This window comes from Scyliorhinus torazame, chromosome 5 (assembly GCF_047496885.1).
Source record: "Scyliorhinus torazame isolate Kashiwa2021f chromosome 5, sScyTor2.1, whole genome shotgun sequence".
In the NCBI taxonomy this organism is placed as follows: Eukaryota; Metazoa; Chordata; class Chondrichthyes; order Carcharhiniformes; family Scyliorhinidae; genus Scyliorhinus; species Scyliorhinus torazame.
In genome coordinates this window covers 311,771,762-311,915,940 of record NC_092711.1, presented here as the reverse complement: position 1 = coordinate 311,915,940, position 144,179 = coordinate 311,771,762, and the positions used below count along the sequence as shown (strand labels likewise).

The 144,179-nt window shown below is 44.1% G+C and overlaps 1 protein-coding gene and 1 long non-coding RNA gene across 7 annotated transcripts; one reads left to right on the top strand and one right to left on the bottom strand.

Annotated features, from left to right (window-relative positions):
* Positions 1–54,435: 54,435 nt before the first annotated feature.
* On the bottom strand, positions 54,436–67,449 carry LOC140421303 (uncharacterized). Its single transcript, XR_011946708.1, has 3 exons — positions 67,189–67,449; positions 58,905–59,198; positions 54,436–57,632 (listed from the first exon to the last, which is right to left on the bottom strand). It is a non-coding gene; the product is annotated as an uncharacterized lncRNA (long non-coding RNA).
* A 396-nt stretch (positions 67,450–67,845) lies between these two features.
* Positions 67,846–143,581, top strand: fmr1 (fragile X messenger ribonucleoprotein 1). Of its 6 annotated transcripts, none has more exons than XM_072505923.1 (16): positions 67,846–67,961; positions 93,763–93,815; positions 96,189–96,282; positions 109,781–109,852; positions 110,784–110,932; positions 111,082–111,175; positions 111,279–111,395; positions 116,872–117,042; positions 122,118–122,196; positions 122,283–122,392; positions 127,753–127,839; positions 136,730–136,925; positions 139,363–139,563; positions 139,873–139,952; positions 141,605–141,634; positions 142,507–143,581. In XM_072505923.1, exons 1-16 carry the CDS (start codon positions 67,911–67,913, stop codon positions 142,675–142,677), a joined length of 1,755 nt encoding a protein of 584 aa, XP_072362024.1. In that variant the 5' UTR covers positions 67,846–67,910; the 3' UTR covers positions 142,678–143,581. The 6 variants fall into 6 exon arrangements, with proteins under 6 accessions (XP_072362024.1, XP_072362028.1, XP_072362026.1 ...); XM_072505927.1 differs by having other exon boundaries at positions 142,512–142,644; XM_072505924.1 differs by lacking the exon at positions 67,846–67,961 and adding an exon at positions 70,553–70,591.
* The last annotated feature ends 598 nt before the right edge of the window (positions 143,582–144,179 follow it).

The window sequence follows — 144,179 nt, the reverse complement described above, 5'->3', positions numbered from 1 at the left end:
ACTTAGAGCTTGGATTAGTACTTGGAACTATGATGTTGTTGCCATTACAGACACCTGGTTGAGGGAAGGGCAGGACTGGCAGCTAAACGTTCCAGGATTTAGATGTTTCAGGCGGGATAGAGGGGAATGTAAAAGGGGTGGCGGAGTTGCGCTACTGGTTAGGGAGGATATCACAGCTGTACTACGGGAGGACACCTCAGAGGGCAGTGAGGCTATATGGGTAGAGATCAGGAATAAGAAGGGTGCAGTCACAATGTTGGGGGTTTACTACAGGCCTCCCAACAGCCAGCGGGAGATAGAGGAGCAGATAGGTAGACAGATTTTGGAAAAGAGTAAAAACAACAGGGTTGTGGTGATGGGAGACGACAACTTCCCCAATATTGACTGGGACTCACTTAGTGCCAGGGGCAGAGTTTGTAAGGAGCATCCAGGATGGCTTCTTAAAACAATATGTCGACAGTCCAACTAGGGAAGGGGCGGTACTGGACCTGGTATTGGGGAATGAGCCCGGCCAGGTGATAGATGTTTCAGTAGGGGAGCATTTCGGGAACAGTGACCACAACTCAGTAAGTTTTAAAGTGCTGGTTGATAAGGATAAGAGTGGTCCGAGGGTGAATGTGCTAAATTGGGGGAAGGCTAATTATAACAATATTAGGCGGGAACTGAAGAACCTAGATTGGGGGTGGATGTTTGAGGGTAAATCAACATCTGACATGTGGGAGGCTTTCAAGTGTCAGTTGAAAGGAATTCAGGACCGGCATGTTCCTGTGAGGAAGAAGGATAAATACGGCAATTTTCGGGAACCTTGGATAACGAGAGATATTGTAGGCCTCGTCAAAAAGAAAATGGAGGCATTTGTCAGGGCTAAAAGGCTGGGAACAGACGAAGCCTGTGTGGAATATAAGGAAAGTAGGAAGGAACTTAAGCAAGGAGTTAGGAGGGATAGAAGGGGTCACGAAAGGTCATTGGCAAATAGGGTTAAGGAAAATCCCAAGGCTTTTTACACATACATAAAAGGCAAGAGGGTAGCCAGGGAAAGGGTTGGCCCACTGAAGGATAGGCAAGGGAATCTATGTGTGGAGCAAGAGGAACTGGGCGAGGTACTAAATGAATACTTTGCATCAGTATTCACCAAAGAGAAGGAATTGGTAGATGTTGAGTCTGGAGAAGGGTGTGTACATAGCTGGGGTCACATTGAGATCCAAAAAGACAAGGTGTTGGGCGTCTTGAAAAATATTAAGGTATATAAGTCCCCAGGGCCTGATGGGATCTACCCCAGAATACTGAAGGAGGCTGGAGAGGAAATTGCTGAGGCCTTGACAGAAATCTTTGGATCCTCACTGTCTTCAGGTGATGTCCCGGAGGACTGGAGAATAGCCAATCTTGTTCCTCTGTTTAAGAAGGGTAGCAAGGATAATCCAGGGATCTACAGGCCGGTGAGCCTTACGTCAGTGGCAGGGAAATTACTGGAGAGAATTCTTCGAGACAGGATCTACTCCCATTTGGAAGCAAATGAACGTATTAGTGAGAGGCAGCATGGTTTTGTGAAGGGAGGTCGTGTCTCACTAACTTGATAGAGTTTTTTGAGGAGGTCACAAAGATGATTAATGCAGGTAGGGCAGTGGATGTTGTCTATATGGACTTCAGTAAGGCCTTTGACAAGGTCCCTCATGGCAGACTAGTACAAAAGGTGAAGTGAGCTGGCAAGGTGGATACAGAACTGGCTAGGTCATAGAAGGCAGAGAGTAGCAATGGAGGGATGCTTTTCTAATTGGAGGGCTGTGACCAGTGGTGTTCCACAGGGATCAGTGCTGGGACCTTTGCTGTTTGTAGTATATATAAATGATTTGGAGGAAAATGCAACTGGTCTGATTAGTAAGTTTGCAGACGACACAAAGGTTGGTGGAATTGCGGATAGCGATGAGGACTGTCAGAGGATACAGCAGGATTTAGATTGTTTGGAGACTTGGGCAGCGAGATGGCAGATGGAGTTTAATTCGGACAAATGTGAGGTAATGCATTTTGGAAGGTCTAATGCAGGTCGGGAATATACAGTGAATGGTAGAACCCTCAAGAGTATTGAAAGTCAGAGGGATCTAGGTGTACAGGTCCACAGGTCACTGAAAGGGACAACACAGGTGGAGAAGGTAGTCAAGAAGGCATACGGCATGCTTGCCTTCATTGGCCGGGGCATTGAGTATAAGAATTGGCAAGTCATGTTGCAGCTGTATAGAATCTTAGTTAGGCCACACTTGTTCAATTCTGGTTGCCACACTACCAGAAGGATGTGGAGGTTTTAGAGAGGGTGCAGAAGAGATTTACCTGAATGTTGCCTGGTATGGAGGGCATTAGTTATGAGGAGCGGTTGAATAAACTCATTTTCTTCTCACTGGAACGACGGAGGTTGAGGGGCGACCTGATAGAGGTCTACAAAATTATGAGGGGCATAGACAGAGTGAATAGTCAGAGGCTTTTCCCCAGGGTAGAGGGGTCAATTACTAGGGGGCATAGGTTTAAGGTGAGAGGGGCAAGGTTTAGAGTAGATGTACGAGGCAAGTTTTTTGCACAGAGGGTAGTGGGTGCCTGGAACTCGCTACCGGAGGAGGTGGTGGAAGCAGGGACGATAGTGACATTTAAGGGGCATCTTGACAAATGCATGACCCAGGAAGTGTAGAAGATTGTAGTTTAGTCAGGCAGCATGTTCGGCACGGGCTTGGAGGGCCGAAGGGCCTGTTCCTGTGCTGTACCTTTCTTTGTTCTTTGTTCTTTGTTCTATTTTGCTGTGAGAGTTTGTAAGACTGCTGGGAGCAAGCCTGAATGGCAATAAAACGTACCGCCTGTATGCTCTCTTTCTCTCTCTCTTCCTCTCTCTCCACAGCAGACGCTAATTCCCTGGCCCTAGACTCATCCCTCGAGCATCTCGACAACAAGGACTCCTACATCAGACTCCTATTTATTGACTACAGCTCTGCCTTCAACACCATAATCCCAGCCAAGCTCATATCAAAGCTCCAAAACCTAGGACTTGGCTCCCCACTCTGCAACTGGATCCTTGACTTTCTGACCCACAGACCACAATCAGTAAGAATGAACAACAACACCTCCTCCACATTAGTCCTCAATACCAGGGCACCGCAAGGCTGCGTACTTGGCCCCCTACTCTACTCCCTGTACACACACGACTACGTGGCAAAATTTGGTTCCAACTCCATCTGCAAGTTTGCTGACGATACGACTAAGGTGGGCCGTATCCCGAATAACAACGAGTCCGAATACAGGAGGGAGATAGAGAACCCAGTGGAGTGGTGCAGCGACAACAATCTCTCCCTCAATGCCAGCTAAACTAAAGAGCTGGTCATTGACTTCAGGAAGCAAAGTACTGTACACTCCCCTGTCAACATCAACGGGGCCGAGGTGGAGATGGTTAGCAGTTTCAAATTCCTAGGGGTGCACATCTCCAAAAATTTGTCCTGGTCCACCTACGTCGAAGCTACCACCAAAAATGCACAACAGCGCCTATACTTCCTCAGGAAACTAAGGAAATTTGGCATGTCCACATTAACTCTTACCAACTTTTACAGATGCACCATAGAAAGCATCCTATCTGGCTGCATCACAGCCTGGTATGGCAACTGCTCGACCCAGGACTGCAAGAAACCTCAGAGAGTCATGAACACAGCCGTCCATCACACAAACCTGCCTCCCATCCATTGACTCTATCTACACCTCCCTCTGCCTGGGGAAAGTGGGCAGCATAATCAAAGACCCCTTCCACCCGGCTTACTCACTCTTCCAACTTCTTCCATCGGGCAGGAGATACAGAAGTCTGAGAACACGCACAAACAGACTCAAAAACAGCTTTTTCCCCACTGCCACCAGACTCCTAAATGACCCTCTTATGGACTGACCTCATTAACACTACACCCTGTATGCTTCATCCGATGCCGGTGCTTATGTAGTTACATTGTATGCCTTGTGTTGCCCTATTATGGATTTTCTTTAAGTCCCTTTACTTTCCATGTACTTAATGATCTGTTGAGCTGCTCGCAGAAAAGTACTTTTCACTGCACCTCGGCACACGTGACAATAAACACATCCAAATCCAAATCCCTCTTTTTCTAACCCAACCTACTTTTCCCTGCCCAAACCCATTAGCACAGTCGAATACCACCCCCTACTGGCATTGATTCCACTCCAGCCTCAATGTCCTATTTTGACCTCTTTTTCAGCAAACTGATATTCATCTGTCTGCCTTTTTCTTCCAAAATGCTTGCTTGTTTTGCTGCCACCTAGCTGTGCATTCCCCTCTCTCACCAGGCCATGTGATGCTCCGCAATCCCTTTCCGGCTAGCTTGTATGAGAAACCCAGAGGGTCATCAGTTACATCCTGTGTCCTCCTAGTTTGCTGGTTCTCAACGGCGTTCAACACTGTCGCATTCACAGCTGTCCCGTACTTTCAGTCATGTGAATGCTTATTTTCCAAGCAGGGCAACGTTTTTAAAGCTGTACAAGATTAAAGCTAGAAATTACAGAAATTAAAAAGAAAATGTTCATCTAGTTCCTATCCCATGCTAAGCCGCATCTCCCCATCACCCCGCGTTCGATCAACTACATTGGCTCCTGGTTAGACAATATCTTACTTTAAAAGTCTCATCTCTGTGTTCAAATCCTTCCAAGCTCTGATCCCTTCTTATCCTTGTGACCTCTTTGTGTCCTACAACCCTTCAAAGTATCTGCATACACCCCAATCTGGCCTCTTGAACATCCCGATTTTAATTGTTTCAACACTGGCAGCCACACCTGTGGTTTTCTCCCTTGCCACCTCTATATTTCTCTTTCCTTTTTTAAGACGCGAGTTAAAAGCTACCTCTTTGATCAAGCTTGTAGTCATATGCCCTAATGTCTCCTTGTGTAGCTCAGCATTAAGTTTCATTTGATAACACTTCTGTGTCATGCCTTGGGATGTTTTCCCATGGTAAAGTTGCTATATAAATGCAAGCTGTTGTTGTTGCTGTTGTCGAAGACATAACATTGGATCAAGGAATTGCAATGGGTCCCCAGGGTATGGTATCTCTCATTTGTAGGAAATACCGTCTGACATTATTATGGAACTATATGCTGCTTCTGTCATTTTGAGCAAGTGTAGCAATTCCCCCGGCGTCTCCTGGGAGCAACGTGATGATAGCAAGATTGGCAATGTGCACTGTTGCATTCCCTATACCCACCGAAGATCATGATTTGAAGATCCTGTTAATAAAACAGTCCCCCGAAGCAATGAATAATGACTTGCCTGAAAAATGAGACTTCACAAAATTGATGGATACATGAGATTTGCTTGTTGTATATGTGAAATGATGCTACACCATTGGAGAAAGTGGTAACCATCTACTTGCAAACAATTCTTTAATAACATTTAAAGGTATTGGCCTTTTGGTGATTGATTATGAGTTCATGAACAACATAGGGTTTCCTACTTTATGTTCCTTTGCTATTGCACAAATACTTCAGCAGATAGGATTCTATAAAACGTTACTATTTTGGTAGTGTGCACTCTTCCTAGTTTAAAGTGTGGGCAGTCAGGTACCTGGCAACTGCATCGGAACTATACTCACAATGCTGCTCTAACGTTACTGATTCCATGAGGTACTGAAAATGGAGATACCTCAGATAGCTTCAAGGGCTGGCACCCAAACAATACCAGCACAGAGCAGAATGGTCCTCTTCTCCACAGTATGATTCTATGAGGTCTTGGGGTATCATTAGCAGCAACCTAATAGACAAATCATGGAATTTCTACAGAGCAGAAGGAGGCCATTTGCCCCATCGAGTATGCATGGATCCTCTGAAAGAGCACCAAACCTAGGTCCATGCCCCTGCCCTATCCCTGCAAACCCAACTAACCTTCTTGACACTAAGGGGCACTTTTGCATGGCCAATCCACCTAACCTGCACATCTTTGGACTGTGGTATGAAACCGGAGCACCCGGACACCTAGACACGGGGAGAATGTGCAAACTCCATACAGTCACCCAAGGTCAGAATTGAACTGGGGTCCATAGCACTGTGAGATAGCAGTGCTAACCACTGTGCCACCGTGCATATTTAAACTGCTTGGCATGGGGATGCTTGATGTAGAATGCTACTTTTCTTTTGTTCTTTGGAGGTGAGTGTCGCTCACAAAGCCTGAATTTATTGCCCTTTCCTAATTTCCCTGGGGGTGGTGGTGAACTGCCTTCTTGATCTGTTGCAGTATATGCGATGTAGGAATACCTGCCATCAATTCATCTACCTCATTGTGAGTGCTGCATGCATTAAGATAGTGCCTTTACTTCTGTCTTTTTATTATTCTAGCCAAATCTGCTGGCACACTGCTATGTTTGAATGCTCTATTCCTTCCTGCCACATTCTGATCACCATTTTCCTTATTGATACCTTGCTTTCTTGCCTTCTCCTATCTCTTTAATTCATCGCATCTTCCTTCACCCGATGTCTCATCCCCACCATTCAGTCCATCACTCTCATTATAAAACTCACCAGAACACCGGTCTCAGCAGGGTTCAGGTGAAGACCATCCTAACAGTACAGCTCCCACTTTCCCCAGTACTGGTGCCAGCGTCCCTTGAATTGGAAACCATTTCTCTCACAACATTCTTTGGCACTCAAATATTATTTACACTGTGCTCCTTTTTTGTGGCTGAGGTAATCCTGGAGTTTCTGCTTTTTAATTAAGCCCCTAGCTGATCCTATTCTCTAAGCAGAACCTCTTTCCTGATCCCACCTTTTTTGTTCGTACCACATGGACCACCACAAACTGGACCCTCCTCTCCCACTGAAAGTTACTCTCCATCCCAGTGCAGGTGTCCTGAACCCTGGCACCGGGCAGGTAATGCAGGCGAAACCACCTGGGCTCTCACTCTCAACTGCAGAGAACTGTGTCTATCCCCCTGACTATTGCTTAGTTCCTATTAACGCCCCCTACTTGAATGGCTTCCCGTACCACGGTCCCATGGTGAGTTCGCTCAACAATTGTGCAGCCCTTACTTTCGTTCATACAGGCTGCAAGAACCCAAAACCTGGTGGACAATTGCAAAGGCTGTAACTCCTCCACTTTTAAATTTTTGATCCCCTTATCTGACTCGACCACATATCCTGAGGGGTGTGACCAATGCCTGGAAAGAAGTATCAAAGGTAGATTTCCCTCTTCGTGATGTGTCTGCAGCTCAGCCTCCAGCTCAATGACTTTGAGCCAAAGTTCCTCCAGCTGCAGCCACTCATTGTATTTGCCTTGGACCACACAAGTGTCCACGAGTTCCCCCATTCTGCAGCTGCCACGCATCACCTGCCCGGCCATGTTAATAGTGTTTAATTAATTACTTTTACAGATTGCATTTTAATTAATGTCTTTAGTCCTGCCTGTGCTTATATTCTTACTATTTGAATAAATATTAGAACACAAGAACATAAGAACTAGGAGCAGGAGTAGGCCATCTGGCCCCTCGAGCCTGCTCCACCATTCAATGAGATCATGGCTGATCTTTTGTGGACTCAGCTCCACTTTCCGGCCCTAACACCATAACCCTTAATCCCTTTATTCTTCAAAAAACTATCTATCTTTATCTTAAAAACATTTAATGAAGGAGCCTCTACTGCTTCACTGGGCATTTCTACTCTGAGAGAAATTCCCCAGTTAAAATAAACAAGAAGTCATCAGCCAATCGAATAAGCTTTAATACTATTAGTAAACCATCTAGTACTAATAAAACATTAGTTACTAAAATTACCCAGGTATTGAAAGGTAAATGAGAAAAATACTCACCAGCTAGTCAATTACTTGTTTTCCTGTAACGCCACATTTCAGTTTTTCAGAAATAGGTGTGTTTCCTTAGGAGCCAAAGACTGAGTGAACTCTCTTCTGAAGTCACCCGGCCCACCATTCTCGTGCTTTTATGAAGTCTCTTTATAAGGTAGCCATTGAAGTGAAAAGCACCTCCTCCCACAATGCGTTGAATTTCCTCACTCATTAAATTCCCAAGCTCACTCGCTGGAGATGGGCAACCTTGGTGATTGCATGGGTATATTGTCGGGAACTTACCTCGGGGTCAAATAAGACATCAAAGTGCGTTAACAATCCGGTTCCGTCTCAAACAGCTGCCAGGGGGAGCAACACCATGGGCAGCTAGGGAATGGAGTTTGTGGCGGGGACTCAAAACAATGGCTTTGGTCGTCTCAATATTTAATTGAATGGGCAGGAATTTCCTCCAATACTGGATGTTGGGCAAGCAGCTTGATAATACCGGAGAGGCGACGTGAGTGGAGGAGGTGGGATAGAGCTGGGTATCGTCAGGGTACATTTGAAATGGCAGCACGGTGGCCCAGTGGTTAGCACTGCGGTCTCACGGCACCGAGGTCCCAGGTTCGATCCCGGCTCTGCGTCACTATGCGTGTGGAGTTTGCACATTCTTCCCGTGTCTGCATGGGTTTCGCCCCCACGACCCAAAGAAAGATGTGCAGGGTAGATGGATTGGCCACGCTAAAATTGGCCCTTAATTGGAAAAAAATTATTTGGGTATTCTAAATTTATTTTTAAAAACATATTTGAAAACTGATGTTATGGCTTTGCATGATGTCGCTGAGGGGCAGCGGCTCAATGAGAAATAGAAGGGAGAACAAAGATAGATCCATGGGGGACACTAAAAGGTGTGGGCGCAGGAAAAGAAACCATTTCAGGTGATATTTTGGCTCCGTAAGATGGTAAGAAATTGGAACACGTGTAGGCCGTTTGACATACTGAGACAGCTCCATCATTCAATAAGGTCATGGCTGACCCGATTCTGACCTTAAGTTAACTTTTCTGCCTGCACCCCTTGAACCCCTTGTAGATTAAAAATGTCTAACTCAGCCTTGAATATTTTCCCAGCTTCCACTGCTTTCCACTGAAGAGAACTCCACATACTAACAATCCTCTGAGAGAACCCTCACCTCCATCTTAAAAGGGAGACCTTTTTAATTTTTAAATTGTGTCCATTGTTCTCGTCTCCCCCACAAGAGGAAATATCTTCCCAGTATCAACTCTATCAAGCCCCCTCAGAAACTTATATGTTTGTTTCAATAAAATCACCTCTCATTCGTCTAAACCCCTTCCTCATAAGCCGATGAATCTAGGTTTAACAAATCCATTGCATACTGTTGAAAACAAAGATATGTATATATGTATAAATGTATATATTTTACATACATGTAAATAAAATTGATACACTTATCCTCCTATTCAAAAGTCCCCCATCAACAGTCCCAATTGTAACTTATGCTTGCCCAGTTACATTTTTAATTGGATTTTCCGTTTGATGTAATAGCTTGTGGGCTGGATTCTTCCACCCTGCCCGCTGCAAGAACGCCACGGGCAAGACGCCAACAATGGAAAAGTCCATTGACCTCGGCGGGATTCTCTATGATCTATTCATTAGGTGGCATTTGGAGCAGTTTTGTCAACTAACAACTGAACTTTCCTTCATCCATTCGGATATTTTTCCGATTCTCTCAGACGATCTCCTGTATCTAATGCTTCCACGCTTTGATTCACCCCCCCCCCAGCATTTCTAGGTCATAAGAACCCTTTGCTCGTAACCTGAGGTACCACAGCATGATTCCATTGTTGCCAGAGCCTCCCACAGCAGTATTCCTGAAGCCGAGGAACCTTCTTCCAATACAAATGAATCAATGTTACTGCAAATCCGACTTGCCTGATATAACCTCCAACTTACTGGAAGAAACACACCAAGAAATCAAATAGATCGGAGTAAAATATTTCCCTGCAATACAACTGGAAATGTGCTGATTTGCAGTGAAAATGGAATAGATGTGACTTTGTTTTGACACGACGTGCTAACAAGATTCAGATCATCAGACAGTGCTTTGTTTCTTTTTCTTTTTTTTTAAATAAAGCCAGATGAAGACAGACTTCCAAGTGCTATCTTCTAATCTGAACTCATTTCCCTTTGTTTCTGAAGAAACATGTTGCCAAAGCTTTTTGCCTTCCAACCATCAAAACAAATGCAAGAATGCCAAATTTCAAACAATCACAAGTCGTGCAGTAATGGCTACACTAAGAGCCAATTCAAGATAATTAGTCGAGTTCCTAACATGGCTCATTTATTGTTGCTGGAAGCGGCACACATTCATACACCGCGACCTGCTCTCTGCAAACAAAATAAATATGATCAAGCTTTGCACTTTTATCATAATAATCTTTATTAGTGCCACAAGTAGGCTTACATTAACACTGCAATGAAGTTACTGTGAAAATCCCCTCGTCGCCACACTCCAGCCTCCTGTTCAGGTACACGGAGGGAGAATTCAGAATGTCCAATTCACCTAACAAACACGTCTTTCGGGAGAAAAGCGAGAAAACCGGAATGCCTGGAGGAAACCCATGCAGACACGGGGAGAACATGCAGACACCGCACAGTTACCAGGCCGGGAATCAAACCCGGGTCCCTGGCGCTGTGAAGCATCAATGCTAACCACTGTGCTACCATGCTGCAATTACTCAGGAGTTTGGCGAGTCGATAGTTCCTTGTTGCTTTCTCCATGACTCTTAACTGCCCTCTGAAGTGGCAGAGCCAGTTTAGCTCAGTTGGCTGGTCAGCTGGTTCTTTATGCAGTGAGGCCAACAGTGTGGGTTCAATTCCCGTACCGGCCGAGATTATTCATGAAGCCCCGCCTACTCCACCTTACCGGATCCTGAGATTAAATCAGCACCAGTCAGCTCCCCCGCTCAAAGTGGAAAGCAGCCTATCGTCACCTGGGACTATAGTGATGTTACTTACTTGCTAAGGATGCATCTGTTACACTGATTCTGTGGCAGGTGTGGAGGGAAAAACCTACCTGACTCTACCTGTTACAGATGCATCAGTCCATAACTGCACAGTCCCATATTCAGATTAAGGATATCCTCCACTGAGTTGTGTGGCACCACCACGTGATAGATTTTGAACAAATCTCGAAACCCAAGACTGGGTATCCAGTAGGTGCTGTTTCTTTAACTTTTGAGCTGTGGGTGTCGCTGGCTAGCCCATCCCTAGTTGTCATTGATAAGATGGTGGTGAGCTAACTTCTTGAACCGCTGCCGTCCCTGAGGTGCCGGTGCACCCACGGTGCTGTTCAGGAGGGAGCGCTGTGGACAATAAGCAGCAAAATTGTATGCAACCACAATTATCCTCCACTCTACCACTACAACCGGGCCATGTGAATCAACCGTGGTTCACTAAAGAGTGCAGGAGGAATGACCAGGAGCAGCACCAGGCGTCAACCTGGTGAAGCGACAGTACAGGACTACTTGCATGCCAAACTGTAGACACAACATGTGGCAGGCAGAGATCCACAACCAATGGATCAGATCGAAGCTCTGCATTCCAGCCACATCCAGTCGTGAATGGTGCTGGTCAATTAAACAACTCATTGGAAGAGAAGAGTCCACAAATATCCCCATCCTCAATGGCCAGCACATTAGAACAAAATAGAAGGTTAAAGAATTTTCAACCACTTTCAGCCTGAAGTGCCAAGCGGATTATGATGGAAAGGGGTCACTGCCAGTGCTATCAAGCAACACTTACTCAACAATAACCAGCTCACTGACACTAAGGCCGAGGTTCATAGAGTCGTAGAGTCATAGATGTTTACAGCATAGATACAGGTCCTTCGGCCCAGCTTGTCCATGACGCCCAGTTTCTCTGGGCTTCCCGTAGCGTGTCGCTCAGCAGTGGGAGGTGAATCATCATTAGCCGGTGGGAGAATCTTCTGGTCCCACCGCTGAAAATGGTATCTCCCATTGAATCCAACCCATGCCGCGGGGAAATGCACGGTGAGGTGCAGCGTCAGCAGGTGCAGGGCCGGAAGATCCTGCTGGCATAAACACCCTGAAGATCTCACCCTCAGTTTGAGCTCCAAAGGCCTGCTCAGCTCCTGACCGAATTACAGCCTTAGTCCAAAAGGTGCGGTGAGAGTGACTGCCTTTGCCATAAAGGCAGCATCTGATCGAGAATGGCATCAAGAAGCCGGAACAAAACTGGAGTCAATGGGAATCAGTCATACCCAGCACAAAAGAAGATGGTTGCGGCTGTTGGAGGTCAATCATCTCAGTCTCAGGACATCACTGCAGGAGCTCCTCAGGGTTGTGCCCTTGTCCGAATCATCTTCAGCTGCTTCATCATTGACATTCCCTCCATCTAAAAGTCAGAAGTGGGAATGTTCGCTGATGATTGCGCAATGTTCAGCACCATTTGTGACTTCTCAGATATCAAAGCAGTCCATGCCCAAAAGCAGCAAGGCCTGGATAACAATCAAGCTTGGGCTGAGAAGTTGCATGAAAACATTCACACCACGCAAATGCCAACCAATGGCCATCTCGAACAAGAGAGAATCCAACCACTTACCTAGACATTCAATGGCATTATCATCACACAATCTCCTACTATTATCATGGGGCATACCATTAATCAGAAACTGAACTGGACCAGTCACATAAATGGTGTAGTTACAAAACAAGGTCAAAGGCTAGGATTTCTGCAGCTCCTGCAGTAACACACCTCCTGACTCCGCAAAGTCTGAACACCATCTACCAGGCACAAGTCAATGGGGTAATGGAATATTCTCCCCTTGTCTGTATGAGAGCATCTCACCAGCATTCAGGATAAAGCAGTCCTCTTGATCTTCACCCCATCCACCATCTTAAACATACCCCCCCCCCTCAATACCAGTGGACAGTGACAGCTGTGTGTATCATCTACAAAATGCATTGCAGCAGCTCACCAGGGCTCCTTTGACTGCATCTGCCAAACCTGCAACTTCTACCATCGAGATCAAGGGCAGCAGATGTATTGGGCGCTCCAAGCTACACACCATCCTGACTTGGAAATATATCGCCATTTCTTTACTATCATTGGGTCAAAATCCTGGAACTCCATCACCCCCACCCCACCACCGCACCCCCCCCCCTCCCAACAGCACTGTGATTGCACCTACACCACATGGACTTCACATGGACTTCTCCAGATCAAAAAGGTAGTTCACCACCACCTTTGTAAGGGCAATTAGGGATGGGCAATAAATATGCTGGCCTAGCCAGCGACGCCCAGGTCCCGTGAAAGTATTAAAAAATTAAGTGGCAATCAGCTGTTTAATAAACCTCTAGGACAGTGTTTTTCAAACTTTTTTCCCAGGGACCACATTTATCAACCAGCAGACCTTTGGGACAAGGCCGGCCAACGTTCAGGACCCATGTCGGCCGACCTCAGCGACCCACGCTGGCCGACCTTCACGACACACCATTATTGTTTACCTTTAATGGGGCAGGTGAGTCTGCTTGGTCCTCAAGATCTCACTTACTTCGTCAGTCAATGTTAAAAGTCACATTTCTGCGAAGGATTTCAGCTGACGATTGACATTTTCGCAGCATCCTTTGAAAAAAAATCAAGAGGTTTGTCCTCGAACCCGTCATGCTTAGCCTTCAAATAACTTTGAAGAATTGAGGGTTTTAAACTTCCATTTGCCAGTACTTCATTGCAAATGACGCAAATGGGCTTTGCATCCTGATTTGCATTAACACAATTTGTGCCATACCTCAAGAATCATTTTTATACTGCTTTGTTCTCGATTTGTTTCTTCTTAATTGGTTGTTCACCAGAAGCCCTGGAGCTCTGGATACAAATCACACTCACACTGTTTTGTCGTCTTTTAAAATCTTTCCTACTTCAAGACTGTGAAAAAAACAACTTTACACCTTGGTTTTGATAAAACTAACTTTGTCTTTATTGACCAAAGTCTGCATGCAGATGGCTACAGGTTAGAGAGAGAGAGAGCTGTTAAGGTAAACCTGCTCATTCTTTCTCAAGCTCGCAAAGACATGGAGAAAATGTTCAATATTTATACAAAAGCTGTATCATTTTACAAAAACAGACCTTGTTCAAAAATGTCAATACAGTCATAACTTCTGATAAACATGTTGTCATGGAAAGACCCTGACTCGGCTTATTTGCAGTATTTTGTCTTTAGAGGATTTAAGACGTGGTCCTATTTTGTTTTTCACCTCTGCCCTCATGATGCCTTGACGCAGATGGACCTAGGTCATGAGGAGGTTGTGTTACTAGGACATTCCTAGATCGTGGCTTTGTTATCAGGTTTTAATAAGGTCAGGCACTATTTTCCCTCTTCTGGCCTTGTATGATACAATTATGTGGATTCTTAGCTTTGTCTAGTTTGTCAGGGTCTGATCTTGGCACTTAGCTGACACAGCTGTCTTACACTTGGTTACATAAGTTGGCTATTTTTCCCATCATGCTATTGCTGAGTTTGTACACTTTCACATTCCCTCCTGTTGTCCCATCAGGACAACCACTCAATTTGTTCAAATAGGGATATTCAGGAGACGGGTGTAAATACATTGACACAAGCATCCAAGCAATCCCATTGCTAATAGTAATAATAGTAATAATGTGAAGGCCTTAAAGATCCAATCGAACAATCCGTGTCCCAGCCAACCTAACCAACCTGGTTATAATCGTGAAATTCTTGGCCAATTTCTTGAAGTTGATCCGCCTGTCTTCTTATATGGTCAGCTAGGTTGGTAATATTTTCAGAGGCATCTGGGATATAAGTACAGCATTCCTGACCTATAATGGCACACGTTCCTCCCTGCGAGGCTAACAGATAATCCAGAGCCATTCGATTTTGTAATGCCACAGTCCAGACAGCCACCAGCTCAGCCGAGACCTCGGCTAGTGCCCGTCCGGTTGCCCTGGATTCTGCTGCTGTTATGTTCGACAGTTGTTCCAATGCCGAGGCCATAAGGATCAGTTCGTTTGCTGCCTTGCCTGTTCCGTATTGTGGAAAGGCGATCATAAAGAACTCCTCGGTTTTACTAATGGTTCTCCTGATTCGTGAGGAGTGTTGTTTAAGGGAGAGTAGGTGGTGCATGCAGGGTACGACATATCCTAGATAACAGGACCCTGTCCAATTTCTGGGAAGCCAGGAGTATGCTTTAGTGCCACATATGAAATAGGTCCCGTTATAGGCCGTAAAATTCTCAGCCATTGTCATCCAGGGTACCTGGGAATTCTGCGTCCATGAGCTATTTGATGTTTTATTCCACACCCTGGACCAATCAAGAACAAACATACCCTTGTTGGAGGGTTTGGTATCGGTCCCTGCCATTCAGTTGTACTCTGCCCCATTGATGGTCCGTCTCCTGATTTACTAAAACATAGGGATCCTTGCGCAGTGCTCGATGGGATGGTAAGGGCAGGGGGATTTGAAACATGGGGATATCCAGGTTGATACCAGGCTGAAAATCTAGTCATCCCATAGCCAGCCGACCTCCCAATTTTCATATCTCCACCGAACCCATGTGTTCGGTTTTGACGCAGTATCCACTCAACTGTTTCTGCTAAGTGGAATGGGAGTGATTGGAGAGGTAGCCCCTCCTTGGAATGGATGGGGATACGGGTACAAACCCAACAGTTACTTACATTCAATCTGTCAGCGTAAATATATGACATATATAGAAAGCTATTAGCACGCAGCTCTTTGTCAGTTTGTTCGCCTACTGTCGAATGGCCATTAAGACCAATTAGTCCAAATGTGATAATGAAGATCCTCATTCTGCGTCCTCGTTGGGGCTGGAACCAATCTTCTTACAATCCGATAGGTGTACCCAACTCGAACGTCCTTCGAGTTTAACGGCAGTCGGTGTAGTCAGCAATACTTGAAAAGGGCCGCTCCAGCGTTGCCCTAACTTCTCTCTGTCCCAATTCTTTATCAGCACGTAGTCTCCTGGTTTGACTACTGGATATCGAGGGATCTTTGTTCCGGCTGTTGCTGGGAGATGGGCCTGTTTTACCTGCGAGTGGAGAAACTTCAAAGAAAATGTTAATTGCTTCAAATAACTCAGCATTTTATCTCCCATAACGTGGAGGTCTACTCCCTCTAGGGGTTCTTCATGGGCATCCCAGGGAGTCCTCATTGGCCGACCATAGACTATCTCTGCAGCTGACAGTCCGGACCGCCGCGAATGTGGAGTAACCCTCATGTGAAACAGTGCCAAAGGCAATATCTTTAGCCAATTTAATCCAGTTTCTTCGGTCAATTTAGATAATTTTTCTTTTAAGGTCCCATTTGCTCTTTCTACAATTCCTGCTGCCTGTAGATGATACGCGCAGTGCAGTTGTTGTTTAATTTTGAGTGCTTCGCATAATTCAGAATTGATTCGAGCCACAAAATGTGTTCCATTGTCTGAGCTCATCATTCTGGGAATCCCAAATCGGGGAATAATTTCTGTCAATAGTAATTTTACCACCGTATGTGCAGTACAGTTGGTGGTGGGGAAGGCTTCAATCCATTTACTAAATACATCAATGATCACTAAACAATATTTATAGCATTGTACTTTAGGTAATTCAATAAAATCAAGCTGTATGCAGGCAAAAGGACCATCTGGCAAGGGGGTTGTTCCGGGAGGGCATTTAATGCCTTTACCCTTATTATTTTTCATGCAAATAAGACATCGATCCAGCCGCATTTGTGCTGCTATATTCAGATCTGGGTGCCACCAAGTTTTCAAAAGTAGCTGTACCATTCCCTCCTTGCCAAGATGTGTACAAGAATGCAAATAATCAATAAGTATCGGCAATAACGAATCTGGAACACAAACTTGACCTACTGGGGTAAGCCAGAGGTTTTGTGTCAACGAGTGCGAACACCCCATTGACTTCCATAGTGTGCGCTCAGAATCAGAGGCGTTCCTCTGTACCCTTTGAATTTCAGCTAACTCTGGCATGCCCTTTTTTGCTAGAATAGGTAGCTGATTTAAAGCTTGTGTACCCCCTGCGGGAACAATCATAGAGGCTGATGCTGACGCTGCCTTAGCGGCTGAATCAGCACGGGCGTTTCCTAATTGCACAGGAATGTCCCCGAAAGTGTGCGCAGCACTTTTAATGATAGCCAATTGACGAGGAAGTTGAATAGCAACGAGGAGATTTTTAACCCAAAGAGCATTTAGAATGGGAGAGCCTGCAGAGGTAAGGAATCCACGTTGCTGCCAGAGGCGGCCAAAATCGTGGGTGACACCAAAAGCGTACCTAGAGTCTGTGTACACATTCGCACTTTGGTCTTTGGCCAGAACACAAGCTCTAGTAAGGGCGAATAGCTCAGCTTTCTGCGCTGAGACTGGAATCTGGAAAGCAGCTGCTTCCAGAATGTCAGTGTCTGTAACAATGGCATATCCCGATTGCGGGACACCCATTTGGGAAATACAAGAACTGCCATCAACATAAAAAGTGAGATCAGAATTATCAAGAGGGTGGTCAGTTAAATCGGGACGAGGTGCGGTAAGGAAGTGATTCCTAAGCAAACAATCATGTGGTGGATCAACAAGTACATCAGGGGGATGTTCGAGGAATGCTGCGGGATTTAAAGTGGAACAGTAATGGAAAGACAGATATGGGTTCTGTAATAGTGAGACCTCATATCGGCTCAAGCGGGCCTGTGTCAGATGCTGGGTCTGCTGAGATGTAAGGAGAGCCACAACAGAGTGTGAGGTATACACATGCACGGGCTGATGAAGGGTTAGATTAGAGGCTGCCTGAGCTAACACATGTACAGCAGTGAGAATTTGAGTGCAGGGGGGCAAACCACAAGCTACTGGATCCAATTTAGTAGAATAATAGGCAACCGGACGGCGTTGGTCACCATGTTCCTGTGTCAAGACACCCGTGGCACATAGGTCAAGGACATTAACATACAACTGGAAGGGCCTGTCATAAAGAGGTCGTCCTAGAGCCGGGCGGAAGCCAGCGCGTTCTTGAGAGTAACAAAAGATTGCTGTGCTAAATCGGGTAGTTCAAACTTAAGGGGTGAATTCTGGGAGGAATAAGGAGTAAGCTCCTTAGTATGAGCAGTAACATTTGGAATCCATTGTCTGCAAAAGTTCACTAAACCTAAAAAGGCTCTCATCTGCTTTGGCGAGGTAGGAAGTGCGGTTTGCAAAATGGGAGTAATACGATCCTGCGTAAGGGAACGTTCAGTAGCGCTTATCAGAACGCCCAGAAATTTAACCTGCCTCTGTCCTTTGTGTACTTTATTAGGTGGTATTACATATCCCCAGGAATGGAGACGGGTGAGCAGATAAATGGAGTCGCGTTCGTTAGAAGCAAAGTCAGGGCTAGCAAGGAGTAAGTCATCGACATACTGTATAATAGTAGATCCCCCCGGGGGTGTCAAAGTAGCTAATTGGGAGTGCAGTGCCTGTGAGAAGAGTGTCGGTGAATGAATGAAACCTTGCGGTAGCCTAGTCCAAGTGTACTGGTGCCCTTTGAATGTGAAGGCAAACAAATACTGGGATTCAGCGGCAAGGGGTATCGCAAAAAAGGCATGTTGTAAGTCCACAAGGGTAACGACATCTGCCTCAGGCGGGATATTACTGAGGATTGTAGCCGGGTTAGGGACCAGGGGATGCAAGGGTTCAACGATCTGATTGATACGGCGGAGGTCCTGGACCAAACGCCATTCAGACGGCTGCCCAACCTTAGGAACCGGAAGAATAGGAGTGTTACAGGGCGATTGGCACGGAACCAAAATTCCCTGTTGAAGGAAGGATTGTATCATGCTGGGGATTCCTTCCTCAGCGTCAGGGCGAATAGGGTACTGAGAAATGGAGGGCAGGGGCACACCGGACTTAACCTTAATGAGAACTGGAGGCACATTAGTAAGACCAACTTTGTGTTTGGACGCAGCCCATAAGTCTGCAGGAATCTCTGGGGATGGGGAACGGTTGGTCCGATGGTGGTTCAATGTACCATCAACACAAAAGGGCTGTGAAAAATACTGTAACGTGCCTTCAGGGAAGGTCTGTCGTCCAGTATAAAAAGGATCACATTTTCCTTGGAGGGTAGCAACCAGAAAGCCCAGTGACCTGGCACTGTAGCCTGCATTGACGGTGAGGGTAACGTGAGGTGCCACTAGTCCAGACTGTTTCCAGAATACGAGGGGCACTTCAACAAGAAATGCAGAGCCCTCTTTTCCCTCAGCATGAGCGATGAAAGTAACCGCCACCGTGGACCCGAGGGAGTCCTGGTAGATGGTCTCCAAATCGGGCGAGCACCCCGTGTGGTCATAGCAAAGGGTCACGTGTGGATGAGGAACATGCAAGGGAGGCGAAAATTGGAGGGATCAAAATCAACGGACCACCATTGGGGAGTGAAAAAAAGGGGTAAATTTCGAGGCTGGACTTGTGGAGCCGTGGAGATCGTGACGCCGTCGTCAAGGCAAACAATCTCAATTTGTAAGGGACATAACAGATCACGGACAGCAAGATTAACACCGAGGGTACGCGTGACAGTGAAGGGAATACAACATTGACGGTCATTAAATTGAACCACAAGGGGTTTTGTGAGTTGGTATGTAGCCCCCTCACCCATAAAATCAGAAAGTTCCACATATTCGTCTGAGAGAGGAAAACAATACTGTTTAACTAACGTCAAATTCAACGTAGAAGCAGTTGCCCCTGTATCAATGAGGAAGGGGACGGGAATACCCTCAATGTGAATTGTAGCTGTGGGTTCCTCAGAGTGGTCACCAGAGAGAACCGGGAAATTGGAGCGGGCCAGTCAATAGGGGTGGGAGTCAGTGAAGGGAGCATACCGCCGTGGAGGGGGTGCCCTGTCTCTGCGTGGAGCAGGGCAATCCCTAGCGTAGTGACCCGTCCGTCTGCAATTAAAGCAAGTGACACTGTCTCGGGTTGGAGGACAAGGCCGGGGAGGGCCATGGCGACGTTCATAGGGTGGGGGGTTCCTGCGAGGGGGTCGCTGGACAAACTCCGACTTTATTTTGGGTGTAGGAGGGTCCCTTCCGAAAGCTTCTCTGTCACGGCCATTGCTCCAGGAATAAGAGATAGCACGTCGCATGTGGGATTTGGAGCTATCAGACCAATCCATATTATTAGTTTTAATACTGGTTGCTATGCGGTCAGGCACGACCTGCATAAGCAGCGCATTGAACTGGGGAGATTTCAAGCCCGCATTAAAAGTCTCATCACCGGAATAAAGAGTGTAAATTCCACAAAAGCGGTCAAAAAATTCAGGACCCTCCTCCTTAGGAGTGGGTGTACAATCAAGAATTTTGGAGATATCGACAGGTTTACGGAGAGCACGCTTAAGTGCTGGGAACATTAAAGCAAGTTGAGCCTCATCTGATGGATTGTTGGTTTTAAATGCATCCCATGTGGTTCCATGATCCCCTAATTCTCGTTTCCATTTCTCACCTAAATCTGGGGGAAGGGATGAAAAAATAAGGGAATACTGATCCCTAGGGGTAGCACCATACACAGTCGCAGTTCTCCTCAGATATTCAGTAAAACCCTCTGGGTCCGTTTTATGTGACGGACAGTGAGCCATGATCAAACAGAGCTCCTGAGGTTTAAAAGCCTGCCATGTCTCAATAAATTGGTCGTCGTCATCAGTCGCTCGAGGGTTAACGAGACGTCGGATTGGAAAATTTGCAGGGGGAGGCGGCGGTGGAAAAGGCTCCTCTACCGGTGCTGTACTGATAGTTAATTCTTGGAAAGCCTGATTAACAGAGGTAATGGGCTGATCGAGGAAGGTGGTTGGTGCTTTTGAGCGAGTGCGTGTTGCAATGGGAGTAATAGGAGCAAGGAGATTATCGGCAGCAAGGTTGTTACAAGGGGGAGGGGGAGAACGGGGCTGCCGCACCGTGGAGGTGGGAAGAGGTGGCCATGGGGGCATCGTGGTATTTAATTCCTCCTCCTCCTCCTCTGTATCAACCGAATAGGGAAACAACGGCATGCCAGAGGTAGTGGGAGGATCCTCCTGATTTTTAATCTGATGGGCTATTCCGACCTGCTTACCACCCGATGCAGTATTATCCGCCCCTTGATTCTTAGGATCTTTCCTGTCCCATAGTTCACATTCGAATTTCAACGTTTCCCAGTCTTTGGTTTCTCCAATGTCTATATAATCAGCAATCCCTCTCCTACGTGCATTGTCCCTCCAACTCATTAACAAGGACAGTTTGTGTCGTCTGTCTGATTCTTTTTGCCATTTGGTAATTAATTTCTTCCATTTGGCTCCGGCATTCCGAGACCAAATGGCTGTCTCTGCCGCGGTGCAGTTTTCTAAATTCCAGGTACCAGCTAGTGGCCAAATTTCAGATCCGAATTTCTTATTTAAAGCTGAAGACAAGAGGCGTAAATTGCGTTCCTTATCAGGGAACGCTTTGCACATAAAAAGCAAGGGAGAATTGTCCTCCGTTTTGTCCAGGCTCTGGCCCATGACTTTTAAGGAGTGGAAAAAAAATTAAAAGAGAGAGAGAAGAGAAAAAAAATGGGGAAAAACTGCCTTGTAAATTTAAAAGTCAAAAATCCAAATCTGGTCCCTGACCTAGCCAAGCCTGTGTATCCCTGTCCTGGGAAAAAAAACAAGAGCAGGGGGTCCCTGACCTTAGGCTTTGAACGACAACCGGGTCCCAGACCCTAAGAACATTACTCACAGTCAAATTTAGATTCGAACACCGTCACCTGTCAGCGTTATCCGTCAGGGACGAGGGGTCACAGCACCGATCCGAGAGAGAGAGAGAGACCAAGGTTAAAGCTTACCTTGTTGCGCCGTCCATCTCCGCTCTCCGGGTTCGTGCTCGATCACTTGTTCGGTCCCCCACGGAAGCCACTCAGGGTATTGGTGAGGGCTCGCAGCGCCACTGTCGTCTTTTAAAATCTTTCCTACTTCAAGACTGTGAAAAAAACAACTTTACACCTTGGTTTCGATAAAACTAACTTTGTCTTTATTGACCAAAGACTGCATGCAGATGGCTACAGGTTAGAGAGAGAGAGAGCTGTTAAGGTAAACCTGCTCATTCTTTCTCAAGCTCGCAAAGACATGGAGAAAACGTTCAATATTTATACAAAAGCTGTATCATTTTACAAAAACAGACCTTGTTCAAAAATGTCAATAGTCATAACTTCTGATCAAACATGTTGTCATGGAAAGACCCTGACTCGGCTTATTTGCAGTATTTTGTCTTTAGAGGATTTAAGACGTGGTCCTATTTTGTTTTTCACCTCTGCCCTCATGATGCCTTGACGCAGATGGACCTAGGTCATGAGGAGGTTATGTTACTAGGACATTCCTAGATCGTGACTTTGTATACCGGTTTTACTAAGGGGAGGCACTATTTTCCCTCTTCTGGCCTTGTATGATACAATTATGTGGATTCTTAGCTTTGTCTAGTTTGTCAGGGCCTGATCTTGGCACTTAGCTGACACAGCTGTCTTACACTTGGTTACATAAGTTGGCTATTTTTCCCATCATGCTATTGCTGAGTTTGTACACTTTCACACCGTGGACTCTCCTGATAAGCTCTCTCCAGCAGATTCAATTGTGAGAACCTGGCCTGTTTGTGTCGCTGGCCTTCTCTTCCTTACTACAAAAGAATCCACCTTCAGCTCTTCACCCAGCCCTGTTGCTTGCTTGCTGGTAGCTGCAAAATGGAGGAATCTTTCCTCCTGATTTTGCGTCCAAAGAATGGACGTACAGGACACGTGGCATCAGTGTACGTGCTGGGTGCGTGACCTCTCTGCCGCTGCCTCTGGCGGAAAGACTCCATCGTTCAAATTTAAAGGACGGTCGTGGCCGGCATTTTTTTTTAACTTTGAAACTCTGTTTCCAATAGCTAAATTTTCCAAGTTTATGACTTTTTAACTATTGAAAATTAAAACAATTTCCGTTGAACACTTACTTCCTGATTTCCAGAGTGTAGGTTTCTTCCGGTGTTGATATGTGTCAGCCGTATTGACTGGCCTCGTTTGATTGGTATTCCTCGCTGGCAAACCTGGCCTGGCTTCCCTCTCACTGTCCAGTAGCTGCATCCACCCCAGTCACAGACTGCTGACCACTTCCCGAATAGTACCTCACATCGTGGGAGTGCAAGCCGACGTGCCGGCCATTAAACAACGTGACCACGGAGCCGCAGGTCGCGTACTGCCGATCGGTGGCGGTGGACAAGCCGTGCAATGTCACAGGACGAGCACCAGAACGGAGCTCCAAGCTGGGGACGCTACTGTTAGCATTGCACCCACAAATGGACATCCATCAGCCCCTATCCCCATCCCCCCCACCCCCCACCCCCTCCGCCCCCAGGTACGGTGGCCCACTCCCTCAAACGCCACAACCAATCAGGGAATGTCCACGGCTGACATATTTTTAAAACGGTCACGGCCGTTTGGAACTTCTTCCTGCGATTGGGAATGCCACAATCGATTGCTCCCCTCCCGACGCCCGCATGCGACCCACCTGCGGGTCGCGGCCCTGAGTTTGAAAAACCCTGCCCTGTATTCAACTCCTTTACCAGGGATAAGACCTTCGGCTAACCATGGCGAAACTGATATTTCAGCCTTAGACCCCCATCTTGGCCATTTCTTTAATGTGTCATGTTCAGTATGTTATAGAATTTCAGTCAAATACTTTAAAACACTGGGCACAAACAAGCTATTAAAATAGCTGGCACAAATTATATCACCTTTGGCATTTGAGCTACAGACTGTCACAGTTGAATAATTAATTGAATATGGGTATACATAACCATCTGTGGAATTCACACATCTCTTTGTTAAAGGTTGGGTCAACACAAAAACCTATGGAGTTCCAGATTGCCTTCTCTACATTTATTACCCCTCCCTGAGGCATTTAAGTGTCAACCACATTGTTGTGGATCTGGAGTCACGTGTAGGCCAGACCAGATAAGGACAACAGATTTCCTTCCCTAAAGGACATGAGTGAACCAGATGGGGTTTTACCTTTACCTCATGATCAGCTTTTGGACTTTTAATTGCAGATTTTTATTGAATTCAGATTTTACCGTCTGCCATGGTGGGATTCGAACCTGGGTCTTCAGATTATGACTTTAGGTCACTATCCCAGCGATAACACCACAACGCCACTGCCTCGCCCAGTCGAGCTCTGAACAAAAAGATTAAAACCCAAAACACCCGATGTGGCATCAACACAAACATGACTTATTATTTTGAAAAAGACATGAACTTGTGAAAAGTCATTTGGGGGCAGCCATGTTCATCTGCTTTTACAAATCAGCTAAAAGCTGTTTGCAGTGGTCAGAAAGTCAGACCACAAACTAGTTGCCAGCCATCAAGTGGCCAAGGTAATTAAAAGCAATACCTTGAAAGCAGAAGGTCCCAACAGAGAGAGTTCTGCCCCACCCCCCACAACCTGTTCCAGTTTAAAGTTAGTTCACCTCCTAACTATTCAAATACTATTGTAAGAGTCCTTCCTGTTTATTCCATTATTTCCCCTTTCTTTTATTTTGCTGCTATTATTTTTGTTCTTTGGATGATTAATGGATATGTATCTTTAAGTCAAGCAGCAGAGAGAATGAGAATTCAGAGGTTACAGCAGAGAACACTCAGCTCATCTCTGCTGGTTTAAACAGGAGCTGCAGACTTGTTGGTACCAGAGAGGGAGAGATGGGCTGGAACTTAGTTTAATTGATTGGCTGGAGGCCAATGAATTGGCCGAAAAGGCCATACTCTGCCTGGTAACAGATGGTAGAATCCCTATAGTGCAGAAGGCCATACGGCTCATTGAGTCTGCACCGGCCCTTGGAAAGAGCACCCTACTTAAGGCCAAACCTCCGCCCTATCGCCAGTACCTAGTAACCCCAACTAATGTTTTAGACACCTCGGGCCAATTTAGCGTGGCCAATCCACCCAACCGGCACATCTTTGGATTGTGAGAGGAAACTGGAGCACCCGGAGGAAACCCACGCAGACACGGGGAGAAAGTGCAAACTCCACAGAGACAGTCACCTAAGGCCAGGATTGAACCCGGGTCCCTGAAGCTGTGAGGCAACAGTGCAAACCACTGTGCCAGCCACATTGGAATGGATCCCAGCCCAGTGGAATGATTTTCAGAATCCCAGTTTCAGTTTGATCCTGGCAGATCCAGAAAAGCTGTGTGCTGTATTCCTGAAACTGCAGAAAATCTGAATGAATGAATCTACAGAACAACCATTTACAAACCAAGACCAGGACCTGCGCCCTCGCTGTCTCCAGAAAGGCTGTGGCTGCTGTATTGCTGAAGTTGCAGAGCACCTGAATGAATGTATCCACAGGAAAACAGGCTGCAAACAAAGACAAGACTCTTCTCTCTCTCCAGAAAGGCTGGGAATGCTGTTTTGTTCTGAAATTGCAGAGATTTGAATGAACCTACACTAATACCATGAATTGAAAGCAAGGTTTGAGGAGGAGTAAGGTGCTGGAAACCACCGTGTGAAACAAGGACTCTTTTTTCCTTTTATTATGATTTGTTTAACCCCTTTCTTCCCCTCTATGTTTGTATGTCTTGTGTGTGAGTGTGTATATAGGGTCGGATTTAAGTTAAAGTGGGGAATTAGGAACTAGATAAGAGTTAAGTATTTGCTGCATATTTCTTTACAGTTCTTGTTACGAATAAACAGTAATTGTGTTTACATTTACAAACCTGGTGACTGTAATTATTGGGCAGCCAAGGATATTTCTGGTTATTTTTCTAAGAATTTATGGCTAATTCACTTGTTTTGTGAGTCTGGGTAAACTGGGGCTGGAGTTGACCGCGCATTCCCCCAGGGTGTCGTAACACAATAAACCTCATAACCTGCTGTGCACTCTTTGTTGTACAAGGCTTTCTTTTCAACTTTAAAGCATCAAAACTATCCAAGAAATGGCAGGTCTTCCACATGGAACACAGGAGACGGCAAATCAGAGATGGAGATACCTGTAATCTGTAAAAGTACATTACCTTCACCTGTATCCAATTTCTGTGTGCATGTGACTGTGTGTGTGCGTGCAAGGTGCCATGCAAGCAACAATGCATTAGTTTGGGTTAAGTATGTCAAAATAAATAACCTTCTTCCCTTTTTTTACTCCCAAAAGTGTGCTGCTGAAACTATTTAATTGGAACAGAGAAGAGGTAAGAAATCACCCCCCCCCCCCTTTCCATAAAAACATACTGATCACAGGCAGTAAGAAAACACATACATTCTGCCTGTTACAAATGCCTGATGTATTCAGTGAAAATCATTCCCATTAAAGTTAAGAATGATCTCTTCACTGTATAATAGATAGATACAAAACTATGTACACCTGATCATTATCTTTGCGTCATGAGACTTTTCAATATTTGAGTGTGGAAACTTTAGAAAAAACAAGCAGCCGAGAGAGTATCGAACTCCCCAGAGCAAGCAGCTCAGGGACTCAAAGGTAGCTGCATTGGAAATTTTAATTCACACACTATATTAACCTCATAATATGCACCACAACCATATGCTATACATTTTGGGCTTGGAACATAATATATCATGCTCGACATTGAACCTTTAAACAGATAAGAAAAAAAATCATCTGCAGCCCCATTCAATGCAGTAGGGACACTAAAATACCAACAAGTGGTTTACAAAATCGTTATCAAAAAATTAGCTGGAGGAATAGAGAGCTATATCTCCAAGTTTGCTGATGACAACAAGTGCCATGGCAAATAATGTAAATCATCTCAGCTCCAGGACATCACTCCTCAGGGTAGTGTCCGAGGCCCAACCATCTTCAGCTGCTTCATCAATTACCTCCCTTCCATCATAAGGTCAGAAGTTGGGATGTTCACTGATCTGCACAATGTATAGCACCGTTCACAGCTCCTCAGATAATGAAGCAGTTTATGTTCAAATGCAGCAAGACCTGGACAATATCCAGGCTTGGGCTGACAAGTGGCAAGTTACATTCGTGCCACACAAGAGAGGACCTAACCATCATCCTTTGACATTCAATGGCATTACCATCACTGAATCCCCTACAATCAACATCCTGGGGGTTACCATTGATCAGAAACTGAACTGGTCTAGCCACATTAATTCTGTGGCTACCAGGGCAGGTCAAAGGCTAGGAGTCCTATGGCAAGTAACTCACCTCCCGACCCCCACATATTCGACCATCTACAAGGCACAAGTCAGGAGTGTAATGGAATACTCTCCACTTGCCTGGATGAATGCAGCTCCAACAACACTCAAGAAGCTCAACACCATCCAGGACAAAGCAGCCCGCTTGATTGTTGCACCTTCCACAAACATTCAATCCCTTCACCACCAACAAACAATGGCAGCTGTGTGTACTGTAATGATATGTATAATGTAAGGAGTGTAAAGGGTTAACAAGATGATGTTCATGTATCTCAAAACTAGATGGCATCACTGAGTAGTCTTATCAAAGGCAGTGTCTCTAAGCATTCTGGGAGAAGGTTAAGGAGAAGGATAGTGAGAGGTTGAGATAGAGAGTTGTATTAGAAAGTCATTATAGATGACTATAGCATAGATTTACTACTGTTGTTTTTTAGCTATTACTTAGTAGAGTGCACAAATCATTTAAAGTAATGTAAATAAACTAGCTTTGTTTTAAATACATAGTTTGATGTTCTTTGTCAACACTACGTTTTTTGGTTATCATGGAGAACTATACAAGGAACATCACGTGTACCATCTACAAGATGCACTGCAGTAACTCACCAAGGTTCCTTAGACAGCACCTTCCAAACCCACAACCTTTTAAAAAAATAATTCATGGGATGTGGACATCGCTGGGTGGGCCAGCATTTATTGATATCCTTGATAGCATAAGGGTCAACCACATTGCTGTAGATCTGGCATCACATGTAAGCCAGACCAGATAAGGACACCACATTTAGTTCCCTCAAGGACATTAGTGATTCAGATGGGTTTTTATGACAATTGACAATGGTATCATGGTTACCTTTAGACTAGTAATTCCAGATTCATTTATTTTTATTGAATTCAACTTTCCCCATCTGCCATGGTGGGATTCGAATCCTGGAACTCCCTCCCTCCGAGCACTGTGGGTGTACCTGCACCTCAGGGACTGCAGGGATTCAAGAAGGGCAACTAAGAATGGCCAACTAATGCTGGCCCGGCTGGCAACACCCACACCGCATAATGAATTTGAAAAATGCAGTGTCTTTTGGAAACTCCTTCCTACCTTTCCCAGATCCCCAGTGTTCTAGAGAATATTGCTGCGGAATACTATATCTTGGAGTTTTAAGGCACTCACTATGTGTATGTTGCTTTATTTTCTATGTATTCACCTCCACATGAATTACCACCTGCCTGCCCTTTCCTGCCACCTTCAATAGTTCTTCTACCCTTTCCTCATTGTGTACTTACTGCTCTTAGTAATGTCGGTAACTCACTATCTTACACCATAGACTTGATGGAGGTATTCAAAATCATGAGGGGTCCGTAGAGCGTAGATAAAGAGAACCTTTTGCTGTGGCAGAAGGATCAAGGACTAGGATACTGATGATTGGCAAAAGAAGCAGTGGTGACGTGGTGACATTTTTTTAATGTAGCATGTGGTTAGGAACTGGAATGCATGGCCAGAGAGTGTGGTAGAGGCAAATTGATATGAAATAGGAGCAGAAGTAGTCCATTTGGCCCCTCAAGCCTTCTCTGCCAATCAATAAGCTGATCTGTTTGTGCTTTGAATTCCACATTCCCTTCCACCCCATTTGATTTCCTTGCCTAACAAGAATCGATCTACCTCTGCCTCAGAGATATTCAATGACCCCACCTCCAACACCTTCTAAGGCAGAGAGTTCCAAAGTCGCACAACACTCTGAGAGAAAAACATTCTCCTCACCTCTGTCCTAAAAAGACAACTCCTAATTTTAAAACTGTGCCCCTAGTTCTAGATTCACCCACAAGAGGAAACATTCTTTCCCATCCTCCTTGTCAAGCCTATTCAGGATCTTATATTATTCAACCAAGTCACCCCTCACTCTTCCACATTCCAGTGGAAACAAGCTCAGTTTGTTTCACTTTTTGTCATGTGACAACCTCTGAACCACCTCCATCCTTCCTTAAACAAGGAGACTAAAATACACAGTATTCGAGATGTGTTCTCATCAGTGCCCTCTACAGCTGAAGCATAACATCCTTACTTTTATGTTAAATTCCTCAAATAATAAAATATAGCATTCCATTAGCCTTCTTTGTTACATAGGTTAATGCCAGGTGGGTTTTTTCAGGGAGAATCCAGCAGAAGACTTGAGACCCTCGAAGTAAGAAGCTGAGTTTTCTCCCTTTCCCTCTCTCTCTCTCTCAGCTGCTGGCTGTCTTCTCTCTCTGCGAGTTGACAGATCAAAATTATTACAAGCTGAAGAAAGTGTAGCATCAACTGAAAGAATAAATTGGAGAAAGGGACTAACTGGAAGATATCCATCTGAGGTCAAAGATCCCTATCTTTTATTTTTTTATCATTATTTTCTTCCTTCTCCATCACCCTTTCCCTCCCTGCTGTGTGTGTGTTAGAAATGCAGGAGTTAGAAAGGGGGAGGTTGGGAATTAGACAGCAGTTAACCAGATGTATTGTTGCTGATTTTATGATCATACTGTACACAATAAAAGGTTATTTCTGTTAAACCTTACAAACCTGATGGCTGTGCTTAATCGGGATCGAACCATAGACATTGGATATTTAAGTATTTGCAGACAACGATCATAACTCTATTTTTGTATTAATTTACAGGACGTGGGCGTCGCTGATTAGTTCAGCATTTATTGCCCATCCCGAGTTGCCCTTCAAAAGTGGTGGTGAGTTGTCTTCTTGAATCGCTGCAGTCCTTGAGGTGTAGGTACACCCACTCTGCTGTTACGCAGGGAGATCCAGGATGTTGCCCCAGACGACAGTGAAGGAATGATGATATACTTCCAAGTCAGGGTAGTGAGTGACTTGGAGGGGAACCTCCAGGTGGTGGAGTTCCCAGATTTCTGCTGCGCTTGTTCCTCTAGATGGTAGTGGTCATGGGTTTGGAAGGTGTTGTCTAAGGAACCTTGGTGAGTTACTGCAGTGCATCTTGCAGATGGTGCACATGGCTTCCACTGTTCCCCAGTGGTGGAAGGTTTGAATGTTTGTGGAAGGGGGAGCAAGCAAGCGGACTGCTTTGTCCTGGATGGTGTCGAGCTTCTTGAGTGTTGTTGGAGCTGCACACATCAAGGCAAGTGGAGAGTATTCCATTACACTCCTGACTGGTGCCTTATAGATGGTGGACAGGCTTTGGGGGTCAGGAGACTAGGATTCCTAGCCTTTGACCTGCCCTGGTAGCCACAGTATTAATGTGGCTCGTCCAGTTCAGTTTCTGATCAGTGGTAACCCCCAGGATGTTGATTGTGGGGGATTCAGCGATGGTAATGCCAGTGAATGTCAGGGGACGGTGGTTAGATCCTCTCTTTTAGGAGATGGTCATTGCCTGGCACGTGTGTGGCGCGAATGTAACTTGCCACGTGTCAGCCCAAGCCTGGATATTGTCCAGGACTTGCTGCATTTGGACAGACAGCTTCATTATCTGAGGAGTCGCGAATGGTGCTGAACATTGTGCAGTCTTCCGCAAACATCCTCACTTCAGACCTTATCATGGAAGGCAGGTCATTGATGAACATAGACAGGGTGGATAGTCAGAGACTTTTTCCCAGGGTAGAGGGGTCAATTACTAGGGGACATAGGTTTAAGGTGTGAGGGGCAAGGTTTAGCGGAGATGTACGAGGCAGAGGGTAGTGGGTGCCTGGAACTCGCTGCCGGAGATGGTGGAAGCAGGGGTGAGAGTAACATTGAAGGGAATCTTGACAAATACATGAACAGGATGGGAATAGAGGGATACGGACCCCGGAAGAGTAGAAGATTTTAGTTCAGACGGGCAGCATGGTCGGCGCAGGCTTGGAGGGATGAAGGGCCTGTTCCTGTGCTGTACTTTTCTTTGTTCTTTGAAGCAGCTGAAGATGGTTGGGCCTCGGATGCTACCCTGAGGAACTCCTGCAGTGATGTCCTGGAGTTGAGATGATTGACCTCCAACTACCACAACCAACTTTCTTTGTGCTAAGTATGACTCCAAGTAGCATAGAATGTTCCCCTTGATTCCCATTGACTCAAGCTAGGTTCAAGATTGTGATGGGAAAGGACAAGGATGGGCCTGAAATTAAAGTTATAAACTGGGGGAAAGCCGATTTTAATAAGATCAGACATTATTTGGCCAGAGTGGACTGGGAGCAGACACTTTTAGGTGATTTGTGACAGAACATTGGGACCCATTCAAGAAAGAAATAGGGAGTCTACAGGACTAACATATTCCAAAAAGAAAAAGGGTGGACCCAACAAATCCAGTGAACACTGGATATCTGTAAGCATTGAATAAGAAGACAAAGGGATGGTTACGGCAGATATCGAGGACTCTAAACAACAGAAGCCCTAGAGGTGTACAGAAAGTGCAAGAACTTAAAAGAGCAAAATGGGGACATGAAAGGATACTGGCAGGTAAAATGAAGGAAAATCCTAAGTTGTTTAACATGTACATTCAAAGGATACCTAGGGAAAGAGTAGGGCCACAAGTGGTGAATTGTGCGTGGAGCCAGCCAGAGGATGTAAGTAGGGTTCTAAATGTATACCTTGTGTCGTTGTTCACCAGTGAGAGGGACAATGTCAGTATTGAAATCAGGGCAAAGGACTGTGATCAAATTAAAGAAATTAACATAGACTGAAAGGAGGTTCTGAGTGGTCTGACAGGCTTAAAAGTAGACAAAAAAAGTAGACAAATCTCCAGGGTCAGATGAAATGTATCCCAGGCAGTTGAGTGAGGCAAGGGAGGAAATAGCAGGAGCGCTGGCAATAATTCTCAATTCCTCTCTGGCTACAGGAGAGGTGCCGGAGGACTGGAGGGTAACCACTGTGGTACCATTATTCAAGGAGGGAGGAAGGAATAAACCAGGAAACTACAGGCCAGTCAGTCTAACCTCCATGGTAGGGAAACTATTGGAAGCAATTCTGAGAGGCAAAATCAATCTGCATTTGGAGAGACAGGGATTAGTCAAGAACAGTCAGCATGGTTTTGTTAAGGGGAAGTCACGTCTGTCCAATTTGACTGAAATCTTTTAAGTGACCAAAGGTGTAGATGAGGGAAATGCATTTGGCATTGTCTACTTGGACTGCAGCAAGGCTTTTGATAAGGTCCGACATGGGAGACTGATGGCAAAAGTAAGAGCCCATGGGATCCAAGGAACTTTGGCAAATTGGATCCAAAATTGGCTGAGTGGCAGGAAACAGAGGGTGATGGTCAAGGGGTGTCTTTCTGACTGGAAACCTGTGTCCAGTGGGGTCCCGTAGGGGTCAGAGTTGGGGCCCTTGCTCTTTGTGGTTTATATAAATGATTTACACACAAAGGTCCCTTCTCTCTCAATAGATGCTGTCAGACCTGTTGAAATTGTCAAGCATTTTCTGTTTTTGTTTCAGATTCCAGCATCGGCAGTAATTTGCTTTTATCTTCTGCCTGTAGGATGGTTGATCAGTAAGTTCGCAGATGATACAAAAATTGGTGGGATGGTAAATAATGAGGAGGATAGCCGTTGATTACAGGGGGTTATAGACGGGCTGATTAGTGGGAAATGGAATTCAATCCGGATGTGTGAGATGATGCACATGAGCAGGGCAAACAAGGTAAGGGAATACAGGATGAATGGCAGGATCCTGGGAAGCACCGAGGATCAGAGGGACCTTGGTATGTATGTACACTGGTTGGACATCTAACCACTTTGATTGGACGTCTATGACGATCAAAAACACCATACCAAAAATGGTATCTGTAAAGTCTGTTTGGTGTCAAGATACCCTGGGCTGGTGCGTGGCCAATTCCAGTCCCACCTGACCCGGAGTCGAAACACAACTGAAATTTGACGTTATTTTAAAATACCGGAGGACCAATAAACTACAGTCATCATATTTGTCAGTTTAACACAAATACCCTTTTATTGTTTAACAGTAATATAATTAAACTGACAAAATGAAACTGACTGCCGAATACCCCTTACCCAACTCACCCACCACTCTACACACACACACACACACACACACACACTACTTGATTGATTTGATTTATTGTCATGTGTACCGAGGTACAGTGAAAAGTATTTTTCTGCGGCCGAGAGAACGTACACAGTACGTACATTGTATACAAAGAGAATAATCAACAGAGAACATTGATAATAGTACATCAACAAACAGTGATTGGTTACAGTGCGGAACAAGGGGCCAAATAAAGTAAATATATAAACAAGAGCAGCATAGGGCAACGTGAATTGTGTTCTGACAGGGAACAAATCAGTCCGAGGGGAAGTCGTTGAGGAGTCTTGTGGCTGTGGGGAAGAAGCTGTTCCTGTGTACAATACATAGAGGGAAAGGGTGGTAGAGAGGGAAGCAAAAATGATGATGAAGTAAAAATGATAAAAGATTGCTGGTGCACTATGATGGTTTTCAGTTAAAGTCTTTCAGGAGTTCAAGCTTTCGTCCGACACTTCTCTTTTCTAAGCCTGAGAGGGTTTTCTCTGGCAAGGCTGGCTATTTTCTTTGTAGATTCAAGATCATTTCAACTACACAGTAAAAATGTGCCAGTCACTTACTGGTTTTAGAACAATAAAGCAGTCCTTTAATTCCGCAGTGAGAGCTCCGACTCCCTTCAAAGTCATCCCCATACACACTTCTGCCCAACTCCTTCAGAAGCATCCTCAGGAACTAATCACTGACTTTTGTCAGCCAGAACACTGTCCCTGGCCAGCACACAGGTTGCCAGCCAACCAATTGAACCAATTTCCTCCAAATCTGCTTCTTATGATTCCCTCGGCACTAACAAGCCTGTATTCTACTCTCCCAAAAAACAAATCTTGGAACACAATGTCCGGACAAACAGGCTGCCTCAGCTTTATTACACTGCTTAAAGGAACATTCCGATTATGAATCCACGGACCAATAATAAAATAAGAAATGTTAAAAAAGGGAAATCAAAACAAGGACTCTATCAGTGGAGTCTTGTCCATGGAAGCCCTGGCCACTCTCAAGGGTGAAAAACTGCTGGAGGCAGAATGTTATGTTGAGGCTGACAATGGTTGCAACGTTTGACCATACCTTTGATGTTCTTGTCGATCCCTGGCCAGTACCTTCATTTCAGATTGCTCGAAAATCACGGTGTTATTTTTGAAAATGAGGCTGCCGCCCTGGAGGTGGCAACATTACTCTGCGACCCCATAGGAGAACCCTGTCCTCAAGAATTATTTTGACAATACATTGCAGATAGGGCTTAATCTGTTCTGGCATCTCTTAAGAACCATTCTCTTGTCTCGTGACAACACATGGTCTTTGTTGGTTAGCACTGCTGCTTCACAGCACAAGTGTCATGTGAGAGTACCATTAAGAAATGGGTGTTTATAAATGGGTATGTATATAAATATCTGTAGTGAGAGTACCTTTAAGAAATGGGTGTTTACCACTGCAGTGATGTCAGAGAGTGGGTGGAGCTGGGCTGTCAGTCAGCTTTTTACTTTTGTTTTAGGCTGTTTGCTGCAGGGTGTGTTTTAATTTCGTTTTCAGAGCTGGATAGCTGCAGTCACAGCCAGAAGGTGTATGAGTTTCTCTCTGTGATCTACAGACTGTAAATCGATCCTGGTGATTTAAAACTAATAACAGTAGTGACTTTAACCTGATGTGCTTCTGGTAAACGGTGTTTTAAGTCTGATGGATGTTAAAAGGAAAGCTTAAAGGATTACTTAGTGTTGGATTCTTTGGGGGTTGTATTTGAATTAATGGTTGCTAAGATGTTCACTGTACGTTTCAAAAAGGTTAACTTGAGTTCATAGAATGAACATTGTTTTGCTTTAAAAAAATACTTTTCCATTTCTGTATCACACCTGTAGAGTGGGTCGTGTGCTCCCCATACCACAATCTATTAAAAGTTGTGGGTCAGGTGAACTCCATGATACACTTTGGGGTTCTCTAAACCCTGGCCCATAACACTTTACTAAATTGAAACAATACAGTAGCCCCACTCTAATACAACCATTAGCGATACACCTATTAGTCACAAATACATTACAAGTGGCCTTATGTAAGGCCACCCAGTGATTTGCTAACCTCCTGCCAATTGCACCTTGGGTCACTGTCTGTGCGGAGTCTGCATGTTCTCCCGGTGTCTGAGTGGATTTTCTCTGGGTGCTCCAGATTCCTCCCACAAGTCCCAAAAGACACGCTTGTTAGGGGAATTGGACATTTTGAATTCTCCCTCAGTGTACCCGAACAGGCGCCGAAGTGTGTCGACTAGACGATTTTCACAGTAACTTCATTGCTAATGTGACACCACTGTGACACTAATAAATATTATTATTAAATAGTGATGCCTACTGTGGTTGAACAGCCGGTAGACAATCAAGCTACAGAAAAATTGCAAATGGACCATTCTGGGATGTCCTGGGGTGTTTCCTGATTGTGTGGTAATGAGATCACAGGCACATAAGTTGAGACAAGAGAATGAGGAGTTAAGAGCACAGGATGAGAAAAGTGAGAGAAGGTTATCTGATACTACCTTTAGTAGGCGGAATTGTAGCCATCTGGGATGGCCACTTCCCGATTACAATATGGACACTTTGCAAAGATTGCAGGGAAAATGGACAATACTGAGAAAACAAGCAGGTTCAGGGTTTGTCTGCATATTGGAGCTGCAGCTCCCAGACAAGACCAAAACTGCAGGTCTATTAGCATACTAATGGCCCATCTCCGGGAACAAACGAGTAACATTTGAGTAACCGATACTAAAGCAGACACCCCGGCGCCAGAGGAGACCAGAACAAAGCAGGCCAACGGCCACCTAGGACACGCACAGCCATCAGGGCACCCACCCCTTTATTGGCTGAGATCAATATGAATGATTAAGAAACGGCCCAATTGATTGGGGCCAAGTTCAAGGCCCGCCTAAAAGAGCGCGAAGCCCCTTTGGGTATAAGAAGGAGCCCCCAAGAGAGAATCGTTCTCTTGGACCCGGCTCTCACCAAGGAGAAACCTGTCCACCAGCTGCACCAGAAGCAAGTAAGTCCAAGGTCAACGCACGCTACCAGACAGACGACCTTAGCTGTTCCCCTTTACCAGTTCGACCCCAGCAGCCTCAGAACCAAACAACGGCCATTGTCCCTCTGACTGAGTGGGCGCCCGAAGCTAAGTATAGGCTTTAGCAGTAGTGATAGTTTAGTCTGTAAAGTTTCGTGCATGAGTATATTTAACTGTGTGTGTAAATAAATAAGCATTGACTTTGAACTAACTAACTGGTGTATCAAGTCTTTGATCAGTATTCGGTTTGAACCTTGTGGCGGTATCGAAAGATACCTGGCGACTCTAGAGCAAACCGTAATTAGAATTAAGGAAGGCGACCATATTGACCGCCACATTCAGGGCCAACCAAAGAGAGCAACAGAATGAAGAAGGAAACGATGAGGGGCCAGAAACAGATGTGTTCAGCTTCAGTAGATTGATAGAATTATAACAGGGCGATTCCAAATTAAAGCAAATTTATCAGGCGGCTCACTCAGAATTGGAGACTCAATGTATTCCTGAATGTCATTATCTGAAGGATTCCATGAAAAAAATAACGTCCCATACATATTAGTGCAGATGACAAATGGGCAGAAATACATCAAATTGTATTACCTCCTGAGAATCGGAAAGAAATTCTCAGGATAGCTCGTGAAATTTCATTAGGAGGACAACAGATAAACCACAACCAAAGATACAGAATCAGTTTTACTGCCTGGGACTATGTAAAGATGTAGTTAAATTTTGTTGAGCACGTCACAAGTAATAGGGAAACCACAAGTTACAACAAAGATAGCACCTTTGATCTCAACTCCAGCTAACCCTAACCAGAGTTACAGTTGACTGTGCTAGACCACTTTCAAAAACACAAAATAAAAATCAATACTTGTTAACTATTATGGAAATAGCCGCTAGATTTCCTGAAGCCACATCATTCAGAAACATTACTGCCAAGAGGCTAGCAAGTTCTTTATGCGATATGGCTTACCGAACGAAACTCAATGGATCAAGGGTCAAATTTTATGGCAGGATTATTTAAAGAGGTCATGATTGGCCTAGAAATAAAACAATATTGACCATCGGTGGTGTATCATCCAGTGTCACAGCGAGCATCAGACAGGTAGCATCAAACTTTGAAAACAATGATGAGAGCATATAGTCGTGATTACCCTCGTGATTGGGACAAGAGGATTCCATTTTTATTATTTGCTGGGAGGGATGCATCAAATGATTCTACAAGATTTATTCCTTTTGAATTGGTTTATGGACATGATATTGGAGGACCACTGAAATGAATCCAAGGAAAGTTATTAAGTAAGGAAGCCGACTTATGGACTATGTATTGAATGTCAGAGAAAGACTGAATAGGGTTTGTACGGTAGCAAGGAAGCATTTGCAGATAGCACAACAGGGAATGAAAGCAATGGCTGATAGGGGAGCACAGACTCGTAGTTTTGTAACAGGGGAGAATTATTATCTGCGTCGGGTGAACCATTGAAAGCTACATTCAGATTGAGAAAAAAACGAGTGAAGTAAATTATTAGTATGCACACCAAATGTATATAAAGCTCAGAGTATGTCATATTAACATGCTTACGTGGTATTGGGATAGAGGAGTTGAGAACAAGCATGAGGTCCTGGTAGTAATGGAGCAGGGAGAAGAGGAAGGTTTAAATTCTGAGAGTGACTTTTCTCTAATTCATTTAGATAATGAGGAAGTACTGAGAAATTTAAACAACTGGTTAACTTATCTTCCAGATAAGAGCTGAGGTGAGTAGGAAGAGTTACTGCAGTCTTATAAATGTATTTGTGGGAATAAATTTGGTAGAACAAAGATAGCGATGCATGATGTAGATGCGAGGGATACAGTGCCAACACAGCAACATCCATAAAGGTTAAATCCAACAAAGTTATCACAAATACAGGAGGAAATTAAATGTATTTGCCAAAATGGCATGATTTAAATGAGCTCCTGGGGTTCACCTAATGTGATGGTGCTGAAGCCAGATGGAACACAGGAATTCTCCCAAATCCCCCGATGGCCCGACGCTGGTGTAAAGAAATGGCGCGAATCACTCCGGCGACAAGCCAACTGGAATTTGCGGAATCCTCCGCACTTCCGGGGGCTAGGCCGGCGCCGAAGGGCTGGCGTGAGTTAGCATGCGCAGACCGGCCAGCGTATTCTTGCGCATGCACAGGGGGGGGTGTCTTCTTTGCACTGGCCATGGCGGATCCATACAGAGGTTGGCGCGGAAGGAAGGGGTGTCCCCATGGCACAGGCCCGCCCGCAGATCGGTGGGCCCCGATTGCGGGCCAGGCCACCATGCCCCCCCCCCCCCCCCAGGGCCAGATCCCTCCATGCCCCCCTCCCCCCTAGGGCCAGATCCCTCCGCGCCCCCCCCCCCACGGACCACACCAGCCAGCCTACCAGCCAGGTCCCGCCGTGTGGGACCATGTCCATTTCACGCTGGCGGTACTGGCCAGAAACCGACAGCTGCTCGGCCCATCGGGGCCTGGAGAATTGCCTGGGGGGCTGCTGCCAACGGCACCCGGCCGGCGTGGCGTGATCCTCGCCCCCGCCTGAAAACCGGCGGAGGAGAATAATGCAGCCCGTGTAGAGCGGCAGGGCGGGATTCACGCTGCCCCCCCAGGGATTCTCTGCCCCGGCGGGGGGGTCGAAGAATCCCGCCATTAGTGTGGACTACAGGAAAGTGAATGCCGTCACCAAAGAGGATTTGTTTCCTATGTCACGGTTGGAGGATTGCATTGAAATGTTGGAGAGTATAAATTGATCACAAAAATAAACTTGCAAAAGGGATACTTGCAAGAACCTTTGTCTGAGAAGGCAAAGGAAATCTCAGCAGTAATGACGCCAAATTGACTTTATCAATTTAATGTTATGCCATTGGGGATGAAGAACGCACCTGCCGTATTTCATAGACTCACAAATTAAGTTATTCAAGGACTGAGTCACTGTGTGGTATACGTTAGAACAAAGAACAAAGAAATGTACAGCACAGGAACAGGCCCTTCGGCCCTCCAAGCCCGTGCCGACCATGCTGCCCGACTAAACTACAATCTTCTACACTTCCTGAGTCCGTATCCCTCTATTCCCATCCTATTCATGTATTTGTCAAGATGCCCCTTAAATGTCACTATCGTCCCTGCTTCCACCACCTCCTCCGGTAGCGAGTTCCAGGCACCCACTACCCTCTGCGTAAAAAACTTGCCTCGATCATCTACTCTAAACCTTGCCCCTCTCACCTTAATCCTATGCCCCCTAGTAATTGATCCTTCTACCCTGGGGAAAAGCCTCTGACTATCCACTCTGTCTATGCCCCTCATAATTTTGTATACCTCTATCAGGTCTCCCCTCAACCTCCTTCGTTCCAGTGAGAACAAACCGAGTTTATTCAACCGCTCCTCATAGCTAATGCCCTCCATACCAGGCAACATTCTGGTAAATCTCTTCTGCACCCTCTCTAAAGCCTCCACATCCTTCTGGTAGTGTGGTGACCAGAATTGAACACTATACTCCAAGTGTGGCCTAACTAAGGTTCTATACAGCTGCAACATGACTTGCCAATTCTTATACTCAATGCCCCGGCCAATGAAGGCAAGCATGCCGTATGCCTTCTTGACTACCTTCTCCACCTGTGTTGCCCCTTTCAATGACCTGTGGACCTGTACTCCTAGATCTCTTTGACTTTCAATACTCTTGAGGGTTCTACCATTCACTGTATATTCCCTACCTGCATTAGACCTTCCAAAATGCATTACCTCACATTTGTCCGGATTAAACTCCATCTGCCATCTCTCCGCCCAAGTCTCCAAACAATCTAAATCCTGCTGTATCCTCCGACAGTCCTCATCGCTATCCGCAATTCCACCAACCTTTGTGTCGTCTGCAAACTTACTAATCAGACCAGTTACATTTTCCTCCAAATCATTTATATATACTACAAAGAGCAAAGGTCTCAGCACTGATCCCTGTGGAACACCACTGGTCACAGCCCTCCAATGAGAAAAGCATCCTTCCATTGCTACTCTCTGCCTTCTATGGCCTAGCCAGTTCTGTATCCACCTTGCCAGCTCACCCCTGATCCCGTGTGACTTCACCTTTTGTACTAGTCTACCATGAGGGACCTTGTCAAAGGCCTTACTGAAGTCCATATCGACAACATCCACTGCCCTACCTGCATCAATCATCTTAGTGACCTCCTCGAAAAACTCTATCAAGTTAGTGAGACACGACCTCCCCTTCACAAAATCGTGCTGCCTCTCACTAATACGTCCATTTGCTTCCAACTATTTTAAAAATAAATTTAGAGAACCCAGTTCTTATTTTCCAATTAAGAGGTGAGACCCATGCAGACATGGGGAGAATGTGTAAACTCCACATGGACAGTGACCTGCGGCCGGGAAAGAACCTGGGTTCTCGGCGCCGTGAGTCAGCAGCGTTAACGACTGCACCATTGTGCCGCTCATACATTGACTTTTTAATAGTGTTTAGCCAAAGTTGGGAATAACATCTGCAACACCTAAAAGAATTGTTTGAATGCTTATAAGCTAATCTAGTCATGAATTTGTCAGAAAGCAAATTTGCTGAAGTTTAAATATTTAAGACATATTGTGGGACATGGTCAGATGGCTCCACGAGATACGGAAATACAGGCCATTTGGGATTTTCCAGAACCTACAAGAAGAAAATAGATTTTACGATTTCTGGGAATTAATGGATATTAATGGATAAGTTTGAGCCAAACTTTAGCACACTTGGCACATCACTCACAGAACCCTTGAAGAAGAACAAGAAATGTAACTGGATGCAAGACTGCCAAACTACGTTCCAACATTTGAAAGCTGTGTCGACAAAAGCGCTAGTATTAGCCATGCCAAATTATGACAAACAGTTTAAACTGGCTGTGGATGTTCGTGACATTGGTGTGGGGGCTCTATGTTGTTACAGGAAGATTAATTTTGAATTGAAAAGCCTGTGAGGTATTTTGCAAGGAAATTAAATCCTCGTCAACAGAAGTGTTCTACAATCGAAAAAATAGATTTTAAGTTTGGTAAAGCCACGACAACATTTTGAGATTTATGTTGCCAGTATTCCAGCAGAACCAATTATATACAGAGAACATAATCCCTCAAATTTCTGGAGAAGTTCCAAATTGGAATACAAGGTTATTCAGATGGAGTTTGTTCTGACAACCATTTAATTTGAAAATCAATCAAGTGGCTGGGAGAGGAAACATCATTGTTGATGCTTTGTCACAAGTGTAAAAGAGACTATTGGGAATGATGTGTGTGAATACTTTGGGATATATTTTATGTTAATGCATGTTTTTAAATCTTTGTAATACGAGGTAAGGTAGAACTGACTGAAAATGGCTGAGAAATGAAATCGTCTTTCAAATTATGACGTTTCATTTGAAAAAAGAAGGAAGCTGTTGGGGATTGGGGAAAATTAAGATTCAAAAATGAAATTAGGATAAAATAAAAAGGGAGATTGATAAACGCAGCTGCCTGAAGGGGGCTTTGATATGCAAATTAGCCTCCTTCGTCACATCGCCCCGCTGCTGTGCCAGATTGTGTCACACGCAGCAGGCCGCCACGATGCGTGTGACCCTCCCGGTCTGTATTGGAGAACCGCACGAGAGGTCCAGGCAGCGGAAGCGCATCGTCAGCAGCCCAATTCACCCACTCGCCGATGCTCCCGGTTGCTCAGTGGGCTTCATTGTACCTGGTCTCCACCTTGGTCTGGGGCCGTGCACAGGCGCTATCAGCCATGCCCCAAGCATGTAGGCCTTGTCAGCCACTAGTCAATCCCTCATATGAGGGGACATCTTGAAGGCACCGGAAATATAAGAGTGCACCAGGTTAGATGCGTCATGCACGCTTCCTGGATAGTGTTATACGCCAGGGTTTAGAAAACTCCGAAGTATATCATGGAGTTCACCTGACCCCACAACTACTTATAGATTTTGGTTATGAGGAGCATAAGGGCCTACCTTTCAGGTGTTATTCAACAGAGGCCTTAAGTACTTTTAATCAAAAACAAAGTTTATTCTACGAATTCTGTTAACATTTTTATAAAAACACACAGTAAGCATTTTTAGCAACTACAAACATAAATATCCCACACAGCTACAGTTCTCTATATATGTAACCCTTAATAACTTCCCTGTCAACTCTTTCAATTTGATAACAACATCCAATAAACCAGAAAAACCCTTTTACCAAAACAGTAGGTTTGAATTCTTTCCAGAAAAGTTATCATTTTTAAATTATCAAGTGATCTGAACATCTTTTAACATACAGAGACCAAAGAAGCCTTCTTTGTCTGAATCCAGCTTCCAACTGTAAAACAAAAAGTAAAACCCAGAGCCACAGCCTAGCTCCACCCACACAATGACATCACTGAAGCCATTTGATAAGACATACATTTCTTAAAGGGACACCCCCATGACAACAGCATGCAAAAATGTACAGCTGCTGATCGCACATCAACTGCACGTTCAGAGTGGAACCCCTTCTTGTTGATGGAAGCGTATTAAACTACTACATCATCTTTAACTGGCTTGACAGGTTGCTCAGAGGGTAACATGAGTGTCATTGATAACCCCATGGACCTGGGCATGGGAGCTGATCTGGCAGCCCAGGCATCGTGGGGGGCCTGGTCCAGGTTAAAGGTGATGTCGTCCAGGAATATAGGGCATCCATGGTGCAGATGCAGCGCTGCGTGGATGTTTGTGCTATCAGGTCTCTACTCAAGCCCTGGAAGGACCCAGAGGCATAAAAGTTGAGGGCAGTTGTAAACTTTACGGCCACCAGGAGCGGGGATCCTTCTCCTACGCCTCGTGGTGCCAGGTCCACAACCACCTCGCACAGGTGCCGCACGGACTCCTTGGTGAGGCAGAGTTGATGTCGCACAAGTCGTCCAACAATTCCTCAAAGGACCAGTGCCGCGATAGACACTGATGTGGTGCCACCTTTGTTCTCCTCGGCTTGATGAGCGGCCGGCACTTGAGCCTCACTGGGTGACACCCGCTGTTGTGGGGCAGATTCCTGTCTTGCCTGTACTGGCCTTGGCACTCTCGCCACCGTGCATCTACGATGGCAGCAGTGGCCAGGTATACAGCAAGCATCAGTGCTGTGTTCCGAATCGCATATCTGGGCTGGGGAGGGGGGGGGGGGGGGGAACCTCTGCTGGCATGTGGCCCCATGTTAAGAGGTTGGAGTGCAGGTTCATCCGACAGATAAGAGTCATTGAACGATGTGTGCCTTTATTGGGAGGTTTGCAGCAATGTTATGTTGAGTCAAGGTTTAACACCGAGGTTGCGTCAGGAAGATGTTCAGGTCCCCTGGGCGGTCCGGAATCCATGCAGTCACGAAGAGTGAGACCAGTGGGGCCGGGGGAAATCTCATGAGCCACAGAGGTAGTCTCACAAGTGAAAATTTTACTCCGACTGTGTGCCACTGAGGGTTTCAACTGCCACTGGTGCATGTGTCATTTGTGTGGAGTAAGCTCTGTTAATTCTTGGCTCCATCTGCTGTGAGATGTGCCTACAAGGATTCCAGTGACATGTCCCAACACCTGGTGGTCCGACGAACAAGAAACAGGCCAGTCTTGTGTCTATTGATCTCAAAGTCTGCTTTTTCATCCCTCGTTTGAATGTCTACACCGCCCTTCTGCCAGCCCATTGGAAGCCAGGTGATATTGGGCACACCTTGTTTGTCTTCATAAATCCCGTGAATTCCTCACTGGTGAAGGGCGTTCCGTTGTCGGTCACTACACCTCTGGGATATCATGCTTCCTGAAAGACAGGCGCAATTTCTCAATGGTCGCCTCGAAGTGACGGCATTCTATGAACTTCCAACCACTTAAGAGTGGGCATCTATCAGGAGTAAGAACATTGAGCCTTGAAAGGGGCTGGCAAAGTCAGCACCCAAGGTCTCTCCGGCCATTCCCATGGGTGAAGGGGTTTGGATGGCTGAAGTTTCTGACAAAGGCAACACGGCTGTGCCACCCGTTCTATACCTGCGTCCAAGCCCGGCCACCAAACATAGCAGTGGGAAAACATTTTCATTTTGAACACACCTGGGTTTCCATTGAGCAAGTCCCGTGTCTTTTTAGCTGCCAATATTTTAAGCTGAAATTCTCTCTCACTTTTTCTTTCTTCCCTTGCTAACATTTCTATTTCCAATTCTCTTTCCCGTCTCCTTTCTTGCTCTTTTTTTGTATTCAAGTTTTTCCATGTCCATTTCATTTTGAAAAGCTCACTTTTTCATTTTCTTCTCTTTCCATGTCGAATTGTTTCATGTGGAAATTAATTTTTTCCAATTCAATTGCCTCATCTTTTGGAGAACCTGGTCTCTCAAGCATTCCTTGCAATTTTAAATGTTAAGCTACACTTTCAATTGAATGCACTTTCTTAATTCATGGTAATCCCAATTGTAACATATCTGCCAATTCCCTCAATTTATCTTTAGTTAAACTTTGTTAAACCCTGCAAGGTTATATCCTCTACTCCCAAATTATTCTTAGCCATTGCCAGAGCCATTTTGCAGTCACTTTATTTTAACACCACACAATACCTCACCTGGTTCAACACTCTCCTCACTCTAGTAACTTTTAATGTCACAAATTGAAAAATGAAATGAAAAATGAAAATGAAAATCGCTTATTGTCACAAGTAGGCTTCAAATGAAGTTACTGTGAAAAAATGAAAATGAAATGAAATGAAAATCGCTTATTGTCACAAGTAGGCTTCAATGAAGTTACTGTGAAAAGCCCCTAGTCGCCACATTCCGGCGCCTGTTCGGGGAGGCTGGTACGGGAATTCCGATACAACCAAGGAATTATGCTTTTAATATCCTGTCAAAAATCCCTCAATTTTGTTATGATGTTCAATGCAAGGTCATCCCAAATCCCAGAAGGGAAACATGGAACTCTGGTATTTATTTATTTTTTGTAATTTGGAAAGAGATGAAACCTAGTGAGAAAAGGGGTCATTTATAAATTATTCAAATAACAGAACATTTACTCAATTTTAAAACACACAAGGCAACAGTAAAGAACTTCACATTTAAGTATAATGACGGTTATCCAGATGGTGTTCTTAAATTACACCCTGCCATCTAATCTATCTACTTCCTAAACTCCAAGAATACACCTTCCCCAAAACAACATTACATAGGTTCTAACGCTATGAGCCAAATCCATAAAATAATTACCATACAGGATCTGCAGCTTTTTGGGGGGGAACCCTCCTTCTCGTTTAGAGTATAACTGATGGGATCTCATTGAGTTCTGCTGCTTTCTTCTGCACAACAGTTTGATTTTCTTCTGAGAGCTCTGATTTGCGATTGGGCATGGCTATGATCTAGGTCCCCAGATTGCTGGTCCCCACTTTGCTCAACAAAGTATCTGTTTCATCCTGCTACTAGGCTAATCTACATCTCACAAATCCTTGATGCATGCTAAATGCTATCAGTGTTTATTTACACAATTCTTTATTTTTCATTTAATTCCAACAACATAACAACTGAAAGTTTATAATCCCCTTGACCTGATAATCCGCATCCCAGAGTGTTGAAAGAAGTGGCTGTAGAGATAGTGGATGCATTGGTGGTCATCTTCCAAATTTCTATTGATTCTGCAACATTGCCTGGAGGGTAGATGATGTAACACCCGCTATTTAAGAAAGAGAAAACAAGGAACTACAGACTTGTTGGCCTGACATCAGTAATAGAGAAAATGCTATAATCCATGCCAAAGGATGTGATAACTAGGCGCTTAGATAATAATCATGAAATTGGGCAGAGTTAACATGGATTTATGAGAGAAATCATTTTTTACAAAACTGTTGAGAGTTTTTTCAGATACAATTAGCAGGACAGACAAGGCAAAACCAGTGGATATGATGTCTTTGGTTTTTCAGAAGGCTTTCGATAAGATTCCACACAGGTTTGGAAACAAAATGAGATTTCATGGTATTGAGGGTGAGAAACTGGCATGGAAAAAGGATTGGTTAACAGAGTTGGGATAAATGGATCATTCTCAGGTTGGCAGGATGTGACTAGTGGGATAGATTACTGGATAAAAGCAAATTACTGTGGATGCTGGAATCTGCAACCAAAGAGAAAATGCTGGAAAATCTCAGCAGGCCTGGCAGCATCTGGAGCGAGAGAAAAGAGCTAACGTTTCGAGTCCAGATGACCCTTTGTCAAAGGGTCATCCTTTTTCAAAGGGGTAGATTACTGCTTGGACCCCAGCTATTCACCATATATATCATTAATTTGGATGTTGTGACCTAATGGGGAGACAGCGATGTAGTGGTATTGTCACTGGACTGGTGATCCAGAGACCCAGTCTAATAATCTGGAGACCTGGGTTCGAATCCCATCACGGGAGATGGCAGAAATTGAATCCAATAAAATATCTGGAACCAAAAGTCCAATGATGACCGTGAAACTATTGTCAATTCAGGTTAAAAGCCGGCTGCTTCACGAATGTTCTTTAGGGAGGGAAATCTGCAGTCCTCACCTGGTCTGGCCTGCACGTGACTCCGGATCCACAGCAATATGGTTGACTCTTAAATATCCTCGGAAATCACCGAGCAAGCCGCTCAATTGCATCAAAAACCTTTACAACGCCTATAAGGAATGAAACCAGATGCACCACCCGCCATTGATTTCGGCATTTGAAATGACAACAGAAAGCCCAGCCCTATGGACCCTGCAAAGTCCTCCGGGAGGCTTGTGCCAAATAGTCTCACAGACTAGTCAAGCAACAGCCTAACATAGTCATACTCACTGAATCATACCAGTCAAGCAACAGCCTAACATAGTCATACTCACGGAATCATACCATACAGATAGCGTCCCAAACACCACTATCACCATCCCGAGGAATGTCCTGTCAGAGCTGGCGACATAATGGTATAGTCAGGATGGAGTTGCCCTGGGAGTCCTCAACATCAACTCTGAACCCCATGAAGGTCAAACATGGGCAACAAAACCTCCTGCTGATTACCACGTAGTGTCCACCTTCAGCTGATGAATCAGTACTCTTCCATGTTGGACACCATTTGAGGAAGGGCTGAAGGTGGCAAGAACACAGAATGTACTCTGGGTGGGGGACTTCAATGTCCATCACCAAGAGTGGTTTGGTAGTATCACTACTGACTAAAGCTGGCCGACTCTTAAAAGGACATAAATGCTGGACTGGGTCTGCAACAGGTGGTGAGGGAACCAACAAGAGGGAAGAACATACTAGACCTCATCCTCACCACCTGCCGGCTGCAGATGCAACTGTCCATGACAGTGTCAGTAAGAGTGATTGGGAAGTCGAGAACCAAGGGATAGTCTCAGAATAAAAGGTAATCCATTTAGAACCGGGAGGAGGAATTTCTTCACTCAGAGGTTGGTGAAGCTTTGGAATTCTCTACTCCAGAGGGCTGTGGAGGCTCAGTCATTGAGTATGTTCAAAGCAGAGATCAATAGATTTTGAGATACCAATAACATCAAGGGATACAGGGTTCATGCTGGAAGATGGCGTTCAGATAAATCAACCATTACCTAGTTAAATGGCAGAGAAGGCTCAGGGACTAAAGGGCATACTCCTATATTCCCAACAATTCTTTGCCACGAACCTTCATAACGTTTTCTCATCTGACTTTTGTCTCGGCCGTGCTGCATACCTGCCATCACTGTGTCTGAAAGTTGAAGGTTCCTTAGAACCAGCCACCTCCTTCAAGCGGAGCAAGACCAGCGACAGGATATAAACAGCTGGGAGTTTCAGAGCGGATCAACCCCATTTCGAGGGGTAAAACAAATGTGAACTCACAAGCGAGAATGTAAGTGATTGGTTGGTGAGTATTCTTTTTTTTATATGTCTCTCTCTGAACTAGGAATTCATTTAAACTCGGAACCGGGAAGTAAAAAGATTTCAAGTGGGGCAAGTATAACAGTCAATGAGTTAATAATGAGTATTAGCACAGGGCATGTCTAGAGGCATTCATTAAAATTAATCATAGAATCCCTACAGTACAAAAAGAGGCCATTTGGTCCATCGAGTCTGCACTGACCCTTCAAATGGGTACTCTGCCCATTCACGAGTGTCCACTCCGCCCTATCCCCGTAATCCCATAACCTAACCTGCACATCCCGGGATTTAGCAAGGCCAATCCACCTAACCTGCACATCGTTGGACTGTGGAAGGAAACCGGAACACCTGGAGGAAACCTACACAGACACGGGGAGAAAGTACAAACTCCACGCAGTGACCTGAGGCTGGAATTGAACCCGGGTCCCTGGCGCTGTGAGGCACCAGTGCTAACCACTGTGCCACCTTTCGCCCAAAGATATTAATTTAATGATAAATGACTCATTTAAACAAGATACTTACAATACTAAAAGAGGGAATCAAGAATTTTTAAATTGTGCATGGGCAGCTGAGGTGTGTTTTTTCAATTCCGGAGACATTATGAGAATTTTAGGACATTTCACTTGTCTTGGGAAGTGCCTGCAGCTGCTTGAGCTTGAGCTCAGGATTTCCCAGCTGGAATTACTGCGGAGCATCATGGAGGATGCGAACATTCCAGACCGTGGTCAGTAAAACTTCAGGACAGTAGATGGATGGTCATTTGGAAGAGAAGGAAGGTACAGAAAGTGCAGTAGTCTCCAGGGTGTGTACCACACTCAAACTGATACATAGCATTGGAGACTGCTAGGAGTGATGATACCTTGAAGTCCAATCTGTTGTGATGTATATTGGTTAGTTTGTTGAGATAATGTGTTGCATATGTCATGGATGCTTTAAAGCTACCCGTGAAGGATATGTTTGTTTGTGAGTATGCATATCTTACCTTTGGAGTGAGTAATTCAATTTTGAAATAATCCGGCAGCCAAGCCTTTCTAAAAATGAAACAGTTTGTCTATATCACACTGCTGCGACAGAGATTACCTGAGAAAAAAATAAAGTTAAGAACACATATACACACAAAGATTATTTATAAATGACGATAAAACAATAGACATAAAGATGAATCAAATTTAGCCTGTGTTTGATGCAGGCCCATTACATCTTGAAGTCGAGATGTTGCATTGTCTGAAGTGAAGATCTTGAGGCTGTAGGTTGTTTCTGCAGCTGAGATGGCATCCACTGTAAAATTGCCGGAGGGTGTTATAACATCTTAGCAGGTGAACTTAGTAGGTGGGATCAAGTTTACAGGAACCTTTCTTTAGGTTCTGCAGGCATAGTACTTTCAAACTACCTAGCTAGGTATAGCAGAAGCTGTGGGTGTTTCTACTGACCTTTCAGTCTCTCCCTGGGTTAAAGCTTCGTCCAACTGGTTCAAGATGGGATCTGTGTTGTAGCCAGATTCCTGCCCTATTCAATGCTTTTTGCAGGTAAGCCAAGACAGCTAACATTGTTATGTTACCTGTACAAGAATGCCGAGTCAAGCAAGTGGTAATTCCATTACGGTTACACAAAGCCTCCTTACCAACTGTAGTGAACAAAAGGGTCAAGATTATTCACACTTTACAGCAGCTTTTAGTTAGTGTCTTTGTGTTTGGAGGAAAAGCCAGTGAGTTTCTGTTTATACTTTTGGAACACACATTGAATTCAAATATATGTCTGAGCAAGTCTCCTATTTGTCTGGCTGAATGCATTCCGGTCTGAATTCACATGGAGACAGTCAGGTGACCCTGAGTCTATTTTGGAAACAGTTTTTAAATTCAGTCAAATGTTTACAAAATGTGATCTTTCAAGAGCTTCTCTAAAAATCTGTCTTATTAAAACTGCATAAAATAAATTAAGTATAATAATTTGAATATGTTTACAATACTTAATGTCATCAGATAGTAATGCAATGTATATTCATCGAGAATAAGATAATACAACATGGTGGCAGTGGTAGTGAGTTGACAGCATGGATCTGAAGCTGGAAGCAACAGTTCCAGTCAGAAGCCTTGAGGTGCTCTCACATTGAGAGAAAGGTGAGTTGTAGATTGAAGCAGATTTGCACATGCTCCTGGTTTTGCCCGAACCGGCAAGACAAAAATGAGATTCAACATTGGAGATCACTGCAGTGTCATATATTGGGCGCGCATTCTTTGCCACCATCACCACACTTGCACAACATTAGTGGACTCCAGAGCCCCTACAGCCTGCAAGCTCAAAGCCTATGTTGCAGCAACATAGCCCATGGCATGGCTCCTAATCAACTCTGCAGACAATGCAGGTCACTGCAACCTTTAAAGTAAGATTTTCTCCAGAGGGGAGAAAAGAATAGAAGGCTCGGGCAATGGAAACCAGGTGAATTCCAATTAAACAGAGGATCGAATGAGGCTTCCCAGACCACGAGGTTCTAGATGCAGAAAAGCAAGCTACAAAAATAAGGAATCCCATAGGAAATAATGGCCTCTGCAGAATCAATACCTCTGGCTTATCCTATGCTGACTAGAAGGATTTATCAAAACTTAGATCAACATTAGAAAGTCAGCTTAAAATCGAGGTAAATTTCGAAGTGTACGGTCGAAAACTTGGTATACACAGAAGCCAATGAGAGCTTGTGTGACTTTGTTAATTGACTTTGTTGATCTGATGAGTAAACTCATCAAACCGATTATGGAATTGGTTATCAAGTCTCTTCCTAATGAGCCCTTCCAGAAAGACCTCATGGAAAAGCCAAAAGTTCAGTTTGAATAGCATACTGCAGGATGAATGCGGATACGAGGCAATTGTCACAGGAGCAGTGCTTGAAAGCCCCTAAGGTCCGAAATGCCTGTTGGTACACTATCCCAAGGTGCACAGGCAGAACATGGTGTGCAGTAACTGTGCACAATACCACAAACTGATCAAATACCCCACATTCATAGATATCTGCCAGACATGCGGACTAAGGGAGACTTTTGGGCCAAACTTTGCAGGACACCCAGCAGGAGGAATGCAGGAAGCCAGAGTGGGCTGCGTTCAAATCCCAGAAATACACCAGCAAAAGCGAAAGGAAGGCGAGATACTTTGTGGATGTTATTCACTGTGGGTGAAGATTGTACAGGTGTAAATGCCAACACTCTACCTTTCCACACTCTCAAGGACATGTACCATGAGGCATGGAGGTCTGTGGTCCAACCCACAGTGAAGCTTGCAACATGCAATGATTCGACAATGAAGTGACTAAATTCCCAACACCTGGAATGCAGATACAAAGTGCCAACATGATATACTTTGCATTCTACATAGTGGTGGTATCAGAACAAGTAGTGGCAAAGTTTGTTACCATACAAACAACTCAACATGGTCATCAGCCATGAGGTTACCCAGTCTAAGGACACAAACAGATGTACACCTATTGGATCAGAATGCGACCCCCAAAGGGTGCGCCATGACTGGTTGACATGGTTGACAATTTCTAAAGGGATGCAGTCCTAGACCTTGAAGAAGGTGCAATGCCATCAATCGACCTGCCACAAAAAGTATAGTGTGCAAATTTTGGAAAAGTTGAGGAACTGGATGGAATGGAAAAACAAGGTCTTATCTGATCACTGCAACATCACATCGACTGGTGCGGTTCCATTAATACCATTCTCAAGAAGGGTGCTTCAATTTCATTTAGAGCCGAGGAGGCTTAACAAAGCCTTAATGAGCCTCATAAGATAGCAATGCTGGAAGAGTTAAATCGAACATTTGCAGGAGGGAAACATTTTTTTAAATTAGACCAAAGTTCGTTAGCGGTTCAATTTGCTCCAGCATATCTGCAGGATGGAAGACGATGGCATAGAATTTACAATGCAGAAAAAGGCCATTCGGCCCATCAAGTCTGTACCAGCCTTGGAAAGAGCATCCTATTTAAGCCCACGCATCCTCATAACTCCACCTAACCAAGGGGCAATTTAGCATGGCCAATCCACCTAACCTGCCCATCTTTGGACTGTGGAAGGAAACCGGAACACCCGGCGGAAACCCACGCCGACACGGGGGGAAAGTGCAAACTCCACAGTCACCCGAGGCCGGAATTGAATCTGGTTCCTGGAGCTGTGAGGTAGCAGTGCTAACCAGTGTGCCGCCATGCTGCCCCAAGGACTGGTGAGGTAGACAGAGCCAGAAGGCTAGTAGGATGTCTAAAGTTCTGCTTCAAGATTGTGTGCAAGACAACATGAAGGCCCTCAACATCAATTATCGTACCTCAAAGTCACTTGCTGACAAAAGAGGAAAAAAGCGACAGGTCCTGTTGTCTGGTATACACCACCACAATGACCAGTGGCTATAGAGGCTTGGTAACAGATGCCAATGCTGAAAATAACAACCAACAATGACACTTGGTGGTTTCATGTGAGGTACATGTGGCAGACCTGCCTCTCAAGGATTCTTCTCTTTCGCTATCAGCAAAGATGCACCATATGAAGAAGACATCTCATCTGAAATGCACTGTTTGTTGCATGTCCATCATCTGTCGTAGATGGAAGGATGCCAACAATAGTAAACATTGGCGAGGCCTCAGTTGGACAGGTGTATTCAATTCTAGGCAGGCCACATTAAGGAGGATGTCAAGTCCATGGAGAGGGTGAAGAGATTCACCAGAATGATATCAGCGATGAGGGACTGCAATTATGCGGAGACTGGAAGAGCTGGGGTTATTTGTTTAAGAGCACAGAAAGTTAGGAGATTTGGTGTAAAACCAGAAACTGCTGGAAATTAAAGTGAATTGAGAGCTAAGATATTATATTTTCTTGTTGTTTAAGTTGGAATGCAGATGGAAATTAAAGGTATTGTATTCACTGGATTGAGTTGTTTAAGGGGTAATTGTTAATTATTTTCTGGTGCGAAGTTGAAGATATTTTAATATTGTGTTAGCAATCAAGTTTGTTTTAATATACCATATTTCTATTTCTTTGTGCAATCACTCCTGGAGTGAGGTATCCTTTCCTTAGTCTTACAAAATTAAAATTAAATATTGGGGTTTCTGTCCAGTACCCTAGCCACTGTTGGGGTCTGGTCTGGGATCGTAATAAAATATGCATCAAAAGAGGGGAGGGAGAGAAAAAAATAAAAGGGAAGGTCGAGGACAGGGTAGAGGGCGGGAGAGATTAAATGACAAGAATGTCATGGAACAAAAGGCTAAGGGAGGGGTAACGGTTAAGTTATGGGTTAGGAAACATTCTAATTAGTTGTCTCATTTATGTTAAGTACCCAATAATTGACACTGATTAGTAAAGGGGCTTCAGGTGGCCTTTGTGTCAGGTGATGCGATGTTAGAGTTTTGTGCAGAGTCTGTTGAAGTAAATTAAAGGTGTTTGTGGAAAAGGAGCAGAACCTTTGACTCTTTATACAACAGCAGTTAAACGTCTGACAAATGGTAGCAGAGGATGGTTGCTGTGCAAGTGTTAAGGGCTGAAAGATACAACTTTTCCAGACCAAACCAAGGAGTGAGTGAGAAGAAAAAAAAACAAATATATATGGCTGAACCTAGGATAAAGATGGCTGGATATGACTACCGCCACCCCCCCCCCCCCCCCCACCCCCCTTATTTTCTGAAAGGGGATCGTACGACCAATGGAGAAGTGCAGTAGTTATGTGGACTAAGGTAACTGCCTTGGGAAAGAGAAAACAAGGTATGGCATTGGCTCTTTCTCTACCTTATGACAGTAAATTACAGAACAAAGTGTTTTCTGAGCTGGAATTGGAAGAGTTAGACTCCTAAGAAGGTCTGCAGACTCTATTACGTTATATGGATAAGATTTATAAGGATAACTTGTTAAGTGCGTAGGAAGCATGATCGGATTTTGATAGGTTCTGGAAAATAGAGGATTTCTCCATTGAAGACTATATAATGGAATTTGGCAGACTATACAAAAGGCTGCAGAAACACAACGTGGATTTTCCACAGTATGGATCAAATCATGGAAAAATGGACAGGGATAAGAATGGGCCCACCGGCAAAATTCCTTACGGACATTGGTGGAGAATTTGCTAATGGTGAATTTAGGGATGTGTGAAAACGTGAATATCACAGTTCTGAATACGGCTGCAGAAAGCCCATTTAGTAATGGTGTCTGTGTGAAAGAAACCATGTGGTAATAGATGACATGTTCCGGAAAATGTTGGCAGATAGACCAAACTGCAAGCTAAATTCAGCTGTAGCATGGGCAGTACATGCAAAGTATTCATTGCAGATGGTTGGGGGTCATAGTCCCTATCAATTAGTGTTTGGTAGATATCCTAAAATTCCGTCCATTTTGAATGACCAGCCTCCAGCTTGGGAAGGGACTACAATTAGCTCTGCTTTCGCTGAGCATTTAAATGCATTATATAGCTGTAGAAAAACTTTTTTGGAAGCAGAGTCTCTGAAAAAATTCGCAGAGCTTTGAGGCATAATGTACGGTCATCAAATACCGTTTTTCAGCAAGGAGACATAGTATACTATAAGAGAGACAATTTTAATGAATGGAAAGGCTCAGGGAAGATCATAGGCATAGATGGCAAAACAATTATTTTGCAACATGGCAATCAAACTGCTAGGGTACATTCATCAAGGTTAATGGGTACAGATTACAAATGTTCAAATTTAGACAGAGCAGAGAGACATGACGAGGACCCAGGGTCATCTGGTACCCATGTGTTACAGAACTATGCGGACCAGTTAACTGATATAGACAGGGTTTCTGTAGAGGAACACAACACTTCTGCTGAATTAGAACAGGCCATTTTTCCAAAAGGACAACTGCCAAAAGTTGATACAAAAGTGACATACTTGCCTGAAGGGTCCAGTCAATGGCAGGATGCAACTGTTATTAGTAGAGCAGGGAAGGCCACTGGAAAGTATAAACATTGGTTGAATGTACGGCATTCAGGGGAGGGAGTCAAGACAATGGATTGGGAACACAAAGTTCAAAAATGGAGGGCACAGAAATGCAGTGCCAGTTCAGATAGTACATCGGATAGTGAACAGGTCTGCAGGAAAAGGTCGAGAACTATTGAAAGGACATCCCACAGCAGAAGGGAAAGATCAAGCAGTAGCAGTACAGAACGAGATATCAGGCGGGAATGGGGACGTAGTTTATCAAGGTCTCGGAACATGAGTAAGACTACAAATACTAATAGGAGTAGAAGCTCACATGCACATGAGATTTTGGTGGCTTCCAATAAGTTAGATGAAAAAGTTATCAAAGATGCCAAACAGCAAGAACTGCATAGCTGGAGTGAATTTGGGGACACGGAAGTACCGGATAGGGGACAAAGAGCTCTATCCCACAGATGGATTTGCACAGAAAAGGTTCTTCCGGATGGAACTTATAAGGCAACGGTCAGACTTGTGGCGAGGGGATTTGAAGAAAACTTAGAAGATCAGGATTTAAGGGTAGATTCACCTATGGCAGGATAGGTTATTTTAAAGATCTTCTTGGCTCTATTAGCCACAAAGGCATGGGAATGCAAATCTATAGATATAAAAGCTGCCTTCTTGCAGGGGCATCAGCTTCAGAGACATTTTTCTCCGTCCTCCTAAAGAGTCAGCTAACACAGAAGGGGTACTCTGGAAGTTGAACAAATGTGTATATGGATTAAATGATGCGTCGAGAGTCTGGTACTTTTCGGTGAGATCAGTTATGTTAAAGTTAGGCTGTTGCCAGTTGAAAGCAGATCCGGCAATGTTTTACAGGCACTATAAAGGAAATCTTTCTGGCATCTTTATGATGCATGTCGATGATTTTTTATGGGGTGGGACTAGTGATTTTGAAGCTATTGTAATCTCTGGTTTGAGGAAAGAATTCAGGGTTGGAAGTCAGGCTTCCGGTGCATTTAAATATATTGGACTGGAAATCGGACAGACTAAGTTAGGGGCAACTTTACGTCAGCAATCTTATTTGGAAAGCATCAGCACAACAGCAATTAGCCGTGGCCGGGTTCCACAAAAAGGCGCAAAGGTTTCAAAGATGAAAAAAGAGCAACTGCGAGATTTAATTGGGCAACTGAACTGGTTAGGTAGACAGACTAGACCGGACGTGAGTTTTGATGTCTTCGAGTTAAGTACAAAAATGAATGGTCCCAAAGTGGAAGACATCATAAGAGCAAATAAAGCGTTGGTCAAACTAAAAATGCAGGAATGTGTTTTGAGGTTCCCGCTTTTAGGTGACCTTAGGCACTTGAAACTCAGTTTATAGTGATGCGTCCTATGCAAATTTATGTCATGGGGTTTCAAGCGCAGGAGGTTTTATAATTTTCCTTTTGGGGAACAATGGTAAATGTTGCCCGCTTGTGTGGGAAACAAAGAAAATAAGGAGAGTGGTCAAAAGCACTTTGGCTGCTGAGACGTTAAGCCTTGTAGAGGCGGTGGATATGGCCTTTTATATATCTCAGATATTGACAGAAATTTTGAGATTAGGGGATTTGGGTAATATACCTATTGAATGTCACATTGACAATAAATCTGTGGGAAAATGTGCACTCTACAAGTGTCAGTGAAAAAAGGTTAAGGATAGACATCGCAAGTTTGAAGCAGATGTTGGACAGAGGGGAAATAGCAAAAATTAAATGGGTTGACAGTAGCTATCAATTGTCAGACTGTTTTACAAAAAGAGGGGCTAGCTCACAGAAAATTTTGGATATTGTTAATGAAGGGCGTCTGTTTCTGTGACTTTTTTTTTTCTTCCCCAAAAAAATGGAGAAAAAAAGAAGGGGGGAAATTGCGTGTGTATTTTTGAGTTTTCTTGTAATTTTGTTTGCACCTAATTTTTTTTTTTCCGAGGAAGGGGAGACTGTTAAGTAATGGGTTAAGAGACATTGTAATTAATTGTCTCGTTTATGTTAAGTACCCAATAATTGACACTAATATGTAAAGGGGCTTCAGGTGGCCTTTGTGTCAGGTAATGTGATGGTAGAGTTTTGTGCAGAGTCTATTGAAGTAAATTAAAGGTGTTTGTGGAAAAGGAGCAGAACCTTTGACTCTTTATACAACAGCAGCTAAACGACTAACAATGGTTTTAGTAAGCATAAAGCATTGGTCCAGAGAAAGTGTTAATGGCAGAATAATGGTCAGCCCTGTCTGAAAGCAAAATAAAGAATCAAAATGGGGAACAGAGTTGATGGCCTTAAATTGTCAATCTCAATGCTGAGTCCATTGGTTGTAAAGTGCCGGATCTGAAGATGAGGTACTGTACCTTGAGCTTGCATTGAGCTTCACTGGAACAATGCAATAGGCTGAGGACAGAAATATGGGCATGAGAGCAAGATAGTGAATTACAATGGAAAGCAACGGGAAGCTCGGCATCATGTTTGCGGACTGAGCATAACTGTTCCAACAATGTGGTCACCCAGTCTGCGTTTGATCCCCACCATGGGCGGCACGGTAGCATAGTGGTTAGCACTGTTGCTTCACAGTGGCGGGGTCCCAGGTTCGATTCCGGCTTGGGTCACTGTCTGTGCGGAGCCTGCACGTTCTCCCCGTGTCTGCGTGGGTTTCCTCCGAGTGCTCCGGTTTCTTCCCACAAGTCCCGGATGATGTGCTGTTAGGTGAATTGGACATTCTGAATTCTCCCTCAGTGTACCCGAACAGGCGCCGGAGTGCAGCGACGAGGGGCTTTTCGCAGTTACTTCATTGCAGTGTTAATGTAAGCCTACCTGTGGCAATAATAAAGATTATTATTACCATGTAAAGCAGACTGCCTTGTGAGCAATAAATACAATACACTAAATCGATATTTCACCTGGAAATACTGTTTTGAGTCTTGGAAGGTTCGGAGAGAGGAGGTAAAAGGGCAGGTATTATACCTCCTGCAATTACATGGGAAGGCGTAGAGAGGGTAGAGTGATTGGGGAATGGACCAGGGTGTTGCAGAGGGAGTGGCCTTTTGGAATGCTGACAAGGGAGGTGAGGATGTATTTGGTGGTAGCATCATGCTGGAGATGGAGGAATTGGTGGAGAATGATCCTTTGAATGTGGAGGCTCATTGGTGGAAAGTGAGAACAAGACAAACCCTATCACGGTTCTGGGAGGGAGGGTGAAGTGATAGCAGAAATGTGGGAAATGGGTCTGACACATTTGTGGGCCATATCCATTATGTAGGGGGTAGGGGTGGGAATCCTCGATTGAGGGAAAAAGAAGACATGTCAGAAGAGCTGTGCTGGAAGGTAACATCATCAGAAAAGACATGAAGGAGAAACTCGGAGAATGTAATGAAGTCCTTACGGGAGACAGGATGTGAGGAAGTGTAGTCGAGGTAGCTGTGGGAGTTGGTATGCTTAAAATCAGTAACAGTAGGAACATGGAAGGTATATAGGGGCCCGGATTTAGGCCATTTGGCCCTTTGAGCCTGCTCAGTCATTCAATGGCTGATTTGGATGTGGTCCCAGCTCCACTTTCCTATCTGGCACCTTTGACTCCCTTGCCTAACAAAAGTCTAACTCTGCATTGAATAAATTCAAAGGCCCATTCCTCACTATTTTCTGGGGAAGAGAATTTCACACACCAACCCTTTGGGAGAAAATGTTTCTCCTCATCACTATCACAAAAGAGAGTACTCTCATTTTTAAACTATGTCCCCTAGTTTTAGCTTCCCCAAAAGAGAAAACATATTCGCGGTATCCACCCAATCAGGCTCTGACATGTTTCAATAAAATCACAACCCGTTCTTATAAACTCCAATGGAAGTAGAACTAATCTGTTCAATCTTTCTTCATAAGACAACCCCTTTATTCCAGGAAAGAGTTGACTGAATCTGCTCTGTACTGCTTCAAAGGTAATTACATCATTTTTTAAATAAGGAGGCCAAAACCCCAGTGGTCCAGATGTAGTCTCACCAAGCCCCTGTACAGCTCCAGTAAAAGTTCTGTACTTTTATATTTTATTTAATAAACCCAACATTCCATTACCTTCCTAATCACTTGTTATACCTGCATACTAGTTTTGTGATTCAAGTACCGAGATCCCTCTGTGGGCAGCGCGGTTGCTTCACAGCTCCAGGGTCCCAAGCTCGACTCCCGGCTTGGGTCACTGTCTGTGTGGAGTCTGCACGTTACGTTCTCCCTGTGTCTCCGTGGGTTTCCTCCGGGTCCTCAGGTTTCCTCCCACACGTCCCGAAAGACATTGGTTATTCTGAATTCTCCCTATGCACCCGAGCAGGCCCCGGAATGTGGCGACTGGCGGCTTTTCACAGTAACTTCATTGCAGTGTTGATGTAAGCCTACCTGCGACAATAAAGATTATTATTATTACCACTGAGTTCTGCAGTCTATTTCCTTTTAAATAGTATACATGTTCATGGTTTGCCAGTCTTTTCGCAAACATATGAAATAGAAGAAGGCCATTCAGCCCCTCAAGCCTGCTCCACCATTCGATAAGGTCACGCCTGATCAGTTTGTTTCACATTCCACAATCCCTTCTACAGCCCTATAACCTGGCCTCCTGATTATCAGACAGAAATATCCTCTTCGTCTTGATGTTTATTTACACGCGTTCAGGGCAAAGAATTTTGATACTTTGTGCCAGTTTAGGTATCCGGAATACGTCCAGTTTCCAGCGTCAGTGCAGCACCTACGGCATTTGTGAAATGCTGATTCAAAGGCGATACGGCATCGTTTGTGGGGTACTTCGGACCATGAATATCACCTTGCTGCATTGCTGGCAATAGTTACTACTTATGTGTTTTGAGAGTATGGGGGTGGAGCAGAATGCGCACCCGGGCTCCTGAATACTCATCCTCGATGGCATTGCCATGGTGCAGATAACATTCGCTGATGCCTGTTCTGAGGTGGGGATTCCTGCCACAACCCTCGTTCATGGTGGTCGTCCAGAGGTATTGTTGGAAAATAGATTAGTAAAATGTTCCCCCCTCGGTGTTGCTGCAGCTGTGGGCCTGCAGAGGCCCCAGACTCAGTCAGAGTCAGTGGGAAGTGTAGAAGGGCAGCACCGCCACACAAAGAAGAGGGTGGTCCTCTCTGCCATCCTCCAATTCCAAACAGTCGGCTGATCCTGGTCTACCCTAGGCTTTTAGTCCGCCAGTCCTACCCAGTGCTTTTGTACTGATGTTCAAGATATTCCCCACCTCCCAAGCCTATATCAGTCAATCCCGCAGTGCGCTGGGACTGCACTGAGGGTGTGGGACATCCTAGTTTTAGGATTGCCAACAATGATTAAATGTATTCCTGGAGGTTTTATCACCTAATTTGCCTCACACTCCAGCCATTAGTCAGCCAACGCCTCCATCCTTGTGACGCACTGCCTTCCTACATCAATTGGAAAGCAAAATGACTCATTACCCAGTTGGAAGAAGCTTTCCTGTCAGCCAAAGAGTCACTGTTTCCCACCATTGTCAATACTTTTAATATCTGTTGAACAGAAATGTCCAAAGAAAAGTCAATTCTTTTTTTCAATGTCCCAATGATTTTTCTCTAGGGTTGCACACAGCAGACTCCTGGAGATTGATCAGGCCTATCCAAGAGGGTTGGTAACACAACCCAGTTTTGATTTTACCCCATAAGAAGTGAGAAATAATCCAATGAGAGAACAAGTTCAGTTACGCGACTCGAAATTTTAACTTTCTTTTTCTCCATAGATGCTGCCTGACTCGAGTATTCCCAGCATTTTATTTATATTTCAAAATTCCAGCATGGGCAGCATTCTGCGTTTATGATAAGCGATTTGAAAAAGGCGTTTACAATCATGAGGGGTTTCGATGGACTTGTAAAGGAGAAAATGCTTCCAGCGGTGGAAGCATACAAAGTTAAGGCGATTGGCTAAAGAATCATGAGGACTTTTTTTCTTAAGATCTGGAATATATTGCCTGAAAAGGCGGTGGAAGGGCACTGGGGCAGCACGGTGGCACAGTGGTTAATAATAACCTTTATTACTGTCACAATAATTTTTGGGGGGGGAGACACGGTAGCACAGTGGTTAGCACTGTTGCTTCACAGCACCAGGGTCCCAGGTTCGATTCCTGGCTTGGGTCACTGTCTGTGCGGAGTCTGCACGTTCTCCCTGTGTCTGCGTGGGTTTCCTCTGGGTGCTCCACTTTCGTCACGCAAGTCCCGAAAGACATGCTGTTATGTGAATTGGACATTCTGAGTTTTCCCTCTGTTTACCTGAACAGGCGCCGGAATGTGGCGACTAGGGTATTTCACAGTAACTTCATTGCAGTGTTAATGTAATGTAAGCCGGCTTGTGACAACAAAGGTTATTATTATTAAGTAGGCTTACCTTAACACTGCAATGAAGTTACTGTGAAAATCCCCCACTCTAAACACTCTGGCACCTGTTCAGGCACAGAGAGGGAGAATTCAGAATTCCCAATTCCCCTAACAATCACGTCTTTCGGGACTTGTGGGAGGAAATCGGAGTGTCCGGAGGAAACCCACGCAGACACGGAGAACATGCAGACTCTGCACAGACAGTGACCCAATGCCAGAATTAAAAAGATGCTACTACAGAGAGGAAGGGAGGCAGTGGGTTTGGGTCTTCTGAACCTGATGTATTATTACTGGGCGGCGAATGTGGAAACGGTACGGAGGTGGGTCAGAGGGGTTGTCTCCCAATGAGTCAAAATGGAGGAGAGTTTGGGTAGGGGGTCGGAATTGAAGGCTCTCGCGACAGCGCTGCTCCGGATGAGATACTCAGGGAGTTCAGTAGTAATAGCTTCGTTGAGAATTTGGAGGCAGTTTCGACAGCACTTCGGGTTGGGGGCAGGGTCAAGGGAAATGTCGATTCGAGGGAACCTTAGATTTGAGCCAGGGAAGTGGGATGGAAATTTTCGGAGATGGGAGGAGAAAGGAATTAGAACACTAAAATACTTATTTCTTGGGGGTCTTTTTGCGGGATTGAAGGAGCTCAGAGCAAAGTATGGGCTCGAGCAGGGGGAAATATTTAGATACATGCAGGTTCGAGACTTTGCCAGAAAGGAGATACAGAGCTTCCCAGTAGAGCCAGCTTCCACATTGCTAGAGGTGCTGACGACAGGGGGACTGGAGACGGGGGTAGTATCGGCGGTTTACCGGGCTATTTTGGAGGAGAAGGCACCGATAGAAGGGATCAAGGCAAAGTGGGAGGAAGAGTTGGGAGAGGGTATGGAGGGGGGGTTCTGGCGTGAGGTGCTCCGGAGAGTGAACACCTCCACCTCGTGTGTGAGGTTGGGGCTGGTACAGCTGAAGGTGGTGTATGGAGCGCACCTTACAAGGGCGAGGATGAGCCGGCTCTTTGAGGAGTAGAAGACGTGTGAGAATTTGCGGGGGAGGCCCCGCAAACCATGTTCATATGTTTTGGTCCTGTCCAAAGATGGAAGATTACTGGAAGGAGGTGTTTAGGGTAATCTCGAAAGTGGTGCACGTGAAACTGGACCCGGGCCCTCGGGAGGCCATATTCGGGGTGTCAGACCAGCTGGGCTTGGAAATGGGTGCGGAGGCAGATGTTGTAGCCTTCGCCTCGTTGATCGCCCGAAGGCGGATCCTGTTAGGGTGGAGATCAACTTCTCCACCCTGTGCCCTGGCGTGGCGGGAGGGGTCTGCTGGAATTCTTAACGCTTGAAAAGGTCAAATTTGAACTGAGGGGAAGGTTGGAGGGGTTCTACAATTCATGGGCGTTATTCGTTATGCATTGGATCACATCGAACATTAGGGGGTTTGGGGGCTGGAAGGGTTGGGGGGAGGGCAGTAAGTGTTAATGGTGACTATGGGTGATTCCTGATTGTCATTTGTTTATGTTAACATGCAGGCTAATGCCGAGGGTTTGGTGGGAGGATGGGATCGTTGTTATTTATATGGGGATTGACATTACATTCGTTACTGGTTATTGTTTATTGTTGGGTAAAAATTTGGGAGAAAATGTGAAAAAGGATGTGGTAGACCGTATTATATGTATTCCGGTACCTGTGTTGGAGGTACTACTGTATTAGAGATACGTGGGTAAATCCCGGTCTGCTGGCTCCGCCCAGTGGACGGTATAAAGAACTGTTCATCCCCGGCTGCAGCCATTTTCTATTACGATGTGCTGGGAACACATCTCATCTAATAAAGCCTTTGATTATTCTCTAATCTCGCTTTTGCAATAATTGATCGTGCATCAATTTATTAGACAAGATATTGAACGATGGAGCTCCGCATCAAGCCGGACCGTCTGCAACTGAGCCCCCACGCGGCAAATGCTTCGGCCACCTTTGATCACTGGCTGGCTTGCTTCCAGAGCTACATCAAGACTCCACAGACCCACCCACTGAGGACCAAAAGTTACAGATCCTCTGCTCGAGGGTGAGTCCCGAAATCTTTCCAGGGACGCGTCCAACTACGCTGAAGCTATGGCACTGCTGAAAGGGCATTATATTCGCCCAGTGAACCAAGTATATGCTAGACATCTTCTGGCCACCATAGCCCTCGGTAGGAACTGCGACTGTCGGCAAGTTTCGGCTACCGAGCACACTGAACTCTTAATTCGGGACGCCTTCGTCACAGGCATGCTGTCCACACAGATCCGCCAGCAGCTGTTAGAAGGAGATACACTAGATCTTAAGGAGGCTAGGAGACTCGCAAACTCTTTAGAGTTGGCCTCCCGTAACGCCCAGGCATACGCCCCCGGTAGCGCGCACCCCCATGGAAGGAGTGGACCCACCGCACCTGCTTCCGACCCGACCTCATCCTCCAATTCACCGCAAGCCTGCGCCGCGTGGCAGCCGGTCAACCCTGGAGGGCCCAGATGCTACTTTTGTGGGCAGACCAAACACCCCCGGCAACGCTGCCCGGCCTGATCAGCGACGTGCAAAGGATGCGGTAAGAAGGGGCACTTTGTGGCAGTATGCCAGGCTCGGTTGGCCGCCGCCGTCTCCGCACACCCCAATGGTGGCAACCCTGTCCCGCCGCCATTCTTCCCCTCGCAAGCCGCGTGCGGCCCATGGGCGCCGCCATCTTGTCCACCAACTGCCACGTGCGACCCATGGGGGCGGCCATCTTGGATGGCACCGCAGGACCCCGACCCGACTGGCCGCTTATCACCTGCTGCAACCTCCTTCATCGCTGTTCAACCGGGGGCCTCCCAGCATCTGCCGCATCTCACCCCCATTCCTCTGGACTAGTCTCGGCCACGGAACCTCACAACTGCGACGCGACGGTGGCACTCAACGGGCACAAGGTGTCCTGCCTTTTCGGCTCCAGGAGCACGGAGAGCTTTGTTCACCCTACCACGTTAAGGCGCTGGCTCCCTCACGGTACACCAAGTTAAGCAGAAAGTCTCCCAATCCCATTCTGTGGAAATCCGGGGGTACTGCATTGCGAACCTCACTATCCAGGGCGTAGAGTTTAACAACTTCCGGCTCTTCGTCCTCCCCCACCTCTGCGCTGCTGCACTCCTGGGCCTGGACTTACAGTGCCACCTCCAGAGCCTGACTTTTAAATTCGGCGGACCCATACCCCCTCTCACCGTCTGCGGCCCCACGACCCTCAAGGTCAACCCGCCTTCCCGGTTTGCGAACCTCACCCCGGATTGCAAACACATCGCTACCAGGAGCAGACGGTACAGCGCCCAGGACAGGACCTTCATTAGGTCGGATGTCCAACGGCTGCTGAAGGAAGGCATTGTCGAGGCTAGCACCAGCCCCTGGTGAGCCGGTACGGACTGCGGGCCACCTTCCCGTACCTAGATAACGTCATCATCTGCGGCCACGATCAGCAGGACCACGACGCCAACCTCCGCAAATTCCTCCATACCGCCAAACTCCTTAATCTCACTTATAACAAGAAATGCGTGTTCAGCACCGATCGCCTAGCCATCCTTGGTTACGTAGTGCAGAATGGAGTAATAGGGCCCGACCCCATGCGTCCCCTTATGGAGTTCCCTCTTCCCCACTGCCCCAAGGCCCTTAAACAATGCCTGGGGTTTTTCCCTTATTACGCCCAGTGGGTCCCCAATTACGCGGACAAGGCCCGCCCACTAATTCAATCCCCTGTCGGCTGAGGCCCGCCAGGCCTTCAACCGCATCAAGGCGGACATCGCAAAGGCTACGATACACGCTGTTGATGAGTCCCTCCCCTTCCAGGTCGAGAGCGACGCATCGGACGTAGCTCTGGCGGCCACCCTCAACCAGGAGGGCAGGCCGGGCCTTCTTTTCCCGCACCCTCCATGCCTCTGAAATCCGACACTCCTCTGTCGAAAAAGAGGCCCAGGCCATTGTGGAAGCTGTGCAGCATTGGAGGCATTACCTGGCCGGCAGGAGATTCACGCTCCTCACTGACCAACGGTCGGTTGCCTTCATGTTTAGTAATACGCAGCGGGGCAAGATAAAAAACGATAAGATCCTGAGGTGGAGGATCGAGCTCTCCACCTACAATTATGAGATCCTGTATCGTCCGGAGAAGCTCAACGAGCCTCCTAACGCCCTATCCCGCGGTACACGTGCCAGCGCACAAGTGGACTGACTCAGGACCCGACATGATGACCTCTGCCACCCGGAGGTCACCCGGTTCTTCCACTTCATCAAAAGCCGCAATCTGCCCCACTCCATAGAGGAGGTCAGGACCGTCACCAGAAACTGCCAAATCTGCACAGAGTGCAAGCCGCACTTCTACCGACCAGATAAAGCACACCTGGTGAAGGCCTCCCACCCCTTTGAGCGCCTCAGTGTGGACTTCAAAGGGCCCCTCCCCTCCACTGACCGCAACACGTACTTCCTGAACGTGGTCGATGAATTCTCCCGGTTCCCCTTCGCCATCCCCTGACCCGACATGACTGCTGCCACTGTCATTAAAGCCCTCCACAGTATATTCACACTGTTCGGTTTCCCCACCTACGTGCACAACGATAGGGGGTCCTCCTTTATGAGTGACGAGCTGAGTCAATTCCTGCTCAGCAAGGGCATTGCCTCAAGCAGGACGACCAGCTACAACCCCCGGGGAAACGGACAGGTGGAGAGGGAGAACGGGACGGTCTGGAAGGCCGTTCTGCTGGCTCTACAGTCTAGAAATCTCCCGGTCTCCCGCTGGCAGGAGGTCCTCCCCGATGCACTCCATTCCATACGGTCACTCCTGTGTACCACAACTAATGAAAACCCCATGAACGTCTTCTTGTTTTTCCCAGGAACTCCACCTCCGGGACATCACTCCCAACATGGCTGGCAGCTCCTGGACCCGTCCTGCTCCGGAGACATGCGCGGACCCATAAGTCTGACCCGTTAGTCGAGAGGGTCCACCTTCTTCATGCTAACCCGCAGTACGCCTACGTGGCACGTCCCGACGGACGCCAGGACACGGTCTCCTCTGGGATCTGGCACCTGCTGGATCCCCACCCACGGCCCCCTCACCAACCCCTCCACCTGAACCATTCTTCTCTGCTCCACCCACTTCCCCACCAGCGCACATTACCGCAGCCCCCGCCCCAGGAGGATCCATCCTCTAACTGGTTCCAGCCGGAGGTAACTAAGCAGAGGACTGCGTGCTCCCGGAGTCGAAAATGCCTGAGCCGGCGCCTGCATCACCACCGAGACTGCGACGGTCGCAGAGGGCCATCGAGGCCCCCGACTGATTGATTTCTTCGTTGTAATTGTTACTGTGGTCATTATTGTTAAAGGCTTTGCCACCACCCCCGCCGGACTCATTTTTTCAACAGGGGGTGAATGTGGTAGACCGTATTATATGTATTCCGGTACCTGTGTTGGAGGTACTCCTGTATTAGAGATACGTGGGTAAATCCCTGTCTGCTGGCTCCGCCCAGTGGACGGTATAAAGAACTGCTCATCCCCGGCTGCAGCCATTTTCTGTTACGAGCTGCTGGGGAACACATCTTATCTAATAAAGCCTTCGATTATTCTCTAATCTCGCTTTCGCAATAATTGATCGTGCATCAAAGGAGGATAATAAAAAAAATGTTTTTTTTTTTAAAAAGACAGCGACCCAAGCCGGGAATTGAACCCGGGTGCCTCCCGCTGTGAAGCAACAGTGGGGGTGCTCTTTCGAAGAGTCGGTGCAGACTCGATGGGCCAAATGGCCTCCTTCTGTACTGCAGGGACTCAAGTGATGAACTTCCAAAAGGGGTGAATACATGAAGGGGAAAGAGTGATGGGCGGGGGGGGAGGGGAGGGGGGGGGGGGGGAGAACGGCCCCAACTGGACAATTTGAAAGAGCCAGTATGGGTTCGATGGGCAGAATGGCCTCCTCCAGTGTTGCCCGGTGCAGGCCCGGTGTTAATATCCACGTTATCCTGTGTTACCCTCCACTGCGCCATGTTGCTCCTGGTCCTGTGTTATCTCGGGTGCGTCAGCAAGGACAAACCGCTCAGAAAGCGGGTACAGAGTTTGCAGACAAGTCGTGGCCAGCTCCTGCCGCCTTCCTCACTCTCCCGGCCGGAGTAAAACAGTCGCTCACAGTGGGTGCCGCGGTGGGAGAACTGAGGTGTGGAGGTAGGCCCCGTAACCATGGCGACCGCCCTCCACTCAGCCCCCAACAACCGCCGACGGGCGCCCGGCCCGGCCCCGCCTTCCAACCGCGCGCCGATTGGCCGAATGCCAAGGGAGCCATTGGCCTGGTCGCACGTCACTCAACCCTCCCCAGCCCCGCCCCCACTTGGAGGGAATTATTTTCCACGCACGCGCTAAACCGGGATGCGTTGTCGTCATTCTTTTTGAAGACGAACCATTTCTCGAGGGGGGGGGGGGGGGAAGAGGGGAATAAAGAAACAAATGGGAGAGTTTAACGGTCGCGGATAGGGAAACCACGCATGCGCCCCCCCCCCTTATTTTCTCCTCGTCCTCTACCCAACAACGTCAGTCGTCCGGGGCGGGGAAGGGGCGCCCGCGCGTTTCCCCGGGCGCGCGGCTTATCCGGGGCGCGCGCGTCTCCCCGGGAACGCGCGTCTCCCCAACGCGCGTCTCCCCGGGAACGCGCGACCCCGCTCCAGGCCCGCCGCCCCACAGTGCATCGCGGCGAGCCAAGATGGAGGATTTAATGGTGGAGGTGCGCGGCTCTAATGGAGCCTTTTATAAGGTAGTAGTGGGAGCGGCGGCGACGACGACGGCTTTCAATCTCCCCCCTCCGCACATTTAACACACGCACGCACCCCCATCTTTTTGCACACCGGTTATATAAAGTTCCACACAGGAATTACAGTGAGCTCTAATATATATATATATATATATTATGCTCTCTGATGGGTTTTTTTTAAACCTCGGGTGTCCCCGGGATTTGCTTTGTGGTGGGCGGGTTTCCTCCTCGGTTGTAGGCCGAGCTGCTGCTTGTTATTGTCTGACTGCAATGGTCAGGGGAGGCCCATTAAGGCAGTCTGGAGATTGGTGTGTATTGTTTCTCGTGTTGAGCCTGGAGCTTGAGGCTCGGCCGGGTGGGGTGGGGAAGGGAGGAAGCCTCTTCTCCCCTCCCGCGCTGACACCTTGTGTTGTGTCTGGGGCAACGCTCAACCACACATCTCGGCGCTTCGTGCTGCTCCCCTGCATCGCTTTTGTTTCGGGGGTTTCGCGGTTTGATTGGGCGAACCTGTGGGCGGATCTGCCCATGAGAATCACTCGATGTTTTTTGGATGATCCCAAGTCACAGTTTCCGTGCTACTGATAACACAGCTCGAGTGAAACGTTCACCTCTCTCTCTCAATGGTTGGCGGTCAAACTGCTTCCTATTTTAGCCCGTCAGCTCATTTTAACCTTTTCTAATTGTTTTAATTCGAGCAATGCACACCGTCGATGGCAATGACTTGTATTTTCTTTATTAATTGGTGATCCTGTACTAACTACACAGTGATGTGGAGCGCCTCTATCTACTGTCGGTGAGAATATGAAAAAGAAAATGCTGGAAAATCTCAGCACGTCTGGCAGCATCTGTAGGGAGAGGAAAGAGCTAACGTTTCGAGTCCGATGACTCTTTGTCAAAGAGTCATCGGACTCGAAACGTTAGCTCTTTCCTCTCCCTACAGATGCTGCCAGACGTGCTGAGATTTTCCAGCATTTTCTCTTGTTTCAGATTCCAGCATCCGCAGTAATTTGCTTTTATTTAGTCGGTGTGAATATGTCGCTTATAGGGCGTTGGATTTTTTCCCCCAGCTTTTTCTGTCGGGGGCAGTTCATTAATTTACAATTGGTTAATTTGTCTCTGATTCAACTCCTAACATTGTCTGATTTTTTTTAAAGGCATCTAGAACTTTACAATGTAGTGAAGTTGTGAGGGGGTTGGGGAAACAGCTTTTGATTGTTAAATGATGCTGCCCATTGAGTGCTGAGTTCATAGATAGGCATAAGATATAAAATGTTCAATACTCAGGTGTGTTGGGTGGCATCTGCGGAGAGAGGAGCAGAGTTGATGTTTAATGACTTTCATGTATTCTGTTTTTGACATCACAGTCACGATTTAAATGATGAAGCATTGTAGGAAATAGCAAGTGTAGAGAATTGTTGCAAGCTGTTCAGTGGATCACCAAAACAGCTTTGCTTCTTGGGTCCAGGCTGCAGTTTAACCAGATCCTTCAATGTAGTCCTAAAAGAGTGCAACCTTGTTGGAGGTGTTTTGGACTAGATACTAAACTATGGTCTGTCTTCCTTGTCAAATTGAGGTAAACCTTCCAATTTCATTATTTGCAAAACTAGGATTCTGGAACTTTGATCAATATTCAATTCTCAACCAAGGCAGGGTAACTTTTCATTTGTCTGAGCGACCTTGCTGTGCATACCTTGGCACCTGTGCAAAAAGAGTAGTCACTAGTTTTCTAAAGTGAATCCTTGAAATGCTTTGAGATATCCTGAGAATGTGAATGACTGTTAAAAGTCAAAGATGTGCAGGTTAGGTGGATTGGCCATGCGAAATTGCCCTTAAGTGTCCAAAATTGCCCTTAGTGTTGGGTGGGGTTACTGGGTCATGGGGATAGGGTGGAGGTGTGGACCTTGGGTGGGTGCTCTTTTCAAGAGCCGGTGCAGACTTGAAGGGCCGAATGGCCTGCACTGTAAATTCTATGGTCTATGGTAAAAGGAATTTCCTTTCACCTTTAAAAGTATTATGTGGAAGTGCTTGCGTGCTTTGAATCTTTTTTTATAATTTGGAATCAACATATAATTAACATTGCTAATGCCAGAAACAATGAAGTAAATTTTACAGTTAGGAATAGTGCTAACGGGTAACACAGTTATGCTGTGAGCGATCTATTCTGCACTTGAATGGAGAAATGTGGGAATGCAGGATTATTCAGAGTTCTTTTTTAATTTTCATAGGGAAAGTGTTAGCCATTATTAAAGATGTTATATAGCAGGACACTTGGAAAAATTCAAAGCAGTTAGGCAGAGTCAACATGGTTTTGTGAAAGGGAAATCCTGTTTAACCAATATATTGGTGTTCTTCAAAGGGGTCATGTGCTGTGGGATAAAGGGGAACCGGTGGATATTCTATACTTCGATATCCAGAAAGCATTTGGTCAGGTACCACATCAAAGGTTATTGCAGAAAATAAAAGCTCATGGGATAGAGGTAACATATTAGCATGGGTTGAAGATTGGCTGGCTAACAGGAAACAGCGGCATAAATGGGTCTTTTTCTGGTTGGCAGGATGTGACGAGTGGTGTGCCATAGGCATCAGTGCTGGGGTCTCAACTTATATAAATGACTTGGATGGAGGGGCTGAAGGTATGGTTGTTAAATTTGCCGACAACGCAAAGATAGGTGGGAGAGTAAGTTCCGAAGAGGACATCAACAAGATATAGATTAAGTGAATGGGCAAAAATCTGGCAAATGGAGTATAATGTGAGAAAACGTGAAATTGTCTATTTTGGCAAGAAGAATGAAACAGAAGCTTTTCTAAATGGTGAGAGATTGCAGTGAGATCTGGTGTCCTCGTGGATGAATGACTGGCGACTAGGGGATTTTCACAATAACTTTTTAAGCCTATCTGTGACACGAATAAAGATTATTATTAAAAAAGTTGAGCATAGTTACAGCAAGTAATTAGGAAAGCTGATGGAATGTTATTGTTTATTGTGAGGGGAATTGATTATAAAAGTAGGGCATTTATGCTTCAGTTGTACAGAGCATTGGTGAGACCATATTGTATTGTGTGCAGTATTGGTCTCTTTATTGTAAATGCATTAACAGTTCAGAATGCTCTCAGCCAAGAATTGGACTTTGATAGAACATAAATTGGACCAAGATTTGACCATAAGTCCCCTGGAGCCTGCTCTGCTATTCAATATCTAGGAGAACCTTTTGAGCAAGCGCATAGAAAGTCCTACAAGAAAGCATTTGGTACATGACCTAATTTTAGGGAATGAAGCCAGGCAATTGGTAGAGGTTTCAGTGGGGGAGCATTTCGGTGATCGTGGCCATAACTCGGTAAGATTTAAGGTAGGTATGGAAAAGGACAAAGATGGACCGGAAATAAGGTTTCTGATTTGGGCAAAGGCTGAAGTAGACTGGGAGCAGCAAGAAGATCCACATCAGAGCAATGACAGTCATCAAAAAGGAAAAAGTTCCCAGAAAAAGGGTGGGTCCAACGAGTCCAGAAGACCCTGAATATACAGCATTCGATAAGGAAAACAAGGGAGGCGTATGGCTTACTTAGGAGGCTTAAAACTAGAGGAGTATCGAAAGTGCAGGTTGGCACTTAAAAAAAGCAGAGAGTGGGCATGAAAAAATACTGGCAATCAAAATAAAGGAAAATTCCAAGTTTTATAAATATATTCAGCGCAAGAGGGTGACCAGGGAAAGAGTCAGACCCATTAGGGATGAAAGTGTGTGGAGTCGAAAGACGTAAGTAAGGTATGAACTGAGTATTTTGCATCTGTGTTCACAATGGAGAAGGACAATGTAGGCATAGAAACCAGGAAGAGGGACTGTGATATACTTGAACAGATTAGCATTGAGAGGGAGGAGTTATTAGTGGTTTTAGTGGGCTTAAAAATTGATAAATCACCAGGCTCAGATGAGGTGCATCCTCGGCTGTTGTGAGGCAATTGAGATTGCAGGGGCTCTGATGCTAATTTCCCAATCCTCTGGCCACGTGAGGTGCCAAAGGACTGGAGGACAGCTAATGGGGTATCATTATTAAAGAAGGGCAGTAGGGAAAATACAGGTGTATACAGGCCAGTGAGTAACATCAGTGGTGGGAAAATGATTGGTTAAAAACTCAGAAAGACTGAATTAATCTTCATTTGGAAAGGCAAGGATTAATCAAGGATAATCAGTATGGCTTTGTCAGGGTGAGATCATGTCAGGTAAGAAGGGGCCTTTGGGAGGTGACAGGTGAGGGTCCTGGAAGGGGGCATGGTGGGGTCTAAAGAGGGGGGCCCTCGGGGACCCATAGCAGGATGTCCTCACTTGGGGGATGTTGGGTAACGCCCATGTATGTGGGGGAACATTGCCCATGCGTTGGGGGATGTGGGGGACCCACAAGCTCAGTTAGAGATTGGAGTACCTTTTCAAAATGGTGGTCCGATCTCTTGAGTTCAGCTCCCCAGTGATGAAGATAATAAGTGTGGGCTAAACCGGTGAGAAACTCCTCGTGGCTGGTGGATGCTGGGAGACCCCGCTCCCGGAATCTACCCGGCTCGCTGTGCCTCACCAGATCTATTGCGATCTCACTTTCTGTCAAATCTACATATAAGAGCAAGACAGTTGTCTCACTTCAATATGCAGTTCCCTGCCAATTCATCTCCCCTGCACATCTTTGGGTTGTGGGGGTGAGACCTACACATACATGGGGAGAATGTGCAAGCTCCACACGGACAGTGACCCGGGGCCAGGATCAAACCCGGGTCCTTGGCGCCGTGAGGCAGCAGTACTAACCACTGCGTTACCATGCCACCCTGTAAATTTGGATTTTCAAAAGACATTTGATAAAGTCCCACACAAAAGGCTAATAGACAAGTGTTCATGAATTGGAGATAATATTAGCATGGATGGAGAATTAGAAAAAAGAATTGGGCACTCTAAATTTTTAAAAAAAGGAAAATCCAAATTTTCTCAATCTACTGTTTCTCTTTATCCACTTAATAAACTTATCAAACACAGTTTTCCTTTAGTAAAAACATGTTGACTTTATCTAATACTCTGGTATCATTAAGACTTTGTTAATATATCTCAGCATTTTTCTGATAGCTGATGTCAGGCTAACTGTGGTTCCTTGTTTTCTCTCTCCCTCCTTTCTTGATGAGATGAGCAAAATTCCTTCTTTTTGAATTGTCTTATGAACTTGTACTGCCTTTCTCTCCACTGTAATTTAATCTCAATATTGTCTGGTTTGTGCAGAGAAAGCAAGTGAAAATTGAAATAATGTAAGAAATAGGAGGAGGCTACTTGGTCCATCTAGCCCTTCGATAAGATCATGACTGATTTACGTCACCTCCACCTTCCCACACTATCAATACCCCATAGTAGCCAAAAATCTTATCAAGCTCTGTCTTAAATATATTCAACACGTAAGCATGCACATCCTTCTGGGATAATCCTTTTTTAAAAGATTGTGTCCCTTAGATCATCATTATTCTTCTAAATTGCCTACTCAGTCTGCCTTCTCGCGGCTGGTTTAGCACAGTGGGCTAAGCAGCTGGCTTGTAATGCAAAACAAGGCCAGCAGCGCGGGTTCAGTTCCCATACTGGCCTCCCCGAACAGGCGCCGGAATGTGGCGACTAGGGGCTTTTCACAGTAACTTCATTGAAGCCTACTTGTGACAATAAGCAATTATTATGCGGACAATCCTCTCATCCCAGGAATTAGTCTCCTGACCTTTGTGCACTCCCTCCAGGACAAGTCTAGCCTTCTTTGGGTAAGAAAACCAAAACTCTTATCTAGTGTTTAAGATATAGTCTCACCAAGGCCCTATATAATTATAGTAGACTTATTTAATCTTTTACTTGACCCTTTTGTAATAAAGGCTAACATAGCATTTGCCTTCTGGATAGCTTTCTGAATGCAAACTTTCGGTGATTCATATACAGGGTCTCCCAATCCCTCTGAATAATAATATTTCCAATCTCAACATGTAAAAAAAATCCTGTCTTTTTTTTAAATTTCCTTTCCAAAGTAGATAACTGTAGCAAGGGTGCTAAAGCAATCGTGGGTGACTTGGATTGGATTTGTTTATTGTCATGTGCACCGAGGTACAGTGAAAAATATTGTTCTGCGTATAGTCCAGACAGATCATTCCATACATGAAAAAAATAGGGCATACATTAATACTCAATGTAAATACATACACACAGGCATCGGGTGAAGTATACAGGAGTGCAGTACCACTCAGTAGAGAAGATGTGTGAAAAGATCAGATCAGTCCATAAGAGGGTCATTTAGGAATCTGATAACAACAGGAAAGAAGCTGTTTTTCAACCTATTAGTGCATGTTCTCAGATTTTTGTATCTCCTGCCCGATGGAAGAAGTTGGAAGAGTGAATAAGCTGGGTGGGAGGGTTTTTTGATTATGCTGCCCGCTTTCCCAATGCAGCGGGAGTTGTGGACAGAGTCAATGGATGGGAGGGAGGTTTGCGTGATGGACTGGGCTGTGTTCACGACTCTGTTGTTTATTACGGTCTTGGGCCGGGAAGTTGCCATACCAGGCTGGGTGCAGCCAGATAGGATGCTTTCTATGATACGTCTATAAAAGTTGGCAAGAGTCAACGTGACGATGCTGAATTTCCTTAGTTTCCTGAGGAAAGTATGGGTGCTGTTGTGCTTTCTTTGTCGTAGCGTTGACGTGCGTGGACCAGGACAGATTGTTGGTGATGTGCACACCTAGGAATTTGAAGCTGCCAACCACGTTCACCTCGGCACCATTGATGCAGACAGGGGTGTGCACGATACTTTGCTTCAGAAGTCAATGGCCACATCTTTAGTTTTGCTGACATTGAGGGAGAGATTGCTATCGTTAGACCACGCTACTGGTTCTCTATCTCCCTCCTGTACTCTGACTCATCGTTGTTCGAGATCCGACCCACTATGGTAGTGTCATCAGCAAACTTGTAGATGGAGTTGGAACCAAATTTTGCCACACCGTCTTTAATCTAGATATAGATTTGGCAAACCAAATGTGTAATTATACTGAGGCGGATGAATTCCCAGGGAGTGTGCAAGATAGTTTTTTAGACCAGTGAGTTGATGAACCAACTAGAGAACAGGCTATCCTAGATTTGGCAATGTGCAATGAGAAGGGATGAATTAATAATCATCTGCTGCCAGGTCCTTTAGGGAACAGTGAATATAACATGATAGAATTCTTCTTTAGGGTGGAAAGTTAAGAAGTCCGGGCCAAAAATAGGATGCTAAATTTAAACAAAAAAAACTATGAAAGTTTGTGGTACGAGTTGGCCAAGATAGATTGGGGAACTTCATTAAAAGGCATGGATAGGCAATGGCTGATATTTAAGGAACAAATCTATACATTGCAGCAATATAAATTCCTTTTGGGCTCAAAACACAGCAAGAAAAGCAGTCCAACCATGGCTGACAGAATAAATTAAGGATAGTGTTAGATTCAAAGAGGAGTCATATAAAGTTGCTGGAGAAAAGGGTGTCACGGTAGCACAGTGGTTAGCATAGTTGCTTCACAGCTCCAGGGTCCCAGGTTCGATTCCTGGCTTGGGTCACTCTCTGTGAGGAGTCTGCACATCCTCCCTGTGTCTGCGTGGGTTTCCTCCGGGTGCTTTGGTTTCCTCCCACATCCAAAGATGTGCAGGTTAGGTGGATTGGCCATGCTACATTGCCCTTAGTGTCCAAAATAAAAAAAGGTTAGGTGGGTTACTGCGTTACGGGGTCAGGTGGAGGTGTGGGCTTAGGTGGGGTGCTCTTTCTAAGGACCGGTGCAGACTCGATGGGCTGAATGGCCTTCTGCACTGTAAATTCTCTGAAAAAATAGCAAGGCTGGGAATTGGTAGCAGGTTAGAATGTAACAAAAAAGGACCACAGGATTGATTAAGAAGGGGAAAACAGAGTACGAGAGTAAGCTTACAGGGAACAGTAAAACTGATTGTAAAAGCTTCTATATGTATGTGAAGAGAAAGATTGGTGAAGACAAAGTAGGTCCCTTGGAGTCCAAAACGGGATACTGTACAATTGAGAACAGTGAAATGGCAGAGCAATTAAAAAGTACTTTAGTTCTGTCGTTATGGAGGAAGATGCAGATAATTCCCAGAAATGCGAGGGAACGAAGGGTCTAATAAGGAGGAATTGAAGGAAATTGGTATGATTTTTAAGTACTGGAGAAATTAATGGGACTGAAAGCTGATTCATCTCCAGGGCCTGATAATCTACATCCCAGGGTACTAAAGGAGGTGGCCATGGAAATAGTGGATACATTGGTTGCCATCTTCCAAAATGCTATGGATTGTGGAACAGTTCCAGCAGAGGGTGACAACTGTAACGCCGCTATTTAAAAAAAGGAGGGAGAAAACAGGTTATATCGACTGGTTAGTTGTAGGGAAAATGCTAGATTCTATTATCACGCACAAATTGACTTAGAACAAATGTGAAATTAATGCGTGGTTGAAAAACTGGTGTGGGAGAAGTGGGTCCAGTTCGTGGGAGACTGGTACCAGTACTAGGGAAAGTGAGATCTGTGTTGGAACAGTCTACACCTGCACCCCACTGCAATTGATGTTCCAGCTCGTCGCTTAACTAAGGAAGTAGAGTTTTAAACTGAATAGTGGGGGCAAGGAATAAAATTTGAGAAGATGCGGCATACCTAGAGTGGCGACAAGGCGAGAGAGAAAGGTAAAAGCAAAATACTGCGGATGCTGGAATCTGAAACAAGCAAGTCTGACAGCATCTGTGTAGAGAAAACAGAGCTAAAGTTTCGAGTCTGGATGACACTTTGTCAAAGCTCAAGAGAACTGGAGATAGGATGAAATTTAGCCTGTTGTACGGAGAGTACAAGCCTAAAAGTAAATTAGCAGGCAAGGATAGAGGCTACAAAAATAATAAAAGGACAAAACTAAAGGCTCTGTATCCAAGTGCACATGGATTCAAAACAAAATAGATGAACTGTTAGTGCACATAGAAATTAATAAATACAATCTGATAGCCAATACAGAAACATGGCTGCAGGATGACATAGATTTGGATCTGAATATTGAAGGATGTGAAACAATTTGGAAGAGCAGGAAGTTAAGAAAAGGTAGAAGGGTGGCTCTGTTAATTAATGATGGCATTGGCACATTAGAAGGGATGACACAAGTCAGGAAACCAGGATGTAGAAGCAGTTTATGTTGAGATGATAAAGGCAATAAATCACTTGTGGGAGTGGTGCACAGCCCCCCCCCCCCCCCCCCCCCCCAATTGTAACGACATGGTTCAATAGAGTACAAAAGAAGAGATAATGGGACCTTGCCAGAAAAGTACAGTGATAATTATCAATGTTGTTGAGAAAATTTCTTAGAACAGCATGTTCTGGAGCCAACCAGAGGGCAGGCTGTACTAGACCTGGTATTTTGCAATGAGATAGGAATCATTGATAACCTCATAGTGAAGGCACCCTTAGGTAGCAGTGATCATAATATGATAAATTTTACATTTGAGTTTGAAGGAGAGAAGTGCACGTCCAATACTATTTAAATCTTAAATGCAATCATGAGAGCATAAAGGTGGAGCTAGTTAAACTGAACTGGCAAATGTGCTAAAGGGATAGATTGATAGAGGTTCAATGGCAGACCTTTAAATAGATATTTCAGAATACACAGAACAAACGTATTCCATGGGAGGGTCCTTCGTCTGTGGTTAACTAAAAAAAGTTAAAGACAATATTAAACTTAAAGAAAACGCATATATTTGCGCAAAGACAAGTGGCAATTCAAAAGATTGGAAAGATTATAAAGAACATCCAAGAACGATGGAAAGATTGATATGGGGGGAAACTAGAATATGAGAGAAAGCTAGCCGGTAATATAAAGGCAAATAGTAAGAATTTATGTACATTTTTAAATAAGAAAAGAGCTAACAAAACTCACACTGGTCCTTTAGAAAATGTGCCTGGGGAATTGATAATGGAAGGTAGGGCTAAGGTGGATGAATTAAACTGGTATTTTGGATCAGTTTTTACTATCGAGGTCACAAGTAACATCCCAGAAATACCTGTAAATCTGGAAATGGAAAGGAGGGAGGAGCTCACAAAAATTACAATCACCTGGGAAGTGGTATTGAGCAAAGGTTGAGTGCTGACAAATCGTCTGGTCTTGAAAGCAATGGCTAATGAGATAGTTGATGCATTGTTTTTAATTTTTCAAAATTCCCTAGATTTGGGGAGTGTTTCATTAGATTAGAAGATAGTAAATATAACGTCTTTATTCAAAAAGTGATGTAGACAAAGGAAACTACAGGCCAGTTGGCCTAACATCTGTCACAGGGAAAATGTTAGAAGTCGTTATTAAAGATGTTAGGGTACTGAGGAAAATTCAAGGCAATCAGGCAGAGTCAACATGGTTTTGTGAAAGGGAAATCCTGTGAATTTAACCAATTTATTGGAATTATTCGAAGGAGTCACATGTGCTGTGGATAAAGGGGAAACGGTGAATCTGTACTGTACCTACTTCCAGAGACCATTTGATAAGATGCCATATCAAAGGTTATTGCAGAAAATAAAACCTCATGGTGTCGGCAGTAACATATTGACATAGATTGAAGATTTACTAGCTACCAGGAAACAGTAGGCAGAAATGGATCTTTTTTCTGGTTAGCAGGATGTGAATAGTGGTATGTCACAGGGATCAGTGCTGGGACCTCAACCTTTTCAAATTTATATAAATGAATGGACTGACGGTAGGAGTGCTATATTTGCTGATGGCACAAAGATAGTTGGAAAAGTAAATTGTAAAAGGGACACAAGGACAAAGGGACATGGTGAGTGGGAAGATATCTGGTAAATGGAGTATAATGTGGGCAAATGTGAAATTGTCCACTTTGGCAGGAACAGTGAAAAAAACTTGTTATCTAAATGGTTAGGGATTGCAGAGCTCTAAGGTGCAGAGGGATCTGGTGTCCTGGTGCATGAATCACAAAAAGCTAGTATACAGGTACAGCAAGCAAGTAGGAAAGCTAATGTTATCATTTATTGTGAGGGTAAAAGGTAGGGAGGTTATGCGTCAGTTGTACAGGGCATTGGTGAGGCCACACCTGGAATATTGTGCACAGTATTGAAAGATGCAAATGCGTTAGAAACATTTCAGAGAAGATGTACTCAACCAATACCTGGAATGGGTGGTTTCTCTTCTGAGGAAAGGTTGGAGAGGTTTAGAAGGGCAAGAGGCGACTTGATTGAAACCTTTAAGATCATGAGGGGCATTGACAGGGTGGATGTGGAGAGGATTGTTTCGTCTTGTCGGAGAATCTAGGACTAAGGGTCATTGTTAAAAAAATAAAGGGGTCAGGGTGGTGCAGTGGTTAGCACTGCTGCCCACGGCGCCGAGGACCCGGATTCGTTCCCAGCCCCGGATCACTGTCTGTGTGGAGTTTGCACATTCTCCCCGTGTCTGCATGGGTCTCACCCCCCAATCCAAAGATGTGCAGGTTAGTTGGATTGGCCACACTAAATTGCCCGTTAATTGGAAAAATAATAATTGGGTACTCTTTATTTTTAAAAATAAATAAATAAGGGGTCATTCATTTAAGCTAGAAATTAGCATTTTTTTCTCTTGAGGGTAGTGAGTCTCTAACCCTCTTCCTCAGAAGGCTGTGGAAGCAGTCTTTGTTTTTAAGGCAAAACTAAATAGATTTATGATTATCAAGGGTGTGAGAGGTTACAAAGAGTAGGCAGGACTGTGGAAATGAAATGAAATGAAAATCGCTTATTGTCACAAGTAGGCTTCAAATGAAGTTACTGTGAAAAGCCCCTAGTTGCCGCCTGTTCGGGGAGGCTGTTACGGGAATTGAACCGTGCTGCTGGCCTGCCTTGGTCTGCTTTCAAAGCCAGCGATTTAGCCCTGTGCTAAACAGCCTCTTGAATTGAGGTTACAATCAAATCAGCCATGATTTTATTGAATGACAGAGTAGGCTCGTTCCTAATTCATATGATTGTGTCAGAGCTGTGATAGGAAACTCAGAAAAATATCAATGGGATTTGACAAAGTCAACATGGATTTATGAAAGGGAAATCATGTTTGGCAAACCTACTGCCGTTTTTTGAGGACACAGCTCGCAAAATAGCTAAGGAAGAACCTGTGGATTTGGATTTTCAGAAAGGTTTTGATACATAAGAGGTTAGTGCAAAAATGAAAGCACGTTATTGAAGGTAATAGTTTGAGAATTGATTAGCAGACAGGAAACTTCAGAATAAATTAGACTTTTTCAGAGTGGCAGGAAGTGACTAGTGGGGTCCTGCAGGGGTCAGTGATCGGGGCCTGGCTATTCACAGTTTTTATCGATGATTTTAATAAGGGAATAAGATATAATATTTCTAATTATAAAAACAAAATACTGCGGATACTGAAAATCTGAAATAAAAACAGAAATTGCTGGATAAACTCAGCAGGTCTGGCCGCAACAGTGGTGAGTTAATGTTTCAAGCCTGTATGACTTACAGGTTTGCTGACAACACAAAATGTGATGGGAATGTAAGTGACAAGGAGGGTGTTGGGAGGCTTCAAGGTGATTAGACAAGTTGAGTGAGTGGGAAAATACATGGTAGCTGCAATATAATGTGGATCAGTGTGAAGTTATCCACTTTGGTAGGAAAAACAGATTGGCAGAGTATTTAGATTGGGAAATGTTGATGTACAATGTGTCCTTGTCCACCAGTCACTGAAAACAAGCATGCAGGTGCAGCAGCAAGCAGTTTAAGGAAGTATGTTGACTTTCATTGCAAGAGGGCTTGAGTATAGGTGTAAGGATGTCTCACTGCAGCTGTACAGGGCCTTGGTGAGACCACACCTACAATACTGCGTGCAGTTCTGGTATCCTTACATGTCATAGGAAGAGTTCAGCGAACGTTCACCAGGATTGTCATGAGGAGAAATTGGGTAGACTGGGCCTATATTCACTGGAATTTAGAAGAATAAGAGGGATCTAATTAAAATGCATAAAATTCTAACATGGCTGGAAACACTGGATATAGGGATGATGTTTCCTCTGGTTGGGGAGTTCTAGAACATGGGGGTCACAGTCTCAATACAGGGTAGGCTATTTAGGACTAAGATGAGGAGTGGGATTCTCTACCGCAGAAGGCTCTGGAGACTAAGCCACTGAATACACTTAAGAAGAAATTAGATTTCAAGGCTCTAAAGGCGTCAAGAGGTACAGGGAGAGTGCGTGAGTATGGTGTTGAGATAGATGATCAGCCGTGGTCATGTTGAATGGCAGAGCAGGCTTGAAAGATCAAATGACCCACTACTACCATTTTCTGTTTCGATGTAACATTTCAAATTCTGTACCATCTGCCATGTTCTTGCTCACCCAATCCACCTGTTTACCCTTTGCAATCTCCTTGCCTCATTTTTTCCACTTTCCCTCTAAACTATCAATATTGTCGCAAAGTTGGATGCATGATATTCTCTCCCCTCATCTAAGTGATTGACGCGGATTATAAATATCTGAGACCAAACATTCAGTTATAGACGTCAACATGAAAATGTCCTGTTAATTCGGAACAAAACGTAGGTCTATGGTCCATGAGCGCTAATTCTGTGTAACAAGCTCCGGTTTAGCACCTTAACAAATACTTGTTATCAAAATATGCTACTTCCTTGATTCTCCCATATCCACTCTGCTAGCTACAGATTGAAAAACAATCAAACAGATTATCCTTTCATAAATAAGTGTTGACTTTTTCCAATCATATTATGATTATTTAAGTGTCCTCTTACCAGGTCTTAATAACAGGCCCTTGCATTTTCCCTATTTATGATTTCAGCCGAACTAGCTGATCATTTCCTATTTTCCCTCTTGAATAGCAGTATGGAAGAAAATATATACTAATAACAAACATTTGCTAATGATGGTGTGACTAGGTCTGATGCATGGTGGATGTGCGCTGTCACCAAATTCCATACACCCACATACTGAGGAGCTTAGTTTTTACAATTTGTTTCCAATATACAGTAAATTGATACCAATACGAGAACAGCTACTTGTATTTTTAAAAACGTTTAAAGAGATTAAATGCCCAAGATGCTTCACAGGAACAGTATAAAACTAAATTAAGAGAAGGAATTCCAGAGTTTAGGACCTTGGCAGCTGACAGTATATCCACCAGTGATAGAGCATTTCAAGATCAGGAATGCTCGAGGTCAGATGTTGTGGAGAATGTTAAAATTGAAAATCGAGGCGTTACTTGAATGAGAGCCGTTAGAGGTCAGAGAACAGAGGAGTGCTAGCTGAATGGGACTTGGTGTGGTGTGCGGAAATAGGCAGTAGAGTTTTTGTTGATCTCAAAATGAAAGGTAGAATGGGGGAGGCTGGCCGTGCATTGGAATAATCCGATCTACAGGTAACAAAGACATTGGTAAAGGTTTCAGCAGTAGATGAGTTGAGGTGGAGGTGGAAATGGGCAGTCTTAACAGTGACAAGAATATGTGATTCGAAGCTCATTTTGGGGTCAGACATGACACAAAGGACTCAAATAGGCAGCGTCAACCTCAGACAGCTGTCAGGGAGAGAGATGGAGTAGACATCAAGGGAACAAAGTTTGTGGCAGGAACTAAAGTTCTTTGGTCTTTCCAATAATTAGTTGGAAGAAATTTTTAACCAACCAGTACTGGATGTCTGATAAGTCGTCTGAAAACTTGAGAGAGTGAAGGGGTTGAGAGGTGATGATTAAGTACAGCTGGTGTATAAATGAAACCCAACTTCTCAGATGATGTCACCAAGTAACAATATGCAGTTGAGAAATAGAAAGGGGTCCAAGATTAGATCGTGGGGGGGTGGAATTAGAGATAAAGGTGCCAGAGCAGGAAGTGAAGCCCCTGGAGGTGATTCTCTCACAACAATTAGATAGATAAGAATGGAACAGGCGAGATCAAACCCACCCAACTGGCTGACTGTGATTTGACATCATAGTAACAATCTGATGGATGTCATTTGTGACTCTGATAAGACCCTTTGGTAGGGGTAGAGATGTAATTGGAAGGATTCACTCATGGAACTCTGGAAAAGATGGGAATAGATTAGGGAGGCAAATCTAATCACTAAAGTAACAGTGGAAAATCAAGAGCAAGAGGAAGTCAGTCATTCTGTGATGCAATTAGGGCATTTTTAAATATATTGTATCTGTTGCAATAATGTTATTAAAAGGACTTGTGTTAAGGTATCCAGATTATACGTCTGCTAAAGTTGTGATTAAGGGGTTAACTGCTAGGCAGGTAGTGCTGACACTCATGGGAGGGGCTGTAGTTTGTTTAGTTTCATTTTCAGCCCTGCCCTGTGTCTGCTTTTATTAGTCTCATTTTTAGAGTTCCTCTCTAGTTTCTGAGGAAAGGAGGTGTTTCTCAGATTGACTTCTGAAAGTTTCTCTCCCAAGCACTTTATGAAGAAATCTATCTGTAAGCCACTGAGTGTTAATTTTATTTGACCTGTATGTGGAATTCGCTTAATTAAAAGTTTAGAAGTATATGGAAAAGTTTAGAAATATATGGAAAAGTAAGCTCAAAGAGCTTTTTTTAGAACTGCTTAACTGTTAATTGTAAAGCTGTTTTTCCTGGGATGTTAATGGGGTTGATCCTGTGTTAATAATAAAATTTGTTTTAATATAAAAGGTTTATAAAAGGTTCTTAAAAAAAAAAGTTTAAAAAAAAAAAATTTAATATAAAAGGTTCCTAGGTTGTGAATGGAATCACTCCTGGAGCGAAGTATCCTTTCCTCACAGTTTACAAAATTGAGAAATTATTGGAACATAGGAACAGGAGTAGGCCATTCAGCCCCTCGAGCCTGTCCTGCCATTTAATGAGATCATGGTATTATGGGCCAGGGTTTAGCGAACACCAAAGTATACCATGGAGTTCACCTGACCCACAACTTTAAATAGATTTTGGTTATAGGGAGCAGAAGAGCCCACTTTACAGGTGTGATGCAACAGAGAGCTAAAGTATGTTTAAAACAAAAGTGTTTATTCTATGAATCCAGTTAACATTTTATAAACACACAGTAAACAGTTTATCAACTACCAACCCTGACAACCCCCCCCCCCCCAAAAGATACAGTACTCTATAGATAACCCTTAATAACTTCTCAAAAAACATCCATAAGTTAAAACCTTTTTAAACAAAGACAGCAGGTTTAAAATCTCTGCAGAAACAGGTATTACTTTGAAATCATCAATGAGCTGAAGACATTCTTTAGCTTGTAGAGAGAGAGAGATCATTACACAGCTGCTTGCTTTGAATGCTGCTCTCCAACTCTGAAAATGAAACCAAAAAAAACACTGCCGCTCCCAGCTCAAAACGAAAGTAAAAGCAGAGCCAGAGCTCGGCTCCACCCACAATAATATCACTGCAGCTAATTGATAAACACCCATTTCTTAAAGGTACATCCACCTGACAATGGCTAATCTGTAACCTCGCTCCATTTACCTGCTTTTGGCCCATATCCCTGAATACCTTTGCTTAACAATCATCTATCTATCTCAGATTTAAAATTAACAACTGTTCTAGCTTCACCTGTTTGCGGGAGAGAGTTACAAATCTCTACCACCCTTTGAACGAAGAAATACTTCCTAACAACTCTTGTGAATGGTCTAGCCCTAATTTCTATACCATGCCCCCTAGTTTTGGAATTTCCAACAGTGGAAATAGCTTATTTTTATCTACCCTGTCTTTCCTTGTTAATACCTTGAAGACTTCGATCAGATCAGCCCTGAATCTTCTAAATTCTAGTGAAGATTGGCCTAATTTGTGTAATCTCGCCTCGTAACGTAATCCCTGTAGTTCAGGTATTATTTTTGTAAATCTATATTGCACTCCCACCAAGTCCACAATATCCTTCCTAAGGTGGGGCGGCCTTGCTGTGCCTTGGGCATCAGGATGTTGCACCTAGCACGGGCCTCCTGCACCATCATCTTTTTTTTTTAATTTCTTGGGATGTGGGCCGGACTAGCATTTGTTGCCCATCCCTAATTGCCCTTTAATTGAGTAGCTTGTTAGGTCAACGGGGGGGGGAGGGCTGTTGAGAGTCAACCACATTGCTAAGTGGTCTGGAGTCACATTTAGACCAGACCGGGTAAGGATGGCAGATTTCCTCCCCTAAACGACATTAGTGAACCAGATAGAGTGTTAAGACTGAGTCACAGCTGACATCCATTTGTTGTGAAGTCTGACATTGCAGTGCTCCCCTACTCCTGGTAGAAATCAGGGATCGTGTCCAGTTTCCTAATCTAAATTAGGGTCTAGTCCAGGTACTGTAACAAGTCTTTCGAGTTTGCTCCAGCATTCAGGATCATTGGCTGACCCTCTAGCTCAACTCCAACTTCCTGCATTATCCCCATATCGCTGAGTACCCAAAAATCCATCAATCTCCACCTTGAATATACTCAACTGAGAATGCACAATGCCCTGGAGTAAAGACTTCCAGTGATTCACAACCATTAAGTGAAGAAATTTCAGTTCCTCTCAGACCTAAACAGCTGACTCCTTATTCTGAGACTATGATCCCTGGTTCTAGATTCCCCAAGCAGGGGCTTTTCACAGTAACTTCATTGCAGTGTTAATGTAAGCCTACTTGTGACAATAAAAATTATAATTTTTTAAAAAAGAGACAGTTAATCAGATAGTCTTAGTATTTGTGACAAGTCCTCAAGCTTGCAGTTGTTGAGTGAGGGTGGAGGCAGAAGAGCCAGTTTGCAGTAGCAAAATAGAAGCTGACAGTTATTTTTGCATTCGTGGATAATCCTGGAATGATGATCAATTTTGGCAGAAAACAGCATGGTCCAACAATCCTTTGTGGACCAACCAGATCTGGCAGTGAACAGCTAAGCCAATTCTCCTCCATATTTGTTCGGCATGAGTTCCTTGGACTTAGAGGTGCAGAGATGAGGGCTGGTAGAACAACCAGGGTGGCAAAAGTAATAATGGTTTAAATGGGAATTGGGCTTTGAATGGTGAAGGTGTGGTTGAGCAGTTGCAGAAATGTGAATGCAGAGTCAAAGGTGAGACAGTTGGAATTGTGACGGTGCAGTTGAAGATGAATTGAAAGTCAGATCCCTGGGAGAGGAATGGGGAATGTGGTTGGAAAACAATACAAGTATTTAAAAATGTTCTTTTCAATGCAAGAGTGATGCAGCGTGAGGTGGCAAGGTCAGTGTGAATTTGGTTCAGGGAGTTTACACAGAGATTAAAGGAGGATAAGATGATAAGTGAACTCCGAGGAGAGCGAGCCTAATGAATTGAGATTATACATTCTTAGAGGAAATATCTCTGCTTGAGCTGTTGCGCTTGTATATCCCCTTAATATACTTCAAAATGCTCCAACCAGTTCACCTAAAGTGAATAATGCTCAAGTGTTCTGCAGAAACTACTCAAGCAGGGAAATTTCAGAGTATGAAAATGTTGAGCATATTCTATTGCACTGTCCTGGGACATAGAAATAATACCAAGTGCATTCTCTGCCCCACTTCATGTAATGAGGATTTTCACAGTAACTTCATTGCACTGTTAATGTAAGCCTACTTGTGACACATTATTATGTGCTAGTCTTGCCATATTGTTTGGTATATGGTGGTAGATATGTTTATAATGATCAAACTAACAGGTGGTAATGAGCTTGCATTAAGTTAAATACTGTACAGTTAAAATGAGATTTTAGATATTGCAACAGTACTGATCCTTGACAATCCATGTTTCAAAATTGATCACTATAATCGTATTGTTGTGTCAACCTGTATAATTTGCACATTTGATCCTACTACAGTACTTTGATCCAATTTTGCAAATCCTTCTGCCATCTCTCTTTGTTTTACTGCAATCATTGGAACGTATATTTGCTTTGCAAGTTGGCAATCAAAATTGGTTTGTTCAATGCCATCTTAGTTGGCTGTAGTGAGTACTACATCCTGGTCCAAGGTTGGAATACTGTGTGCTTGATTGAGTTTTATCATATCGTTATTTTAAGCATCTTTTCTTTTGCCAAAGTATCAATTTTATGTTCTTATTTTGATAAAATCAGCAGGAGGGTAAAGTTGAGTTTGAATCCAAACTTGATGCAGCTTCAAATTTTTCGAAGGGGCGGCACAGTGGCACAGCTGCCTCACAGCATCAGGGACTCTGGTTCAATTCTGGCCCTGGATGACTGTATGGAGTCTGCACTTTCTCCCCGTGTCTGCACGGGTTTCCTCTGGGTGCTCCGGTTTCACCTCTCAGTCCAAAGATGTGCAGGTTAGGTGGATTTGCCATGATAAATTGCCCCTTAGTGTCCAAAGATGTGCCGGTTAGGTGAATTGGCCAGGCTAAGCTGCCCCGTCGTGTCCAAAGATGTGCTGGTTATATGTGGTTGCGGGGATTGGGCCTAGCAGGATGCTCTTTCAGAGGGTCAGTGCAGTGTCGATGGACCGAATGGCCTACTGCAGAGTAGAAATTCTATGGTTCTATAATGGCAATTTTCTTTGTAAACCATGTCTTGTGTTTTTCTCTTTTTTTGCCCAAATCTGATCTACTGAAAAATTGTTTTAAAATCCACTTTAAAATTTCAGACAGATGGGCACACCTACATAATCTTGTGTTTTGAATGAAATGCTGCTCGTACTGTGTAAAATAATCGTGCCTCATTTCCTGACATTTTGTTTATGTTATTCACGTTGTCAGAAGTGGAGGTGGGTAAAACTTTGGAAACTATTGCAGCCAGAGGTGACTGTCATGGGTCTACATTTATATAGAATGTAATAAATTCTGCCCTTTGCTTATGATTATTTGGATCAGAGTTCCAGCACACAAAGTGGTTGGAAGCAAAATGGTTCCCAAGAACCCCTTATTTTCCTGTTCTTCACCACTCCACAACAGGGCTCATAGCCTTTCCTGTATCCAATGCCTTCACATGGAGCGAATTAATCGGACTGAAAGACAGGCTTCTGGCGGGGACCTCGGGAGGAGGCGGAGGTTGATCATTCACGGCACCTGTGACTAAAGGTGGTTGCAGATGCTTCAGTCTTGTCTCTTGATGTACTGGGCTCCCGGGATGCTAATAGAGTGGATTTCTCTGGTTAGTTGTTGAATTGCTCACTAACCATTCACACCTGATCTGACCTGCTGGTTGTGAGATTACTTAGCTCTACTGGCATGCTACTCCACTTCTGCGTTTTAGCTTCATCAGGCTGGCATCTCATTTTGAAGTACCTCTGGTGTTGCTCTTCTGAACTCATCAAACCAGGGTTGATCTATTGGTTGTGAGATCTAAGCCAGGCCACGAGTTTACAGATTGTATTATTCTGCGGATGGCCCACAGTGTCTCATGGGTGCCCAGTGCCACACAACACCGTAGTATAAAGAAAGGACTTTGTATGCACCAGGACTTTGCACAGGTCACTCTTAACTTATGTTGTCATGGACGGATGTATCTGCACCAGGTTGGTGAGGATGAGATCAAGTCATGTTGGTTGTGGTGGCGATCCTTCAAAATTGCCGATTGCATTCTTCAGGCTTGGTGAGTCTTCAGATGGCTGAGGCGCCCAATTCTGGATACACATGTGCTTCCGCAGGGGGGGAGCATGTTGCACGGGGGAGTGGAATTCGCAGCCCCAGGTTGGCTTCCTTCACTTTCCTCTGCTGCTGCAGTTCTGCGTCACTGAGCCTCTAAGCAGCTTGCGCCTTGATGGACCAAGTGGAGCCATGCCAAGCGGTCCACAGCCTTCTCCTTCCTGTCAGTGGTATTAATACCTCTTGCTTTGGGGCAGCCTTGACCGCACCTTTTACTTTGGCCGTCCTTAGATCATTGGCCAATGGAGAGCAGGGAGAAGATGCCTACAGAGGGAGGCACCTTCTGGACATCTGCAACGTTTCAACCATCGTTAGTTTCACAGGAGCAGGACTTCAATGCTGATAGACACAGCTTCACGGAGGATGCTAGCATTGGTCCAGCGGTTCTCCCATTTGCTCCCCAGGATTTGGCACAAGCACCGCTGAAGGAAGTTCTCAAAGATATTAATGTGGCATTGATAAACAGTCCAGGTTTCACTACAGAACAGAAAAGTGGTCAGGGCAGCCTGGTGGCACAGTGGGCTAGCCCTGCTGCCTCACGGCGCCGAGGTCCCAGGTTCGATCCCGGCTCTGGGTCACTATCCACATTCTTCCCGTGTTTGCGAGGGTTTTGCCCCCACAACCCAAATATGTGCAGGGTAAATTGCCCCTTAATTGGAAAAAATGAATTGGGTACTCTAAATTTATATTTAAACAAAAGAACAGAAAGGTGGCAAACACAACGGCCTTGTAAACCAGGACCTTGTTGACTTCCAAAGCAGCCTGTTGCCAAAGACACATTGGTGCAGCTTGAAGAAGGTAGCGCTGGCACAGCTGTCTCAATGCTGGACTTCCTCATCGACGGTAGTCCATTGGGAAAGCTGGCTGTCGTGATATGGAGAGTGCTGCACGTACTCCAGAGCCACTCCATCTACATGGGTGGCATGTGGGATGTCCATCTGGCCTGAGGAGGTTGGTGAAGCACCTTCACTTTGGCGATGTTTAAAGATAGGCCAAGCCTCTTGCAGGCGGGGTTGCAGGGATCAAGTGTGCCCTGAACAGAGTGAGCAATCACGCAGCAGTCATCCGTAAATGGAAGGTCGTGGATTTCCACTGTTGTCGAGGAGAATACTAAGATTCAGGCTACTAGACGAGAAGGGCTTGAGGTTCATAAGGAGGAGGTGTTAGCAATTCTGGAAAGTGTGAAAATAGATAAGTCCCCTGGGCCGGATGGGATCTATCCTAGGATTCCCTGGGAAGCTAGGGAGCAGATTGCTGAGCCTTTGGCTTTGATCGTTAAGTCATCTTTGTCTACAGGAATAGTGCCAGAAGACTGGAGGATAGCAAATGTTGTCCCCTTGTTCAAGAAGGGGAGTAGAGACAACCCCGGTAACTATAAACCAATGAGCCTTACTTCTGTTGTGGACAAAATCTTGGAAAGGTTTCTAAGAGATTTGGGCAGCACGGTAGCATTGTGGGCAGCATGGTAGCATTGTGGATAGCACAATTGCTTCACAGCTCCAGGGTCCCAGGTTCAATTCCGGCTTGGGTCACTGTCTGTGCGAAGTCTGCACATTCCCCCCGTGTGTGCATGGGTTTTCTCCGGGTGCTCCGGTTTCCTCCCACAGTCCAAAGATGTGTAGGTTAGGTGGATTGGCAATGATACATTGCCCTGAGTGTCCAAAATTGCCCTTAGTGTTGGGTGGGGTTACTGGGTTATGGGGATAGGGTGGAGGTGTTGACCTTGGTAGGGTGCTCTTTCCAAGAGCCGGTGCAGACTTGATGGGCCGAATGGCCTCCTTCTGCACTGTAAATTCTATGATAATCTATGAGATAGGATGTATAATCATCTGGAAAGGAATAATTTGATTAGAGATAGTCAACACGGTTTTGTGAAGGGTAGGACATGCCTCACAAACCTTATTGAGTTCTTTGAGAAGGTGACCAAACAGGTGGACGAGGGTAAAGCAGTTGATGTGGTGTATTTGGATTTCAGTAAAGCGTTTGATAAGGTTCCCCACGGTAGGCTACTGCAGAAAATACAGAGGCATGGGATTCAGGATGATTTAGCAGTTTGGATCAGAAATTGGCTAGCTGGAAGAAGACAAAGGATGGTGGTTGATGGGAAATGTTCAGACTGGAGTCCAGTTACTAGTGGTGTACCACAAGAATCTGTTTTGGGGCCACTGCTGTTTGTCATTTTTATAAATAACCTGGAGGAGGGCGTAGAAGGATGGGTGAGTAAATTTGCAGATGACACTAAAGTCGGTGGAGTTGTGGGCAGTGCGGATGGATGTTACAAGTTACAGAGGGACGTAGATAAGCTGCAGCGCTGGGCTGAGAGGTGGCAAATGGAGTTTAATGCAGAAAAGTGTGAGGTGATTCATTTTGGAAGGAATAATAGGAAGACAGAGTACTGGGCTAATGGTAAGATTCTTGGCAGTGTGGATGAGCAGAGAGATCTCAGTGTCCATGTACATAGAGCCCTGAAAATTGCCACCCAGGTTGAGAGGGTTGTTAAGAAGGCGTACGGTGTGTTAGCTTTTATTGGTAGAGGGATTGAGTTTCTGAGCCATGAGGTCATGTTGGAGCTGTACAAAACTAGTGCGGCCGCATTTGGAGTATTGCGTGCAATTCTGGTCGCCGCATTATCGGAAGGGTGTGGAAGCATTGGAAAGGGTGCAGAGGAGATTTACCAAAATGTTGCCTGGTATGGAGGGACAATCTTATGAGGAAAGGCTGAGGGACTTGAGGCTGTTTTCGTTAGAGAGAAGAAGGTTAAGAGGTGACTTAATTGAGGCATACAAGATGATCAGAGGATTGGATAGGGTGGACAGTGAGAGCCTTCTTTCTCGGATGGTGATGTCTAGCACGATGGGACATAGCTTTAAATTGAGGGGAGATAGATATAAGTCAGATGTCAGAGGTAGGTTCAGATGTCAGAGTAGTAAGGGCGTGGAATGCCCTGCCTGCAGCAACAGTAGTGGACTCGCCAACACGAAGGGCATTCAAATGGTCATTGGATAGACATATGGACGATAAGGGAATAGTGTAGATGGGCTTTAGAGTGGTTTCATAGGTCAGCGCAACATCGAGGGCCAAAGGGCCTGTACTGCGCTGTAATGTTCTATGTTCTATTTTGGTTTTGTCCTGAAGTGAGCATGACGTGAGCTGATAGCTGCTGGCTGGTAAACATTTTCAGGTATACCGTCTGGCCTGCCAATTTTGTTGGCTTTCATCTGTTGAATAGCCTGCTTAAGTTTATCGATGGTTGGTGGATCACTGAGGGAATCCTCCACAGGCTTAAATGCTCTCTTCTGATACAGTGGATTGAGGATCAGTTTGCAGTGCCCCTTCCAATACTGATGTGTGGTGGTGTCATCCTTGAGGAGCCAGGATCCTTAGGGTCTGTAAATTGTCTTGGTAGTCTGGATGAAGTTGCTGGTTAATGTGGCCCTGAATCTCATGCGCCTTCTACACCCACCAGTTGTTGTTCTTGTCGCAAATGCAATGCTAGACCCCAGCCTTCAGTTGGTTGTACATTGCTGTCTTTTACTGGGCACGTAGGTGACTTTGCCAGGCGATGAAGGCTGCTCACTTCCGGTTAAGGAGATTGCAGATCACGGTGTCATTGGCGTCAAACCAGTCCTGGCTCTGTTACAGCATGAACCCAATAGTCTGTGCACAGGTATCTAGGACAGAGGATTTTAGTTGCTCCCAGCGCGCCTGGATGGAGATGACATCAGTGGTGGGCACTTGCTCCAGTGCACTGTGAAACCGGGTCCTTCACTGCTGCAACGTTCAGCTTTCTCTGGGTGGTCTTTTGGGTCCTCTTGTGTCTTGGCACTAGGCACATGTTCATAACTGAGCGGACAAGTTGGTGGTCCTTCCAGCAATATTCAGAATCCTTCATGGCCCTCATGACAAGCACACATCTCAGATCTCTGCCTCAGACAATGATATAGTCCAGGGGTGCCTCTATGTGGTCTTGAGCGGTTCTTCTGGCGGAAGACCATGATCATGCTGTATTGGGCACACCAGGTGAAGAGTAGGATGCCGTTGGCATTGGCCATTCCTGTGCCATTCTTACCGATAATTCCATTCCAGATGTCTGCTCCTGTCCTAAATCCTCTATTGCCACAGAGCTGTTGCTTTTGCCTGACAAATGCCTGCCCGTGATGTTGTTTAGCACAGGGACTCCAGTGCAGTCAGGTTCCACTCAGTCTTGGCGGCTGGTGGCTGAATTTAGTGGTACGGCAGACCACGGTGACTGGGGCCACTTCCCCGCTGCAGCCTTCTTCCACTTTCATAACCATTGGGGCTGCCACCCTTTCCTGCCTGCTCTGCCATTGAGGACTTCTTGGATCGTTCTTTGTCTGGAAAATCCCCATGACCTTACTGTCACGGGAGGCCCTACCTGTAGAGCGAGTTCCAGGTGGCAACGTTCTCAGGTTTACTCTACCAGGGCACAGTGACGATCCTTGGAAAGGGGTTCACCATTTGCCACAGGCTCAGTCTTGGCAGCCCTGTCTTTCAGAACTCAAGTCAGAATTTCTCCACCCAGAGAACATTCTATGCCCTTGTTGCCTTCGGTGCTTCTTCCAAGTAGTGTTCATCATTGAGGATTGTTGTATCATCAGCTGAGGAAGGGCAATGGATGCTTCTTGCCCATATTTGATCTGATATTATGAAAGATGGATCCTGAGTCCATGTTGAGGATTCGGCGGTCACTCTCATTTCTGTTGAATATGCCTTTCCAGTGGACAGGGTATACTCGGGATGGTGATGGAGAAGTTTGGATTATTGGCTCAGAGTTGTGATTTCAGGAGTGTGACTGTCAGGCTGTTGATTGATTAGTCTCTGGGACAGATTTCCCACGTTTTGGCACAAGTGCCCAGACGTTTGTGAGGAATACTTTGGAGTGTTGATAGGCAGGGTACACTTTTGTTGTAGCTAATGCCAAGGTCAATGTTTCCTGCCCTAAATCCTTTTGAAAATCTGTATCCGTAGTATTTGTACTATTGTACAAATCCTCATTCTGACTTTAATACAATCTGCGCTGCATTTCGTTTGCAATAACCTTTCAAATCACAAAATGCTGAGTTGGTACTTGGGCAACTAATATGATTTAAAACATGTATCAGTCATGGTTATCACTGCCAAAATCTGCATTTCCCGCAGTCTGCATTTATTTTATCACACACTTTTTTTATGTTTTTTAAAATTTCTTACAGGCATTTGTAAAGGATGTGCATGAGGAGGCGTTGACTGTTGCTTTTGAGAACAAGTAAGTTGTTGTCTTGCATGGTATTTCCTTTGTAACATTACTGCCTCTTGTCAGTTTTTGAAGAGAATGTAAGGTTTTAATTGAGAGTAGAATTGAAAGCCGCATGATTACCTTATTTTTATTTTTGTTCCGTGTACTTGTAATTTTCTGAATAAACGTGTGCTTGTTTTTTTTTCCCCCTGGACTTATGAACCATTCTTGAGTATCTTTGCCAAATATTAATTTTCAACTGTCCTTTCACAATGCTTATCGGCAGCATTTGAATTCTAGCCAAATTCTACCCAATCCTTATCCAACGTGCACACGTACTTGAGCTTCCAGCAATTGCAATGAGGAGTTTTACCAGTTTTTCACTGCCCTGATCTATGGGTGACGAGACCGTTTGCAATAATTCTAATCCTACTCTGTCCAAACTGGTTAACTCAGGAGACTTCCATGTTGTATTCCCATGTCTCAGCTGGATGAACCTGCTGGGGAGTTTTGTGGAATCCTTTTATAAGTGAACTTGCTTTAATATAAACTTGAAGGAGCATTCATGACACGGCTGAACAGGTTGATTATTAACTTGTAAATCCTTTGAATATACCCAAGGCAGGTTGTAAAAGCAGGTGAGTTTCCTGGGCAACCAGAACCATGTAGCGGCTGCAGCACAACAGCCTCCCTGTGTTAAAAGACTCCACTCTCAGATTCTTGCCATTGGCTTCGAGGGACTAGCAGATGAAAAAGCGGAAGATATAAACTCTAGTTCCTTCATTTGCCTGTCGATTCTCTGGGTGGTAGTGACTTACAGCCACTTAGACAGTCTAAGCTGGTTGTAGTGTTCTGAATTCCTAACAATTTGTCGCCTGGACAATTATATTTGAATTTGTTTTCTTCTGAAAAGATTATGTCCTGATATAAGTCACTGGCTCACTGTTATCACTGTGAAATGATGTATTTTCTCCAACTAAGAATGTAACTCACTGCTCTTTTTTAAAGGTAACAAAATTGCTTCTTTTTCCCATGATCAGATGAGCAGGCAGAATGACCAGCCCTGACCTATGCAGGACATAGGTTGTGTTACAGACCACTAGATAGGATGAATCATGAATAGTTTTAATTTGGTCTTGGGATGTGGGTGGTACTGACAATGCGGTTATATCATCCCTGGTTGTAAGTCTTTTTTTAATATAAATTTAGAGTACCCAATTATTTTTTTCCAATTAAGGGGCAATTTAGTGTGGCCAATCCACCTAACCTGCACATTTTGGGTTGTGGGGGTGAAACCCACGCAGGCACGGGTAGAATGTGCAAACTCGACACAAACAGCGATCCAGAGCTGGGATCAAACCCGGGTCCTCAGCGCCACTGCTAACCACTGCACCATCATGCCATCCTATCCTGAGTTGTAAGTCAACCATGTTGTGTGAAGCTGTAATCACCAAGGTGAGATCAAGTGAGGTGGCAGCGACTGGCCCCTTTTATGTGTGTCCTGTAAAATATCTAGTCTTGTCTTTTGCTAAAACAATTTATTTCAATGTTACTTACATTCAATTAAAACTCACCAATGACAGGAACTGGTGCTGGCTGCACAGAGAAGACTTCCCACTGCCAAGTTCTGTATTGCACTAGTTTCTCTCTTCTTGCGGGTTTCTGACTATTTAATTTCCACCTCTTGTCACTCCTACAGTTGCTACCATGCCGTTCTATCCCTAGTTGTCAGTCAACCATGTTGTGTGAAGCTGTAATCACCAAGGTGAGACCAAGTGAGGTGGCAGTGGCTTTTATGAAGGACATATGATTATTTACTGCTAATTTGTGACCTGGGATTAAATGTAGCAATTTGCCTTGGCAGGAATACGGGCTCTCAAACTCTGACTTGCAGGCCAATTACTATTGGGCTGTTGCATTCTTTGTTGACACTGGTACCCCTGTAGTTTCTAATTTTTGGCCTCCGTATGGTATGAGTTATGCCCAGGAAGGCAAAGGGGTGCCCCACGGGTACCTTTTTTTATTTCAGCAGTGTGCTGGGCCCTAGTTTGGAAATCATGTCGAGATGATGGGTCTATGTGCAGGAAAGGTGACAGCAGGCAGACAACTGTAGGACTGGCAAAGGTGGAAATGAAAAAGTCAGAAACCCGCAAGAAGAGAGAAACGAGTGCAATACAGCACGGCAGTGGGAAGTTTTCTCTGTGCAGCCAGCACCAGTTCCGGTCATTGGTGAGTTTTGATTGAATGTAACATTGATATAAATTGTTTTAGCAAAAGACAAGACTAGATATTTTACAGGACAGACACTCAGCTGACGAACCATGCACGATTGGAACATTTCCAACAAGTCCCAGGGCTAAAAATTTAACTTTCTGAATCAGCTGATTTCAATTCTGGTTTCAGCTGGCAACCCGAGCGACAGATTCCTTTCCATGATGTTCGGTTTCCACCACCGACAGACTATCACAAAGACATCAATGAAGGCGATGATGTTGAGGTATGTGAATATCCATGAAGAAATTGTGTTGCAGAATCTTGCAGTTTCTAAAAGTTACTGAAGGCTCCATCCATAAAGTTAACTTAACATGTTTGCATATTTGACATTTGAAGTTAGTTAGCGTGGAATGGTTGATCACATGTAAAAGTCAACCTCTGAAGTTTTGCCAAAAAATCCTTAATTTTTCAAATCCCTAAATTCATTATAACCGTACTTGTGAATGCCGACTCTGTTAATCCTGCTGCACCAAGGCTTAGGGCTGGGAGTTGTCAGCATGACAGTATCCAAAGATTAGGCCATTTCCTTTCCTTTCCCTTCCCTGCAGCATTGAAACCAGAGGCGCAGCCATTCCCACCACTTCCTATCTTGGGCTGCTGGGTTTGGGGAAGGGTTCCTGAAATGGGGAATGGCCTGGTGAAGCTGTATTAGTGACTGGGCTAGAGTTCAATGCCTCTATGGGATTTTGTGGGAGCACCATGTTCCAGTTTGCCGGACAGCTGATGAGTCCAGCAAACGTGAATCAATATGGAACTGAGTGGCAAGTTCAAGTGAACTGCTGGGAGATCCATATCCAGTTCAAAGTTCGTGGGACGGGAAAAAAAGCGTGAGGAAGAGCTTGAAGTTAAGAGTTTGGAGATATCCATAAAATAAATTGTTAAAACTAGATAATACCGGTCTAGAGGTGAATTGGGGTAGGGAGGAGAAATAAGACAGGAGGGCAGAAATGAAGTGCTTCAAAGTTCTGACTCATTCTGGTTGATGAACATCTATCAGCATTGGGAGTTAACATCGACCAGAAACGCAACTGGATTGCAGGTCAGATGCTGGGATATTTTTTTCTCTTTATTCTTTCATGGGGTATGGGTAATGGGTATCGCTGGCGAGGCCAACATTTGTTGCCCATCCTTAATTGCCCTTGAACTGAGTGGTCGGAAGGCCATTTCACAGGATGGTTAAAAGTCAACCATATTGCTGAGGGTCTGGAGTTACATGTAGGCCAAACCAGGTAAGGATCTCCTCACTTAAATCAGATTGATTTTTGCAATAATCAACAATAGTTTCATAGACACCACTACTAAGAGTGGCTTTCAATTTCAGCTTTATCAATTGAATTCAAATTCCACCAGCTACTGTGGTGGGATTTGAACCCATCCTGGAGTCTGGGCCTCTGAATTTTTCGTCCAGTGATAATACCACAATGTCACTATCTCCCCTGCAGTGAACAACTCATCTCCTGATTCCCCAAAGCCGGTCCACCTTCAGAGACGAGCAGGAATGTGGTGGAATACTCGCCTAAAAGAGTGCAGTTCCAACAACATTTGGTGCTCAACACCATTCAGGACAAAAGTTCACTTGACCACCCCATCCGTCAATTTAAATATTCACTCCCTCCACCACTGATGCACATTGACAAGATGCACTATAGCAACTCACCAAGACTCCTTCGACAGCAGCTTCCAAACTATACATTTGCCACCACGAAGGACAAGGGCAGCAGCGACATGAAAACACCACCACCTGCAAGATCCCCGTCCAAGACACACACCATCCTGACTTGGAACTGTAATCAGCCTTCCTTCGCTATCACTGGGTCAAAATCCTGGAACTCCCTTCCTTAAAATACTGTGGGTGTACGTATACCGCATGGACTGCAGCAGTTCAAGAAGATGGCTTACCACCACCTTCTCAAGGACAGTACGGAATGGGCAACAAATGCTGGCTTCGCCAGCGAAGTCTACATCCTGTGAAAGAATTTTTAAAAAGCTATTCTGAACATTTTAAGAGCATCTGTTCCATATCATCGTATAGGAGTTAAGGACATTTCAAAAAAGTGTTCCCTTCACACCTGCAGACATTTGGAGTTCGCTGAAGAAAACTAAAATAATTTCACTTTTTATTTTCTTATGTTCCAGCCAACAAAACTTCCTTTCTATTTTTCCAAGTTTGAAGTACAGCAACTTAATTTCATGTGATCCCACAATCCGCATTTTGGGTGGGATGGTGGGGAATGATCTCTGGCAGAGAACTGGCTTTACAGGGTAGTTATATAAATAATTGGCTACCAGAAGGCGAAAGCCTGATGTCACAAACTGTTTTTGATCAACATTTTGCATGTTTCAACGCTGCAAGCCAACCAGTACTATACTTGAACAAGTTAACTGAATCACCTGCATCCAAATCAATCCCAGCCAAGGGAAATTATCTTGCCAGGGCAACATTCAGTAAATCACATTGGATGTGTTATTATCTCACTCCCGAGAAAATCATGTTCGTTGTGCCCTCCATCTGCCCTTGCTTGTGCCTTGATGTTGAAATACATCTGGCTGATCTCCGGCTTTGTCCTTGTATTCCCAGATGTTCACATGAACTATAATGTTAATGGCCAGATTTTGTGATTATAATGATGCTGTAACTGGGAAACCTCAGCAACTTCTGCCCGCAGGTGTACAGTTAAACACAAAAATTCAAGGTTCTGATAGTGATTCCCTGCTGCTTCAGGATGTTCCCACAGATGGAAATCTTAGAATACATGCACTTCCACTTGTAGCATTATTAGTATCACTGTAAAAACCATTGTTAAATCTGTTACATGAGGTGCAGCTGGATTTTTAAACTGTGTACTAATTTATAATAGTAAGAAGTCTTGTAACACCAAGTTGAAGTCCAACAGGTTTGTTTCGAATCACGAGCGCTCCGAAAGCTAGTGATTCGAAAAAAAAACTGTTGGACTTTAACCTGGTGTTGTAAGACTTCTTACTGCGCCCGCCCCATTCCAATGCCGGCATCTCCACATCTATAATTACAGCAGAGCAACCTCTCTGGCCCTGAACCTAAACCCTAATTTTATATTCATGGACTATCAAATTTTACCCTTACGATCAGCATTTAATTATTTTTTCTCGAATTTTGTTATTTCAGTTTCTACCTTAATTCTATGTCGGTATCCCACCTAATCTTTAATACATAGTCATGAAGATGTGATTTATGTCAAATAATGGTATGAATCAACCAGCTGTAAACCTGCATTGAACTTTAAAAAAAAAACAGACATTATAAAAACAGACTAAAGTGACTTGAACTCTCAACCCAAAATGGCTAACCTCGATTTGCATTACTACACATGCCACATTCCAATTCATTCACATGGAGCCAGTCTCTACAAAACCCATCAAAGACAATGACTTCAAGGGAATGTGAAGGACTCTCCTCTCCTATCTCATTAGCAGGGCTTCAAAGAAACCCGAGATATTCTATTGTTGGGAACGGGCCATTAAGACGGGTTTCTTGGACAATGGGATCCTGGCTATGCTAGCTTCCAGAAATGAGCTAATCAAGTCCATTTTGGAATGTATGAACAATGTCTTTTTTGAATCCCCGGCAGTTGGAGAAGGAAGGTCACATGATAAGACAACCCTTTGTATGTTTTAAGCACGTGTTTTCTCAGCAGAACAGAGGACGAGCAGCTTAGGGAGAAGACCTAAGTTGGGTCTCACATGGTAAGCTTTGGGCCCTGTTTTCTGACTGGTCTTCCAGAGACTTCCTGCTGTGGATAGAAGTTTCATAAGAGAATCCAAACCAACACTGCTGCCTCCTGAAGAGCAGCCTACTTAGTTGTCTGCATCTTTAAATCAGAAGCATCAAGACCATTAAATTCAGCCTATAGCCAGCTGAGTCACCAAACTGCAGACTGTATATTCTTTTACTTTTCTAATGGGTGGTAATTTAGTGTGTGTGTGTGTGTGTGAGAAATTTCACTTTATATGTATTGTCTTATGATATGAAATGAAAATCGCTTATTGTCACAAGTAGGCTTCAAATGAAGTTACTGTGAAAAGCGCCTAGTCGCCACATTCCGACGCCTGTTCAGGGAGGCTGGTACGGGAATTGAACCCGCGCTGCTGGCCTTGATCTACTTTACAAGCCAACTATATAGCCCACTGTGCTAAACCAGCCCCTTATTTTACTTAAATTGGTTACCATAATACAGCTAACCCCTTTCTTTGTTGAACTTTTTTTAATAACTGTCCTATTGATTTCCTATGGTAGCATGCAACCAGTTACGTACCCTCTGTATATCCTTTTCAAAAAAGACTTGTGGTTAAATGAGGAGGAGGCAAAGAGGGGAGCCGTTTGACTCCTCGCCTGGTTGTAACAGAAATTTGGGTGCTGCATCCGTGATCACCCCACAGACAAAAGAGAAATTGGAAGCAGGGATCCAAATTGATCCCTAAAAGTAATTTAAAAACTCAGTGCAGGTTTTCTTGTGGTCTGCAGTGCTAGAGTATTAAAATGTCTCCATTCAAAGCCAGTACCTTTCTAGTACAGTGAGGTAACTTGAAATAGCCCTATTGGTTGAGGAGCATAGCTGGGCATTAGAGATTTTAAAAATCCATCCAAAAGCTAGGAAATCCAAAACTTGAGGCCAATCGTTTTGAAATTGAATTTGATGAACCAGAGACTGGTGCATAATCTGGAGCAAACAACAGGCTAGCATTAGCAAGGATGCAGCTGGAACAGCGGAGACTAGAACTAAAATTCCGAGAAAGGGAAAGAGAAAAAAGGGAGACACAAATTGCCTATTGTTCAGTGAGAGATTGTCAAATTCTGAGATGACCAAAAACGCTATCCTAGGCGCATACAAACTCGTACTAGAAGTGTGCCACCAAAAATTCCGAATTGTCTGAAAATGGCCTGCACATGCATCTTATCGAAATCGAAAGGGTTAAGCAACTTGCTTTTAACCGGTGAGTACAGGGGCTAAAGATAGAGTCTGCCTTTAAAACCTCAGGTAGGTGATCATCTTTGTAGAGTTCAAAAACTCACTTCCTCTTTTCATAAAAACCCATGTCAAAGAACAAAGCATTTCAAGAACCAAGCAAGTAGCAACTCTGGATGGTGATTGAGAGCTTGCCCACAAGTCCTTGCCCCAAGGGAAAACCTTCCCTCATCATCCTTCAAAAACCTGAAAAAGATAGAAGGTTAAGAGGGGGTGGGAAGATGAACAGCCATGGGCGTGAAGGGAAAGCTGGAAACACAGGAGCCCTCCTCAGGTCAAAAAGGAAAGCATTGAGTCTAGGAGAGAAACTCAAACCTATGTGTTTCCATCGCAATGCGTTGTACTTCAAGTTAACTGCTAGAAGTTATAAGGAAAATCCGTATAATTTCTCATCAACCTGGGGCTGGTTTAGCACAGTGGGCTAAACAGCTGGCTTGTAATGCAGAACATACCAGCAGCGCAGGTTCAATACCCGTACCAGCCTCCCCGAGCAGGCGCCGGAATGTGGCGACTAGGGGTTTTTCACAGTAACATCATTGAAGCCAACTTGTGACAATAAGCGATTATTATTAAGATACACCAGACCTGAAAAAGGGCCCCTGAGTGAAAGCACAGAATATAAGGTATGTGTGTGGCAGTAAGCCCCTGTAGACATACCGCTAATTGTGTGGAAGGATTTAACAAAATCCCTTAGAATTTGCAGGATTTTGTATCTAAAGGAAAGGTGACCCCATACTCCCTGAGTGGGGCAAGAAAGCAAAGAGTCAGACTTGGGGATAGAGGGCCACCCGATCTCTTTGGCTAGGAAAAGTCATGACTTTTCAACCAGTGAGCATGTTAAAAGCCAAAGTATTAGTGAATGGTCTTGGGGGATGGGGGCAGGTGGTGGATGTGGAGAGAGAGGAGGTGGTGGTAGATGCACACATACCTATATATCAGGCACACATGCAGTGCAGCCTTATTTCAGGGCCGGTGACCACCTTGAATGTCCTCGGTTTACTTGTGGCCAGGATTGACTTGCTCCTTGGTAATGACCTGGTGGGGCAAAGGTGCTAACTTTTAAGTGATCTTAGGACGAACGTGGCCAAAAAGGCAGAGAAGTTACAGGAGAAGGACCCTGTCTTTTTTGCCTGCCTGATGACTCGGTCCATGGCCAAACAAGCTCCATCAGAGGAGGCTGAACTAACATTGCAGATAGATGACCCCGCTATCTGGTTATCCAAAACCATTTTGGGAACTTTAGATGAGTCAAAGAAATTGTTAACCAATCTCGGTTGAGGTTCAGCCTCTGCTCGAAGCAAAGTGTTACTGCTTAAAAATTAGGTCTGATGCGGAATTGGGGACCTTTTCACAAACTTGCAGGCAGTGCAGTACCAGGCAGTGCTGCTGCCGAGGTGTGGTAGAGAGATATTGAGTATTGGCCTGAAATCTCCATGGCGGACATGTCTGTATCCGAAAAACCCAAGCCTGTATAAACTAGCGTTTTTACTGGCCACACCGCCACAAGAGTGTGGGTAGAGTTCTGTAAATCTTGCCACATAATAAGATCCAGTCTGATTCTCTGTCCAAAACTTTTCCAAAGGTCATGGGTAATTTTGGCATGACCAAGCTAAATTCTTCAGCTTGTCACCCATAGTCATAAGGGGCTTTCGTATTTAACCACCAGACCCTGAGGACAATGATCGGGGCTTTTATGATCCCAGACTAGCGGCTAGGATACTGGACGGAAACCCCAATATTTAATTTTAATTTTGTCAGACTGTGAGGAAAGGGTATCTTGCTCCAGGAGTGATTTCACAAAAATAGGGATATGTTAGATTAAAACAAACATTATTAACACAGCACTAAAATATCCTTAACATCACAGAAGAAAATACCTTACAATCATCCCTTGAACAATGCTAATCAATGCAGTGGCACAGTAACACTTAACTTCAATCTTGATTCCCACTCAAACAGCAAAACCATCTCCGCTCTCAATCCACTATTAAATACAATTAGCACTCAGAAATCTGCTTTACAGAGATGTCTGGATACTCCACTTTGGGAAAAAGAAATCTTTTGACACTGCTGTAAATAAAAGACCTGAATCCTGTCAGAACCATACAGAAACTCTGGCTGTATTTTTTCAGAAACTGCTTTAGCTTGTTTCTGCTCACCTCTTCCCACTCTTCTGAGCTGCTTGGAAAGAAAACTGCGAATATACCTATAGACATTTCTTTAAACTTAACTGAAATGTTTGACTTCTGCTCACATCTGCAACTAAGACTGAACTAACACTGCTTTCCTGCAAAATGCCTCGGCTCCTCCCAGTAATTACATTGTCTTATCAAGCTGAAATCTAATTAACTCCACAGGGCCTCTCTCTCTCTCTCTCTCTCTCTCTCTCTCTTCCCCCCCCCCCCCCCTCCCCCCCCCTCCCCTCCCCTCCCCTCCTCCTCCTCCCTTGATCCAAACAAAACGGCATTAGCCCAAGCTTTGTATGATGCCTTCAGTGCCCCCTTGGCTCCCAAAACATACTTACCGTTTGGACCAGGATTCTTGTACAAACACCACTGCAGTAGCTATAGACACTCTTCAGGCTTTTAACCCTTTTTGTTTCCAATTAGAGGGCAATTTAGTGTGACCAATTCATCTATCCTGCACATCTTTTTGGGTTGTGGGGTGAGATCCACGCAGACACGGAAGACGTGCATACTCCACACAGACAGTGACCCGGGGCCGGGATCAAACCCGGGTCTTCAAAGCTGTGATGCAGCAGTGCTAACCACTGCGCCACCGTGCTGCCCTGTCCAAGATTTTAACCCTTACTGCACCAAATACATATACTACGATATATCTGAAATTTCTACATCCACCACAAGGCACACTGTTATGATTCCCCTCTGAATAGGCAAAGAGCTGGGATTTCTCCTATTTGCCACCAGGGACTCACCCAATGAGTCCACCGGCTTGAGACCCTTTGAATAATTTTACAGACAGAAGAGGTTTATAGAGCAAAGGAAAGAATCTTCCATGTTAGACTACATATCCGTGTTCCGGGATAAGCTGTCAAGAGTCTGTTATGGCTCAGGAGCAACTGAAAACCTCCCAAGCAGCTATGAAAAGGCAGCCGGATGAATATGCACGACCAAGTTACTACCAATACAGGGCGAACTGGGCTGATTGCTGCGTTAGTGACCCATGCAGAATGGTAAAGAGAATTGGTGAGGTTAATTGACACTTCGGACAGGAGGAAAAAAGCTGCTTCACTTCAATATGTTGAAGCAGTATCATATCTGAGAAGGGGATAAGCAAACAGGCAGTCAAGACAGAGGGCGAAAGAGATTGTGAGAACAGGTTAAAGGGAGGCCTGGTCCATTCCCAAATTGAATCCAGTTAGCTAACACTGAAATAATGGGGAGAATAGACACTGTGGACTTATTTAAATGCAGAACAAAGAGGAGACCTGACAACGCTGCTCACAACTTTTAAAGAGATCTGTAGGGATAAACCAGGTAACACAAGCTTAGCCCTGCAGGATGTGGACGTGAGAGAGTCCCCTCCAATAAAGCAAAATTCCTATTGCTTGGGTCTGGAGAAACTGACCCAGGTGTGGGAAGAAATTCAGCGCATGGTGGAGCGTAACGTGATGGAGCCCAGTCAAAGCAGCTGGAGTTCTCCAGGTGTTTGTGCCGAAGATCAATGGCTCAAACCAGGCTCTGCATTGACGGCAGAAAGTGATCAGAGCTGACTTCTACCCAATTCCCCACCTGGAAGACCGTATCAATAGAGTAGGAAGTGCTACTATTATATGTGAAACATAGAGCTGTTATCAGGATACTGGCAGGTTCTCTTTCCCACCCAAGCTAAAGACACCTCTGCTTTCATCGCGCCAGTGCTGTGTTATTCCATTCAGATTAAGAAACGACCAAGCCACCTTGCAAAGGCTGATGCTCCAGGTCGCGACTGCTTTAGCCAACTGCAGTGTACCTGGACAGTGACGTCTGGTGGGACCACCTAGACCAGTTAGAACTCCTCAGCCAAAAGTTAGAGTCGCCAGATTTAGTAAACCTCCGAACGAGTTTGCTAAAGGTCAGATAACCTACCTAGAGTGTAGGGCAGGGGAGTGGGCCGGGGTATGGTGCTTTTTCGGAGGGTCGGTGGAAACTCAGTGAGTTGAATGGCCTCCTGCAATATTGTGATTCTATGGATTCTATGTTGTGGTTAAGGTCGGGTGTTACCTAGAGCAGCAAAGATGCAGGCATTGATGGATTTCCCCAATCCCACAACTAAACGGGAAATATTGCAATTTCTGGGCATGTATGGGTTCCAGCACAAGTTTGTCCCAAACTTCAGCTGCCCCACTGACAAGCTTGGTGCCGAAAAAAGGCAACGGTAGTGTGGCCGGGGAGGTGCCACCAGCTTTCAAGAGGCTGAAAGCCAACTTAATCAATGAACTGGCACTAGAAGTGCCAAACCATTTAAAGCGACCATCGTTACTCGCAAATTAAAAGTAGGTGGTGTCCTCCTCCAAGATGATGGATCTGACTTCGAGAGACCAGTTGGGTAATCTTCCAAAAGGTTAAACAGACACCAAAGGGAGACTCCACTGTGGAGAAGGAAACTTTGGGATGATTATTGACTCAAACTCTGAAGCATATGTGTAAGAAGATGCAGGGAAACCTTAGTTTATACAGATCACAAGTCGTTCTCATTTGTGGAGAAATTCAAAACTCCAAATTCGAGGCTCTTTCGACGGAGCTTGCTTTTACAACCTTACCACCTAAAGATTACCCACATTGCCGGGAAAATCAATGCGACAGCTGATGCTTTATCCAGAGTTTAACTCCGCAAAGAACCAACTCGTTATGAAAATTTAATCAGCGCATAGCTGTAACAGTGTAGGGTTGAGTTGCATGAGGATGAATATGGGTATGATTTTATTTTATCACCACTTTATAATTAAACTTCTCTGTTAGTACATGTCGATTCATGTGGTGCAGAGGTGCCATGAAGGTGTGCTTTATGCCAAATAATGATTTTCAATCCACTGGCTGGAACTTGAATTTTTAAAAAGACAGACTTTTTAAAAACAGGGAGACTAAAGTGACTTGAACCCGCAGCCCAAGATGGTTAACCCCAGTTTGCATTACTATACATTCCACATTTCAGTTCACTGGAGTCCAGCCAGTCTGTCTGCAAAAAAACATCAAAGACAATGGCTTCAGGGAATGTGAAGGACTCCCAGTTCCTATCTCATGAGCAAGGCATCTATGACAGTCACCTGAGGTATTCTGCTGGAGATGGGCCATAAAGACTAAACTCTTTGACAATGGGACCCTGGCTAAATTAGCTAATCAAGTCACCTTCAGAATACACAGATAAAGTCTTTTTTAATGCACCAGAGGAAGACTCTAGTCTCTTCACTGCTGCATTATTTTTGGTTCAAAGTTTTGCACTTTCAAAAGTGCAAAATCTCTGCACTTAAAGAAATGCCAGATTGCATAACAAATGGAGCACCTGAACTTTTTTCAATATGTCTGTGTATATAGATGTGGCCAATCATTTCAACCATATTGAATATTTTATAACTCATAATTTGTACAAGCTTTCACTCTTAATATATCAAAAATTGGCTTAAGTAGGGTGCTCTTTCCAAGGGCCGGTGCAGACTCAATGGCCGGCTGGCCTCCTGCACTGTAAATTGTATGGTTCTAAAAATTGACTGACTGTAATAACTAGTGCTTCAGATCTGAGCAGGGAGACCAAGTCTGAACTCTTACAAATGGAACATTTACATCCAGGCACAAGTGCAATAAAGTTCGATATACCTGCCTACCTACCGCACATCAGGGATCTTAGTTTTGTCATGCCTGCAAGTAATAATAAGAATAATGCCTGTACGTTTCTTGGTTACTAGTTTTCTTTTGTTTAAAACTTATTTATTTGTTCTAGAGATTGAGTCAGGAAATTCTGGAACAGTTAACCTAAATTGAAGTTCTGATATATTTAGAGTGGAACAATACAATCTGCATTCCTAGTGTAGTGAACAGTGCATCTTCTAGCGAAGAATAAACAGGCTGGAACACCCACGAGGTTCCCCTATTATCTGTGGAATCCAAGAGAAACTCGGTTTTCTTTGTACTGGAGACGGATACTTTTGAAAAAATGTTTTGCTGTTAACACTTTAAGAACATTGGGGCAGCACGGTAGCATTGTGGATAGCACAATTGCTTCACAGCTCCAGTGTCCCAGGTTCGATTCCGGCTTGGGTCACTGTCTGTGCGGAGTCTGCACATCCTCCCCGTGTGTGCGTGGGTTTTCTCTGGGTGCTCCGGTTTCCTCCCACAGTCCAAAGATGTGCAGGTTGGGTGGATTGGCCATGATAAATTGCCCTTAGTGTCCAAAATTGCCCTTAGTGTTGGGTGGGGTTACTGGGTTATGGGGATAGGGTGGAGGTGTTGACCTTGGGTAAGGTGCTCTTTCCAAGAGCCGGTGCAGACTCAATGGGCAGAATGGCTTCCTTCTGCACTGTAAATTCTATGAAAAAAAAATTCTAACATAAGAACTAGGAGCAGGAGTAGGCCATCTGGCCCCTCGAGCCTGTTCCACCATTCAATCTGATCATGGCTGATCTTTTGTGGACTCAGCTCCACTTTCCGGCCCGAACACCATAACCTTGATCCCTTTATTCTTCAAAAAACTATCTATCTTTATCTTAAAAACATTTAATGAAGGAGCCTCAACTGCATCACTGGGCAAAGAATTCCATAGATTCACAGCCCTTTGGTGAAGAAGTTCCTCCTAAGCTCAGTCCTAAATCTACTTCCCCTTATTTTGAGGCTATGCCCCCTAGTTCTGCTTTCACCTGCCAGTGGAAACAACCTGCCTGCATCTATCCTATCTATTTCCTTCATAATTTTAGATGTTTCTGTAAGATCACCCCGCATCCTTCTAAATGCCAACGAGTACAGTCTCAGTCTACTCAACCTCTCCTGGTTTCAGCTCTGGAAATAACCTAGTGAATCTCCTCCGCATACCCTCCAGCACCAGTATGCCCTTTCTCAGGTAAGGAGACCAAAAATGAACACAGTACTCCAGGTGTGGCCTCACTAACATCTCATACAATTGCAGCATAGCCTCCCTAGTCTTAAACTCCATCCCTCTAGCAATGAAGGGCAAAACTCCATTTGCCTTCTTAATCACCTGTTGCACCTGTAAACCAACTTTTTGCGACTCCTGCACTAGCAGGTCTCTCTGCACAGCAGCATTTTAAAATATTTTATTACTTAAATAATAATCCCTTTTGCTGTTATTCCTACCAAATTGGATAACCTCACATTTGTCAACATTGTATTCTATTTTGTACAGCATCCTGATTTGGTTGAGCGAGCAGGGCGGCTGAATCAATTACAAACTCTTGTCTGCTTAATGAAAGGCACCCAGTTTTTGTGGCCTCAAGTTGCTTTTTGGCAAAGCAATAAGTATAAAGAACCAGTGAATTTCCTATCCTCCCTCCACAGGTATATCCCAAATATGGGCTGTGATAAATGTTATGCTTCCCAGACTTCTTGGGGTGTCTTTTGAATGATGAGGAACTGACTGAGGCTTTTAGTGACTGTGACCTGAACTTAAAGGCTTCGCTATCCTGCAGCAGAATCCTAGCAGCCATTCCAAGTCCATGATGATGGCAGAGACTGTCGAGGGGAACCTGTACTTTTCCTAAGTTTTCCAATAGTTGCAGCAGGTAGTATTGGAAGTACTGCCACAATCTTTACCCCATTCTTTTTTTTTTTAAATTTAGAGTGCCCAATTCATTTTTTTTCCAATTAAAGGGAAATTTAACGTGGCCAATCCACCTACCCTGCACATCTTTGGGTTGTGGGGGCAAAACCCACGGAAACACGGGGAGAATGTGCAAACTCCACACGGACAGTGACCCAGAGCCGGGATCGAACCTGGGACCTCGGCGCCGTGAGGCAGCAATGCTAACCACTGTGCCACCGTGCTGCCCTTTACCCCAATTCTAACCAGAGCTTTTTGAGTGCAGCCTCTCTCACTCTTTCTCTCTCGCTCTTCCTCTCTCTCTCTCGCTCTTCCTTCTCTTCCCCCCCCCCCCCCAGCCCCGCATGGTTCTGGACAGCTAGCCCTGATGTTGCCTACCGTCTTGTTAGTTACACTGTGCTTTTCAAAAGCTAAGATAAAACATTTGGCATAGCCATAAAAAAATCTGTGCCAGAGCCAGTAAAATTGAGAGACTCACAAAAAAGAGAGAAAGGAAAGAATTCTGTAAAGTGAGAGAAGACCAGGCAACAATTAGATAAATACCAAATAAGCATGTAGGGAGAGAGAGTGAAAACTAAATCTGATAAATGTTGGAAGAATAAATGCTAATTATAAGATTTGTTTAATTTGTTCTGGGGAGTGTCATTGGAGAAAAGCTAGTTTCGACAAATAAGCCATGTGATTTAACAATGCACTAATCATCCTCCGTAGTAGTACCACAATACTTACACAACTTATGCATTACCAAAGGTGTAGAACATTGACACTTCCCCAACCCTGTGCCATTTGCATTGCGCATGTTTCTGACACTTTGGGCTTTTTTTGTTGTTGAAAAGAAATAGTAAATAATCTAAACTTTGTCAACATGGAAAGCCCGTACAGATTTTTTTCCATCTTTTGCTAAACGTCTTTAAGATTTCCTGTTTAATTGGGGGATTGTAATTCTTTTCTCAGGTGTACTCACGAGCAAATGAAAAAGAACCTTGCGGCTGGTGGCTGGCAAAAGTTAGAATGATGAAGGGTGAAGTAAGAAACTTATATTCAAGCTTCAATTTCGTATTAATTTCATCAATATTTTAAAAATACTGATTTTGTTCTGGTTTGAATTTAAAATTTAGCCGGGTTGGAAAATGTAGAAAATATTTGAAGGCAATTTATTTTCTATCCTGACGATGCCATGCTAAGCTTGGCAAAACTGCACGTTTTAAATGACATTTATTGCTGTTCCTCCAAATTATTTGGGCAAAAATGTCATCCGGCATGCTATTTTCTTTGGGCTCATGGATTTAAGTTTTATTGTTGGCCACAGACCTGCAGGCTTGGGGAGTTGGAGTGAGAGTATGCAAAATGGTACTGGTGGCACTCTTGCGAGGAGAAACCACTTTCATCAAACTTTTACTTTTGACCATGTTTTCACAGCTAATCAGAGGCAGATAGCGCAAACGGCTGTGTGGGCAAGCAGGAGCAGGCTAGTTACTTGGTACCTGGTAACCACTTAATGAGATTCGAGTTCATGGCATACTATCTGTTCTCATATTACAACTATAAATTTGTTGAGTTATGACTTGGATCTGATGTTTGCATTGGTTGGTTTACAAAATATTTGTCCAAAGTGTCTACAGAAATGGATTTTCCAGAAGCAAAAGAGAGTTACAGAAGCACTGGTTATGTTGGGAGTAAAGTATCCTCCTATGTTGCCTCTGATGAACTTGTATCAGGTCACTGAGGACTTAATGAGGCGCAGGCTAAATTACATGCATTGTCCTAGCGATATATTCCAAGCATTAACCTAGTTATTATGACATGTGTTGAGCAGTAAGGCATTTACCATTCCTACATGCAACACTTTAGGTGAATCTTCTGCCATGATTCTGACTAATGCTCTTTTTGGCACATTAGGTCAAAGTAAGCATAAATTTTAAAGAAATGCTTTTTTTAAAATAAAAAAATTATTCAGTTTTATGTTATAGAATACGCTGTCTGTGATGCCACTTTCAATGAAATAGTCACAGTAGAACGACTACGACCTATTAACCCCAATAAGCCTGCAACAAAAAGCACATTCCACAAAGTAAAACTTGATGTTCCAGATGACCTGAGGCGTGCGTAAGTAAAATTTTAAACTGTTATGAAATACGTTTCAGAATTTAATGACTATATTAAATCTGGACTGTGTTGTGCTTAATAGCCTGAATGTATTTTGTAGTCTTAACTCACATTCAGCGTTTCCAATTGTGTATTTCAATTATTTCTAGATGTGCCAACGAATCTGCACATAAGGATTTTAAAAAGGCAATTGGCGCTTATTGTGTGTACTTTGATTCAGAAAGTAATCAACTAGTTGTTTTGGTATGTGTGGGATTTTCTTTCTTGGTGCTTTTATCATGGTTTAATTTTTGAGCTTTATTGTACCAAATTGACCCTAATGCCACACTTCTTTGCAAAACTCCAGTCCACCAATGAAATGACAGCAAAGCGAGCAAGCATGTTGAGTGACATGCATTTCAGAAGCATCCGGACAAAGTTGACTCTGATGCTGAGAAACGAGGAAGCTAGCAAGCAGTTGGAGGTACGTTTGGGTGGTGCATCTTTTTAATATGTCCCTTCCTCTGTGATTAACATGGAGGTATGTGTTGTGAACAATGTATAGTTTTTAAGTTTAGATAAATTTGTGAGTTAAGAAAGGTAAAATGGATTTAGCTTCATGTCAGTTGTGCGTGAGTCTTGGTACCTGAGAGTCTGGATTAAACTCCTGCCTGAAAGGTCTGGTCCGGTTTTACAACCCCTGAAGTTGACATAGGTTAAAAGGGGTTCAAGGTTTATGATTCTGGAGAAAAAAAACAACAGTCAAATGACACAGACACAGAGATAAAGAAGGAGAGTACAGTGTATTAGGAGGACAGGAAGTTTAAGCTCTCTGATAAGAAAGACTACATAACCATCGGAGACAGAGTAGTCAGTTATAAAACTCAGTAAAGTTCAGTTTAGCAGACATGCTACTGGAAGACTGTTTGCTCTGCAGTTGGCGAAAGTGAGCTTAGAGTGCAGTCTTTGGGTGTCTCGGGGAAAGATGCGAGTTGAGGGAGATGCATCAAGTGAATGCTCAGGAATCATCTGGAAGAAAACCATTTGCAACAATGCCAGTCCCAAGTGAGAGGCCTTTGTGCCAAGCCATTGGTAGCTCTTCAATGGTTTATGTGCCTGTAAAGATATTGCTGGGGTAAAGGAATAGTGTGAATTTGAAGCTTGTGTTTGTATTTAGATCTTTCCAAATTTTCTGCTGGTGAAATATAGTTAACTTTCCTCCACTGTTTCTAAAAAAAAAAAAGTTAGGCTCTGTCAAGTCAAGTTTCACTCTGGGATCTGACTTGTCCAGTATTAACATCAGCTGGGATTGTAACACAGATGAAAGTTCCATGCGAAAGCTTATTATGAAAGATTGGCAAGGAAACAAGGTACACAATGAAAAATTATTTTCTTCCATTGTAATTAGTCATGTTTTGGATGCACTGCACTCGCTCAAAGTCTGGAAACTGACTTTCAGCAAATAGCAGCTTGTTGATGGCAATGATCAGGTCCGTATTGCTGAGCTGCACATTGTAACTTTTAAAATATTGGATGTATGTGGATGATAAATGCACCAGGAGCTGACATAAGATGACTAGCTAGATGAGATTTTATTGCATTGTACATCATTTCAATGACAGCCCATTGAAATCAATAATTGTGTCCCAAAACCTTTTTCTTTTAGTAATGAAAGAAAACAGGCACTTCAACTCCTTTAGTGCTTGTATGGGTAGGAGTTTAAATCAGAAAACACTGCTTTTTTGCTCCTTTTATGTGCTAGTGCTCAAAATGCTTATGTGGCCTTGAAATATTCGTGCCTGTTTTGAAAAGGTATCTTTAAATACCTTATAGTCATGTAATGTTGTAGAATCTGTTCCTAGTGCATTACCTTACAGTTTTGCCAGCCTTTCTCTTTCCCCAGCTTTTTCTTATGAAGTTACTGCCACACTGTTGAGTCAATGGCTCTGGTAGCCCTGCGGTACCTCGCTGAAGTAGCATTACTTTCTGTATGTGAAGTTTAACAATGGTGACCAGTTTTGTTGGATTACTGGAGCATCACCTCCAAACCTGATTGTGAATCCGTCCCGTTTCCACCAGGAATCTTTGAAGAAACTTCGGAAGTGAGAGTCCACTACTATCTGAGCTGAGATCAGCACAGTACAGACTAGGGCCCATATCCCAGCATGTCAACTGAGCAGAAAAGAACTGCCTAAAAGCTTTGGTTTAGACCTTTTATAAGGTTTGAGCATCAGTTTACCACTTGATGCAAAGTGTTGCAGAACAGACATGCACTATTGGCTGATGTTTGCTACACTCTACTAAAGAAATCTTAAGATGTACATGACTTCTTGAACTCAAATCCATGCAATTTATTGAAAGATTTATGTGTGGTGCACAACTTCCTTTGTGTGTCACACCTACTTTATGTCATAGATTATTGGCGACACCCCTAATATGACAACTTAATGTATCCTCCGACTCACAACTGGAGAAAAGCCATTGGAATCTGCTGGGATTTTAAACTTGGGCTTTTAAAGTCTAAAATGTTTTGCTGGAAAGTTGCCTTCTCTAGCAATTAGGACATCAGAGACCACTGGATTGTACAATGCAAATAATTATAAAATTGTTCAGTAAGGGGATCAAAGATTATCAGGGTAGATAGGAATGTGGAATTGAAAACAAACAGATCAGTATGATCTTATTGAATGGCGGAGCAGGCACGAGGCCGAATGACCTACTTCTTCTCCTATTTCATATGTTCGTATGTAGTGTTTAGCTGAGTTACTCATTGGTTAAATTTAATATATGAGTACGCTTTCTACAAATGTGTTGAAGAATTATGACAGCTCAGTTTGATTTCCGATCTGAGCAAAAATGAACTTGGCAGTAGCTTTGGATAATTAACTTCTTTTTAATCCTTGGTTTGTTAAAACAATGGTTGCTTTGGCTTATAAGGAGGCTCTAATAATATAATATAATTTCATTTTACTTTTGAAATGTTGTGCTGAAGAGAAACCAATAATATCGGGGATTAGATTCTGCTCCTGACCAGATGGCTCGGAGCTGGAATGAACACATCATCCAATGGGGACAAAAGTTACAACACTTTCCATCATTAGGATTGAGCTATTAGTGTGAAGTAATTAATGAGGTTTCTAAACAGAGTTAGTAAGAGGATCTGCAAACCTGTTGCTGATAGGCCCAGCCCAAAGCCACTGCTGGATAGAAGGAAATGTCTGCCAAACCAAACAGTGTTGACACTGTAGGCCAACCACCAACTTGCAGATGAAGAGATGTACAGAAAGGAAATTTCTCTGCCCAGGCCAATAGTCTGATGTGGCCGATAGCTTGAAAATAAACATATCCATCAAAAGAGCATTGGACTCATATGAAACATTACATAGTACATTATAATTAATAGGATACAATGAATCTTCTACAATAAACCACAGCTGAGTTGCTTGTCACATTAAAGATTCAAATTTAGTGTCACGTGTACCGAGGTACAATGAAAAGTATTGTTCTGCAGACAGTCCAGGCAGATCGTTCTATGCGTGAAAAAAACATATTATAAATGTAATAGATATAGGAAGAGGATCTGTGGAGGAGAACTCGCAGAGTGTCGCCACGCTCGAGTGCCATCTTGGATTTATTAAACAGCCATGGCCATAAATTCATTAATACACAAATCTGATCATTCATCTGTCATTAAAGGAACAAACGAACCATGCTGATACAAACCAGTTTATTTCCGTTTTTGCATTCTGGAATTTGTGGCCTGTTCGGCAGGCTTTGTGCTTCTCACCACGGGAGCATTTGCATGTGGTGGTGCCCTTTTGTGTAATTCTTCCAATAGCAATACCACCACTGCAACTTGTTCATCCACCTGTGGAGCTACAGATTACTCACTCAGTAGTGGAAGGTTCAGCAATTATCTCTCCTTATCAAAAAGAACAATATTTTGATCAATATTTGTGGGGGGATATCGTCCTGTGGAACACCAGATAAAATGTGGCTAAGACCACCTGACGGCATTAGTTTTACTGCTTTTCCTCCAAGGTGTCCTGCTTTGGTTGGGCATCTCCTGGATGGACTGATTTAGCACTAGGTGGGAACAACTGTGTCTCTAAAGTGAACAAAATTATATGTATCCTTCTAATATTATCTAGCTCTAATCTTATGCTTTCTTGAATGGTAGACTGTACCAGTTTGTGACTTGTAGAATAATACCGATTTTATAGAGACCTAGAATCTGCTGCTAAAATCCATGCTTTTGTTACCTCTAGTCTTGACAAAACCAGTGTTCTCCCACATCTTGCTTTCTGTAAACTTGAAGTTATTCGAAACTTTGCTCTTTATGTTTTATCTCGCACCAAATTACGTTTACCTATCGTCCTTGTGCTTGCTGAATTACATTGGCTTTCAGTTAAGCAACAGCTTGATTTAAAAATTTTCATCATTGTTTTCAAGTCCCTCCATGGCTTCACCTCTCTCTATCTCTGTGATCTCTTCCAGCACAACACCCGCCTGGATGCTCTTGATTTTTGGCCTCCTGAGCATCCCTGATTTTAAGCTCTCCACGATTAGCTGCCTAGCCGCTGAGAGCTGGAATTCCCTCCCGACACCTCTTGGTTCCTTTAGTATATTCCCCACCCCCGCAACCCCATGGAGAATCAGTGTGGAGTGTTTCACAGGCAGCTCATCTTATATCTACCATTGCTGCAGTTGGAATTACTCTGTTTTGCTGATTGCTGGAACTGCAACATGTTTTGATTGATCAAAGACTTGTTGTCAAGTAAGCATTTGAATATTACAGCAGCAAAACCCCTTTACCGAGAGGGTTAGAATATGCAACGTGCAGTTGAGGCAAATAGCAGTGATCCATTTAAGCGGAAACTAGATAATTACATTGGGAAGAAAGGCGCAGTAACATACATTCTGGGAGAAAGCCGTGTGGACCATAAACGCTGGCAGAGGCCACATGGTCTGTTTCTGTTGCATTTTCAAGCAGATATAATGTAGTAGATATAATGGTGAACAACATTGATTTGGTAATCTAGTGTTAACAAATAACCTTCTGATTCTGTGACCGAGTCCCTTTATTTCATGTCTCCAGTCTCGCTCCAAACTCTCCGTTTCCCTTGCTACTTTTCCTTCCAGGTGAATCTAATTTGCTTTATTTCTGATGTCTTGATTTACTCTCCTTTCTCGCTGTTATTGTGATGCTGCATCTGCCTTGCTATCCCAACTTGGATTTTTCTTTCACCTTTTCAAACTCCCATCTCTCAAATCCTTGCTGGAATTCTTTACTTCTCGGCTATCCTTCATTCCCTTTCTTTCACTTCCCCTCTCCTCAGCTACAATAATGTTTTAAAATATTCGGAAATATGTTGTTCTGGGACTGATGCTGGAGATTGGCAGAGGTGAGAAGGAGAAAACTGATTTCCCAGAACCAACATCCTTCCTTAAAGACAAAAAAAACCGTGTGTTTAACTTTAATCATAATTCTTATAAGACGGGGCACCATGTGGCGCAGTGGATAGCACTGGGACTGCGGCGCTGAGGACCCGGGTACGAATCCCGGCCCTAGGTCACTGTCTGTGTGGAGTTTGCACATTCTCCCCATGTCTGCGTGGGTTTTACCCCCAAACCAAAGATGTGGATTAGGTGGATTGGCCACGCTAAATTGCCCCTTAATTGGGAAAAAAAAAAAATTGGGTTCTCTAAATTTATATTTTTTTAAAATTCTTCTAAGACTCCTGAGCAGATTTAAGATGCCACATAAAACTATTCAGTGAACTTGTAGCTGGAGTGGATTCATAACTCAAGTTTTCTAGCTGATTTTTTATTATTGACAGCGGAAGGGTTGGCAACAAAGGGAAGGTTCCTTGATTTGTTTTGTCAATTTGAATGTTGTAAGATGATGCCACAAGTACCTCTACTGATACTACATCTCTTGTGCTTGTTTAATTTTGCAGAGCTCTCGACAGCTTGCGTCACGCTTCCATGAGCAGTTTGTTGTGCGGGAAGACCTCATGGGCCTCGCCATCGGTACTCATGGAGCCAACATCCAGCAAGCTAGGAAAGTGCCAGGCGTCACTGCAATTGAACTGGATGAAGAGACTTGCACTTTCCACATCTACGGTGAGGTGGGTTCCTTTAGAATCTGTTATAATTGGAAATGTGTGTTCAATGTTAGCATGCGTGGAACTGCGGAGTTCAATTTATATTTTTGAAAAGCCATAGCCGTTTCAATTGAAGAATTTGTTGAAAGAATAAAGCCATTTTGCATTGCTGAAAATATATTATCATTATATTAATGCCAGTGTAGCTGTGGTTTCTGAGCTCTTAGATTTTACAGACTTCAGTGGTGAATGTCTTGGATCTTGAGCAGCCATGAATATGTAACGTTTAAATGGGATGGAAGGGCTGTTCAATGATGAGAGACTGAATAGAATTGACTTACATTTCCTGGAGGATAAGAGACAACCTCATTAAATTGTATAAAATTCTCAGAGGGTGTGGCAGGATACACGTGAGAGGCTGATTATTATGTCTGGAGTGTCGAGAACCAGGGCTCGAGTGTCAGGATCAAGGGATGATTGTTTAGGACAGAGACGTGCAGGTTAGGTAAATTATCATAGAACTTACAGTGCAGAAGAAGGCCATTCGCCCAATCAAGTCCGCACCGGCTCTTGGAAAGAGCACTAATTTGAAAGAGCACCAATTTGACCATGGTGTGGTCTGCCTCTTAGTGTGCAGGTTAGGTGGGGTCGTGAGGATAGGACAGAGGAGTGGGCCTGTGTGCTTTTTCAGAGTGTTGGTGCAGACGCAAGGAGCCGAATGACCTCCTTTTGATGTAGGAATTCTATGAGATGAGAAATTTCTTCGCTTAGAGGAGGAGTGTGAATCTTTGGAATTCTTGACCCCAGAGACTTGCGGATGCTCAATCAATGTGTACATTTAAGACTGAGATCGATAGATTTTTGGACAGCATAAGGAATATGGGGATTGTGCGGGGAAATTAAAAAATCAACCCTGATCTTATTCAATGGTGGAGAAGGCTCACGGGCCATAAAGTATACTCCTCTTTCTTGTGTTCTTAAATCTATATTCCCACTCAGTTACAAAATGACAGGTATTAATATTATGTTTGGAATTTGGGTTGATGCACAGTGTCAGGTGCTGTCCATTCCAAGCTCCAGAACGGTGAGCAGGATAAGTACTAATCGGAGAGAGTTGCCTGAGCTTTTCAAGCTGATTTGCAGGTCTTGGGTGCCTTCTAACATCCAAAAGTTGCGATTTCAATACCGCTGATCTATAGAAAACTTTGTAGGATATTTAGAGAAGTTTTAGGGTGTATAGTGTCTAATAGGATTCAATTTATGGAGGATTAAATTAACGTTAAAAGAGGGAGGGAGTTCATTCCGGATACTTATACTTTCCGCCAGTTCTATCGAGAAAATGCTTTACAATTTTGTCCATTTTAGCTTCAGTTAATGACTTTAACTGGCCTTTCTGCTTGGCTTGTTGACAGATGAAGGAATGTTGGGACGATACGCTGAAAAAACAGTATGAATAATATTGATGTTTTGTATTTGTTTTATATTCATGTCTTTGTTACCTCTAGATTTGATTTCCAACACACACCCGTGTGGCTTTTCACAATCTCCTCCGTGAACTTGAGGTCATCTGAAATACTGCTTCCTGCGTACTTACTCACACCAAGTCCCATTCACCTTTCATACCTGTGTTTGCTAACCTACAGTTGCTCCTGGTCAAGCGAGACCTAGATTTTAAAATTCTCATCCTGTTTTTTCAATCTCACCATCATGTGGCTCTTCCCTATCTTCTGCAATCTCTGCCAGGCCCACAACCCCCAACTCCCTGCTGGTCTAATTCTGACCCTCAGTTGACTAGGCCCTAAGCCCTGGATTTCCCTCTCTCAACCCCTCCAACTATCCCTCTCATTCCTCCTTTACTCCTTGCAACCTATCTCTTTGACCAAACATTTGTCCATCTGTCTTAATATCTTCATAAGTTGCTTGGTGCCTAATTTTGCTTTATAACACTCCTTCCTGCAAAGTACCTTGGTACGTTTTATGCTGTTACAGACCCTATATAAATATAAGCTGTTCTTGAACTTGACCGCAGCCCTTGTTTGCGTTGTTAATTTTTTTAATTGTTTGTTCAGGAGATGTGTGAGATATTGGCACGGCTACCTTTTCTTACTTGCGTTTAGTTTCTCCAAAAAGGTGTTCGTCACACCCAGCTGTAGCTGGTTAACTGTGCAACTGGTTTAATCCATTCTCCAAAGCATTGTATTTGATGCCTATAAAAGAGGAGGCTACTCAGTGTCTGATTGTCTGTACTGTAAGTGCTTGCTTGGCTGAACGAGAGTGCTTTTGAAGTTGGGTGAACAACAGAAAGTTAGGTGAAACTGAAAGACTGTGTGCGGAGCTAAGTCTCAGTCGGGGCAGGAGCGGAGAACAGCTGAGTTTCATAACGACAAAGTCGGATCCCAGTTCTCATTGACTTCGCAGTCAGCATCACAGTGAAACAGTCAAGAATCTAAAAAGTGTTGGTTTCTTTTGGAGAGGGCGAATAATTGAGAAACAGCACAAGTAAGTGTAAGTCAGGGTCAGTGATGGCAAACATACCTCAGTGATGGCCCCATGTTTTAATTTTGCCCTCAATTCCTCTGCCTTTTTTATCAGACTTCTTGCATTAAAATAAATACCATCCAATCTTTTTTTTCTTAATTTAAGAGTGCCCAATTTTTTCCAATTAAGGGACAATTTAGCGTGGCCAGTCCACCTACCCTGCCCATCTTTACTTATTAGTCCCTTTTAACAAAAAACTTAAGAATATATAATATTCCCTTACACTAACATTACTTCCCTTACCCTACTTTGTTTACCTGTGTGCATTTCTGGAATCCACAATTATGGGAGGGATGTGATAGCACTGGAAAGGGTGCAGAGGAGATTTACCAGGTTGGTGCCTGGGCTGGAGAGTTTTAGTTATGAAGACAGATTGTTTTCCTTGGAGCAGAGGAGACCGAACGGGGACATGATTGGGATGTATAAAATTATGAGGGGCATAGATACAGTAGACAGGCAGAAAACCTTCCCCTTGGTAGAGGGATCAATGACCAAGGGGCAGGAGGTTTAGAGAGGATATGAGGAAAACTCTTTTACCAAGAGGATGATGGGAGTTTGGAACTCGCTGCCTGAAAGGTGGTGGAGACATAGTTTTAAAAGTATTTAGATGTGCACTTGCAATTTCAAGGCTATGGGCTGAGTGCTGGAAAATGGGATTAGAATAGTTATGTGGTTGTTTTTCACCGACACTGACGCAATGGGCTGAAGGGCCATTTCTGTGCGATATGTCTCAATGACTCTATGATGGACTACCTTGAACTGCTGTGGCCCTTGTGGTGGTGTTCGCACAATGCTGAGGAATTGACAGGATTTTAACCCTGACGGTCAGAAGGTGCGTCAAAGTTCGATGGTGTGGAATAAGCACCAGTAGTCCCACTGATATTGCTGCTCTTGGTGGTATTCGTTGTAATGAAGCGAGGTGCTATTTGAGTAAACCTGAGGTAGCAGTGCGCTATTCCTACTCCTGGTTGGGGGGTAGAATTTTGTTCATGATTGATTCAGATTCTTGCTGTTGAACATTATTGACTCCGTTTTTCAGAACTTGTTTGTCAGGTTGCAGAACTTGCTGCTTGAAGTTGCTTCCCTTGGGGAATAGTCTGGATCTTTCTGAAAAATGCATTGAAATTTAATTCCATCTGGATTAAACTTGGTTCTTAGTTTTGCCTATTCATCCATTCAAACCGCTGTGCTGCTGGTAAATTAAAGTTAATTGTGTGGAGAAGTGTGATTCTCGTAGCTTTGATCTGAAGAGCATTGATAAACTTCAGGCAGTTGTGGTTGATGAGCTTTACTTGAATCACAATAGGCTATAAAAATGCTTTACTTCATGCTCCCAGCTAAGATAGTCTCCAACAGAAATTTACTGTATGCCCATCTCTAAATAAATTCGCAATGGAATCCATATAACATTACATAAATACTAAAAGGTCTTTTCCATTTTCAGCTTGTGACACAGGTCTGTAGTCTCCAAAGAAGGTACTGGACAAACAGTTGAATTAATACATTTTGTTTGGCTAAGTTCTAGCAGGCATGAAACCTTTGGACAAATCTAATTTCACTTGGTCTTGAGTTTGTAAATCTAATGGTTTGTCAGCAATATTTGGAGGTTTGTGTGTTCTCTCTCCCCCCACATCCTCCTCCTCCCCCCCCCTCCCCCCGCACGCACACACACCACCACTCCACCAGGAAGTGTGGTTAGAATCATATACTATGTGGAGGAAGATGGAGAGTTTCTTTGGACCTTGTAAAGTCTTCTTTGAATGATAAAGCTCCCAGGTAGTGATATCACAGTGATTCACAATGGCCTTAATCTCCTATTTTTATTTCTGTACATGGTTAAATTTAATGTATTTTTCATCTCCCAGCCCTGTAAAAGGGTCGATGCACCTTTCAACAACATAGGGAAGGGTCATGACATGATGACATCTTTGACATTAAACTGTCTTAAAGGTACCTTTAGTATTATTACAATTCCCATTGTGGGGCCAGCACGGTGGCACAGTGCCTCATGGTGCCAAGGTTCCAGGTTCGATCCCGGCTCTGGGTCACTGTCCGTGTGGAGTTTGCACTTTCTCCCCGTGTTTGCGTGGGTTCTGCCCCCACAACCCAAAGATGTGCAGGGTAGATAGATTGGCCACGCTAAATTGCCCCTTAATTGGAATAAAATTAATTGGTTACACTAAATTTAGTTTAAAAAAACTTCCCATTGGGGCTTTGTGGGGATGGTTTCATTGGAAAATTAAAAGAAGCTCTTTCAAGGTAGGTAACTTCCCTCTGTACCTGCATGAACATTTTCCGTTTTCAAATAGTCTTGAGGTTTTATAATTTCCATGTGTGCCCACATGTCTCTCCTTGAGCAAGTTATCGGAAGTTGAACCCCTACACAGCAAGGAACCAAGCTTTTAGCAGAGGAAAAGGGAGAAAATTGGGGGAAAAACACAGTTCAAATTGCTTTGCAATATAAATTTATACAGAAATGATAACATTAATATCATTAATTTAGTTGAAATTAATGTTTTCTCTAGGCGACATTCTTCCTTTAATATCAATCTGATTTATAGGACCAGGAGGCAGTCAAGCAGGCCAGAAATTATCTCGAGTTTACAGAAGACTCTGTGCAAGTACCGAGGAATCTAGTGGGTAAGCCCATCTTAAGGAACTCGCTTGAGTAAATGTTATTTATTTTTGAACTTGTGAAATGGAACTGATCCCCATTCCTTCTCCAGGAAAAGTAATAGGCAAAAACGGGAAGCTCATACAAGAAATTGTAGACAAATCGGGAGTTGTCCGAGTGAGAATTGAAGGAGATGGTGATAAAAAGATTCCACGGGAAGAGGTGTGTTGTGCTTTTGTTGATGCATGGTATACTGCTTGTTATTGAGCAAAATGTATCTGATCCAGTCCGACAGAATTCTGATCAATTCAAATAGACTGTACTTGCCATTGAGCTACCAGACCCCAAATTAATCTCTCGTCAACAGCCCCCATCCCCGCCCCTCCATCTCCCTCAGGATCTGACCATACTTGACCCTGGCATTTGTGTTGGCTCTTCCCACCATCACTGCCAGCCCCAGCTTCCTGACAAACACTACTGTTAAGCCCTTGGAATCATCTCGTAAGGGCGATATTTATCGGTAAACTAAAACCCGAGGTTCCAATTGCTGGTGATCGGCAAGTCCTTGATTTCACCATGTTAATGCTGTGAAGCCCAGCACCATAGCGGCACGGTAGCCTAGTGGTTAGTACCGTTCCATCACAGCTCCAGGGTCCCAGGTTCGATTCCCGGCTTGGGTCACTGTCTGTGCGGAGTCTGCGCATTCTCCCCGTGTCGGCGTGGGTTTCCTCCGGGTGCTCCGGTTTCCTCCCACAGTCCAAAGATGTGCAGGTTAGGTGGATTGGCCATGTTAAATTGCCCTTAGTGTCCAAAAAGGTTAGCTGGGGTTACTGGGTTACGGGGATAGAGTGGAGGTGTGGGGTTAAGAGCCGGTGCAGACTCGATGGGCCAAATGGCATCCTTCTGCGTTGTCAATCCTATGATTCTGTGATAGCCCAATGCACTTGAAGTCCAGTGCCTAATATGTGCTGAACTAAACCTGTCCGAGGTTTTGCTAAACTGAATGCACCTGCCTACACTGTGCTACTTGTTGCCTCCCATCTTCTGAGTATCTCTTTTTAAAATGAGAACTTGATTGAGCACACTTGTAAATATGCATCATGATCATGGTTACATGTGCAAGTTTCACAGAAAAATAAAAGGAGTTTAGGGAATTAGATCTCGAGCGGCAGTATGAAATTGCAGAATACCGGATCAGAATTTGACCGTTCCATTTGTCAGAAATCAGTTTCCCTCATCGTACATGACATGAAATCACTGTCATTCTAAAGCAGTATACCTAAGTACTGCATGCATAACGACAGGAAATAACTCCTTTTTAAAAAAAAAACATACTTCTAGTCCACATTTTCATCTCTGGAGTCTGTCCTTGGTAAGAAATGTCTGGCGCAAGCTGACACAAAGAGAAACAATACTCTAAATGAACACCAAATATCATTTGACATTTCTGCAAACTCTGATTTCGATGTGTTTACTTAACAACCTCTAGATTTTACATCTTTAGGCAGGAATGTCTGCAAAATATTAATGTATTATATTCCACATAGCATAATATTCCTGTCTTTACAAATGAGTGCAATGAGATTCGCCAGTATGAATTTGAAAGACCTGAGCTAGCAGACGTTCATTCCATAAGGTATCATGCCTGAAAGTGTGGACTCGGTGGCGTCACATCTCAAGCGTCCGAGGTCGCCCTTTAAGGCATCACTTTTCCATGGAGCCAAATAATCATAACTGGCTCAAATCGCTTCTTTTCAATCAAGTGACCAGTTAAATATCTAATTACCAAAATCAAAATGTCCTAACAATGGAAAAGTAACTATAGAAAACCATGCCAACCCTCTATTTATTTCCTGACTTTACTCTTGAACTAGCAAGTCCAAGTAACCGCCCCATAATGTGGGACCTTAATGGTGGCACGGTAGCACAGTGGCTAGCACTGTTGCTTCACAGCATCAGGGACCCAGGTTCGATTCCTGGCTTGGTCACTATCTGTGTGGAGTCTGCACATTCTCCCCGTGTCTGCGTGGCTTTCCTCCAGGTGCTCCGGTTTACTCCCACAAGTCCCGAAGGACCTGCTTGTTGGGTGAATTGGACACTGAATTCTCCCTCACCCAAACAGGTGCCGGAGTGTGACGACTAGGAACTTTTTACAGTAACTTCATTGCAGTGTTAATGTAAGTCTACTTGTGACACTTAATATTATTATAATAGCAAGGCCTTCTGGGCAACAACCCATGGAATGATTGAACCTGGTTATCTGACTGCACTGAAATGTTTACCACTTCGGTGTAATGAATTTGGTTTAAGGCTTAAAATAGTCACCAGAGAAAAATACAAACATGCACAAATGTTTGAGTTATTTTAGCAGTGATAAAGCTCATGCAAACTTGTCCCAGGCCCTTCCAGACATCTGAGCTATTTTTTAAAAATTAGAATGAGAAATAAGCACCACATTTTTCTTCCTCTCTCATTGTCTCACTGATGTTAGAAATTAGAACCTCCTGAATGTCGTCGTGACCTAACTCGAATAAACATAGGTGAGACAAACAGTGGCTTCAAAATGCAATTTTTATTTCAGTTATCTAAAATGGCCATAAGGAGATCTTATGTTTTCTCACAGTGGTCAGTGTGGAATTTAAAGAATTCAAGCTGCAGCACGTGTAATTAAATGTTACTCTCAGCCTCAGACATGCATGTTCACAAGAAGCTCAATGCAAACTTTTGCCTTAAGATTTTGAAATTTGTTCTCTAATTTTGAAAAGCACCTGAACAGAAACGGTTAGAAGCTAAAGAAAATGTTGCATCAGTACAGCTTGTTCAGTGGTACTGATACATTCTGGAAAAATCAGGTAGGCTGCACAATGCTCGGAGTGTATAGCCCAAATTAACCACATCATCACAACTCGAGACAAAAATATTCCAAGACCACGCTTTTTTTGCGAGCCTTATCCCTTTAAATATTTTAAATAAAAGGTATCAAAAGGACAATTCGGTGGATAAACATTGTCAAGTTATTGCAAAAAGGATTATTATTATTTTTAAAGCATAAACCCTTATTTTAGAAATTTGAGTTACCAGGGAGACTAGATTTAAAATGCAACATTTTGGGGAGAAAATAAAATACAAGTTACACTCTGCAACTACCATTATAAAGAAAAGGTCAGTGAGAAAATTTGACACCTGGGGTATGTGACAACAGGACGCAACAAATTTTGCTTGGAGGCAAGATGTACAATTTTTAGGCAAACTTTATTATGTACTCTGTGTCATACTCTTTTATGTGACAACTTTGTCACCGTTTTATTTTAATATAATACCATTATTTGCAATCTGCAGAGAAGCTCCACAAGCATCAAAAATACTCGAAGCATAGATAGTTGGCTCTAATGAACCTTAAATACACAACATTTTGGCCTCCCTGTTGCTGCAAATCCAAGTTTGGTTTCATTAGCAGGTTTTGAAATCTTGCACCGCACCGTATTGTAATAAAAATAGTAAGAGTAGGCGACATAGTCCTTTGGTTAATCTGATTATGGCTATTACAATTTCATGTCTGGCCCCATAACTTTTAAACTCCCTTATCGATCAATAATCTTCCTAATTTTGACTTGAATATATTTAGCGACCAGCCTCCACTGTCATACTGGCAATTGTTTTGTCTCAAATGTCCTATTGATAGAAGTTATACACGGCAACTTTGCAGTCCACAAGCCTAGTAATATGTAATTAACATGGGAATAAAAAGGGCTGATTATAAATCTACCAAGATTTTAAAATGGAATACAAAGCCAGTCAAATTATTAAGTGGCCTTGTTTTTTTTAAAAAGAAAATCTTTTTTGGTGTGTCCTTTTGCATTTTCTCACTATACTGAGCAACCAGATCATCAAGCACTAAAAGTAAACTTTTAAAGTAAACATAATGTTACAACTCCTATAAGTTGTCTTTTGGGACACTGAAGTACTGTTCCTCTACATTTTGAGTTTTTAAACCTTCACAGATCTGTCACCGTGCAACTAAATGAAGCAGCTGAAACATTTATCAGACTAAAGCCCCAAGAATATCTGTAAATAAGTGCATTGCAGTTGTCAGAATGTTATCAAACAACACTTTTTGAGGTTCGGGGTGCATTCTGACTTCTGACAGCAAGGTGAGTCAGAGCTTATTTGCCAGACCCTTCCCTCTGACCAATCTAACTAAGAGTCTGTGCCTGAAACATAAACAGACCGTTCATCTTTGCCTCTGAGCTGGAAGTCCCACTGAAGGACTTAAATACATCATCTTGGACAACATTTCATGTCAGCACCAAAGAAGTGCTGAACTGCCTGAGGTGTTAGTGTTCAGATGCGATAGTAAATCACAGCACCGTCTGTTTGTTCAGGTAGACGTAAAACATCCTGTGGCACTGCTCAAAGAAGACCAATGTTTTCTGCTGCCTTGTGAAAATTTCTTTTCTCAGCCAGTATAGTTCAAAACACAATAACATTATTTAATCTGCTTGTGGCACTTGCTGTGTGTAAATTGGCTGCCAGGTTTGCCTACATAAAAAGAGATGGAAGTATTTTGAAATAGTTCACTGTAGTTTCTTTGAGATGTCCTGTCAACACGATAAATATATAAATAGGAAGCTAATTCTTTACACAAGGACTGTTATGCTATTTGTAGGGAGTTGGTGACCATGAAACTAATCTCTTGCATGAGTCACTTCAAGAGGTAAATGGGAAGAAAACACTGTTAGCAAAATCGTAATGCTGAGTAAATATTAGACAAAACCTTTTCTACCTACTCTTCTGTGCTGGAAGTCGTCATATTGCAGGCATGGGTTCACCTGCTCCGAAAGCTCCCTTGTGATGAGTTTACAATTTTCCTTTTATTGATTGGAAAAAGCTGGAAATATTTCAACATTAACAAAAGATGTCATCTCATCTCAATAGGTAAAGATTCCCCCCAAATGGGTTAGCACTGCGGCCTCACGGTGCCGAGGTCCCAGGTTCGATCCCGGCTCTGGGTCACTGTCCGTGTGGAGTTTGCACATTTTCCCCGTGTTTGCGTGGGTTTCGCCCCCACAACCCAAAGATGTGCAGGGTAGGTGGATTGGCCAGGCTAAATTGCCCCTTAATTAGAAAAATTGAATTGGGTACTCTAAATTTATATTTTAAAAAATTTTTTTAAAAGATTCCCCCCAAAAAAGCCACGGCTGCTGAACACACCAGGTGGGGGAAATGAATGGTATTGCTCAGCCTTTTCTGCAAAACACGTAGCTAAACATGCAGGAATTTCACATAATTAAAGCAAATTAATTTCTCAGCCGCCATGATCAATGGCGGGGTGTGGTGTGAGTGTCTGCGTGTCATAGATCGAGCTGCTTAAATGAACCAGGACTTGCACGTGTGCTAACCAGGCATGAACTATCTGTTTAAGATTAAGATTAGTTTACAGTACATCTTTCAATGTGTATTTAAATGTTTCGAAATGACTTGTGTTTGTTATAATTTTTTTCCAAAAATAACTTGCTAATCTGGGAGGTTATTTGTTTTAGACTAGGGTTAAATATGACACTTAATCCAAAAATCACTTACAGGGCATGGTTCCTTTTGTGTTCGTTGGAACAAAGGAGAGCATAAGCAATGCACGTGTTCTGTTGGACTACCATTTGAACTACTTGAAGGTAAGAGATGAAAGTTCCCTTAACAGGACTACTGATTTACCGTTTGCTTTCTTGTTTCTGGTCTCAGTATTTTACAGAAGAGGAATTGCTTCACTGGCATCACCACCTATATTGTCAAAATCAAAGCCGGCCAGGGGTAACTTATTGTAACCAAATTTCAGTTAACATTTTCTTTCTCTCTGTTTCAAAGTTTTATTGGTGTATAAACAGTGTATAAACAGCGCAAATAGGTCCTCCATCCCAGTCTGACCTCTCCATTCTTGGCCTCCTACACCGTTCCAATAAAAATACAAACTCAAGGAACAGCTTCTCGGCTTTCAACTGGCCACTTGAACAACCTTCCAGACTTAACACAAAGTTCAACATACATCGGACCTTAAGCACCACTCTTCTGTGGGAGGGCAGGTGCTGTTAACGGAAGACGGCTGCACCATAGCCACTGGGAGTGGAGGATATGTCAGCTGATGCCGGCAATTTCCTAATGGTACACTGCCAGCTGGGTGGTCCACACCATCGGGTCTGCCCACTTTCCTCCATCATTTTCTTGAGCCATGTGAGTCTCCTCGCCTGAATTTTCCATGAGTCCTGCTACTATTATATTGCTGAAGCATTTACGCCTCCCCTGGACCCATCTTTTGCCTCTTGTCCCCTTTTGCTTTTAACTTTGCACGATTATATTTGTCATTTAATCACTCCTGTCCCACCCAATCACAGATCTTCCTCTTTGTTCCACTGTCCCCCTTTCTGTGTCTCTTTATTTTGTTGCAATTTCTCCCTATTTGAACGAAAGATCATAGACCCAAACTGCTAACTTTATTTCTTCGTCCAGAGATGTTGACTGAGCTGCTGAGTGTTTTTATTTCAGGTCCCAACATGCGTAGTATTTTGCTTCTGCTAGAGGGCTTAACATTTTGTTGTGTTTTTCTTTTTAATTTGTTAACAAGTATTTGGTTGGTGCTCATACTTGCATTGAAATATAACCTCAATTATTGTGCCTAATGTGACTTCTGTTCCTAACCTTAACCTAATTATGAAAAATCAAAATCCCTTGCATGTTAGATAGCCATGTCACAATCATGTGTAACACCTTACACATTGACAGCTGGTACATTGATGAGACATTGTTAGCTCAAAAGATTTTTTCTAAAAAAAAAAAACAATTTTAAAAATTGAAGTAAAAGTAAGTAATGAAGTGAAATATCCTGTGCAGTCTCCAATAATTTTCACAGCCTCTAGGTGGCTCCAAAGGAGCACAGTTTTGGGTTCCTCAAACGATTAAGAAATTCAGTAACTGTGATCCCAGTTGGTATTATTACTGGAAAAGTTGGTTGCTAGAGGCAATCAAACATGGCCAATCCACCTAACCTGCACATCTGTGAACTGTGGGAGGAAACTGGGTCACCCGGGAAACCCATGCAGGCACAGTGAGAATGTGCAAACTCCACACAGTCACTCAAGGCCGAAATTGAACCCGGGTCCCTGGCGCTGCGAGGCAGCAATGCTAACCACGGTGCCACCATGCTGTCCTAAACCTAAAACTTATTCCTAACATCTAAAAGAACAAATAAAATGAACTTCTTCTGGGGCCTGTAACAATAACTGAAAGCCAAATATAATACCACTCCTGTTTTTTAAAGACAAGTTTTTGTGACTCCCGTCTACCTCTTGCTGATTGCTTGTTCAGGCCCTGCTGCTTTGCTGACCATGCGCCACCGCCAATCAGCTGAGCATTCCCTTGGATGCTGAGCATTCCCTTGCCCTGCAAATGCAATGGTTCCACTCACTGTTGAGTCTGATTTCAATCCTCCAAACTGATCCTAATTCCACTCCCTACAATGTGTGCTTATGGGCCTGTAAACCTAATTTTAGCTCAGTCCTTTGGGTTTGACCATTCCACAGTAGAGTTTTGAATTTGCAGCTCTTATACCATCTGACTGTACTGCCTTGTCCAACACTCACAGCAACCTACAGTCCACTTACATTTCTGAGATATTGAGACAAAGTTTAGAAACACTCACCAACATGTCTCCAGTAAAATATCCCACAAAAGGATTTAGGTTTCCCATCTGCAAATCTTTACCGCCCCACTCCTGCCTCTCGGAGCTGCAGGCTGCTGCAGTGACACCATTCGATTTCTGCAGGTTTTGGCGGACGTCTTGCACAGCCATATTGCATTGGCAGGAGACGGTGTTTTCTTTCTCCTTGTTAACTCTTCCACTTGCCTATGCCTCCATCCCTCTGTTACCATCTCCATCCTCCTTTACCATGCTACTCCGTTCCTCAATTCCCTGCACTTCCCTGCCTTTCTTCTTCCTCTTACCACTCACCTTTTCTCTGCCCTCTTTACTGTCAACAACCAACCTCTCCTCTTCTATTGCTCTTTCACACACTGTTTCTATATTTTCATGAAGTTCACTTTTCCTCCTCTAGTCTGAGGCTTACTGCTGTTGCCACTGTCGATTTGACTTGGTAATTTGCAACCTTTCCATAGATATATTTTTGAAAACATTACATCTTCCCTCAAAGTCAACCATTTGTAAATTATTTTCCAATATTTAAAGGCTTTTATTTGTATCCAAGATCATGATGTGCAAATTTACATAAACCATTTGAGGACGTCAGCACTTCTAAAAGGAAACCGCAATATTTTAAATTTTCTTTCCTCTGCAATCTATACCATGGGCTTTCTATTTCTCTAATTATCTAGCAACCACACAGCTATCTGACAGCTCGCTGTACACCTCATTTCTCGATTTAATTTCAGGGAGCAGATCTAAAAATCTCTGGAGGACTTTTCCTCGACTTAACCATCTCACACCTGCATGACGGGTACTTCACAGAAGGTGATATCAAGCTCATGGAGTAACTATTTGAGCTAACGATGTTGCAATGTTCTGGCACAAATTGAGTTAATGGTCTTGACAGCAGCTATCATTACATGAGAAAAATCAATAATCATAACGCCAAATGTTATGCTCTTGGTGGCTGTCGTAATTTCATTTCAGCACTTGTTAGTGGGCAATGCAGTAGTAACTGACGAAGGAGGGGAATTCAGGATCACTTCTGCAATGTGCAACAAAGCCTGCATCGACACCCACCATTGACTCTGCACCATCGATTGCGATTGAAACCAGTTTCTCGATCGGAATGTTTTTCTCAGTCACATGCCTTTGAATTTGTTATAGACATCTCACCTCTTGTCCTCCATTGGGTGGAAAAAGAGTGAGAAAGTCCTCCTTTGTTGTTGAATCTTTGAATGCCATGTAGGGTCGTATCCGTCCTGTATATTGATTCATCTAACTGCAGTGAGAAACAATCACAGCCTGATAAGTCTTGGTGTATTTGCTGAGACACATCTTCAGACAACAATTCCGCCTTCCTGGCTACTGTTAAAACGCCAAACGTTATGTTCTTGGTGGCTGTCGTAATTTAATTTTTGTTTTTCAAGTCTTTCAACAAAGTGTCAGCAGCACCTGTCACAGCCTCCTTGATAACTTTCCCATCGATAAATAGTTTCTTATGTTTTACCAGCAGATGGCAAATGTGAAAAGACGCCTCTTTGCTACCCTTGCCTTTAGTCACAGGTTTTGAAAAGACTGACTGTTTAACTCCCCAAATTTCTTCGTCCGAATCACGCTGTTTAAAGGGAAATTTTCTTGAAGTTTTGAATGCATTGTCTTGTGATGACATTCCAGATGACCTTTTACTTGAGGCTACACTCAGTTGACATATGGTCTTTCCTTTGACATCCATAAAATTTGTCTTCCCATTCCTGGTGGAAATGGCAGGTTTTTGCCCTCTTGGTCCCTGGCTCCTTGATCATCATTTAGTCTGCACCCAGCTTATTCCAAGTTTTGGCACCTGCAAGAATCCCATTGCCCATCGACTTTTGGTGTTGTTCGGCAGGCAATGAGCTGATTTTCTCGTCGTTACGAGAAAGCCCTGGTCTTGTGTAATTTGGCATGCAACGACAATAGATTGTTCAAGAACCCGAGATCGACCTGTCGATCACAATTGACTGTTTGGAAACCACTGATCTATGAAGTGTGAGTATGCTTTGCTAATTACTCTTTCGATTTATTCTGCCACCTTCAAAGATCTGTACACATGAACTTGGGTCCCTCTGAGCCTGCACAAGTTAGAACTGTACCATCAAGTATGTATTGCCTCTCGCTGTCCCTTCTGCCAAAATCCAGCACTTCGTATTTCTCCATATTAAATTCCATCTGCCCATTCTGCTAACATATGTGGGCTGTTGCCATTGATTGGTATTATTCTCCCTGTTGCCACTTTTCCAAGTTTGGTACCATTGGCAAATTTTGAAATCCTAATAAGAAATAGAAGGTGGGCTATTTGGCCTCTTGATCTTGCTCCAGGGCCATGGCTGATCTGATTGTGGCCGTAACTACATTTTCCTATCTCCCCCCATAACTCTTAACTCCTTTATGTATCAAAAATATTTCTAATTTTGACTTTAATATATTCAATCACCCAGCCTCCACTGTTCTCTTGGGAAAAAATTCCCAAGATTCATCCCCCGCCTTATCTCCATCTTAAATGGGAGACCCCTTATTTTGAAACTGTTCCCCAGTTCTGAATGCCCTGCTAAGAGGAAACATTCAGAATCTACCTTGTCAAGCTCCATCAGAGTTGTATATGTTTCAATAAGATCACTTCTCATTTTGAATTCCAATGAGTACAAATCCAATTTGCTCAATTTTTTCCACCTAAGGCAACACCTTCATCCCAGGAATCAACCTAGTAAGCTATCTCTGAACTGCCTCCAATGAAACTATATCCCTCCTTAAAGAGAGACCAAAACTGCCATAGTTGCATACAGTTGTGACAAGACTTCCCTTCTTTAATACTCCATTTCCCTTGCAATAGAGGCCTACATTCCATTTGCCTTCATACTTACTTGCTGCACCTGAATGTGAATTATTTGAGCCATGCACCAGGACAGCCAGATTCCTCTGTACCATAACATTCTGTCCATTTAAATAATAATCCCCTTTGCTATTCATGCTGCCAAAGTGGTCAACCTCATATTTTCCCGGTTTATACTCCCATCTGCCAAATCTTTAGTCCCTCGCTTTATCTGTCTATATCCCTTTCATAGATTATCATAGAATTTACAGTGCAGAAGGAGGCCATTCGGCCCATTGAGTCCGCACCGGCCCTTGGAAAGAGCACCCTACCCACGGTCAACACCTCCACCCTATCCCCATAACCCAGTAACCCCACCCAACACTAAGGGATATTTATTATGGCCAATCCACCTAATCTGCACATCTTTGGACTGTGGGAGGAAACCGGAGCACCCGGAGGAAACCCACGCACACACGGGGAGGATGTGCAGACTCCGCACAGACAGTGACCCAAGCCGGAATCGAACCTGGGACCCTGGAGCTGTGAAGCAATTGTGCTATCCACAATGCTACCGTGCTGCCCCTTATCCTGCCCCTTGTTGACTCTTATCCTGATTACAACTTGGCTTTCCTATTTATCTTGGTGTCATCAGCAAATATGGCAGAAATATACTCAACATCCCTACGTCCAAATTATTAATGTATTATTATGTTGTACACTGATGTATGTTGTCAGCACTAATCCCTATTGCACTCCACCAGTAACAGTTTGCCAACCCGTAAACACGCCATTCATCCTGACACGCACTCCTGTTGGTTGGACAATCCCAGACTTGACGTTTAATCAAGAGTATTAAAATCAAAGTGTAAAATAAGTTGAAGTTTTGAAATTGCAGTGTGTATAGTTGCAAACTAAGAAACAAATTAGCCTGCAGTAATCTACTGCGTAATCTTGAATACACAGCTTGTGCTGCGCTGACTGCCCCATGTGCACTCGCTTCCTCTAACATGCCAGTCACACACAAAATGGCCTGCCTCTGGTCTCTGATCATTGGCCAACTCCAACGTACCTGGAAGTACATCCATCGGTCTTGCTCTTCCTTTAAAGCATTTTACACTCCGCACCGATTGAACAGGCTCCAGGAGGACTTGTACACTCACCGCGCACTATGACCGCCAGCACACCTTGGATGCTTTTTCTGGTGCATCCGCAAGCTGGATCGAAACCCGCTGGCCACTGGGACGATCATTTACCCAGATCTGCTTTGTACCCAGCCTTGAATGGGGTATTGCATTTGCACATTCCACACTCAGCATAACCAGGGCAGATTTGAAGATTGTGACACCATCTCCACTCCCGAATCCTTTAGCAACCTGGGATGCATGCCATACAAATGAGGCAACCGATCCACTCTAAATCCGGCCTCAAAGTTTTGCCACATCCATTACACTCCACCTCTGCTGATATTTTGTTTGCATCTTCTTCCTTAGTAAACATGATAGAAAGTACTCATTTGGCTGAATCTTCCAACGAGCGGCAGGCACCGGCAGATTGCCACTCCGCCCCTATCTAATTACCTTGTACTGGAGCTCTGCGTTTCTTACCTGGACTTCCGAACCGTTCTTCTGAGAAATGTGGAGCCTACCTGCTCATGCAGTCCTTCCTTTTGTAGTGTAGGAGCCTTGGGAGAAACCAAACCAAGCCACCCCCCGTCCCCATTGTACACCACTTACTGCCGTATTCTGGTAAATTTAAATGTCCCAGAGCCACTTTGAGAAGGTAAGTGTGTAAGGTGTGTGGGTGAGGGGTTAGGGTGGCAGGTGAGGGGAGGGGCATTGGGGGTTGGAAGGGGATTAGTTGAAGATAAGTTGGGAAGGAGGGCAGTCAGATGTATTGGGATTTGTTTGGACGTTGGAGAGAGTTGAGGCGAGAGGAATAGCCGAGGCGAGAAGAGTAGTCCAGAGGTGGAATGGATAGCTGGGGTTTGTGGAGTGTGGTGGGGGGGGATCATTGAGTCGGGCTGGGGTATTCTGGGGGCCCAGTGGGGAGTTGTGGAGCCAGATAGTATAGTTACCCTGGAGTTGTAGCTGGTTTCAATCCTTCTGACATTTCCTGGGTAACTTCTCGGAGAGTTGGAACCGTCCAAAGTCTCTGACTTTGTTGGAGTTTTGGAGAGTTCCAGGCGCGAGGTAAGGGCCCTACAGAAAGTGAAACATCCCAGGCAATTGCAGTGCAATGGGGCATCCTGGCGCATTTGCCGCTGTACAGTCGTCTGGATATCGGGAGACCTAGGCCATTAATATTCTAGTGTTGCTCAACATAAATCATATTCTTTGTCCCTAATAAGACGCACCCTGTCTCTTCCTACCCGCTTAATAGAAGATATTTGCGGTTTGTGCTGTTTCAAGTGAAATGTACTGATGCTGGAAGATCAGACGTGGTGTTCGCATTATGCTCACTTTTTATTGGGTGAAAGTATCGAGGGATATGGAACAATAACAAGTAAATGGTGTTGAGCTCCACATCAGCTATGATTTAATTGAATAACATTAGGAATAGTAGGCTGTATGTATGGTCTACTCCTGTTCCTTTGTCCCTTTATTAATTTGCCTAACTACCTAAAACCTTCCTCAAACTTTAATCTGTTTTACACCTGGCATTGTGTCTCAAGGACAGTAGTACATATACAAAAATATAATATAGTCTATTATTATTTGACCAGAGTTGCCCCACGTCTAGCAGAGCAACAGTACCACTGTTTGATGTACTTTATCCCTCAACCTAATCTACCTTGTCTTTTTTTTAATACAGATGAACACTGGAATGACAGCTTAATAGCTTTATCCACCATAACCTCTGGCTCTGAAGCTTTTGTAGATGGATAATAGCCCAATTTTTTTCATTGCTAATCCAAACAGACTGGGATTTCCATGCCAGATTGTGTGCTTATGAATAGATTGCGCACTGGATCTTTCCAGTTTTGGTGCCATGAATGTTTTGTTTACAATGCCTGCAGTCAACACCGAAGACCCAATACCAGTACCCCTCACCTCTCTACCCCTGTCTAGGCTGAGCTTTCAAACTTGAGAAGTTCCTATTGATAACTGTAGCCTGTTTCTTACTTTTAAGCCAATCCTCTATCCACCAATTATACTTTATCTCTTGCTGCAGAGTTCCTTAGCTTCGTCACCAATAGATGACCTGTTGCAAGGTACTGAAATCCAAATAGAAAACAGTTGCATTTTTCTTGTCCACATTGTCCTGCAATGAGTTACTTCAGCACAGCTTATGTTGCCTAAATTCATGCTAACTGGATAACATTTCTGCTGTGGTCATCCATTTAGAACCGTTAGAATTGTTTCAACAGTTTTCCCATGTCAATATTATCTCTTGACCCTTTCTCAAGTAATAGATGTTTCATAGTAAGAGTATGGAATCCATTCATATCCACATGATCTGGCATGCAAATTCCAGTCTGTTTGGGTTAGCAGATGGCTGTTGTCCATCTGCAAAAGCTTCAGAAACCCAAAAAGCCTATTTCTAAAGATATTACTCACACTCAATGTATGATCTCATTGGCTGAAGGGATAAGTGCAAATTAATACTTGATGCCCATTTTGGCACGTATACATCAGCTAAAGTGGTTCCATATCAGGCCAACCTGAAAAACATTTGCCTGTAAATGAGGCTTTGAGGCTTTGAGCTGCAGCATTATGTGTTCCAAATCTCATGTGACCTGATTTGCAACAGTTGGGCATGGTAGATCTGTGTGCAGCGAGCGCAGCCAAAATATGTCGCTCATCCAATAAGTTAATGGATGCATTTCCCGTTCTCATTGCATGCACCCCCACCCACCCACCCACAAAATTCAAGTAGCATAAATTATCAGCCAGATTATATTTTGGGAATAATGATGGTGTGAGCATTAGTCAAGTCCTGATTTGTACGTTCTGGAGATACTGATATGTAATTATCATTCGATTGAATTTGGCCATCCTCAGGGTCTTTGCTTTTTGTACAGGAGGTTGACCAGCTGCGCATGGAACGTTTACAAATTGACGAGCAACTTCGGCAGATGGGTGCAGGATTGAGGACCCCTGCAAATCGCCCGGACAAGGAAAGGGGTTACTCGACCGATGAAAGTACAAGTTACTTGCGTGGGGGCAGGCCCTACAGCAGTCGAGGGCGTGGCAGACGAGGTCCAGGCTATGCATCAGGTTTAATATTCTTAATTTATGTAGCCCCAGTGGGAGAAACATCGCTATTTCGAGCAACTATTGCAGGATTATTGGTCTTAGATTTTAAAACAATTTTACTTTATCAAATTCGAATAAATGTGAGGCATTTTTTAAGTTACCCAGTGAAAAATTATAATTGCATGTTTTTTAACTCCCAGCCTCAATAGTGATCCATTCAACCTGACCTTATTGAGTAAGGTCACTTGGCCCTTTTCCATGCATCCATTTTTGCTACATCTACAGGGTTCTGGTGAGACAACATCTGGAGTACATTTAAGAAAGGATATACTTGCATTGGAGGTGGTACAGTGAGAGTTTTTGTAATGAGGGAATTGTCCTCAGGACAATTGTCCTGAGTAAATTGGGTCTAAATTATCTGGATTTAAAAGGAATGTGAGGAAATCTCATCAAAACTTACAACATTCTGAAGGAGCTTGGTTGAAGAGATATTTTCCTGCTGTCCGGGGAATCTAAAGCATAGTCTCAGGCTAAGAGGCCAATCATTTAGGACTGAGATGAGGAGAAATTACACCACGTGTATCGAATGCCAAAGCTGGTGTGACGGGCCATGTGGCCTACTCCTATTTCTTGTGTTATTGAATCACAAAATCAAAGAAACTACAGCGCAGAAGAGGCCCTTTAGCCCATCGAGTCTGCACCAACACATGGAAAATACCTGGCCTACCTACCTAATCCCATTTTCCAACAGTTGGCCCATAACCTTGAAAGTTAGGACGTCCCAAGTGCTCATCCAGGATGTGAGGTCACCCACCTCTACCACCCTCCCAGGCAGTGTATTCCGGACCATCACCACCCTCTGGCTAAAAAGGTTTTTCCTCACATTCCCTCGAAACCTCCTGCCCCTCACCTTGAACTTGTGTCCCCTCGTGACTGACCCTTCAACTAAGGGGAGCAGCTGCTCCCTATCCACCCTGTCCATGCCCCTCATAATCTTGTACCTCGATCAGGTTGTGCCTCAGTCTTCTCTGCTCCAGAGAAAACAACCCAAGCCTATCTAACCTCTCTTCATAACTTAAATACTCCATTCCAGGCAACATCCTGGTGAATCTCCTCTGCACCCCTCCAATGCAATCACAACCTTCTGATAATGTGGCGACCAGAATTGCTCACAGTACTCCGGTTGTGGCCTCACCAAAGTTCTACACGACTCCAACATGACCTTCCTGCTTTTGCAACCTATGCCTCCATTTATAAATGTTCTCCAAGGCAGCCTTCAGGGCGCGCGACAACACAGAATCGCCGAGCAGAAACTTATAGCCAAGTTCCGCACACGTGAGTACGGCCTCAACCGGGACCTGGGATTCATGTTGCATTACATTCACCACCACCACCACCACCACCACCACCACCACCACCACCCCCCCCCCCCCCCCCCACCACCATCTGGCCTGGGCTTGCGAAATCCTACCAACTGTCCTGGTTTGAGACAATTCACACCTCTTTAACCTGAGGCTACCCCTCTCTCTGGACCTGTAAAGACTTCATTACCTGCAAATGCTTGCATTCAAAGTATCGTTTTGCATCTTTGACTTTGTCTGTCTATATCTTTCTGGAACCTACTTCTTCATTCACCTGAGGAAGGAGCAGTGCCCCGAAAGCTAGTGATTTGAAACAAGCGTGTTGGACTTTAACCGGATAAGGACGATAAGAGAATAGTGTAGATGGGCTTCAGAGTGGTTTCACAGGTCGGCGCAACATCGAGGGCCGAAGGGCCTGCACTGCGCTGTTATGTTCTATGGTGTTGGAAGACTTCTTACTGTGCTCACCCCAGTCCAACGCCGGCATCTCCACATCATCGATTTATGAAGGCAAGTGTCCCATGTGCCTTTTTCGCCACCCTATTAACCTGCCTTCCTGCCATCAGAGATCAATGGACAAACACACAATGGTCTCTTTGTTCCTCGGAACTTCCCAGTGTCATGCCGTTCATTGAATGCTTCCTTGTCTCCTTCCAAAGTGTATCACCTCACACCTTTCAGAGTTAAATTCCATCTGCCACTTCTCTGCCCTTTTGACCACCCCGCCTCAATCTTCCTTTAACCCTGGACACTCAATTTCACTGTGAACCATGCACCCATATAGTCATCTATGTCGTTTATATAAATGGCAAATAATAGGGGATCCCGCCCAGATCCCTGTGATACGCCACTGGGCACAGGCTTCCAGTCACTAAAACAGCTGCTGAAAGACCCACCATTGTGTAATGCTGAGTTTCCCATCTCTTTATCAGATGGTAACTGCTGCTTATGGTTGCTGCCAGATATCCCATCTTCCTGGCTGAAGAAACTGAGAACTCCCAAATGAAAAGTTTAAATGGGAATGAAATAACTTTTCTTGAACAAGCGTTTTGCAATCTGGAATTGATCTTTGCTTTCCTTTCTTCCTGGCTGCGAAGGTAATAACTCTGAGGCGTCCAATGCCTCTGAGACTGAATCCGAGCACAGAGATGAGTTAAGTGATTGGTCGCTGGCGCCGACAGATGAAGAAAGGGAACCATATTCACGCCGGGGTGACAGCCGTAGGCGGGGCAATCCTGGGCGTGGCCGAGGTGGAGGGCGTGGCCGCGGGAGCAACAAAAATCCATCAGCAACTTCAGGTAATTAGCAAGAGTATACTATCGCCAACTCCATGCATGCCAACTTTTAAAGAGAGATTTAGCAATCATTTTTGGTGCATCCAAATCGAGAATATTAAATGTGTACCTGGATAATGTGGACGCGTTCTGCGACTGGACAGATAGTGTGTGCTTCCATAACTGCATGACAGCAGCGTTTTGAGGATTGGAAATACCAGAAGTTAATTTTTTGTTTGTGTACAGGTTTTTATTACTATTTGACAGCTGCTGATTTCCTTTAATTCTACTCTGCTGTCTAATCTAAAATTATTTTTTTGTTTGGCATTTTAGATGAATTCTTGAGGGCAGACATCCGTAAACGCAATTCATCAAGAGACTCAAAAACTAGGACGACAGATGGCTCATTGCAGGTAACCTTTCAATTATGCTTTTGTGTTGCAAAGTTCAGATAGGCACAGTTTGTAAAGACTATGTTGTATTATTTGAAAGGTCTGGAGTTACGTCTGGCAAATTACAAGTGTGAAGATCGTTTCTTTTGACATAACATACATAGAAGCATACAGAGAATAGAAGCAGAAGGAGACCACTCGACCCTTTGAGCTGCTCCACCATTCATTATGATCATGATTGATCATCAAGTTCAATACCTTGATCCTGTCTCTCCCCTCCCCCCATATCCCTTGATCTCTTTAGCCCAAGATCTAATTGCTTCTTTGATCTTCAAGAACCAATTGTTCATAGTTCATTTTCTTGAATAAACAGGTCTGAAATATTAACTAAAACAGACCAAAAATTAAGATTTTCAGCTTTCTAGCTATTGTAGATTTTCAAATGTCATACCTTTGATTTCCTCTATGCTGGTTTCCGGGAAACTGCCAATGCGAGGGAGGCACGGTAGCACAGTGGTTAGCACAGTTGCTGCACAGCTCTGGGGTCCCAGGTTCGATTCCCAGTTTGGGTCATTGTCTGTGCGGAGTCTGCATGTTCTCCCCGTGTCTGCGTGGGTTTCCTCCGGGTGCTCTGGTTTCCTTGCACAGTGCAAAAATGTGCCGGTTAGGTGGATTGGCCATGCTAAATTGCCCTTAGTGTCCAAAAACGTTAGGTAGGGTTACTGGGGTGGGGTGGAGATGTGGGCCTGGGTGGGGTGCTCTTTCCAAGGGTTGGTGCAGACTCGATGGGCCGAATAGTCTCCTTCTGCAGTGTAAATTCTATGTCTATGATCCCAAGGTAAGGGCACCGCTGTCATTGCAGAAAATATAGATTTGTTTACCAAAGTGAAAGATCCAGTTTGCAAATAGCAGTAGCAGAATTCTCCGGTCCACCAGCCACGGGTTTCACGGGCTGCGGGGTTCAATCTACCCTCCGCTTGTCAGTGAAGTCACCCCACACCGCCAGGAAACCCACGGGCAGGGGTGTGCTGGCGGCGGGAAAATCGATTCGCAACGGTCGGGAAATTACGGCCAGAATCTTGTAAAAGAGACGGGAAAGATATGTGTCACTGCCGGTTGGGGTTTGTTTTTTGAGGAATAAAATGCAGAGCACTGCCGTTGAGACGTGGTTAATTGTAGTGGGTTTACAGAGTGATGTTCAATTTTCCAATGGTCCATCATAGCACCATCATCTACTGCCTTATACAAATTTACATTGTGGCGCATCCATGTCTTTTTTTAATCCTTTTCCACATGCATTTCTGTTTGTTTGTTCGATCAGTAAATCAGTGGAATATTATAATGAAGCACTGTTTCCCAACCAAACCTTAACCCAGGATGGGAATCTTTTTCACTGAGTAACTGATTGTTTTTTTTCCCTTTTTGTCTGCTGTGTACATTTACTAAAATGTTTGCTTGTATTTGCTGTACACCGTTTTGGGTCATTGGCATTGGGTTTCCCTTCGAGTGGGTTCTTTTTATTTCTCTGAGAATAACGTGTCAGGAGCATATCTCTACATTCTTAGCCTGGCAGATTTAATGGAAGGTACGCTTATTTGAACATTTGTTCCCAGCATGTTTTAAACCTACTTTCTTGCTTTTCTCTTTTTTTTTTTTCTGCTGGCCCTATCAAGATTGGGAAGCCACTATATGGGGAATCACAGGTATGAAAGAGTTGCCGTCATACGTCCCGCATTGTAATGCAGCGTGGCAAAACCATTTATAGTCCGTGACCTTGCATTTATATAGATAGCATCCTTTGATCGAATCCAGTAAATTCTCCCAAGGCAGCTCACAGACCAGTTGGCTGGTCCGCAACGGTTCAGCAGTTGGGTGGCTTGATTGAAAACATGGATTTGCGGAGGTTTTGAAATGTGAAGAAAGAAGTAGTAAGGGGGAAGGAGCTCGGGTAAAGAGTCGCTCGCTCGTTCATTTGATGAACATTGGGGCTGGCGTACCGGGCATGCCAAAGCAGATCGAATGCAAGGACATGGGAGTGGGATGTTAGGCTGTCAGTGATTGGAAGGGTAGACTTGGTTGTCCACAGAGGGATTGGATTTGTAAACCAGGTCAAGGTGAGAGCCAAATGAAGTAATCAAGGACGAGGGCGATGGATAAATGGGACTTAGCACGGCAGGGTGTGTGTGGGGCAGAGCTTGAATAGAAGGCGAATGATGATGAGCACTGGAAAGATTGAAGGCGCTTTCCAGATGAAATCTGTTTGACCAGTCATTAGCTTAGTTTAAGATCCCTCCATCAATAGAAAACAAGAATGAATCCATTCTTTAACATTGACATTTGTTGCAGTAGCTGTGGGTTTGACCTGTTCAATCTGTGTCAAACCACGAACTGTGAAATATCAAGAATATGCATGAAAAATCTGCGTGTTCAAGTCATTGGCCTTGCTGAACTCTTCAACAAAGTACTAATTTTATCAATTATTTTTGTTAGTTCTCGCGAGTTCCAATACTGCGCCTTGCCTCTAAATGTTCTGGCTTCAACATTTCATTTCTGAACGCTCTCTGATTTGTTCCAGATCAGAACTGACAGCAATAATGAGAGGAGTGTCGTGACGAAAGCTTCACACAGCCCCAACGTCTTTGGCGAGAGCACCCGACAACGTGTGGGCAAGGAGCGTGCTCAGAAAAAAGAGAAGTCCGAGAGCCCCACAGACAACCAGCAAGTGCTGGTCAATGGAGTATCTTAAAAGCGCATTCCTGTGGAGTGATGATGTTCTCTCTCAATTTCCTTTCATTAACCATACAAACCGGATGCTTACATGTCATTTAGAGAAACCTATTAGGCCAAAGACATAAAAACTCATTGGTGCACGATTGATGCACACGGTCCCACTTTGTCTTTTGGTGGACAGGTGGAATATTTGTGATGTAACCATTTTCATTTCACTTAGCAAAACTCCTTTTTAAAAAGAAAATTAAAAACAGAGTATATTGTTTGATCTGTGCCTTCAATATAACTTGCCAGAAGGGGGTAACCTTACTATAGCTGCAGAAATCAGGGAAGCTAAACGAGCAGAAGACAGTTACATTGTATTATACATGTATGTAGATAAAAAGTGTGGTTAAATATTGGGGAACCTTTACAGACGAATGCATGCTTTTCATGATTTCATGATTTTCCTTATATATGCATCTAGCTGAACAGTAAAGGATCAGAAATCCTTGCACTGAAGTTTGTACGGCATTGATCAGTCTGTTGGAGGGCACTTTTTTCTTTACAGCTCTAGCATTTGATGTACAAGCGTAAATGTAAAGAATTAAATAGTGTACTGTTTGAAAGGCATAAAATGTCTGAAGATTGTTGCCAAACTGATGATTTGTAGTTATTTATTTTTTGGGAATGTACAGTATTTGGGAGGAAAAAGCTTTGTTTATGTACCTGTCCACTATGGACTATTGTGTTAACTTAGTGTAGATGATTAACAAAGGTAGATTGACCTTACAGTATATGAATCTGCAACAGGGGCAATATTTTTCTCTGTACATAGTAGTGAAAACAAATAATTTGGTTTTATGTTGATATTGTTTGGTTGAAGTGCAATATATTTTGTATGCAAGCAGTTTCAATTAATAAAGTTTGATCTTCCTCTGCTGACTGTCAGATAAAAGTTACTTCCCGCTAATTTGCGACAGTCACAATTTGAGTGGCAGTGGTTGCATAAAAAGCAGCAGTACGCAAAATACAAGATTTGCAATGTTTTTTTATTCAATTTTCATTCCTCCCCGTGTCATTTGATGAGAGGAGCTGCGTCAACTTGAATGTTTGTGGTCGTAATGACGGCGAAACTGTCAGCATTCGCTGGCGTTACTCCTCTCAAACGAATGCAACTTATGGAGTCTGGACCAGCACAGTTAAATGCCAAAATCTAGAAGTTAATGCAAGTGATTCCATTGCACTTCTTCAGAGGGTGCAATGTTGAAGTCTCCCCAGAATGCAATTAATTGGAAATCGCTAAACTAACAAAAACTTGTCCTTTTACACCCCTCGTTTCACTTTTGGTAGCACAGTGGTTACCACTGTTGCTTCACAGCTCCAGAGTCCCAGGCTCGATTCCTGGCTTGGGTCACTATCTGTGCGGAGATTGCACCTTCTCCCCGTGTCTGCGTGGGTTTCCTCCCACAAGTCCCGAAAGACATGCTGTTAGGTGAATTGGACATTCTGAATTCTCCCTCAGTGTACCCGAACAGG

Coding starts and splice junctions, on each gene's coding strand:
- fmr1 (XM_072505923.1), top strand. CDS start 67,911: ATGGAGGATTTAATGGTGGAGGTGCGCGGCTCTAATGGAGCCTTTTAT. Junction 110,933..111,081: donor CCAGATGACCTGAGGCGTGC/GTAAGTAAAATT, acceptor AATTATTTCTAG/ATGTGCCAACGAATCTGCAC. Junction 122,393..127,752: donor AAAAGATTCCACGGGAAGAG/GTGTGTTGTGCT, acceptor AATCACTTACAG/GGCATGGTTCCTTTTGTGTT.